Source organism: Megascapheus bottae, chromosome 10 (genome assembly GCF_031878675.1).
Source record: "Megascapheus bottae isolate mThoBot1 chromosome 10, mThoBot2.hap1, whole genome shotgun sequence".
In the NCBI taxonomy this organism is placed as follows: Eukaryota; Metazoa; Chordata; class Mammalia; order Rodentia; family Geomyidae; genus Megascapheus; species Megascapheus bottae.
In genome coordinates, this window is record NC_143518.1 from 36,834,812 (window position 1) to 36,971,562 (window position 136,751).

The 136,751-nt window shown below is 41.7% G+C and overlaps 3 protein-coding genes and 1 pseudogene across 3 annotated transcripts; 3 read left to right on the forward strand and 1 right to left on the reverse strand.

Annotated features, from left to right (window-relative positions):
• Positions 1-19,740: 19,740 nt before the first annotated feature.
• Positions 19,741-28,897, reverse strand: LOC150058081 (Fc receptor-like protein 2; annotated as a pseudogene).
• A 3,700-nt stretch (positions 28,898-32,597) lies between these two features.
• Positions 32,598-72,805, forward strand: Cd5l (CD5 molecule like). The gene is made up of 7 exons (XM_090341623.1): positions 32,598-32,695; positions 41,799-41,906; positions 59,619-59,716; positions 67,522-67,869; positions 69,424-69,765; positions 70,273-70,593; positions 72,476-72,805. Exons 1-7 carry the CDS (start codon positions 32,598-32,600, stop codon positions 72,478-72,480), a joined length of 1,320 nt encoding a protein of 439 aa, XP_090197749.1. The 3' UTR covers positions 72,481-72,805.
• Positions 72,806-77,650: 4,845 nt separating this feature from the next.
• On the forward strand, positions 77,651-87,704 carry LOC150058083 (Fc receptor-like protein 1). The gene is made up of 10 exons (XM_090340690.1): positions 77,651-77,681; positions 80,344-80,364; positions 82,022-82,306; positions 83,263-83,550; positions 83,709-83,987; positions 84,298-84,414; positions 85,307-85,331; positions 86,365-86,447; positions 86,659-86,730; positions 87,265-87,704. Exons 1-10 carry the CDS (start codon positions 77,651-77,653, stop codon positions 87,348-87,350), a joined length of 1,287 nt encoding a protein of 428 aa, XP_090196816.1. The 3' UTR covers positions 87,351-87,704.
• A 14,120-nt stretch (positions 87,705-101,824) lies between these two features.
• Positions 101,825-136,453, forward strand: Fcrl3 (Fc receptor like 3). The gene is given in 14 exon segments (XM_090341624.1): positions 101,825-101,917; positions 120,974-120,994; positions 122,353-122,668; positions 123,161-123,418; positions 123,648-123,932; positions 124,739-125,017; positions 125,412-125,690; positions 128,863-129,141; positions 129,749-129,871; positions 131,289-131,313; positions 132,942-133,051; positions 133,587-133,655; positions 135,501-135,532; positions 135,619-136,453. Coding segments are annotated over 14 exon segments (2,304 nt in total). The 3' UTR covers positions 135,754-136,453.
• The last annotated feature ends 298 nt before the right edge of the window (positions 136,454-136,751 follow it).

Sequence of the window (136,751 nt, forward strand, 5' to 3'; positions counted from 1 at the left end):
CATTATGCTCTTTTGTATACTTCTGTTTGTGAAAAATAGAAGAAAGGGTATGGCAAAGGACATAGCTAGCAAATTAACTAGAAAGCCTACAGAGTGGGAGAAGATCTTCACTAACCACACAATGGACAAAGGCCTCATATCTAAAATATATCAACAGCTCAAAAAATTGAATCACTCCAAAATTAATCTCCAAAGAAACAACCATCCCATTAAAAGATGGGCCAAAGACTTAAAGAGAGTCTTCTCTGAAGAAGAAATAAGAATGGCCTATAGACACATGAAGAAATGCTCGACATCTCTGGTCATAAAAGAAATGCAAATCAAAACAACTCTAAGATTCCACCTCACTCCAGTTAGAATGGCCAGGATCAAGAAATCTAGTAACAACAGATGCTGGAGGGGATGTGGCCAGGAGGGATCACTACTACACTGTTGGTGGGAGTGCAAACTCATTCAACCACTATGGAAAGCAGTATGGTGATTCTCAAGAGACTAAACATAGCCTCCCCTATGACCCAGCAATTCCACTACTTGGCATTTACCCAATTGTCCAGAAACAAGGACATACTAAATCCACTAGCACAATGATGTTCATTGCAGCACCATAGCAAATATGTGGAACCAACCCAGATGCCCCTCAGTTGATGAGTGGATCAACAAGATATGGTATTTATACACAATGGAATTCTATGCTGCTGTCAGAAAGAATGACATCGCCCCATTTGTAAGGAAATGGAAAGACTTAGAAAAAAATCATATTAAGTGAAGTAAGCCAGACTCAAAGGAACATAGGCTCAATGGTTTCCCTCATTTGTCATAATCAGTAGAAACCTTGGGTTCTCCTAGCAGAGATTTACAATAGAGCAAAACCTAGATATATAAGGCCATATAGTATGAGCTAAATGAAAGGACCTCCAGGATATAGAAACAAAAGCCATACAATGAATGATTGTTGTCCTTAATGTACTATGTTATCTCCCATCTCTTTGCTGTCCCTTGGCTATCTCATATTGTTACAGTATTTCACCTTGTTATCTGATATATTGTATATATGCGTATTTGGTTATTTGAAATCAGGTAGGGAAAGGGGGAAAACAAGATGAGGGGTAAGTAGTATAAAGCTTCATGAGGCCAGGTTGGAGCAGCTAGCCAGATACTATTTAAAACTATAAGTGTGTGTGTGTGTGTGTGTGTGTGTGTGTGTGTGTGTGTGTGTAGGAATTCAGTAGGCTTTGTCACAGGGAGGATTATTCAGGTTGTTTCAGCTATACAGGGGCAAGGACAAGCCCAGAGGGCCCCATTAGACCAGGATCACCTTCCATCCTATAGCCTGTGTCCTGTGTCACTCAGTGATCAGCTGGGAAGATACATGACCAGTAGGGAGACCCTTTATCTCTCGGTCATTATTCTCAGCCACACTATAATGTAAAGGGGAAGGGTTCAGCACACAGCCTCTGTCAGTAATTGTGTTCAACGCATTAGAGCCATAATGAACAAAGGGCCTTGGCTGAGATGTAGCTCAGTGGTAAAGTGCTTGCCTAGCAGGTGTAATACCCTAGGTTCAATCCCCAAAACTAACAACAAGAACAAAGACCAAAAAAAAATACAATTAAAACAAAACAAAACCTAGACACAGGGCCTGTGTCACTTCATAAGCCTGTTGCTACAAGAAGTGGAATATTTGCTTAAAAAAATAATAAGTTGAGCTTTTGGCTAAGGTCTGGGGGATGTGCCAGGGCCTACCCAAACACATCTACTACAATCATCTAAAGTTGGACATGGTACCTGGAAACAACTTGCTTCAAGTTATCCCCTCAGCTCTGCCAAAAACTGGCTGCCAAGGTTTCCGCTGAGCAGATCTGCTTAGGTTTCATCCAGCTAGAGAACAGACAGGCCTGTGTGTCATGTGCTGCTAGGAGAGGCAGCATCCCCACCCCCTCCTGGAGAGTAGAAAGGGCCCCATGCTAGCCACGAAGGTGCACTGCTCACATCCACTTCCCTTCCTAGAGGCCCATAGAGTGTGCTTAACCAGCCACCGCCAGCTGCAACACTGTCAGAACCTGCTGCAGCCTCTGAACTGAGGCAAAGCACTGCCTGGCAGCCTGAGCCACTGAGCACAGCCAGGCAGTGGGGATATTTTCAGGTCCACATAGCCATTCCCTCAACATGGGATCCCTGGATGAGCAATATGCCCTGAAGTTCCTCATCTGGCTAGACAAGAGTTCTTCAGAAATGTCCTGTGGTCTAATCTCTTCCTGTCCAAACTTCCTGCTTTTTCCTCCATTTCACGGGAGCTAGACCTGTCTTTCGGCCTGAAGACTTTACCTGATTCCTCCAGATCCTTTTCCTCTTTAAATCTTTTTTTTTTTTTTTTGCCAGTCCTGGGCTTGAGCTCAGGGCTTGAGCTCAGGGCCTGAGCACTGTCCTTGGACTTTCTCAAGGCTAGAGCTCTACCACTTGAGCCTCAGCACCACTTCCGGCTTTTTTCTACGTATGTGGTACCGAGGAATCGAACCCGGGTCTCCATGCATGCTAGGCAAGCACTTTAACCACTAGGCCAAACTCCCGGCCCTCCTCTTTAAATCTTAATTCCATCTTTAGTTCCTATTTCCCATCTTTAGTATCTCTTTGATAGAGCCTAGCAGGCAATTTCTTTCCTCCTCTTCTTCCTCTTCTCCCCCTCCATTTTTTTGCCAGTCCTGGACCTTGAACTCAGGGCCTGGGCACTGTCCCTGAGCTTCTTTTTGCTTGAGATTAGCACTCTACCACTTGAGCCACAGAGCCATTTCAGGCTTTTTCTTTTTATGTGGTACTAAGGCATGGAACCCAGGGCTTCATGCATCCTAGGCAAGTACTCTACCACTAAGCCATATTTCCAGCCTTTCTTCTTGTTGCCATCATCTTCTTCTCCTTCTCCTTCCTCTTCTTTGCCAGTACGTGGGCTTGGGCTTGAGTGCTGGCCTTGAGCTCTTTTGCTCAAGGCCAGTGCTCTACCACTTGAGCCACAGCTCCACTTCCAGCTTTTGGCTGTCTACCTGGAGCTAAGAGTCTCCTGGAGCTGAGCAGCAATGGCTCATGCCTGTAATCCTAGCTATACAGGGGTCTGAGGACTGCTGTTCAAAACCATCTGGAGCAAGAAAGTCCCTTACTGGCTGGGAGTTTGGCCTAGTGGTAGAGTGCTTGCCTAGCATGCACAAAGACCCCGGTCGATTCCTTGGTACCACATACTTAGAAAAAGCCAGAAGTGGTGCTGAGGCTCAAGTGGTAGAGTTCTAGCCTTGAGAAAAATCCAAGGACAGTGCTCAGGCCCTGAGCTCAAGCCTAGACTGGCAAAAAAAAAAAAAAAAAAAAAAAAAAAGAAAGTCCCTTACTTCCAATTAACTACCAACAAGAAGAAAGGGGAAAAAATGCTGGAAATGGAGCTTCGGTCAAGTGACAGAGTTGCTAGTCTTGAGCAAAAACAGTTTAGGGACAGCGCCTACGCTTTGAGTTCAAGCTGCAGAACAGGTGCTCGTGTGCACATGTGCACCCCCCCCACACACAAAGTCTTATAGATTTTCCTTCCCAGGCTGGCTTCCAATTGTGATCCTCAAACCTCAGCCTCCTGAGTATCTAGGAACACTGGAGTGAGCCACCAGTGCCTGGCCTTAGAGAATAATTCCAAGCAAGTCATCTCCAAGCTCCCTGTGATATTGACTCCAGCTTCTATGGTCTGTGTATCTGAATGAGCACCCAGAGCAGTCCAAGCTCAGCTTATGGTGGAGTTATTTTTGAGCAAACACTTCCTTTATTGCAAGCATAATTATCTAAATACTACAATGAGGCAAACCATGGGCTGGTTACATGTGATATAGCAGAGAATGAGATGAAGCTTCAGCCTTCAGCTTGCCTAATATGGGAGACATAATAACTAAAATTAGAATGCTGATCAGCTCAGTTGGCATTTGTGAACAGCATCAGGGACCAGGTAGGAGAGAGAAGTGAAGGGAGAAGAGATGGTACCTTGTGCCAGCTTTCCCTCTTCTCTCTTTAGAAATGAAGTATGAAAAGCAAGGGTAATCTGGGGTTTTGGAGTCACGGGAGAGTCAACCAGGTCCCATACTCTGGTTTGTTCTACTGACGCCATGAGTGTGGATGCTGGGGTGGGAGTGTCACAGCAGGGCAAGCAGTGGGGACAAGAGCATCTGGGCTCTCTTCCTCCCAGCATGCATCGGGATGCAGAGGAAGGAAATAAGATAAAAAGGGAGATTTTAGGCTGGGCACTGATGGTTCATGTCTGTGATCCTAGCTACTCAGAAGGCTGAGATCTGTGAATCATGGTTCAAGGTAGCCCAGGTAGGAAAGACACATATCTTCAATTAACCCCAGAAAATCAAAAGTGGATCTACGGCTCAAAGTGGTAGGGCACTAGACTTGAGCATAAGAGCTCATAGGACAGCTCCTAGGCCCCAAGTTCAAGCTCCATGCCAACCAAAAAAGAAATAAGAAGCAAGCAAGCAAGCAATCAAGAAAGAAAGAAAGGAAGAAAGGAAGGAAGGAAGAAAAAGGGAGATTTAGGGAGTGCAGAGGTATTTTTTTGTCAGTTGTGGGACTTAAACTCTGGGCCTGAGCACTGTGCCTGAGCTCTTCAGCTCAAGGATACCCTTGTACCCCTTGAGTCACAGCATCACTTCCAGTTTTCGGGTGGTTAATTGGAGATAAGAATCTCACATTCTTTAGTGCCTGGGCTGGCTTTTAACCACAATCCTCAGATCTCAGCCTCCTGAGTAGTTAGGATTATAGGCATGAGCCACTGTGCCCAGTGCACAGAAGTCTTAATCCATTCACCTTTTGGTACCATGGAGCCACTGAGTTTTCCTTCCCTCAGGCCCCAGAGATGGCTAAGACAAGAAAGTCAGAGACTATAGTCTCAGTGTTTTTTTTTTTCCCCAGAGATTTGTGCTTCTATCTGTCAAGGTCCCTCACCTGCTCTGGGTCATAGACCAAGGACCAGTATTGGCTGCTAGGGTGATGTACATGTTGTTCCTCTCACTCAGGCCCGACTCTGAAACCAAACACTGTCATTACTGTTCAACGACTGCAGCTTCACTAGAGCAGGGATACTGGGCTGGGTGGGCCTGGCAGTCAATGCAGACTGAGATGATCCCCTGTGACAGCAAGGAATCAAAACATGACACTTCCTGAGACAGCCAGCGAGAGCGGAGAGAAGCTGAGAAACAAAAATTGGTTGGGAGAGAGGACTAGCTAGATCAAAAGCCAGGAAACAAAATCTATTTCTGTGTAATGAACGGGGTGATCATTTATATGGGGCCTTTTAACATGGAGCCTGGGTGAATAGAGAACAAACAGGGGCATCCCGGGATGACTACAGGGCACCTTAAGTGGGGAAGCAGATCGACACATAGATATTGAGCCCAAAGGAAGTTTGATACTCACAGCACCATTTTCCATTTGCCCTGGTCTTAAGATTAAGGTGCATGCATCACGGGGGTGGTGGTGTCTAAGGGGCAGGACCAGGACCTGGTCTGACTCTCTGCAGCCCTAAATTGGGGTGCAGAAGGCCTCTCCCCCAACTACATCAGGGATGAAGACAGTAGGACCTTGTCCCAGTCAGCAGAGGGCATTTATTCCTAATGGCCCGATGAGGGCTAATGACAGCCTGGACAGAGCAGGAGGAGAAAGACTTAGTTTAGGAGTGAGTGGTGAGCCCTTTCTTACAGCTGGAGGGGATTCAGAGTTCCTTATCACAGCTGGGACAATGGCTGTCTGTGAGCTACTGCCAGCAGGACTCTTTGCTACTAACTGGAAGAAAGTAGTAGACTTGGTCTTTTGTCTGATGACAGGCTGTTTATTCTATAAATACATAATTAGAGCTGTCTGAGTATCAGTGCTCTTCTGGGGGCTAATGCACAGAAAAGACAGATAAAGAGGCAGTAGTGTGTGTGTGTGTGTGTGTGTGTGTGTGTGTGTGTGTGTGTGTGTGTGTGTGTGTGTGTCTGCCAGTACTAGGGCTTGAACTCAGGGCCTGGGTCTTGTCCCTTATTTTTTTCACTCAATTCTGGCACTCTAGCATTTGAGCCACAGCTCCACTTCCAGCCTTTTTTGGTAGTTAATTGGAGGTAAGAGTCTTATAGACTTCCCTGTCCAGGCTGGCTCTGAAATGTGATCCTGTTAGGATTACAGGTATGAGCCATTGGCACCCAGGTGAGGTAGTGTCTTGTGGTTATGTAGGGAGTATGATCTGAAATACACTGGAGTGGCAGTTCTGTTAGTTCCTGAGTGATCCCGGGTCCTACACTTAACCCTTAAGTCTGCTTTGTCTTTATCTAAAAGAAGGCCAGAAAGGCATGGGCATGACTCAGGCTCCTTCTGGGAGCTAATATCAGTAAGGAGCACTGAGCTCTGGCCGGCATGTAGAGGCTCTCTCATTGGAGTCTGGCTTTCCTTGTGCTTCTCGTGAAGCTCACACTCCAGTGGGCCTGTCAGCAAATATTTGCTGGGTACTCTGTTGTGTTCCAGGGACTGTATCAGGTGCTGGGAATGGTGTAGCGAACACAGACATAATAGCACCTGTAGAAAACACTTACCAATGTCAGGCAGCAAGGAGGGAAAGAACGCACATATAACGAGGTAACTGCTCTAAATGCTAGAGGACATTATAGGAGTTAGTGCTGGCTCTGTTCCCACCAAACAATAGGAGCTGTCTGAACCTTCTTCTAGTGAAGAAAAGGACTAGCCTCCATAAGTGGTCCTTGTGGTGGTATTTGCCCAATGGTGGTCATGATGATAATAGCACATGGAGATCAAAAGGTCAAAAGGTCCATAGAAAGGAGGTTTTGAAGATCCGTGAGCCCTTCTCCCAAATCCCCGCCTATCAGCACCCCTGTGGTGGGTTATTTTTTTATTTTTGTCTTTGTACCCTCAAATGGGGAAACTAGGATCAAAATGGTTGCTAAGTACCCTCGTTATAACATTCAGAGTCCATGAGATTTTCTTCCTTTTGGACCTGAGAGCTCAGAAATCCTCTGGCACAATGTCTCTGTTAGAAGGTGCCAGTGGTTCTTCTCTGTAATCCAAGATCCTCAAGAGGCTAAGATCTGAGAATCATAGTTCAGAAGAACTATGGGCAGAAGAGTCTGTGAGATTCTAATCTCCAATTAACCGCCAAAAAGGCAAATGTGGAGGTGTAGCTCAAGTGGTAGAGCCCCAGGCTTGAACAAAAAAGCCAGGTAAATGTGCAAGGCCCCGAGTTCAAGCCCCAGTAATGGATTTTTTTTTTAAAGTAACTGTTACTAGGCCAGGAGCATACCCTAGTGGTAGAGTACTTGTCTAGCACGCACAAAGCCTTAGGTTCAATTCCTCAGTACTTACACAGAAAAGAACAGAAGTGGTACTATGGCTCAAGTGGCAGAGTAGTAGCCTTGAGGAAAAAGTGTCCAAGGACAGTACCCAGGCCCTGAATTCAAGCCCCAGAACTGGGGGAAAAAGAGTAACTGCATAAGATATTTATGATCTTTTGTGATCGATTCAGTGAATCAGATGTGCATTACTAGGTCTTGTGCTGTAGGAGACTTGGCAGTTACAGGTGATGGAGGGGGACAGTTTCATAATGGAAGACCCCTTGTCCTGCTGTCAGAGCCCAGCTAAGGACGATACAGGCACTGTGTTTCAGAATAAGAAGTGAACAATTGGTTGCATGCAGAAAGCTCTGAGTGGGCAATGACAGCTCTGTCTGCTATTTTCTGATTTTCTGGTTGATCTGACCCTTGTCTGACTTGAAAACTGTTCTGTGTTTTGAATCATCCCCAGGGAGTAGTACAAAGGTCTGCAGTGACACATGGACGTGGATGTGGGAAGATGGATTTCCTGGGTGCTTCCATTAAGGAAAATGCAGCTGTGTTTTCTCCCCTTCAGCAATGAAGGGCGTGTATGAATTTCTTGTAAGGGTTGCTTCCTTCCTCCCAAAGTTAATTCCCCAGACAGCTTGATTGCTCTTTATGAAACCCTGGTTATACAAGCAAACTTGGATTTCTGGATATTCTTACTTATGTAAAATATAGTACAGTGCCTGTCATTTGCTGACCTGTCTATACTCATTTTGATCAGAACACCTATTTTTTTTTGGGGGGGGGGAGTATCACGGGGCTTGAACTCAGGATCTGGGCACTATCCCTGAATTCTTTTGTTTAAGGCTAGCACTCTACCACTTGAGCCATATTGCCACTTCAGTTTTCTGGTGGTTAATGGGAGGTAAGAGTCTCATAGACTTTCTAACTTGGGCTGGCTTCAAATCATGATCCTTAGATCTCAGCCTTCGGAGTAGATAGGATTACAGGCCCAAGCTACTGATTCCTGGTTTGTATCAGTACATCTCTTAAGTGAGTAATCTTCCATGCACTGTGTTGGAAAAACCTAAGTGTGCATGCAAGAATAGGGGCAGGACTATGCATACCACAATTCTGGATTGTACTTGTGAAAGTACATGGTGAGTGTGGCTTCCTGTCACCGATCTCTTCAGATGTTCTACCATATATCCATGAATCAAATCCCCATAAAATACAACAAACAGTGTTTTCTGTTTTGATGAAACAATATTTTCTATTCTCTTATCAACCTTTAGTGGCTCCTGGTCACTAAAAAGTAAGCAACTCCTTCCTGAACCACTCTGTGCTGTTTACAATTACATCCCACCCTCTGGGAGAAGGAAAAGCTGCCATAATCAGAACAGCTCAATCTGGTAAGGAAAAGCCTACAAGTAATTTTCAGGAAGCTGTGATCATTGGGGTATGCCTGTGCTCTGTAAAAGGACTATATTCCTGTTGGTGAGGGCTCAGACTTGGGAGTAGGAACTCCTTTGGGTCCACCAGTGTAGTGAAGCTGACTTCTTTAATTCTCCAAGTGCTGTTTGTTTCTTCCCAGAGTATTTTCTTCAACATCCCTTTCCAAGCCTTTCCAAGGTCACTTTAAGCAGTTCACTTACTGATCTCTAAGCACAGTGTCTCACATGTCTCTGTGTCTTTTTCCTTCCAATGCAGGGTATAACATCTTGCTTTTTGATTTTTTTTAAAAAAACTTTATTGTCACACAGACACACCAGTTGATTTATGAATCATTTTTGTTTTTGCCAGTCCCTGGGGCTTGAACTCAGAGCCTGAGCACTGCCTTGGGCTTTCTCAAGGCTAGCACTCAACCACTTGAGCCATAGCACCATCTTTGGCTTTTTTTTATATATGTGGTACCAAGGAATTGAACCCGGGTCTTCATGCATGCTAGGCAAGCACTCTACCACTAGGCCAAACTCCCGGCCCAACATCCTGTTTTTATCCGCTATTAGACTTTTTATTTACTATCCTCCATTTAAATGCACCTTTAGAGAACAGTGGTTATTAGAAGTTACTGGGCTTGAACTCAGGGCCTCATGCTCTTGCTTGGCTTTTTCAACTGAAGACTGATGATCTGTCACTTGAGCTACACTTCCACTTCCAGCTTTTTTTTTTTTTTTTGCCAGTCCTGGGCTTAAGCTCAGGGCCTGAGGACTGTCCTTGGACTTTCTCAAGGATAGAACTCTACCACTTGAGCCTCAGCACCACTTCTGGCTTTTTCTAAGTATATGGTACCAAGGAATCGAACCCGGGTCTTTGTGCATGCTAGGCAAGTACTCTACCACTAGGCCAAACTCCCAGCCCCCACTTCCAGCTTTTTGTTGGTGTCAAACTCTGATCCTCAGTCCTCTGTCTCTTGAGCAACTAGGATTATAGGAGGGGACTCATCAGCACCCAACTAGTTCTTAGTTTATAAAATGGAGAGGGCATTATCTTCCTCACAGGGTTGTTCTGAGCGTTGAATGTGATAATACTGGTAAAATGGCCAGCTTCACTGTGGGCACTTACTAAGCCATGAAGGGAGCTATTTGCCATAGTTTTATAGACAATTGTCTCAGTCAGTTCTGCCCACTGTAATAAACTACCATCGACTAGGTACTTATAAATAACAATGTATCTCTCATAGCCCCAGAAGCCAGGAGGTTGGAGAGCAAGGCATCTGGCAGACTCTGTGTCTGATGAGGAGATAGCAGTCTTCTTGCTGTGTTCTTGTGGAAAGGGTAAAGTAGCACTCTATAGAAGTAGCACTTCTATAAGGATGCTCACCCCCCCACACACACACATCTTACTGTCTACCACCTCCTCCAAGGCCCTCACCCCAGGGACACCATCACTTAACAGAACTCTAGCACAACAAAAATTTGGGAGGACACAGCATTCAGTCTGTATAGTAAACTTTAGTATAATGTACTGCAAACTATGACTGAGTTTTTTTGAACTTGCTAAAATGGTTTATTGTTTTGGGAAATGCAGAAGAGATGGAGAGAGTGATTGGAATACTTATAAACATGTAGACATGAAACAATGAAATCCCCTGTGTATAACATAAGCTTAAAAACATAAATGAAAGGTTTCTGTAAACCATGTCTAATCTCTTTCTTAGACTTAATAATATGCTCAATACACTGAAAATTTGGATCTTCCTCCCTCCCTAAATACAAAGCAGATGTACATACACACTTTAAAAAAATTCAGCAATCCCAGTCTTTCATAAACTATCTATATGAGTATAATCATATACCAAAAACATTCTCACATAACTTTTCCCAGAGGGCATCTCTCAAAATTATCTCAAAATTATAATCCAACAAAGTCTTATGCTTTATGAATACATAAATCTAGGTCATGATTTGCAAATTCAACCATTGCATACTTGTGGGAAACCACTATGGCGAATTTCTAGCACTAGCGAGGCTGAGACGAGTTTGAAGGCTGCTTAGGCTACAGGTTGAGGCACTTTTTAAAACAAAGAGTAGAGATCTGAGGCTGAGATCTGAAGATCATTGTTCAAAGTCTGTAAGACTCTTATCTCCAATTAACTACCAGAAAACTGGATGTGACACTATGGTAGAGTTAAAATGGTAGAGTGCTAGTCTTGAGTGAAAGAGCCCAGGAACAGTGTCTAGGACCCAAGTTCAAGCCCTACAACTGACAAAACAAACAAACAAAACAAAACAAAAGCTGAATGTTGGTGGTTCATGCTTGTAATCCTAGCTATTCAAGAGGCTAAACTCTGAGGATAACGTTGTTCATAGCCAGCTAGAGCAGGAAAGTCCATGAGATTCTTATCGCCAATAAACCATCAAAAAGCCAGAAGAAGAGCCAAAGCTCTAATGGCAGAGCGCTTGACTTGATCAAAAGAACTTAAAGACAGTGTCAAGCCCCAGGTCTGTCACACACTACATACATAATAAAGAAAAAAATCTATAATGATAATTTATTTCCATTGTAGCATTGGATTTGTTCTTCAAAGAAGATTCTACATATATAGGTTTCTGAAGTTTCCTCTTTGTGAAGGACTGGTCACATCATCTCTTTCCACATGCCTGATGTGGGGCATCTCCTGCAGGAGAAGTTTAATGAAAACTGCTACAAGGTATCTGAAGTTGATAACTCAGTTTAACACAACCCTGTTGGATGGGAAATATTTTCTCTTTGGATGTCTGTTTGTCTACTCAGCTGCTTGCAGAATTATGTAGATCAAGAATCTGTATCAGAACACATTCCTCACTTTTTATAAGTCAGTGAGGGGCAGGTCTATTCAGAGCAGCTTCAGCTTCTAGGAATGATAGCCACTGGTAATTATGGCCAACTTGAGACCAAAGGGCAGCCAAATCGCACTATTGTAAAACCTGAGGAATCAAACCCTTGCCCCGCCCCCCACCAATACACGTTTCCTCCACTCAGTATTGTGTCCTGTGTGTTTGTAGGGGGCTTAGCAGCCTAGACCTGCACTTTCTATGGGGTTCAGGGCTCACCAACTTTGGGGTGCCACAGACCACGTAATGGGGGAAATTCAGGTTCTGCCCTGAATAAAACACTTTTCTGGGAATGATAATGTTGATCCTGTAGAGGATAAGATGCTAGTGCGAAGAGGGAGGGCAAGTGGAGAGGGTGAAGGAGTATGAATATGTTAAATGCTTTATATTCATATATGGAACCATGAAGCTGGTTGAGACTGGTGTGGGAAAAGTGGAAGATGCCTGAGGAGGTGAATCTGATAAAGTACATGACACGTATGGACATGTCAAAATGAAATCCCCTAATATATTTTTTCCCTCTCCCATGGGGCTTGAACTCTAGGCCTGGGTGCTGTCCCTGAGCTCCTTCTGTTCAAGGTTAGTGCTCTACCACTTTGAGCCATAGAACACTTCTGGTTTTCTGGTGGTTAATTGAAGGTAAGAGTCTTGTGAACTTCCTGCCTGTGCTGGTTTTGAACCACAGTCCTACTAAGCCTATGAGGCATTCCCATGTATGAATTGATTGAGGTGATCATTTGACAAGGTATATCAAAACATCCAGTTGTATACCTTAAATGTGTACATTTTTGTTTGGCCATTATAATTTAAGAAGTCATATATATATCCCCCCCACATAGATATACACACATGCGCGCGTGCGCACGGGCACATACAAACACAAAACAAGCCAGGCAAAAAATGATGCAGATCTTTAAGCTGCTTCCTTAAAAGCATAGTTAAAATTCTGATAGTGGTAGATTGTTGAGAAATGAAAGTCTAGAGGAAAAAGAAAACCCTCAGAGATAATTAATATCAAGTGTTATATAAGAAATATCAAAAAGGAAGAAAACACATGGGATCAGAGAAAAAGGGAGCCCCAGAGTGTTGTGGGAACTAGGGAGAAAGGCCCCTAGAAGACAAGAATGCAAACAAAGTCAATTGCAGTGGGACTCATGTTAGGCTGCTGTGGTTAGAAATTAGGTGGCCACACAAGCTTTGACTTAACCAAGGAAGTGATAATAAAGAGACTTGTATTGGGCTGAATTTTATGCTCAGAAAAAAAAATCCTGAATTGTAGTCTTAATCCTCAGCAATATATCTTAGAATGTGACTGCATGTGGAGATAAGGTCTTTAAAGAGGCGATTAAGTTAAAATGAGGTTATTAGAGTGGATTCTTATCCAATGTGACTGGTATCCTGATAAAGAGAGATTAGGACACAGACAGGCACAAGGGAGACCACAAGAAGATACAGGGAGAAGAAGTCAGCTAGCTACAAGCCAAGGGGAGATATATAGAAAGACACCAACCCTGCCAATACCTTAATCTTGGACTTTCTGCCTACAAAACTGAGGGAAAAATAAGCATGTGTTGTTTAACCCACCTAAACTTGCGGTACCCCAAAGCAGCTCTAATAGCACATGTGATTCTATCACTGGAAAATAAGAACATCTGCCACAGAAAGATCCAACAATCTAAGAGGCTCCTTTCCCTCCTGGAAACTACAATCAAAGTGGGGTCTTTTAAAATCAAAAGAGGTGATTTTTCAGTTTATCTAAATATTAAGATCACTCGGAGAATAATTCAAAGTAAAGGCCAAAAACTTGATGCCCAGTCACCAACTGAAATTTCTCCAGAGTTTGTAAGTGGAACCTAATCATCAGCACATTTAAACTGCCTAAGTAATTACCATGTACTACAAAGAGGAGAGCCAATAACAGGAAGAGGAAGCTATCTTTCAAAAGCCAGAAGGCACAACTTTGGTGGGGAAAAGTTTTCTCAAGCAGCAAACACCTATTCATGCTGGGAAGTCTGTACAGAAAGGGAGCCCAAGGAGACCAGATAAATGAGAATGAGTCTCTGGGTTAGCCCAAGGACCACACAAAAACACAAGTAGCTGGATGCCAGTAGCTCACACCTGTAAAATGCTAGCTATTCAAGTGGCTGAGATCTGTGGATTGTGGTTTGAAGTTAACCCAGTCAGGAAAATTTGTGAGACTTTTACCTCCAGTTAACCACCAAAAACCCATACATGAATCTGTGGCTCAAGTGGTAGAGTGTCAGTAAAAAAAGTGAGTGAAAAAGCTAAGGAACAGTGCCCAAGCCCTGAGTTCAAGCCCCAACACCTGAATATAGAAAATTTTAGTCTCACAAAATTGATATATGAATGAAACATTTAAAAATGACTCAGATGGCAGGAGAAGAGAAAAGCAAGTAAAGACACAAGGAAATAAAGGAAACCAGAGAGGAAATTGGTATGAGCCAAGGATGGAAGTGAACCATGAACCAAAGAATTAAGTCTGCTCTTGTGGTTGCAAAATGAAAAAGGATGGGAAACAACAACCACAACAACAACCTCACCAAAAGAACAAGCAAACAAAAGACAAGAGGAGAGATAACACAAAACACAAAGCACACACACCAATATAAAAAGAATTTTATGTTCAATAGAAAACTCAAATTCAACTATGCATTACATGTAAGGAACATATCTCAAAGAAAGTGGCTCAGGAATGTGAAAAGCAAAAGAATGGTCCAAGATATATTAAGGCAAATAGCACTACACTCAAACAGAAAGGCCAAAATATATGTCTCTAAGCCCCATAAATCTCTGGAGTTAAATAATATTACATCAAAGTGTCTGACACATGGACTATAGGCTACAAAAGGAGAAATAAACGTAAGCACACGGGCAGCAACAAATGATACCCCCACAGTCCTGGGCAGGTCAAATGGATAAAAATAAGAATAAGAATGGTATGATGAATAAGGTGCTTCTATCTTAGGATTCTGCATCCTAGCAACAGAGGACTTCCTTCTTTTTAGCCCTCATGGACCATCTAGAAAAATTGTATATGAGCCATAAGAAAACCCTTTAAAAGTGACAAATGCAAGCTAGGAGCGGTGGCTCACGCCTGTAATCCTAGCTACTCAAGAGGCTGAGCTCTGAGGATCAAGGTTCAAAGCCAGCCCAGGCACAAAAGGACCTGAGACTCTTATCTCCATCTAACCTCCAGAAAATGGGAAGTAGGGCTTGGTTCCAGGGTAGGGTGGTAGCCTTGAACTGAAGAGCTCAGGGACAGCACCCTGGCCGAGTTCAACCCCCATGACCCGCAAACAAAAAAGTTACAAATGCAACCATTAAAAAAAAATCAAGGAAAAATCTTATCAACAGGCAGTTTAAAGGAAGAGCCTCCTTAAAACAATCTTTTGGTTAAAAAAAGAAAGCAGACTGATATTAGAACCTCAAAAGTAAAAATTAAAAAAAAAACACTACATAAACCTGAGAGAGATGAGTAAAATAATTCTTGGGGAAACTCATTAACACTTAGAAAGAGTACCAGTAAGAAAGAATGGAAATAAATAAAGCAAGCCTTGATCTGAAGAATTGGGAAAAACATCAACAAAACCAATTAAGATAAAAGCACACACTAATGAATAAAACAAATAAAAAGCCTCACAATGGAATAAATGAAAAAACTTGAAAGCTTTTTCATGAAAGATAAACAGATACACCACTGAATAGGCTAATCAAGAAAGAAGAGACAATGAGAAAAAGATAGCATTGGAAAGCTACATTGAATGGATGGTTTTCTAGGAAAACAGAAATGACCAAATTTTATGTAAGAAGGGATAGTTTTATAAGCAGAACAATAGTTATTAAAAATAATACCTCCAAACATATCAAGTCAGATGGTTTCACAATGACTTTACTTAAAATATTTTTAATGTATTTTTATATTTTTTACCATTCCCGGGGCTTGAACTCAGGGCCTGGGCACTGTCCTTGGACTTTCTCAAGACTAGAGCTCTACCACTTGAGCCATAGAATCACTCCTGGCTTTTTCTGTGTATGTGGTACAGAGGAATTGAACTCAGGGCTTCAGGCATGGTAGGCAAGCACTCTACCAGTAGGCTAAACTCCTAGCCATGACTTTACTTTTAATTTTCAAGGAAAAGATAGATTTAGTAGTATTTAAATTTTTTGATTGTAGAGAAATAAGCCTGCTGACATAATAAGAAGGCAATATAACATTGATACCAAAGCTTTTCAAAGAAAGAGAAAAGAACTATAGATGAATGCTCATTATGAACATCTATGCAAAAGTCTTACATATGATTTTATCAGCTATGATTCAGCAGGATATTAATATACATCACAACTATGTAGCATTGCAAGAATTATTCACTATTAGGAGATCTGCTAATGGAATTCATCATATTAATTTAAAAGGAAACAAAATACCACTGGCTGTTTTAAAAATTCAAGATGTACTACTGATTAGATAAATAAAAATTCTTATTAATTTATACAATAGGTATTCTCTTGATATTACAAATATATGGCTTAAAAGCCAGCATCACGTTTCTTGGTGAAACTCAAAAAGCATACCTGTCAAATTTGTGACTAAAGCAAACAGTGATTTACCATTGTTCTAGAAAGGTTAGCTAAGATACATAGGAAAAAAAAGAGTCTGTGCTTTATCTATTAGTAGAATGAAACACATTGGTAGATATGATTATCTGTAATATTAGAAATAATGAGAGGCCGGGAGTGTAGGCTAGTGGTAGAGTGCTTGCCTAGCATATACAAAGCCCTGGGTTCAATTCCTTGGTACCACATACACAGAAAAAACCAGAGTGGTCAAGTGCTAGCCTTGAGAAAGCACAATGACAGCTCTCAAGTTCTGAGTTCAAGCCCCAGGACTGGCAAAAAAAAAAGAAAAAAAAACAAGAAAGAAATAATAAGAGAAATCTAAATATTTGGGTACAAATATTAATTGGTAACAGTGTATTTATCCTATACACTAAAATAAAAGTACGAGAAATATAATGGAGTAAACTTCTACATAATTATTTTAATAAAATGAATAAGAAATAATTTGTAAGAGGCATCTAAAAATGCTTGGCTAACATCTAAACAAATACAAATGAAACAAATGTATCTTGTTTTGGGATTGGAAGATTACATAGTGTAAATATCAATTCTTTAGGCTGGTGATGTGGCTCAAGCACAAGAGACAGCATAGTAAGCCTGTAAACTATGAGTTCAAACCCAATACTACCAGTATATAATTATGTTTATACATCCATTTCTCCTAAGATTAATTTTTCACAGCATCTAATTAGAATGAGTAGTTATTGAAGCTTTTATGAATAATATAACTATGTGAAATCTAGCATATATGTTCAACAAATTATTACTAATACAGATATCTAATCTGAAAAAAAATGTTACTGCTCTTTTCCTCATAGCCACCTAGATTTTTTTTTTTGGTCAGTCGTGGGGTTTGAACTCTGGGCCTGGGCACTGTCCCTGAGTTCTTCAACTCAAGGCTACCACGCTACCCCTTGAGCCACAGCACCACTTCCAATTTTCTAGTGGTTAATTTCTGATTTTCTAGTGGTTAATTGGCGATAAAAGTCTCAGGGACTTTAGTGCTGGGGCTGGCTTTGAACCACGATCCTCAGATCTCAGCCTCCTGAGTAGCTAGGGTTACAGTGGTTCTGTGGCTCAAGTGGCAGAGCAACAGCCTTGAGAAAGCTCAAGGACAATGCCAGGCCCTGAGTTAAACCCCAGGACTGGAAAAAAAATTATCTCCAAATATTTCTAGAGACTTAGATACCTCTGAACATCAAACACAGATACTTGGGGACTAACAGGGTGGATTACATTGTGAACCACATGGCTTCTTTCTTTTAAATATGCCTTCTCAAAAACTAATAAAGGCAATCAGAACAAAGAGCCATTTTAAATGAGAATGAGCCTAACCTCCTTCCTTCCTTCTTTCATTTCTTTTCTTCCTTGCTCGCTCACTGTTGCGGTGGTACTGGGCCCTAAACTATATGTCATTCAAAGCTAGTCTCTACCACTTGAGCCACGCCTCGACTTCTGCCATTTTGCCAGTTCACTGGAGATAAGAGTATCACAGGGTTTTCTGCCTAGAATATTTTCAAACCTTGATGTTTACATTTCAGAGTCTTGAGTACCTAGGATTACAAGTGTGAGACACGAACACCCAGCTAGAATTTTCTCTTAAGAGGGCAATTTTAGGATTAAAAATAAACTAACCAAAAACTTTCCTGTAAACATTTTTACACAAATTTCAAGATAGGGGCGTGGGAGTTTGGCCTAGTGGTGGAGTGCTTGCTTAGCATGCACAAAGACCCGGGTTTGATTCCTCGGCACCACATACATAGAAAAAAAAACAGCCAGAAGTGGTGCTGAAGCTCAAGTGGTAGAGCTCTAGCATTGAGAAAGTCCAAGGACAGTGCTCAGGCCCTGAGCTCAAGCCCAGGACTAGCAAAAAAAAAAAAACCCCAAAACCCTCCCAAAACCCAAATTTCAAGACAGCACACACATATGTGTATGTGTGTGTTTCTCTGTGGAATTTCTTTAACACTGTATTGTTAAATTTAATAAGCACTATAATGTATAGTCTACAGAATAATAAATTCAAGTATGCATTCATTCACACATTTATTATTTATTAAACCTTGTAAGTACCAGAACAGCAGTTACTTTTGAGTATGGGAATTTTGGATGATTTATTTCTTTATGTGTACTGCTCTTTTGAATATGTTTTATGTCTATAATAGGAGGAAGGAAAGTGGTCAAGAAAGAGAGATATAGATAGGGTGAATTCGTTCAAATATGCTATATGCATGTTGTAACTATCATAATGAAACCCTTTCATTCAATTAATTTATGCTAATAATTTTGTAAACATGCAGATATTTTAAGAAGGAAAACATGGAAAGAGTCATGCAAATAACTTAAAAATAAAATTAAACATCTGTATTTTCTTTTACAGAATTTGTTTTATAGGTCTACATTTTTATTAAATGTAGGGCCCAACACACCTCAGTTTATTCCTTTTTATTCCAGTTCCCAGTGCTCACTCCATTCCCCACAAGAAGCGCAGCCTTTACAGAATGCAGAATGCACATGGACCTGTGGTTCTGACGATTTTTTTCTCCCTAGGGACCTCTGAGAAATTACCTTGCAACCCTGGCCTATGGTATCTAGTTGTTTCATGGCACTGGGGCTGGAGAAAATAGTAACCCTGGGTTCCACTCTAGTCACAGGCTCTGTGAAGATTTTTGGAGCTTCTGGGGCCTAAAAATGTCTTCATTTTCCTTTCAGGAACTTTAGCTTGTATGGTTTGTGACCTAACTTCCTTGGCCGACCCAGTGTCTCTCCAACACCCCACTAAAACCCAATCTTTTCCCCATCTTTTCCTGGCTTCTAATAGCCATGTTTCAGTCAGATGACTAGAGAATCATTTGGGAGAGATCTCAGAAGAGCTGAGGTGATTATAGAATCATTTAAGAAGTGTCACCTTGATTAAAACCATTCAAACTATGTAATTCTATGGCTTCATAATTATTTTCTTGGCACTATGCCTTAATGCACAGCCATAGAAATACTAATGCTTTGTCTTTTGAGATGGCAGATAAGGACTAATAATGTGAGAGCATAGGACTCAGGACCAACCTAATGTGAACTGACAGAGCTGTCCTGACCTCATACTACTGAGGAGACTTGGGTTTTTTGTTTGTTTTCAATGCCAGTCCTGGGGCTTGAACTCAAGGCCTCAGTATTGTCCCTTAATTGTTCTTTTTTGTTTGTTTGCTTGCTTGCTTCTCAAGGCTAGCACTCTACTATTTGAGCCACAAATCGATTTCCACTTTCTGGAGGGTTAAAGATAAGCATCTCATGGACTTTTCCATCCACACTGGCTTGAACTCAGTCTTCTGAGTAGCTAGGATTTGATACATGTGAGCCACCAAGACCTGGCTGTGTGGCAGGTTCTGAGGGAGGAAGGAAAAATAGAGATGGCAGCCATCAGAACTGGGTTTCTCCACTGTTCTGCACTCTCTTCCCAGGCTCTGCCATTACCCACCTTCACACACGACCTCAACATCCTCATCATGTCCACAGCTAAAGGTCTCTACCTACTCACAGGCAGCCAGGGCCTTCTCTGTCCTGTTACACAGGGCCGCCTGAGTGAGCATGGGTAGAGCCGTGTCTGCCACTGGTGAGCTCAGCGTGGCTGCAGGTGAGTGCTTGGCTGTTCCACAGCCCAGCTCATGGCACACCACAGTCACATCCTTCATGTCCCAGCCATTGTCACACAGTGCCCCAGCCGCCTTCCCATTCCACCTCCACGCGCCCTTTGCAGCTGTGGGGACCATTCATCAGACAGACTTTGGGAGGGGTGTCTGCCAATAGAGAGGATTAGGACACACTCAGAATGTACAGTCTTCAGCAGTGTGGAGAGGGGGTGTCTGATAGTGGTGACAATGTGAGAGTGGGGATAGGGTGTTTGCTGAAACAGAGATACAGAGCTCTGGCTTTGTCCCACTTTCTTACCTTGCCAACAGCCATCATAGCTCATCAGTGCCCCCCACTCAGGGAGACCCAGAAAAGAACTCTAGATTTCACTATGAATATAAAGAGGGCACCAAGATTTATGATTCGGTTCTCATGAGCTCAGAAATCTTAAAGACAAAAGGGGCAGAGAAAGATTGAATAAATGCAATTATGCTATTTGGTAGACACGGTGAGAAGTGAGTTATGTAACTTGTGGACCAGCATGAGAAGGGGAAACTGAGGCAAAGCAAAGGAAGAGGTGACATTGTCCAAAACAAAAGTGTATTCATAACCTGACTTGTGAAATAACACCTTAATGATAACAATAAAATTATATTTGAAAAAAAATCTTAAAGACAGGGAAGGCCAGAATGAGATCTTTTCTACATATGTACTGGGGGCTCACACCTCTAATTCTAGCTGTTCAGGAGGCTGAGATCTAAGGATTATAATCTAAATGCATTTACTCTTTTCTTTTTTTAAAATTAAAATTCCATGTTTCATTAATGACAATGCCAATTACAGGTACTTACTCTCTGTAGAGAGTAGAACGGGTACTTTTGTAACCTGATTAATCTCTAATATCTGCCTATTTGGTAAATAATTTAATTAATTTTGTGGAGGCAGAGCCTTGCTATGTTGCAACGTGGGATTTGAATTCCTATCTGGCATCCCAAGTAGCTGGACTAAAGGCATAGCCCATCATACCCAGTCTGTTTTCTATTTCTTTGTTTTGTTACTAAAGCACAAATTGCTTATTTCACATACATATGGTTATAAAAGTAAAAGAGAAATAGGAAATAGTAGGCCAGTGATACAATTGTTAATAAGAGAATTAATGGCCCTAGTAGAACTCTGATTCTGCCTCTGATTTCCCACTCTGATTTCCACAGCCAGTGGAAAGGAACCACAAGCAGTAGCTTGGTATAACTGCGACAGGTTCTCTGCAAGGAGACAGGGAACATGTCCTACCTTTGACGTGGAGTGTGACCACCGCGCTACGCGGGGGCCCCCAGCCATTGTCAGCCTCATAGGAGTAGTTCCCAGAATGCCATGCACTCAGAGACAGGTTGAAGGGTGCTCTGCCTCCAGATGGTGCTAAGGCATTCCCCAGGGTGATATTTTCACGAAAAATCCAGTCCAGAATGGGGGGAGAGGCCCTGCTGTCTTCACAACGAAGCTCTACTACATGGCTGAAGAAGGCCAGGGCTCCAGGAGCACTGAAGGAGAGGAGAGGACTCAACACTGGAACTGATACCAGCAGTAGGGTTCATCGGAGGGTGATGTGACCCACAGCCCACTCTGTCCTTACTAAAGGGCTCTCACAGCACCGCCCTGGTTCCTGAACTCTTTGCTAAAGTAAGCAGCCTCTGCAGAGCTTTGATGAGCTCTGAGGACGCATTCTGTAAACGATGCCTCTGACCATGCCACACAACCTGCCATGTGTCCCATCTCCTCTCCTCCCTTCAGCTCCTCCATCACGGTTGCCACTGCCACTTTCCCCTCCATGTCCTCTATCGTTTGTTACCATCTTGGACCATCCTCACAGCCACAGAAGGAAACTGACCCCAGTAGGGGTTTCTGTGAGCTGCGTGAATGCAACTCACCTCTCACAGTGATGGTGATCACTTCGCTGTGGACGGGGCCGCTGTTGTCAGCTGTGCAGTAGTATCCACCGGCATGGCTTTCCCTGATGGCCCCGATCTCCAGCTCTGCCCGCTGGGAACGCTCTGTTTTCCTCCCCAGACTCTTCTCTGTGTTCTCCCTATGCCAGGAGAACGTAGTGAACCCCATGCCGTCAGCCACAGAGCAAATAAGGACCAGTGTCTCCCCTTCAACTGCCTGACCCCCTGGGGGCTGGGTGTCCAAGGAGACTTGAGACACAGGGATCCCTGGGAACAGGAGAGGGCAGGTGAGGGCCAGGCAGGGAGAAGGCAGGGGTGCAGATGGAGTCTAGTACCCCCTGCTGAACACCATGGTAGGTGGGTCAGCTAGAACTGAATGTTTGAAGTCCACCCCACCTGCCCAAGTGTTCTGGATGGGAGAGAACGTTCTTAGAGACATCACATAAGACCAGTGCTGTAGTTTGATGCTCAGTAACGACACTACCCTAATTAATTAGTAAGGAAGTTTGAAGACTATACTCAAGCCAGTGACCAGAACCACATTCTAGTTCTGAATATTGGGTTATCTAAGTTTCTATCTGTTGGTTTGTCTGTCTGTCTGTCTCTGTTTCCCCACCTCATGTTCTCTCTCTCTCTCCCTCTCTCTCTCTCCCTCTCCCCCCCCTCTCTCTGTGTGTGTGTGTGTGTGTGTGTGTGTGTGTGTGTGTGTTGTATTAGAGCTTGAACTCCTGGCCTTATACTTGCTAGATGGACACTCAACCCTTTGAGCCATGATCCAATTCCTTTTTTACTTTAGTTATTTTTTAGGTAAGGTCTTGCTTCTTTGCCTGGACTGTCCTCTGACCAGGATCCTCCTACCTCTGCCCTCCCACAGAACTGGGATGACAGACGTGCCATACCATGTCTGGCTTATTGATTAGGGTGAGGGCTCATCACTTCTCATGTAGCTGGATTACAGGTACCAGCCACTACATCATCCAGTTCCAAGTCCCTTACTTATGCTTTTCATATTTTTTTTGCCAGTCCTGGGCTTAAGCTCAGGGCCTGAGCACTGTCCTTGGGTTTTCTCAAGGCTAGAGCTCTACCACTTGAACCACAGCACCACTTCTGGCTTTTCTATGTATGTGCTACCTTGGAATCGCACCAGAGTCTTCATGCACACTAGGCAAGCACTCTACCACTAGGCCGAACTCCCGGCCCTGCTTTCCATATTTTCATATGTATAGTATGAATAATTATAGTACCTATTGTACTATATAACAATATACTGAAAAGTATGCTACAGGGCTGCTAAGCGGACTAAACGTTAAACTTCTCTGAGTTGCACCTTGTACATAGTAAATAGTCCTAAGTCTCCTACGTGAACATCACAAGGTCTAGAACTAGACACCTCAGTGTGAGTTCAGGCCTAACCTATAGCAATCCTGTTATAAGCACCAAGAATTGGTATTGTAGTGTTTTAGTATTATTCCTAATGCTTTCATTGCTCGACATTGTGTCTCATAGCTAGGAGTTGCTCCTTGCAGGCAGAGATGGTGATTTATTCGCCTCTTGGTGTAAATGAACACATCTCAGTGCTGACTGTATGGTAAAGGAGGTTGCTACAGTTATTTTTCTTCCAGAGAGATCAAAATTATTAGAAAATAAAGTCCCTGCAGAAACTATTAGAGAAGAGCCTGGAGTGCCATGGTAGTCTCTCACACCCACCGGGATCAGGACACATCGCTGATAAAAGCCTACTACGTGGCCAGCGTCCCAGCTCTCCCTGGCTTCCCAGCCCATTGCAGCTCACTCACTCTGCACAGCAAGATAGGATTGCTCACTGCTCTTGGAGATGCTGTCTTTGCCTCACATTGGTAGTAGCCTGAATCTTCTTTCCATATTGCTGAGATATTAAATGCTGATGATCTTCTGCTGGACTGCAGAGTGTGTCCACCTCGGAGGAAAGAATAGTGCAGCTGTGTTGCTGATCTATCTGAAGGGAGCCAGATGCTACAGGACAGGGTCACTGAACTCCCCTCGGTGGGCTGGGTGGGGCTGGCTGTCAGTGTAATGCTGGAAACAGCTCTGGAGGGCAGAAGGGAATGGAGACCCCTGTTAGAGATGGAATGTGGAATAGTAGCCTTGATGAGCAAGGCACACAGACCCAGACTCAAGGATACACAGCCCATCTCCCTCCTGGAACATCTTCACTGCCCTGTCCCCTCCTCCCCTTCCTGGACTCAGACACTCCAGGAGAAGGGCCTTCACCTCAGACATAGAGCCACACAGAGTTGGTTTCTTCTGCCACATCTATAACAAGGGAAAATTTCCTGTCTGCTTTACAGAAATAGGAGCCCATGTCGCTTCGCCTTGCATTGGAAGCACTGCTGTAAGTGGCACTCTGAGCTCCATCCTTGTAGTACATTGGTCTCTTTCTTTTATCATTATTTTTCCCAGAGCACCTTATTACCACCTGGTGTCCTTCACAGGCATTGTGAGGCATGCTGATGCTCAGCCAGCCTGCAAAAGAAGAGAGATACCTGCGGGGGCCATGCTTCCCCTCTGCCCCTGCACGTTCATGGCTTTGTTCTCAGGGGGGAAGGGGTCGGGCTCTGTGAATGAGTACAGAAGCTGGGCACCCTCTCCTGCTTTGGCATCAATGAGTTCAGTGAGCTTTCCTGCTCAACCACGGTGAGCTCTACGTCAGTTAGTGACATTCTTGTTCTCTGCACATCCTGTTATCTGTATGTCTACTAATAGCATTTGATGCCATCTTTTGTTTTTCAGTTTCCAACAGCTGGCCTCCACATAAATAGTGCCCAGTCCTTGTTCAAGCACCACAACCACTACTACCATTAACAACAACAAAAAAGCATGGTTCAGCTGGGAGTTTGGCCTAGCATGCTTGCCTAGCATGCATGAAGACCTGGATTTGATTCCATGATACCATATACATAGAAAAAGCCCCAAGTGGTGGTGTGGCTCAAGTGGTAGAGCTCTAGCCTTGAGAACCCAAGGACAGTGTTCAAACCCTGAGTTCAAACCCCAGGACTGGCAAAAAAAAAAAGAGCCCATAGTTCAAAACCAATCCAGGCAGAAAAGTCTTCAATTAACCATCCAGCAGCCAGAGTGGAGGTATGGCTCAGGTGGTAGAGCACCAATCTTAAATGAAAAACCTAAGGGAGATTCCCAGGCCATAAGTTTGAATGCTAGTACTAGAACCATCTTCTTTTTTTCATATATTTTTATTGTAATTAATAGAAGGGTTACATGATATTTGCCAGATAGATGGTACATTAATTCCCATACATTGATACCCTTACACATGTCTTGGTCCCCATTTCCCTCCCCCCCACCCTCACCCCTCATCTTGTTTTCCCCCATTCCCTATCCAATTTCAAATAACCAAATACAAATATATCCGATATATCAGATAACAAAGTGAGATACTGTAACAATATGAGATAACTAAGGGGCAGCCAAAGAGATGAGAGATAACATAGTACCTTAAGAACAACAATCATTCATTATATGGCTTATGTTTCTATATCCTAGAAAACGCTGAATGATAGAACTATCTTCTTATATCCATTCAAGGATGCCTCAGGCCCACATGCAGACATGATTAAGTCTCAGGGTAGGTCTCCCTTTTTGTTTTTCTGCCAGTCCGGAGGTTTGAACTCAGGGCCTGTGTACTGTTCTTGGGCTTTCTCAAGGCTAGAGCTCTACCACTTGAGCCACAGCACCATTTCTGGCTTTTTCTATGTATGTGGTACCGAGGAATCGAACCTGGGGCTTTGTACCACTAGGCCATGCTCCTGGCCCCTAGATCTCATTCTTTAGAAACTCGGTGTGGTGGGTATAATTAATACAAATGACTTTCCAGTTGTAATTCTCCCTAGAGGCAGGAAACTGGGCCATCAAGACATCATCCCTGTGATGTCTATCTTCAGTCTTTAAAGGTCTCCATTTGATGTCTATTTCAAAAGTTTCTTCCCCCGCCCTTTCTTTCTTTTTGCCAGTGTTGGAGGTGGAAATCAGGGCCTAGACACTGTCCTTGAGCTTTTTCAAAGCAAGCACTCTATGACTTGAGTCACACAGCACCACTTCAGGCTTTTTCTATGTATGTGGTACCAAGGAATCGAACCTAGGGCTTTATGTATTCTAGGTAATCACTCTACCACTAGTCCACAGTCCTGGCCCCTACTATTTAATTTGAACAAAGAAATATTTGAGAAGTAACATTTATGTGTAAGTCGATGATAATGACAAGGATATGGCTAGGATATGGGGAACATTTTCTGACACTAAGTTTTATGAGTATAAAATCTAGACTTAACTGTGAGATTCTTCAGTTAGTAGCTTTAAGTATTTTTGGTGTTTGTTTCCATTTCTGTGCCAGTATTGAGGCTTGTACTAGGATCTTGTGTCCCTATTTAGCTTTTTCACTTCGGGCTGGTTCTTTACCACTTGAACCACAGCTCCATTTCTGGCTTTTTGTTGGGTGAATTGGAGATGAGAGTCTTACAGACTTTTCTGCCTGGACTGGCTTCTCATCACAACCCCAGATCTTAGACTGTGAGTAGCTAGGATTATTAATATGAACCACTTGTGCCTCGCAAATACTTCATTTTTAGAACATTTAAATATTTTAGAATATTAAGACATTTAATTGTAACTTTGGACATTTTACTTACACACATATCCTCTAGAAGTTGGGACAATTATGCACCCACACTCATTTTACTATCACTTCCTGGAGCTCACTGGGTGTCTTTAAGCTACATCAGAGACTCCCTACCTCAGCCACCTGGCTTACAGTTACAAGCCTAGGCATACAAGCACTATCTTGCCTTCCCATTGTAGAATGAATTTGTTCTCCAAGGCATGAGCACAGAGAAAATGTAACTTTCCAGGCTAATACGAAACCAAGCTTTCTTCTTCATTTCATTCTATTAGAATCCTAATAAAAAGGAAAGGCAAATTGGGCATTCTATAGTTTGCAATCAAAATAAGAGATGTAAAGGAATTCTTGTGTTCTGCAGTGCATTTTCCCAGCCCCCTGTTCCTCCTCTATTAGAACTGTTTTCCATCACTGGTGCTGATGGACTGGTGAGCTCCAGCGCCCTGAAACACAGACTGCTTGTCCTGCTTGCTTTGCTGTCCCTTCACAGTTTCCTTCTTTCCCATCTCAGGCTCAGCAGTTAAGGGGGAAGAATACATGGCTTGGAGAAGGCCAGGTCATTCTCTTTACCCATCAGACAGGGAGGTGGAAAAGCAAGAGGTTCATGTTAACCTGAAGTTCCCTCCATCCTCCCTCCTTCCCCTCCCTCCCCCAGCTGCAGAGCCAAGGCTAAGCACTGTCTCTCTTCACTTCAGTCCTTGCTTAAATCCCAGTATCCCTCAGCTAAGAGGTGGGGATGGGACACACACACACACACACACACACACACACACACACACACACACACACACACACGCCTCATAATGTGAGAAGGATAACCAGAAACTTAAAAGCACAAAGAGTAACTCACCAGACTGGATAGTCGCAGGAGCTGTGAAGGAACAGAGTCAGAGAGATGAGCACAAGATCAGCGACCTTACATGTTCTCAAAAGCTGTCACTTCTAAAACTTCACAGTAATGTTTTCCACCTCTTTCCTCTGTCTCTTCCTCCTCCCTTTCTCTCTCTGTCTCTGTCTGTCTCTCTGTCTCTGTGTCTGTCTCTCTGTCTTTGTCTCTCTGTCTCTCTGTCTCTGTCTCTCTCTGTCTTTCTGTGCTGGGTACTGTTACTTGGCTTGTACTCACTGCTTGCACTCTCACTTGGCTTTTTCATTCCAGGCTGGTGTTCTACCACTTGACCCATACCTTCACTTCCAGCTTTTCACTGATTAACTGGAGATAAGAGCTTCTTGGAGGGCTGGAAGCATGGACTAGTAGTAGAGTGCTTGCCTAGCATGCACAAAACCCTGAATTTGATTCCTCAGTACCACATACACAGAAAAAGCTAAAAGTGGTGTTGTGGCTCAAGTGGTAGAGCTCTAGCTTTGAGAAAGCCCAAGGACAGTGCTCAGGCCCTGAGTTCAAATCCTAGGACTGGCAAAAGAGATTACTTCAAACCAGGATTCTTGGATCTTAATTTTCTGAGTAGCTAGGATTACAGATGTGAGATCAGCATCTGGCCTCTTCCCCTTTACTTCTCTTATATCGTCTCTCCCTCCAGTCCTCCATTTCCCTTTCCCTCCCTCCTTTCCTCTCTCTCTCTCTGCTCCTCCCTTTCTCCATCCTCCCTTCCTTTCTTTCTTCTTCCTTCCCAAACTTTACTCCCATGGTAATCAGTATTCATTTAAGAACTCTAAACATTTAATAAGCACAAACATTTTCCGTGACCAGGAGTCTGCCATTTTGTAGGTAAATTCTCAGAATTCTCATTAATCATTACCTCCTCTCTTATCTTCTTTTAAAATTGCCCTGGTTCTTTCCTCTGAGGCCATGGACTACCTGCAGGCAACACAGGCGCCAGAAAGGATTTTGGCGAAACCTAGGTGCTTTTCATTCTCTACTGACACTTGGTCTCCCTCCTCCCTGATTCTAGAACTACTGCTGTGTTCATATTTATGGGCAAAAGCCATGATCTCATGTAGCCAGACAGGAAGCCTATCCAAAATTTAAGTCAGGAGATAAGCGTTCAGCCAAAGAAATGGTGATTTGATGTGGAAAGAAGGATTGAACAAAGAATTCATTCTCACAGAAAATACTCTGGATGGCCTTTTAAAGTTTTCCGGTTACCCTAGAGACCAAAGCTGAAATTACATTAAATATTGAGAATGCATCAGTCTTTGGCAAAACGATAGAGAGTTTTTTGTTCTTCCTTAGGAACCTTGCTCTGCTCACTACCACCTGCATAATACCTGCTAATGCAGTTAAGCGCAGACCCGCCTCATCCTATCCCAGCAAACTGTGCTCAAGATGAGGTATCTTGGGTGCCTAGACATAGGCAGCTCTGGACTGGCTCTACCTCAGCCTGCTCCAGCCTCCTACTCACCAAAGACCAGAAGAAGTGTCCACAGCATCTTGAAGATGAACACAAGAAAGGCTCCCAGCGACAGTTCAGATGCAGCTGAGATGTGGTGGCTCAGGTCCTTAGAGCAGCTGTGTCTGCGTAGATCAGGAAGCTGGAATGGGGCACTGTGGTTTAGCAGGGATTTTAATGAAGCAGAAAAAGGAAGTAGAGAGGCTTTATGTCAATCAGGATTGTCCCACATTCTGATTCCACGAGTGTTGAGAAAGTAAATGTGCTTCTCCTTCACACAGTTGCTTGTGTGTGGGGGGGGTGGGTGTGGGTGTGATCTAAAGCATTTCTTAGAAGTCAGGCACTTTCATGTTATAGGTAACCTTTTCCCTCTATTTGACTCTGCAGTGAATGTTGAGTTCTGGGCTTGCTGTGATTTAAATCACTTGCTCAGTCTCTCACAAAGAGAAATCTCTTTTGCATCTTAAGAGGCATGGTTTATTGTACACTTGCTAAAATTGTGACCCCGTCCATCATTGCCCTGATGCTGCTCTATAGAGATGAATGCTGACCACCTGAGAGACAAATGAGGATTCAGTAGAAAGGATGATGGGATTAGATGGTTATGAAAAAACATTACATTTGGTCTAGGGATCTAGGAAAATGCAAATCTTTCTCCATCTAAGCAACCTCTGCCCCTGACATGTTCCAGTTAGATACTTGTAAGGAAGAAGCAATATGAATATACTATGGCTTACTTCAGGCTGTAGCCCCGAATGACAGTAGAGTGGTTGGAAGGGCCCAGACCCATGCTAATGTGAAAGAAGAAATTTGGGAGGCGAACCCTAGCATGAGGATGGAACTACAATCTGACATAGTGATTGTTAAGAAGGAACATTAAGGCTGGGTGGGAGTAGATCTCCACAGGAACAAGGCTCTAGTTCAATCCCAAGAAGGATAGAAAGGAAAGAGAGAAAGACAATGGCAGAAAGAAAAGGAGAGGGGAAGGGGAAAATGAAGGAAAGAAAGAAAGAATGAAGAGAAGAAAAAAGAACTTCAATGAAAGGATCATCTAGCAAGACCAGATGCCGTGGAGAACACGTTAATCCTAGCTTCTTGGGAGGATCAAGGTTTGAGTCCAGCCTGGGTACAAAGTTAGAAAGACCCCCATCTCGACTGGCAAACCTGGTATGGTAGCACAGACTTCTGATCCCAGCTACACAGGAGGCCATACATGGGGAGAGGATAAGGTGACACTAGTGTTGATGGAGTCTAAACCAGACACCCTAAATAAAACACAAAATAATATTCACACTCACACACACACACACACACACACACACACACACACACACGCCAGAGACAAAGTTCAAATGATAGAGTGTTTGCATAACAAGTGTGAGGTACCAAGTTCAAATTCCAGTATACATATGTATATATGTATGTATGCATATATATATATACATGCCTGGAGATAGATGGACAGGACTAAAGAAATAGACTGAAAGAATAAACTATTCAGTGATCACCCACAGTGGGAAATTGTTAGAACCCTGTGTACTAAAGAAACGAGTAGGAATTATAAAAAAGAAAAAATCTATTACACATATGACTCTATGTGTATACATATATTAGTTTTTTTCTCTCTGTGTCTATATATAGACACACATATATATGTATGTGTAGATATATAATGTGTTTGTGCACGTATGTACACTAGGTGGGTAGAAAAAATGAGATTAGCCTAAGCTGTATTTCTCAAATGTTAGAGCTTACAATTCTCTGAGAAATTTTTACCGCACTGACTTGTATTGATTCTGTGTTGTCTTCAGTCTGGAAATTTCCAAAATCGGAAGGGCCATGAAGGTAAAGTGTAATTTCCCTTGATGCCACGTGGTATTTAACCTGTCCATCATGCCTACAAACAGAGGACTGGTAGAGCTTCAGGGAGCCCATTCAATTTCAATTAAATATGAAACAACCCCCTTTCAGGCCTGCAGGACCTTTGTCTAGAAAAGAAATATTACTTAGGATTCCAACAACATTGCAAGTAGCCTACTTTTTACTTCTTGCCCTACACAGGAGCCTTGTACCCTGCCAAACCAGCTCACTGACCCGGACAGGAAAAGGTTTTCTAAGAGAGAATTGCAATTGTGCCTCTAGGTCAAGCACAAGCTGGGAAGCATCATCTTAGGATGTAGTTCATGTGGATGGTAGGAGATAACTATGACCCAGATGTTCTCTAGCTCTATTCTAGGTCTAGACATTGGCCTAAAGTACATATAAAGACATTTAGTCTTCAGCCATTATATGTGTCTACATAAAATGTATTTACATATTTTGTGTTGGTCCTTGGGCTTGAACTCAGGGCCTGGGCTCTGTCTCTGAGCTTCTTTTTGCTCAAGGCTAGAGCTCTACCACTTGAGCCATAGCTCTACTTCTGGCTTTTTGTGTTGTGTAGTGGAAATAAGATCCTGTCAGACTTTCCTGCCCAAGCTGGCATCAAGCTGCAATCCTGAGTAGCTAGGGACAGAGGCAAGACTCACTGGAGCCCAACTAGACACTGACTCATAAAATGATCATATTTTCAATGGTATTCTAGGTCTTCAATGTTCTAATAGTAATGTCTGTCTTTCCTTAGGACAAAGGATGCTCAGGACACCATGCACACAGATGTGCAAAGGCTCTGATTCAGAATCCAGAAGTACATGTCAGGATGATATTGTCCGAGGAGGTTGAAATTGCTTTGACATGGGCAGTAGCTAAACAGTGCTCCCAAGAGTAGAGAAAAACCAAGATAGGGCTGGGAGTTTGGCCTAGGGGTAGTGTGCCTGCCTAGCATACACAAAGATCTGGGTTTGATTCCTTGGTACCATATACACAGAAAGAGCTGGAAGTGGTGCTGTGGCTCAAGTGGTAGAGTTCTAGCCCTGAGGAAAGCCCAAGGACAGTGCTCAGGCCCTGAGTTCAAACCCCAGGACTGGCAAAAAAAAAAAGAAAAGTCAAGATAAATGTCAAAGTTCTAAATTGCTATGTATGCCATCTTTCTACAACTAGGGAAAGAAAATGGAACATATCATTTATTGCAAATAGTAGCTGCCTGGAAAACCATCCTCCAGTTCTAAAATAAAGCAAACATCTGTATGGGAAAAGCCCCAGTGTAGCATTTCTTTCTGTTTTAGGTTTGGGGATCAAACCCTGGGTATTTTACATAAAAACTGTGTGCTTTACCATTGAGCTATACCCCCAGTCCCAATGTAGTATTTCAGCTTACCAATATAAACCCATATAAAAAAGTCAACTCAGGCAGAATAAAAGACTCCTAGCTGGGTGCCAGTGGCTCATGCGTGTAATCCTAGCTACTCAGGAGGCTGAGATCTGAGGAAAGCAATTCAAAGCCAGCTCAAGCAGGAAAGCCTGAGACTCTTATCTCCCAAAGAACTACCAAAAAAGCTGTAAGTGGAGCTGTGTTCAAGTTGTAGAGTGCTAGTCTTGAGCAAAAAGAAGCTCAGGGACAACACATAGGTTCCAGAGTTCAAGCCCGAGGGCCACCCCTTCCCACCCAATCACTCCTTCTCTCAGGCTTAGTAGGACAAAGGGAAAATGTCGGGATTATAGGAAGTAATGTAGTGTGGTACTGCAAACTAGGTTATTATAATGTTCACTCTTCTTTGTCATTAAACCTGATCTGACTCCAGTCTATGGCTTGGATTTCCAATCTCTAGGGATTAAATATTGAGGTTTACTTGGCTCCAACCTCCATGTTGGTGAATTTGGTGTCCTGTGAAGAGATTTTCAAAGAGAAGAAAATGGACAGTGCTCCTAGGGAAGGCTCTGACCCTGGACAGCGAGTCTCCAGGTATCCAGACAGAGCACCGAAGGCTTCCCCAAAAGTGGATCTAAATTTTGTGTTGGGACTGGTGAATGTTTGAACTGATTTACTGACATGGTACTAGAAATTGCCTTTCTCAAAGAATGGATAATGAATGTGCTCTAAGTGTTATTATTATTATTATTGGTTTAGTTTAGAAATAATTTTTTACATATTAAGGGGAAGAGAAACAAAAGGAAAAGGCAGCCGACAAATTAGAAACCTCAGAATTCCTCAAGTGATAGCATTCCCTGGGTTTTCTTTTAGTTTCCTATGTCCTAGGCTTGGTGCTGAAGATGCCAGGAGAGCAGGTCTAAAAACAATAGATTCAGAAACACAGTCTCCAAAAGAAAATGGAAGAAAGAAAGAAAAAAAAAGAAAGAAAGAAAGAGAAGAAAAGAAAAGAAAGAAAGAAAAGAAAGGATGGAAGGAAGAAAGGGCTGTGATCCCTAGCCAGAGGACGAGGAAAGAGTCAGCCTGGTGAGTCAGAACATACCAAAACAGTCACTCTATGACTCTACCCCAGCTAACTTAAACACCACAGAAAAAGACTGTGTGGCTCACTCACAAAAGGGAGTGGAAATCCTAGCTCTCCACTCCTACCCCATCCCTTCCAGGGATGCAGTCAGAGAAGGATGAGTAGGGAGCAGGAACCTCATTGCTGGCTGGTGTTAAGATTCCCAGCCTCCATGGTGATGGTAGAGATTGTGTGAGGAGCCTGGGTTTCCATTTCCTGCCAAGCAGGGATGACATGATCTTCGACTTCCCACCCACCCCCTCATTCTAACTGCTGGTAAACTTTTAAGGCTGAGTATCATTCCATTGTACACCATACTTTATTTATCTGCACTTGTATCAGTCAACACTTCAGTAGGTTTCATTTATTTATTTATTTATTTATTTATTTATTTATTTTTGCTCTTGTGAATATTGTTGGACATGGGCAAGCAAGTATCTGAGTTCCTTTAATTCTTTGGTGTATACTCAGAAATGGACTTTCTGAGTCATATGGTTTGCTGTTTCAAGTAATCTGGTGTTTTTTTTTCTTGTAACTTCCACTTTTTTTTTAATGCAATCCCAGGGCTTGAACTCAGGGTCTAGACACTGTCCCTGAGCTTTATTTGCTCAAGATTAGCATTCTATCACTTGAGCCACTGTTCCATTTCCAGCTTTTTGGTAGTTAAATGGAGATAAGAGTCTCACAAACTTCTTTTCCTCCACTGGCTTGAACAATGATCCTGGGATTCCAGGTTTCTTCCTAAGTAGCTAGGATTATAGGTGTGTGCTACCAGTGCTTGGTTGGTTTGTAATTTTGTATCTCTATTTGGAGTTATGAATGTGTACTACTTGGATGTCTGTATCATTCCACTCATTCTGCTAAGTCTGTGTCATTCCATTGCTGCAATTTTCATTGAATAGGTTTTCTATGCCTTGAGTTTCTAAGCTCCTTGCCTACCCCATGAATTCTTGGATTGGGTCTCTAATCTTGTCCACGAGTTCTTGAAAGTTGTGGTCATGCCTGTTTAAATTTTTTCTTTATTTCTATGTAAATGTAATATTTCTATTACTTTGTCTTCAGTCCTTGTTATTATTCTTTGGTTTCATCTGTTTTTATTACTATTATTATCATTTGCCAGTCCTGGGGCTTGAACTCAGGACCTAGTCACTGCTTTGAGCTTCTTTTGCTCAAGACTAGCAATTTACCACTTGAGTCACAGTGCCATTTCTGGCCTTTTCTGTTTGTGGTACTGAGGGAGGGAACCCAGGGTTTTATGGATGCTATGTAAGTACTCTAATACTAAGCCACTTTCTCAGCCCTATTAGTTATGCTTTCTACTGTGATATTTATTCAGTTTATTGAGTTTTCCATCTCTAACAATGAATTTTTTCCCCCAAGTCACAATTTTCTTGCTGAATTTTTCATCCTTGCCTAGTTCTCTTCAAGGTTATGAGCCATTTTTAAAAACCAGTTGTTTTTTTTTTTTTATCATTCCATGGTCACTGGATTTGGTTATCAAGGAGTTCCAAGATTTTTAGAGTACCTATGTTATTTTCCTTGTTGGTATTTCTTATGTTTCTACATGGCAACATGTACATTTGTTGTGACAGATTGCTCTCTATGTATCTGTCTGTCTTTGTCTGTGTCTTTGGTTTGACTGTGTGTGGTCTTTTTAGTTGGAAGTCTTCTCTTGGGACTGTGATCCTCATGACTGTTCAGAGGAGAGAAAGCAGACAACAATAGCAAACAATAATTCATAAATAAACCAGATGATTCCCACAATGCATTGCTGAATGAATAGAACTGAGATGAATGCTCAGCATGGGTAGATCCTACTGACTTGCTTGTGCCCACATGAGGCCAGTCACAATGTCCAAACCATTGCATGGTTTTAATCAGCTTTCATATACCATTGAACTTGAATACTCTTGTGCTTTTATTTTTCACTGATGCTTTTTATAGATTTATTTCCTCATGAACTAAACAATTAGCTTTTTTAGTACAAAAGGCCAAAATTATGCTTCCATTTTTATTTCAATTACATTAAATTTATAGGCATAAATAATTAATATATAATAAATAATAAATAACTGTAAATAATATATAAGAAAAATATATACATAAATAATTTATAATATTGAGACTGAGAATGAAGTTTGCACTGCTATTTATGTCTCATCATGTCCTACTCATTATAATTTTTTAAATATTTTGTATAAGTATTGAAAAATTTTGGTAAGCCCATTCCAAGGCATACTGTCATTATTTCTTTAATTTGTAAATGATGTTTTTATTTCATTAAATTTTACTGGTTGATATTGGCAATTTAAAGGCTCTTGATCCACATTTTCAAGTTGTTTGATATAATGGTTGCATAAATGCTTGTTTTCAGCCAGTCATTAGTGACACACACCTGTAACTCTAGCTCTGCAGGAGGCTAAGATCTGAGGATCTCAGTTCAAAGCCAGTGTGAGAAAACACATATGTAAGATTCTTATCTCCTATTAATCACTCAAAAGCCAGAAGTGGAGGTGTGACTCAAGTGATAGAGTGCCAGCCTTGAGTGAAAAAAGCTAAAAGGACCATGTCCAAGCCTTGAGTTCAAACCATAGTACTGGCACACAAAAAAATTATATCATTTTCATATATCAAAACTGCACTCAGGCAGCTGAACATGAACTGAGAAAAATGACATGAGTACTTTCTTCCAGTTCCCTCATTAATTATCCAATTTTTTATTTTTTGGTCATTCGTGAGGTTTGAACTCTGGGCCTGGGCTCTGTCCCTGGCTCTTCAGATCAAGGCTATCACTCTACCATTTTGAGCCACAGTGTCACTTCCTGTTTTCTGGTGGATAATTGGAGATAAGAGTCTCATGGAATTTTGTGCCCAGGTTAGTTTTGAACTGCTATCCTTAGATCTCAGCCTCTGAGTAGCTAGGATTATAGGCGTGAGCCACCAGCGCCAAGCTAATTACCCACACTTTTTTAAAAATATTTTTTATTGTAATTAATAAAAGGGTTACATGATATTTGCCAGATAGAAGGTGCATTAATTCACAAATATTGATACCCTTTCACATGTCTTGGTACCCATTACCATCCCCCCCACCCACCACCCACCCCTCGTCTTGGTTTTCCCCCCTTCCCTATCAAATTTCAAATAACCTAATACAAAAAAGTTCAATATATCAGATAACAAAGTGAGATACTGTAACAATATGAGATACCCAAGGGACAGCAAAGGAGATGAGAGATAACATAGTACATTAAGGACAACAATCATTTGTTATATGGCTTTTGTTTCAATATCCTGGAGGTCCTTTCAATTAGCTTCATACTATATGGCCTTATGTATCAAGGTTTTGCTCTATTGCAGATCTCTGCTAGTAGAGCACAAGGTTTCTACTGATTATGACAAAAGAGGGAAACCATTGAGCCTAAGTTCCTTTGAGTCTGGCTTACTTCACTTAATATGATTTTTTCTAAGTCTTTCCATTTCCTAACAAATGGGGCGATGTCATTTTTTCTGACAGCAGCATAGAATTCCATTGTGTACAAATACCACAACTTGTTGATCCACTCAACAACTGAGGGACATCTAGGTTGGTTCCATATCTTTGCTATGATGAATAATGCTGCAATGAAAATTGTTGTGCTAGTGGATTTAGTCTGCCCTAGATTCTGGATGGTTGGGTAAATGCCAAGTAGTGGAATTGCTGGGTCATAGGGGAGTTCTATGTTTAGCCTTTTGAGGCACTGCCATACTGCTTTCCATAGTGGTTGAACGAGTTTGCACTCCCACCAACAGTGTAGTAATGACCCCTCCTGGCCACATCCCCTCCAGCATCTGTTATTATTCGTTTTCCTGATCCTGGCCATTCTAACTGGAGTGAGGTGGAATCTTAGAGTTGTTTTGATTTGCATTTCTTTTATGACCAGAGATGTTGAGCATTTCTTCATGTGTCTATAGGCCATTCTTATTTCTTCTTCAGAGAAGGCTCTCTTTAAGTCTTTGGCCCATTTTTTAATGGGATGGTTGTTACTTTGGCGATTACTTTTGGAGTGATTCAATTTTTTGAGTTGTTGATATATTTTAGATATGAGGCCTTTGTCCGTTGTTTGGTTGGTGAAGATCTTATCCCACTCTGTAGGCTTCCTAATTAATTTACTAGCTATGTCCTTTGCCATACAAAAGCTCTGCAGTTTAATGTAGTCCCACTTATCCAGCCTTTCTCTGATTTGTTGTGATTCTTGGTCCTTATTAAGAAAGTTTCGACCTGTGCCAAGGAGGACTAGTGTATCTCCTATTCCTTCTTGAAAAGTTTTCAGTGTGTCAGCTTTTACCTCCAGGTCTTTGATCCATTTGGAGTTAATGCTAGTGCAGGGTGACAAAGAAGGATCCAACTTTAGTTTTCTGCAGGTGCTTAACCAGTTCTGCCAGCACAACTTGTTGAAGAGGCTGTCTTTCTTCCATTCTATTTTTTTGGCTCCCTTGTCAAAGATTAGGTGGCCATAGGTCTGTGGTTTAGTATCTGGGTTCTATTCCATTGGTCTTCAGGCCTGTTCTTGTGCCAGTACCAAGCTGTTTTGATAATTATAGCCCTGTAATAGAGTCTAAAGTTTGGAATTGAAATTCCTCCAGTGCTGTTCTTTCTGCTAAGAAGTGTTTTTGCTATACGGGGTCTTTTATTAATCCATATGAAATTTTGAATTGCCTCTTCTATTTCTTTAAAGAATACCATTGGGATATTGATGGGTATTGCGTTGAATTTGTAGATAGCCCTTGGCAAGATTGTCATTTTCACAATGTTGATTCTTCCAATCCAGGAGCATGGGAGGTTTTTCCATTTCCTTAGTTCTGCTTTAATTTCCTTTTTTAGGGTTTTAAAGTTTTCATCAAAAAGGTGCTTTACATTCTTAGTTAAGCTAATTCCTAGGTACTTTATTTTCTTTGAGGCTATTGTGAAAGGAGTTTCTTTCCTGATTATTGCCTCGTTCCTCTCACTGTTGGCGTAAAGGAAGGCAGTTGATTTTTGAGGGTTGATTTTATAGCCTGCTACTCTTCCAAAGCTTTGAATCAGCTCAAGGAGCTTGGGAGTAGAGTCTATAGGATTCTTTAAATACAGAATCATGTCATCTTCAAAGAGTTACCCACACTTTTAAAAGTAAAAGTCCAAAAGTTTTTGCAGTGGTCATCCTGATCTATATTACCTGGCCTTGCCTGTTGTATTCATCATTGAGACCTGCCACCTCTTCTTCCAGTTCCTTTACCTTCTCCTTAAAGTATCATTTTATAGCCTAAATAATATTATTTCAATTACATGAGGACAAAGACTTTATCTTTTGGTGTTGTTATACTTTCCTCATAGTGCTTGGACATTAAAATGTTCAGTGCCTATGGAAAGAACATTTGTTCTCAGTGCCTGTGTCCTAACATCACAGATTTGTCAAATGGATCGCAGCTCAGCCCTGGCCAGGCTCCGTATACTGCTTCAGATTTACCTAGGAAGTGCTCTGCACCTAGAAAGGAGAAGTGACCGTGATATAAATCCATTATTAACCAAGGCGTCAGCCTGTGTAGACTGACCCACCCAAATTCACAGATGTCAGGGACTCCTGCGTAAGTCATTTCCTTTCTTCTAACCATGGAATGCAAATGGTTGGCCATAGACAAGGACATAACTGCTGTGCTTCTGAAGGAAATACTTGTGGCTTCTCAGAAGGGAGAAAAATTTCTCTCCGTGAGACGGTCTCTTCCTCCATGAAGGGGAATCCCAGAAGACCCCACAGCTCTCTACTTCTTCCCTTTTCACTGGGACAGAAGACAGTCATGACAGTGTTGGAGCAGGATTGATAAATTTCCTTTTAAACTGTCATCTGGGGATGTAAACCATCAGTTAGGAGAGGCATTAATAATTGGATGGATGGGATTTCCAGGAATGAGTTATATGGTTTCCTAGAGAAGTACTTCTGAAGCAAGTATCACGGTTTTATCTTGAAGGAAAAGTACTGATTAACTGCTGTAGGTATTTATAGAAACTTTGTGTTGATCATTGTCTAACTTAAAAGTCTAAGCTATGTGTATGTCTTGTCTTTAGCTCTAAAATCAAAATGTCCAAAATGTGTCATGCAAAGATGGTTGCAAAAGAAGGTTCATTGTTGGGAGCATTACATGGAAGACAACAATATTTAATACTAGAAATCCTGTTAAATTAATCTTACACATTCACCAAAATGGAGCAGTGTGAAGTTAAGTACGAAGCAGATATTCTTTTCTTTTTGTCCTAGAATGGGACTTGAGCTCCGTATCGGAAACTTTCATTCATGGGTTAGAGCTCTACCACCTGAGCCATAGCTCCAACCCCAATATTTTTTCATATAGAAAGACATATGTGACATACAATTAAAAGAAAAACTAGCTTGTAAAGTGGCATTAGAGTATTAACTTATTATTATATGACCATGATGAAACTTACACATCTCAGTGAAGGACAGGAAAGATGAAATTAACATCCTGAGAGCTAGTACCAACAAACAGCTAGGAGACATGGAAGACTTTAACTCCCTGTAAAGTATAGTTGAAAGCATAATCGATAGAAAAAGTGAAGTGAAAACAGGGTATCAGGAGTGGTAAGATAAAGCAAAAGAATCAGAACAAAAAAATCAAAGGCATGGAAAAATCACCCAAAACCAAAGGGGCATTCAAGAATTGGCAGCCAAAAGACAAAGTCTATGCATCATTAGGGTAGATGTGGGAGAAGAATTCAAATCCAAAGGCACTTGAAAACCCAGTTAAGAAAATAACAGAAAAAATCCCCCAGTTTCAGAAGAGAGAATCTCATCCACTTAACAAAGTCATGCAGAACTCCTAGCAGACAGGATCTGAGAAGAAATACTTGTAGATATATCATAGTGAAAACTTTGGACTTGAAAAACAAAGGCTTGGCTGGGCACTGTGGCTCATGCCTGTAATCCTAGAGCTACTCAGGAGGCTGAGATCTGAGGGTCGTACTTCAAAGACACTAAAGTTGGTGCTGGGCACTAAAGTTGGTGAGACTCTTATCTCCAATTAACCACCAGGAAACCAGAAGTGGCACTATAACTCAGGGATAAGGGAGGAAGCCTTGAGCTGAAGAGCTCAGGAACAACGTTCAGGTCCAGAATTCAAGTCCTTCCCAAAAACAAAAACAAGAAAACTAAAGATTTGATTTTAAATGCAGCAAAATCAAAGAGGGAACTTTATTAGAACAGGAAGATTAGAATTACTGAAGAGCTCACCACACAAACTGAATACAAAGAGAATCTGGAGTGGTATAATTCAAGTTCTAAATGACAATGCTAACACAAACTCGTGTAGCCAGTGAAGATAATATTCACAATTGACAGTGAAACTAAAATTCATGAAAATGAAACCAATGCTATAAAGGATACTGAAAGGAAGAATACAATATGAAAAAAAATCAAAGTCAAGGAAACACAGTGTTGAATGAGTCACTAGAAGATTAGTTTACTAAACACAAAAAGAGGAACGAAGTACACCACACGAAAACAAAAAAATGGCAGGAAACATGACATATTTCTCCATAGTGATAATAAACATCAGTGGTATCAACTCCCCAACCAAATGATTTAGAGCAGCAGATTGGATCAAAAAAACAAAATCCAACCATTTGTTGTCACCAAGAAGCTCATGTCAGAGTCAAAGATAAACACAAATTCGGAGTAAAGGGATGGAAAATTTCATTCATGCAAGAAGATCAGACTAGTCTTACTGTTATCTGACAAAACAGACTTCTTATTAAAATCAGTACAAAGAGACAAAGAAGGTCATTTCATATTAGTAAAGAGAATGATCCATGAAGAGGAAATCATAGTGGTTAATATTAATGCACTAAATATACTAAACCAACACTCAGACTTAAAGAACATGATAGACTCCCCACACAACACTAGTGGAGACTAATGCTTCACTAAAGACAGGGCAACCAAACATGAGATCAGCAAAGAAGCTTCTGAATTAATTGACCCTATAACTCAAATGGACAATAGACATCTGCAGCATATTTCACCCATCAACCACTCAATTTACATTCTTCTCAGTATCCTATAGACATACTGTAAAATTGACCATATCCTGATACACACAACAAACCTCAGCAAATACAAAAGGATCAAGATAATTCCTTGTATCCTGTCTGACCACTGTGGAATTAAACTAGCTATCAACAACACTGCAGGAAACACTCAAACACTTGGAGACTGAACAACACACACTGCGGAACAACACATGGATCATTGAAGACATAAAGGAGGAAATCAGAAATTTCCTACAATTAAGTGAAAATGAAAACACATCATACCTGAACCGCTGGGATATCGCAAAAGCAGTGTTGAGAAGAAATCGGGAGCAGTGCCAGCAAATAACCTCATGATGCAACCAAAGCTGCTCGAAAAACAGGAACAAACCCAACCCAAAACTACTGAGCAAGAGAGATAGTAAAGATTAGGGCAGATATCAACGAAATAGAGCTCATCCCCTCACCCCGCTCCCCCCAGCACTGCAACAGCCACACCATGCTTCTCCCTCTAGCTGCCATCAGGATTTTCTCCTAGGACCTCATGGCGAGCTGTTCTCTGATAGCTACAAGAGCCGGGAAATGGTGGAAAGGCTCTGCCTCAAGGTGAACGGGGTGCGAAGGTCAGCAGGACAAGGTTAACATTGAAGAGTGGCTCATTTGTGGATGTACTTCTGCTACAGGTGCCTTCCTTCCTTCCTTCCTTCCTTCCTTCCTTCCTTCCTTCCTTCCTTCCTTCCTTCCTTCCTCCTACCGCTTTACTCACCACTGACCCACTTATTTGAGGCCAATTTCTCTGGTTTTAGTTAGCGTCTGTACCATACACCTATCAAAAGTCAAAGGAACTGCAGTGCTGGTGGTTCATGTGTGTAATCCTCGCTACTCAGAAACGTAAGATTTGGAGGATCACAGTTTAAGATCCGAGATGCAGAAAAAGTCATTAGACTCCATGTCCAAAAGAACCAGTAAATAGTAGGTCTAAAGACATGGCTCAAGAGCATCAGCCTAGCAAATGCTAGATCTGCATCTTACATTGTAGATGTGAGATGCTCTGAGTTCAAACCCTAATACCACAAATGAACAATCAAGCGAAACTTCATTGTTAGCATCAATGACAGTCGATTTTTTTTTTAAATTTTAGTTTCCAAGATGGTCATGATTATTCATATTCCTACCTGGTTACCTTCTGGGCTCCTTGCTAGAAATTGGAAACTGTGAAGACTTGACTTATCAAAACAAATGTGTCAGGGATCCGTTTGGGCAGGTCATTCCTGCCTGGAAGAATTGGGCCTTGGCACATTGCTTCTCTTATGAATTAGGTCATGCTTGCCTTTGTTTCACAGGGAGAAGTACTTTGTTTCATTTTAGATGCTAGGACTGCATGGTATATGTGCAGCTTTTATGATGATTTTGGCTATGAATCAGAAATGGTGTTTATGACACCCTCTGTTACCCCATGTCACTGCGTACTGCTTCAAACGTCTCTGTACACGGTGACATTTATTTTCCTCTTGAGGGCATCTTTTCTAAAATTGGATTACTGAGTCAGAAAGAATTCGAGCAGATCTTTTCATATATCGTGAACCTTTTTTTCCAGGAAAACTACCATTTTTTAATGCCAGTAGCAATACTCCTATTTCCAAATGACCTATTACCATTGCAATTTTATGCTTTACATTTATTCTCGCTAATTTAACTGCACTGTGCCTGGAAAAATATCGAATTGTAAGTATACATGTTTTCCTCTCGTTCTTTTTTTTAAAGTAGCATTCTTCACTTGCTCTGGATCTGGTAAAGATAACAGGAGAAACCGAGAGTGGAGTGAGTGATTCTCGAGAAAGAGCCCAGAGGGTGCAAAAGAAAAAAAAAAGTCTGAACAAAAGAGAAGTTGGTTAGAGGCCAAAATGATAGAAATAGAGCTGGGGAAACTAGAGTATTCAAAGAGATTTGGAAGTAATAAGAAACTGGAAGCGTGGCTCAGCATGATAGAGTGCCAGCCAATGAGAAAAACATCAGACACCAAATTCAAGTCCCTGTTTCAAGGAGGAAAAAAAAAGGAACTAATAGCTGTGGTGTGGCATGCAAACTGTGTGAGAGAAAGATAGGAAAAGATACCAGAAAATATGTTTGTGTTAGGAAAATAAATTTCTTCCCTCTCTCTCTTTTTTTGTGCCTTTCTGGGGACTTGAACTCAGGGCAGGGGCAATGTCACTACCATTTTTGCTCAAGGCTAGCTTTCTACCACAGTTCCACTTCTTGCTTTTTTGTGTGTGATTAATTGGAGATAAGAGTCTCACAGACTTTCCCGACTGGGTTGACTTTGAACCATAATCCTCAGATCTAAACCTCTTAAGTTGCTAGGATTCTAGGGGTACACCACTTGTCCTTGCTTGTTCCCTCCCTCTCTTCTTTCCCTCCCTCCCTCCCTTCTCCCTCCCTCCCTCCCTCTCTCTCTCCCTCCCTCCCTCCCTCCCTCCCTCCCTCCCTCCCTCCCTCCCTCCCTCCCTCCCTCCCTCCCTCCCTTCCTTCCTTCCTTCCTTCCTTCCTTCCTTCCTTCCTTCCTTCCTTCCTTCCTTCCTTCCTTCCTGTTCTTTCTTAATGCAATTAGGAAAGAGATAACCTTCACCACGACTATCAGAGTCTCTGGTTTACTTATAAACAAGTAGTAATATAACCTCATCGCTGTTGTGATCCTATTCCAAAAACCTTTTCAATGTGGAAGAGACATTGTAGAGACAAGTCTGAGATCTTAGAAATCCTTACTGAAGGACTAATGCAGTTTAGATCTGGGTCTCTCCATGGAGAGCTAGAGCTAGTAGTTGGTGAGTTTATTCATACAAAGAGAAATAGCTCCTTCTACAGGCCAGACAGGTTTTTGTTTCTTAGTTGTACTGACTGAACTCAGGGTCTTTCGCTTCACATTTTCATTCAAGGCTGGCATTCCACCACTTATGCCACACCTCCACTTCTGTTTTTTGCTGGTTAATTGGAAATAAATCTCACAAACTTAACTGCCTGTGCTGGCTTTGAACATCAGTCCTCAGATCCTGAGTAGCTAGGATAATCTATGTGAACCACCAGCTCCTGGCTCAGACAGTTAAAAAAAAAAAAAAAAAAAAACAAAGAAAAAAGAAAACTCTCTTTACAGGAGGCTGAGATTGTAGGATTGAGATTCAAAGCCAGCCAGATAGGAAAGTCCATGCAGCTCTTATCTCTAACCACCAAAAAGCCAGAAGTTGAGCTGTGGCTCAAATGATAGACTGCCAGTCTTGAGCATAAAAGCTAAAGGACAGAACCCAGCCCTAACTTCAAGCCCTAATACCATGGGGGGGTGCTTGTGCTTATGCGTGTGTGTGTGCTTGTGCATACACGCACACACGCACGTGCGCGTGCACACCTGTTGAAAGTGTTTTAAGAGCAGAGAAAGAATAATAGATAGTTTTCAACTATCTAGGCTCCTTGCCCTACCCAGAAACTCTGTGGTTGTTGTGGGGTGTGCCTTCAAAGTCAGGACCAACAATTATCTCTGTGTTACTATGGACAAGAGGAGCTGACGGGGGATCCAGAAAGAAGGCTGAAGAATACCTCAAGTTGTGGGCGTGGTCTTCAAATTTACAGACTGGCTAAGATAGGAGGTAGAGGAATGCTGGAGATTAAGTCGGTTCTGCAATGCCACTAAGGATGGCACAGATTTTTTTTTAACCAATCCAAATTTTCACAAGATTTGGAAAGTAAAGGATGACCTAATATTAACCTTAGCTATGGAGAAGAGTGACATCTGGTGGTATTCATTGAGAAAAAGCTGCAAGCATGCTATACTGCATTCAAAGTGACAACACAACCAGATAGTCACTTTGTCATTGAGCACAATGGATTCCAATCTTTGTAAGTGCAAAACCAAAATGACCATGGCCATTTTGGAGAAGCTTGAAGCCAGTGGTTTACACCTGCAATCTTAACTACTCAGGACTCTTATCTCCAATGAAACCAGCAAAATAAAGGAAGGGGAGGGAAGGAAAGGTGTACCTCAAGTGATAGAGTACCAGCCTTTTGGGAAAGAGAAAGAGAGAGAGAGAGAGAGAGAGAGAGAGAGAGAGAGAGAGAGAGAGAGGGAGGGAGGGAGGGAGGGAGGGAGGGAGGGAGGGAGGGAGGGAGGGAGAGAGAGAGAGAGAGAGAGAGAGAGAGAGAGAGAGAGAGAGAGAGAGAGAGAGAGAGAGAGAGAGATTGGGAGGGAGGGAGGGAGGGTGGGAGGGAGGGAGGAAGAGAGGGAGAGAGAGAGAGAGAGAGAGAGAGAGAGAGAGGGGGGGGGGGAGCGCACTAAGGTCAAAACCTAAAATCTAATATCAACACACACACAGACACACAAACCTAGTAACTTTTCAAATAGAGAGTGGAGAATGATTATTACTTGCAACAGGTAAGAAAATTCTGGAAGTTATTTTTAAAACAATGCCCTTCTCATAGGTAGCATGCACTTTTATTTGGGGAAAATATATATATATATAATATATGTATATATATTCACGTGGTTGGTAGGTTTGGTGGATTTCATTGTGCTGGCTTTATATAATACCCTTAGATTCTCATCACTCTTTCACATTCCCTTCTTTTCTCTTATCCTTCCCAACAATCCCCTTTTTCAGAATCTAGAAAGTTTTTTTCCCCTGGCGATTAATTGGGAGATAAGTGTCTCATAGACTTGCCTACCTGGGCTGGCTTTGAACCATAATTCTCAGATCTCAGCCTCCTGAGTAACTAGAATTACAGGTGTAAACTACCAGTGCATGTCTAGAAAGTATTTTTTTTTTTGCCAGTCCTGGGCTTGAGCTCAGGGCCTGAGCACTGTCCTTGGACTTTCTCAAGGCTACAGCTCTACCACTTGAGCCTCAGTACCATATCCAGCATTTTTCTATGTATGTGGTACCGAGGAATTGAACCCGGGTCTTCATGCATGCTAGGCAAGCACTCTACCACTAGGCCAAACTCCCAACTCCTAGAAAGCATTTTTAAAGAGAGTTCTTTCCCCCTATAGCTTTGTTAATTAAATTTCCTCAACATTTTGAAGTACATTTATAAATTTAATGCGCTGTATTTCATTTCTTTACCAGAAAACTGTCCAACAGATCTTCAGATCTTCTCATGAGCTTAAATCATCTAAAGGCAAGTAAGATCACCTTTGAAAATAACACGACAGTTAAAGTTTTCCTCATGATGTTTACACACAGAGAATTTATCTTTGTAACTTTTCAGCTTAAGACTGAAATTATTTGGAAAATCCTCCCCCTTTGTTTTGGCTTATTTAATTAGTTAAGAAAATAGATGAATGTGCTGTGAGTTCCTGTAAACCAGTGGTGAGAGAGTTACACAAAGCATCATGGGAAACGGGCTAGTAGGATACTGCACTGCTACTTAGAATGCTTGTCTTGTGTTTACTCAGAGAAGTTCCTTATCAGAGCTTTGCAGTTCTCAGGCTGGGATGACAAGCATCTCCCCAGGCAGATTTTGGCTCTCTGATGTCCAAAGCATCTAGTTATTTTGATTGTTGTCTATACCGTTGGGCATTTTTATAAATTCAGAGGTAAGGTTTATGCCGTTATCCAAGTTGGTTATTATGGATTCCATTCTTTGATATAGTAAATAGAAAAATGAGAACAAATATTAATTATTCATTGTAGAGAAAATAAGAAACACAAGGGAAGGGAAAAGGGACTAATACAAGTCATTACCTCAAGATTATCCGATTTGGGGAAGTTTTCTTAGACTATAATGGGGGAAAGAACTTGTTTTCCCTCCTTTTCATCTTTCTCCTCCTCCTCTGTCTCTTCCTTTTCTTTACTATTTCATCTGCTTTGACAGTTGTAGGGTTTGCACGCAGGACTCAGGGCCTTGTATTTGCTAGGCAACAGTCTACTTCTTGAGCCACACCCCCACTCTTGGGTTGTTTATTTTTGAGATAGGGTCTTGTTTTATTCTTCAGCCAGCCTGGACTGTGACGTTCCTGTTGTGTTTCCTTGTGTTGCTGGGATGACTGGTACACACCACTGGGCTCAGTCATTCTGTTTGCCCCATAGTTGAGATACAGGTCTGGGCAACTATACTTAGCCACGGGCTAAGATGGAGTCCCACAAACTTTGTCGCCCCTGACGATGAACCATGATTTCCCAATCTCCACATCCCCCCAAACCAGATTTAAGCCAGGGTGCCTTGCTAGAAACTTCTTTACTAGAAAACTTTTACAGAATCATGTGTAAAAGATATATCTGAGCTCAAATAATATTGATTTATTTTTCTCAAAACTGTGATGCATATCTAAATGACTTGTTTATTGTAGATTCTAGAATTAAATTTTTCTGGCTAATTTATTAAGTGTTCCAATACTCCACATATTTCTTAAATATTAAAAAATATTCAAACTTTGAAATATATAAAAATTATTTCTCAGCAGATAGAGAAATATCAACAACATATTTTCTTACTTTCTTATCATAATCCCAGAATCAAAGCACTTTTACCATGAAAGAAACAACTTTCTTTTTAACTATTTTTTTGCCAGTCCTGGGACTTGAACTCAGGGCCTGGGCACTGTCCTTGGGCTTTCTCAAGGCTAGTGCTCTACCACTTGAGCCACAGCACCATTCCCAGCCTTTTCTGCTTATGTGGTACTGAGGAATCAAACCTAAGGCTTCATGTGTGCCAGGCAAGTACTCTATCGCTAGACCACACTACTGGCTCCACAATTTTAATGTTTTGATCAAATTTTAAGTTCTAAATATAAAGAATTTGCTTAATTGCTAGCTACAGAGACTAGACATAATGAATTAGTAAGTCAGACTTTTTTTTTCTTTTTACCTAAAAAATAACCGTTCTGCTGGGTACCAGTGGATCATGCCTGTAATCCTAGCTACTCAGGAGGAAATCGAGATCTGAGGATCAAATTTTGAAGCCAGCCTGGGCCAAAAAGTCCAAATAACCACTAAAAATCCAGAAGTGGAGCTGTGGCTCAGGTGGTAGAGCACTAGCCTGAACACAAAAAGCTCAGAGATAGCACTCAGGCCCTGAGTTCAAGCCTCAGGACTGGCACACGCACACGCGCGCGCACACACACACACACACGCACCCCAAAACAAAGCAAAACAATCCCTCCAAATAAGGGATATCCATTTCTGCAAAGACATTCTTTTCAATGAGGTTCATAGATCTAACTGGATCATGCAAAGGTGCCTTTTACTTTGAGACATTCACTATGTTCAGCCTACTATATCTGGCACATTTTCTAATACTCCAGGCTCCTTTTAGTTTTCTTTTGTGTCATCCTCAACCCATAGTTTCCATCCTAAAAGTTATCTCAAGGTTTTAGCAACAACATTTTCATTATATTTCATTATATGCTGAAAGAAGGAAGAAGAACAAGAAAGTTTCCAAGTTGTGTCAGCCTAGTTTTTCCTCCTCCTCCTCCTCCTCCTCCTCCTCTTCTTCCTCTTCTCCTTCTTCTTCTTCTTCTTCTTCTTCTTCTTCTTCTTCTTCTTCTTCTTCTTCTTCTTCTTCTTTTTCTTCCTCTTCCTCTTCCTCTTCTTCTGGATTTTCCCAAAAGTGCTACTCAGGAATTACTCTCTGCACACCCTTGCTGAAAATACAGTGGTGCAGATACCCCATCAGCTCACATTGCTACCTCCTGTTATAACTAAGTAAGAAACAGTATGGAGGGAAACCAGCCATTGATACCATACCTTGTGAAGCAGCTGACCCTTGAGTGTGTGGACCAATGTTGCATACAGACCAGGGATTTCTAAAGTAGCATACACTACTTACATATGTTCACCCTTGTACACAATCAATTCCATTCAGTCTAGATTAGAAATGTTTGTTGATATAGAAAGGCCAGAGCTACAGCTCTCTAGGATTCTCCCCTCCCCCACCTTCCACATTGAAAAATAAATCACTGTTTTATAGTTTCTGTGCCAATAGATGCCTCAAACCCTTTTCCTATAAATGGGATAACTCATTGTCTTTGGTTTCAAGTTACATCTGAATAAAATATCAAGTTTGGTTAGAGGATATGACCACTATCATTAGCTCTCCACTAGCCATCCTTGTCAGTAGAATAGATTTAGCTACCTGCATTCCAAATTTACTTCACATGTGTTGCCATTCTCAAAGATGTTCACAAAGGATATGATTGTAGTTCTGAAGTCATAGCTTCTGAGGAATCTTAATGAATGAATCAGTGGTATATAAGAACAAGACATAGAAGGAAGCTTCAGAGGTGAGGGCAAAGATAGGAAACCTGGAGTAAGATAAGTAGATGTCTTGGAAAAAAGAGAAAAGATTTGGAGAGAACAGGAGCTATGATGAATGATTTGGGCAAGAGAGATCTCTTATGAGAATTTTTAAAAGGCATCACTGTGTGCTCTCACATCATTGTGTGCTGTGCATAAATATATATACATACACATATGTAGATACATCCATATATATGGCATATATCATTCTTACTCAGCCATTGAGAAGAATAACATATGTCATTTGCAGGGAAATGGATGAACCTGGGGAAAAATTATATTGTGATGCTAGGCTCAGAGAATCAAAGGACACATGTTTTCTCTCCTATGTGGAAATCAGATCTCATTAGTAAATTGGAGCTCATCAGAAAGCAAACGTTTATTGGGCATGTGTTGCAATTGCTGCTATTATTCTATGTGTTGGGGGAGAGAGGGTGAACAAAATAAATAAGACCCACTCCTACCCTTTAGGAACTTCTACTTATTCCACCAACTCTTCCCTTGCCAGGATCACATTTGGGCAAGGAAAAAAATAGCACAGATTGTCTTCACTAATGGAGATACAAGCACCAAGATGGAAGAATGCTACTGCCTGAAGATCATTCGTTATGAAGCCTACATGAAAACTCTGATACAGATGAAATTAATCTGAAAAGATTAAGGGCTATCTACTTTTTTGGCAATCAGGAAGGATGTCGATCAGAGAGAGAAATTATCTTGTAAAAATGCTAACAAAGTTATTGCTGATGTACATTTTCATTTATAGCCCCCATTTATTTTTATCTGAGAAATCTGGTTGCAACTTTAATTGAGGGAATCATCTAAAAATGACTTGCAGATTAATATGTTGCATCATAATTAAGATTAGTGTTTGGTTTGGTATTAAAATATAGTCAAGACATATTATTTGGGAGACAAACCTAGTACCTTGACAATGCTAGTCAAGAGCTTTACCACTTACTTTGCCTCCAACCCTAAGAAATAAAAAAAAAATTCAAAGGTATTCCCAGGTGATTTCAGTTTAAATAAGTCTATTATTAAGATGAACTCAGTTTTATATTTTCTGAGACTGGAAGGATCATTGTGGATGTAAGAAAGGAGTTTTAATTTTTCTAGAGGGCTCAGATAAAGCCTGACAATTGAGTGAAGGTTACATTTATAAATTTCAGAAGTAGAGCTTGTAGCAAGGTATCTGTACAGGAGATGTCAAAGCTACTCTTGCTTTTAGATTGATACTTTGACATTTGAAAAAAATACATATATATAAACTTGACTTCAATTTGAGGCTAAAAGTGCTGCCTTTAACTTTGTATCAATAGTTAAGAAGTCAAGAGGCAAATGTTACTTATTGCCTTCCCAGTATTGTTTCTGAGGTAAAGGGGTACAAAGATAACCCAGTGGATATTTGTACATAACCAAATGTGCAATAAGTTGACATGGACTTGAGAGAAATTCAAAGTGCTTGGCTTCAAGAGGAATTCTTCTTGGGGAAATAGTATACTGATAGTGTGTCTGATTTGTAACTTTATAAAGGAAAAGGGGCCTTTGCTAGTTCATTAAGCCTAATGTTTCATCCATTCAACCAAGGCTTGTTCCCAATTTTAACAGGTCACCTTTTCACTTGCAGTGTGGTCTAAGTACTTTTCCTTTTTGCCTGAATTTCTAAAATATTAATAATTTAAGGCTGTGGACTCCATACGAGTAGGAAATAATCGGAGTTATTTTCTCCTCCTAGTTCTAGTACTCAACATGCTAGAGTCTCTGAATCAATGAAAGCATGAATTAATAGTTGTATTGGCAACCAAAGAACATCAATGGAATTTTAGATCCACCAGTAATGCCATTTCTAGCCCTTTCTCCTTGTCCTTTATGTGGGCTGGTGGACAAAAGTGGCAGGAGCTCCAGGAGGAAGAATTGGCAGAAAACCCAGTGTTTTACTATGCTGGAGTTTGCTTTATGAGAAGACCTGAAAAAAATAATAAGATACCAAGTCAAGAGGAGGGCCACAGCCATATTAATAGAATAGATGATTCAGCCAGAAAAATCCATGCTAATTACTCTTGTTTATGTGGATGAGCATCTACTGAACATCTCGATTACATAGAGTTGGCTTTGGGACTACGTGGCGTGGGAAGAATCACTGGGGTGAGCTTTCTAGACTGGAGGAGGTAAAGCCTGGTGATGGGAGATGGTTGTTGGAATAGCCAGGCCTCTCCTGAGCTGACTTTTTATGGGAAATTGATCAAAGAACACAGAATTCTGGCGGGGTTCCTGTGTTTATGCAAACATCTATAAACAGTAGCATAAATTCTTAGCTGACAAGTCCTTTTGATTGCATGCCTCTCTCCTGAACTGTGATCAGAATAAAGAAGGACTCAAAATCTTGTCGTGTTATAAGAAATGGATTTAGGACTTGGAGTCCAGGGAGTATGAAAACACCATCTCCAGGCATTTAAGTGGAATTCTCTGTGGGATGCCTGAGGAGAAAAACACCATGTATATAGGCAAACTGCAGGAAATTATTTAAAAAGCAAAACCAGAGGAAGAGAGGAAATGCTTTTCTGTCTTTGTTCTAGACACACCTCCAGCCAGTTGGGGCCCACACAGAAAGCTGATCTTAGACCACTCAGTCCAAACCCCTCATACCTGTCTCCTCCTCTTCTTCTTCTTCTTCTTCTTCTTCTTCTTCTTCTTCTTCTTCTTCTTCTTCTTCTTCTTCTTCTTCTTTTCTTTTTTCTTTGTGAGCCATGGGGCTTGAACTCGGCCTGGGCGCTGTCCCTGAGCTCTTCAGCTCAAGGCTACAACCTTACCCTTGAGCCAAGCCCCACTTTGCGTTTTCTAGAGGTTAACTGGAGATGAGAGTCTCAGGTCCTTTTGTGCCCAGGCTGGCTTTGAACCTTGATCCTCAGATCTCAGCTCCCGAGTAGCCAGGATTACAGGTGTGAGTCATCATACCTAGCTTCATACCTGTCTCTTCTGGCAACACCCTCATGAGCATTCCAAAAGAAGTCATGCTTCCCCCACTAGCTATCTGAGTATTCCTTAATCCCATCAAGATGAAACCTAAGTTTACCACTAATTATCCTGATGTTCATTAGCTAGTTGTGTCCTGCCTGTGATTTTCTGAACTTCCTGGAACCATCCCTAAAATGAGACAGCACCAAACAAAGACTGAGATCCTGGGTTGGGAAGTGGAGGTGGTGGTGGTGGTGGTGGTCATGGAGGGGGAAGGCAGGCTGACCTTGCTCCAGTTCCCACTCAATTATTTACTAGTGCTATGACTTTTTTTTTTTTGCCAGTCCTGGGCTTGAGCTCAGGGCCTGAGCACTGTCCTTGGACTTTCTCAAGGCTAGAACTCTACCACTTGAGCCTCAGCACCACTTCTGGCTTTTTTCTATGTATGTGGTACCGAGGAATCGAACCCGGGTCTTCATGCATGCTAGGCAAGCACTTTAACCACTAGGCCAAACTCCCGGCCCACTAGTGCTATGACTTTGACCAGGATCCTGAGCTCTTTTCTCTGCCATTTCATTGAAGAGGAATTCTACTTCTTTTTGCTAGGATGATCCGTTTTAACACAGATTTAACTAGTGGGAGTCACCAGTGCCAACTCCATAGTTTTTTGACAGTGATAAGCCAGCAATGCATTTCCTGATTATCTGGAAACCAATCGCTCTGCTTAGCCCTGTGGAAAGAACAGCAGGCAAGGCATGAATGAACCCTCTATTCTGTCAATAATCATCAAGGAAAGCAGAATCTTGGTAATGTCACAGTTTGGGTATGATGGGATAAAATGATTTATTTATCGTCCTCTTGTATTTATTTATTTGTGTGTGTGTGTGCGTGTGTGTGTGTGTGTGTGTGCTGGTGCTGGATCAGCACACAAACTCACATAAGAAAACAAAAGCAGAAAAGCACCCAAATTTGTACATGATGCAGGGACAGGAAGATTTGTGACCATTTTTTGTAATCTCCAAGTGATGATTAAAGCTGATGAAAAATATGTCTAACAATTTGTGTTTCTGTGAATCTATGTTTCTATTATCTGTCTAGTCACTTGTCTCTTGACCTATGCCCTTATTTATTCATGATGTGTCTCTACCTGATCGAAGGATGATGATCAATGTTTATCTTCTGTCACATTCTAAAGAAGAATATTATGGAAACCAAACACCCAAGGGGGATTCATTTTCTATTTTACAGTTGTTGTAAGGGTTGATAGCATTTTCCTCATAATATGATTTGTAAAAAGTGTATTATTCACATAAAACATCACCTATGATTTAACATAGTACTAAGGTTTGGGCAGACATGGGGAAGTAAGTTCTAGATGAAATGTGCAGGAAAAGATGTCACAGACATCTGTATAGAAAATGCTAGGAGGTTGGAGAATTATTCAGGAATTCTAGACTTTTAAGAAGATGCCAGGAATTTGCTCAGCATAGGTTCATAAGGAAGAAATTCCCTTATAATGATAAACCCATTTTTGTTTCTGTAGTTGAAAAGGCCTTAGTACTGGTATCTGACTCACATCTAAAAATGTCTAAATATGAGCAAGTGGCTAGAGCTCCATGTAAACACAGCATGCAAAGACCGAGTTACAACAGAACTATCCATCAAATTTAGTTGGGCAAGGGAGGGTACGAGTTTTTCCTGGTTCACTGTGACCAAGGCTGGATTATGTGCAAGGTGACCTTGTTTACAAGGATGAGTAGAGATAAGGTGACACCAGCAGAAGTCTTCTCCTAAGTTCTTATCTTTATTAATTCCTTCCTTCTTCCTTCTACTATTTTGAGCTTATTTGATCATTTTCTAGGTTAAGATGTACATGTCCATAATGAATTATAGATACAGTTTCTTATGTTAATAAGATGTAAAATTCCTCTTCGCTCTGCTTTAGTTACTTTCGACAAATTTTAATACTGTAGTATTTGACAGGTTATGGTATTCTGACTCCGGGGAGGATTTTTTTTTTTCCTTGATCATTTTTATGTACCTATGTTGGAGCTTGAGTTTGGTGTCTAGGCACTGTCCCTTAGCTGGTTTTTGTTGTTGTGGTGGTGGTTGTTGTTGTTTTCCCTAAAACTCAAGGCTGATACTCTAGCACTTGACACACACCTCCACTTCTGGCTTCTGCTGATTAATTGGAGATAAGAGTGTCTTGAACTACCATGCCTGGTCTGGCTTCAAATAGAAATTCTCAGATTTTAACCACACTAGTAGCTACGATTATAAGCATGTAACCTATGTAAATAGATTTCTGCCCAGTCAGTCCACTTGAAACACAAGTTTACTGAATTCTATTACTAGTAGTATGCTGCCTTCTTAGCTTAGAGATTCTGTAAGCTCCATACACAGCCAAGCTTCTGTAGAGACACCCACCAGCTTTGCTGTCTCAGCACACAAAAGAAGAGCTTGAGAAAGGATTCTACCCTTCACCTGATCTTCCTACTCTATGTATTTATCTCATTATAGTGAGTGCTTTTCTGGTGTTCAAAGAATCACCACATCTTTGTATCATTGAAGGTAACTACTAAGTGCTTGAGGAAACCTGAACAGATTCATGAACCTCTGCCAACGTAACCTAAGTCATTAGCCATGAACCATGCAACCTATTTCCCAGAGGAAATCTTCCCGAAGTCTACTTCTCTAAGGATAACCTGATAGTTTCATAAGTCTGTGGATACAGACTGATCACAAGAAAATGTATACCTCACCTAATACTTCAAAGAAACGATGTCCCATTAGAAGAAATCAGAACCTTCAGTTCTTGTCAAGGACGTGTACCCAGGCTTCAGGAAGTGCACATGGAAGATTCAGGGAGGAGCTAAGCCTATAACTGTTCTCCTCATTCACACAAGGGTTTCCTCTGGGACATTATGTATCATCATAGATTGCCACTGGCAGCTGGTGCCTTAAGATTCGGATATTATTTACCATATGCTCAATGGGACTGGTACTTGTTGCTGCATGGCTCACAATCAGGATGACTCTAGAAGGGAGACCCAGGAAATGGGACAGAGTAACACTCAGCAGGAGCCTTTGGCCTATGTAGGTCAACTGTTGAGTTTTCTCTTTCAAGCCTCATCTAAATTGGCAGAGGACAGTATGCTCTCATGAACCCTTAAATTTACGAGGAAAGGCATACTTTGTTTGGATGCTCTTAGAGGTTATTCTAAGTCAGCAAATAAGTTCTCCATTCATTTTTAGAGGTGAATATCATTCAATTACACGAAGCTATCATAAATTATTTCATGTTTCTCTATGGATGGATAGCCGATTGCTTCTAATTGCTACTTATTTCAAGCAATAATGCAGTGAACGAGTTTGATTACATGCTAACAAGTGTGCTATAACAAAGAAGTCTGTGCTATTAATTAATGTATCACCAATAGCACCTAGTATATACTAGTTGATCAACAAATAATCGTAGAATTAGCCTTTAATATCAGAGCTTCTAAGGCAGGGCAGCTTCTGGTCAGCTCTAAAGTTCCTGTTGTCTGCTGAGCCTGTATATTCTCTCCATATAAATGAAGAAGAGGACTACCCTGTTGTTTCCAACTACCCCAAACACATAAAACTTTCCCCCTGACAACTATAATTCAAATTAGCATGCTCTAGTAGATAAAATGAAAATGTTTCTTTCATTGGGTAGAAATTTCCCCAGAGAGATTTTCCTAGTACTTAGTTGCTTTGTTTAATTTTGAGAACATGGAAATTGTGTTGCTATTCTCAGTTACCCATTTGAGAAGACACTGTTTGACCTTGGCTCATGGTCTGACTTTGGGTCAGGCATCTGCAAGCTCAGCACAGAGAGTGAATTTCCTGAGAGTGAATGGGGCTTATAACCTTTTCTTTGATGAGTGACTCACGAGCAGTGTCTCCACCACTTGATCCAACTTGAAAAATATAAATGTGCAGTCAGATACATTTATCTCCAGACTACTTCTCTGTCCCCCTCCCAAAATAAATCCAAGTCTAGACCCACAGTCTCTATGAATGTAACTTAATTTAGAAACAGTCATTGCAGAGGTAACCAAGTTAAGATGAGATCAATTTTTAGTGTAGAGCCTAATTCAGGATAATTGGTGTCCTTAGATAAAAGGGGATGAGTATGTGCGGGTACACACGCACATGTGCACATGCATGTGCATTCATGTACTGGAGCATGAACTTGGGGTCTCATGCTCTTACTTAGCTTTTTCATTCAAGGCTGATGCTCCACCACTTAAGCCACACCTCCATTTCCAGCATTTTCCCTAGTTAATTGGACATCACAGTCTCTTGGATCTGTCTTCCTGGGCTGGCTTCAAACCTCAATCCTCAGATCTCAGCCTTTTAAGTAGGTAGGATTTCAGGCTTGAGTCACTTGTATCCAACAGTTTTTTTGTTGTTGTTGGGTTTTTTTGTTTGTTTTATTTGGTTTTTGGTTTGGTTTGTTCTGTTCTTCTTATTTTATTGGTACTGGGTCTTGAACTCAGGGCCTTGCTTTTCTGCTACACTTTCTGTCTGGTGTCTATGTTTTATATTTATATCTAAGCCTGGATCTAGATTTCTCTTGTGTTGGTCTTGGGGCTTGAACTCAGGGCTTGGGTCCTGTCCTGAGCTCTTTTTTTTTTCTTTTTTGCCAGTCCTGGACTTTGGCTCAGGGCCTGAGCACTGTCCCTGGGTTTTCTCGAGGCTAGAGCTCTACCACTTCAGCCACAGCACCATTTCTGGCTTTCCTTTTTTCTTTGTATGTGGTACTGAGGAATCGAACCCAAGTCTTCGTGCACGTTAGGCAAGCACTCTACCACTAGACCAAACTCCTGGTACTTTCTGAGCTCTTTTTGCTCAAGGTTAGCTCTTTACCACTTTGAGCCACAGCTCTACTTCCAGTTTTCTAGTGATTAATTGGAGATAAGAGTCTAGTGGACTTTCCTTGATGTGGCTTTGAACCACAATCTAAGTAGCCTGGATCTAGATTTACCTACACCCACATAGCGATTTGATCTTGTGCTTCCCTAGAAGTTTGTATCTATGCTACTATTCATAGCATAGTGATTTTTTCCAGTGATAAAAGTTTGTATTAAAATGCTAATAGTGGAGCTGGATGTGGTGACTCACTCCTGTAATCCTAGCTACTCGGGAGGCTGTCTGTGATCTGAGGATTGTGCTTCAAAGCCAGCCCAGGCACTAAAGCCTGTGAGACTCTTATCTCCAATTAACCTCTAAAAAACCAGAAATGGCACTGTTGCTCAAGGGGTAGAATGGTAGCCTTGAGCTGAAGAGCTCAGGGACAACACCCAGGCCCAGGGGTAGGGTGGTAGCCTTGAGCTGAAGGGCTCAGGAACAGTGCCCAGATCCAGAGTTCAAGCCCCAGGACCAGGAAAAAAATGCTAATAGTGGAGCAGAGTTGTGGTTCAAGTAGTAGAGTATCAGTTATGAGCAAGAAAGCAGGACAAACATGAGGCCCTGAGTTCAAGTCCCAGTACCAGCACAAAAACAAAATAAAAACAAATAACAACCTGCTAGTAGTAATTAAAATATAGTCACATTATTTATAATGTTTACTGATACTAATCAATAAAATATTAATGGAGTAACTGTTAATATTAAGCAAATATTAAGAAGAGATACTATATTAATAGTCAAAATATAGTAGGGACTGTGAATAATATTTGCCATTAAATGTTTACATTTATAGAGGAAGAAGAGTATTCAAAATATACTACATTTTGATATGGTATTTGGATATTGACAAAAAAGATTGTTATTAAATCACTCCTAATTCATATTTCCTTCCCAAAGCCAGAGATGGTATCTGATACATAAGAGATCATTAGTGTATAGTTGTGGTTAAATGACTAATACTTGAGCTGGTACATGTGGGTCACACCTATAATCCTAGCCACCCACGAGGTTGAGATCTAAAGATCATAGTTTGAATCTAGCCTGGGTAGGAAGGTCTATGAGACTCTGATCTCCAATTGACTATCAAAAAGCCAAAACTGGACCTGTGGCTTAAATGGTAGAGAATTAACTTTGAGTAAAAATGCTAAGGGACAATGCCTAGACTCTGAGTTCAAAGTCCAGGACCAGACCCCCCCCACACACACACATGAGTAATACTTGATTTAAATTTTATTTTATTTTAATATAAATATTATCTGGCAGAGAATATTTCAGTCTGTTCTCCTCTATCCTCTCTGCCTCTTCCCTCCTCCTCCTCCTCCTCCTCTTCTTGCTCAGCTGCCTCTTCCTACTCCTCTTCCCCCTTTATCCTCTATCCTTTTATCCATAGCTCACATGCCTCATACCAATGCTCTGTTCCATTTCCAAGCTGTCTACAAGAAAGACAAGCTCCAATGGATAAAAGAGGAGAGAAGAGCTGAGAAAAGCTCACTGCATGCATGTGCAGGCCATAGGTAGCAGGAATAGTGTGGACACAGAGAAAAGGCTTAGCACACTTTCAAGAAGAAGAATTGGGGCTGCTGAAGGAGCGATGGTTTGCATGGTTACATCTCCTTGGCAAGGAAGGATTAGAGAAACTCGACAGTACACAATTCCCAGGGCTAGGTAAGAAGGTCCCAGGAGTGAGTGTGCATGTGACTCTGGACAGAGCTCTCTCCTTTCACTATTATTGCTACATCCTTCTCTGCAGGGGCAACAGAGAACAGTGAAGTCCTGTAACCCCAGGGGCACGTTCCTTTCCAGCGCCATCTCTCAGACAGCTCTGCCTTCCTCTCTTCTCATGGCCTACACCCATTTATTCTGACATCGTCAGAACTGGGCTCCTGCCCAACCCCCATCCTGGAGCTTGAACTGAGGGCCTGGGTGCTGCCCCTGAGCTTTTGTGATCAAGTTAGCACTCTGCTACATGAGTCACAGCACCACTTCTGGCTTTTCCTGAGTGATTTATTGGAGATAAGAGTCTCACAGACTTTTCTGCCAGGGCTGGCTTTGACCCATGGTTCTCAGATCTCAGCCTCCTGAGTGGCTAGGATTTCAGATGTGAGCAACTGGGATCTGGCTAGAATCAGGCTTTTTAACCACAGGAAAGTCTGCCGTCCACAGATCTAGCTTGAGGAACAAGATTGAGGAGGGAAACAATTTTGGCATACCAGGGATAATTAAGAGCAACGAGCACTTGGTGTTTCTCCGAAGTGTTTTTGGTGAGCCTTTTGCTTTGCTATCATTTTTAATTCCTGTTGGAAAGAGGAACCTGACCATGAATTAAGCAAGATTAAGTTAGTTGAATCTGAAACTAAAAGAAGGCAGAAATGAACATTGATTAGCCTAGCAAAAAAGAAGTAAAGAAAATGCCAAATATTTTGCTGATGGTCAATAAGAAAATGAGGTAGAACCGGAGTGCTTACCTAGTATGCACCAAGACCCAGGTTCGATTCCTTGGTATCACATAGAAAAAAAGCCAGAAATGGTGCTGCGGCTGAAGTTGTAGAGCTCTAGCCTTGAGAAAGCCCAAGGATAGTGCCCAGGCCCTGAGTTCAAACCCCAGGACTGGCAAAAAATTACACTTGGATATGATAAATTAAATAGGACTCTAAACATTCACATAGTTAGACCAAAGGAGAATATTTTTAGGAGAGAATCACAAAGGCTCAACAGCTCTGTGCATATGTTTGTATAAAATGATGTTTATTCAGGAAACATGCTTTTGTATTTTCCTTTTTGTTCTTTCCCCTTCTCCCTTTGTCACTTGTTCTATTTTCTGTACCTTTTGTCTTTGGATGTAAGTTGTCTGTTTGGGAAGTGTAAAGGGTAGCATAGAAATGGTCCGGTGAAGGGTGAACAAATGCAGTAGTGAAACTAGATACCATGTTGGAAATGAACTATACAACTTGTGGGAGGGGAGATGGAGGGGGAACTGGGAGAAAGTGAGGGAAGAAGTGACACTGTTCAAAAAGAAGTGTAGGACCAGGAGCATGGCCTAGTGGTAGAGTGATCCCTTACATGCACAAAGCCCTGGGTTCGATTTCTCAGTACCACATATACAGAAAAAGGCAGAAGTGGTATTGCGGTTCAAGTAGCAGAGCACTAGCCTTGAGCAAAAAGTGTCCAAGGACAGTGCCCAAGCTCTGAGTTCAAGCTCCAGGAAAAGTACTCCTTACCTGACTTTTGTTACTGTAATCTTTCTGTATATCACCTTTATAATAACAATTAAAAAGAATGTATTATGGGCAAAATAAGAATGAGTGCTTACAGCAAATCAAGTCTTGTGCTAGTACCCTGCATATCACAAAGCTAAGATGTTCCCCGAGAAGAAAAACTAGCCTGTTTGCAAGAGCAGGCATTGTGTTAGCATATGCAGTCAGATGGTTGACTAATTTAAAATCCAGTAGCTCTTGAAGCAGAACTGTACTTAAAACTACAAGGTAGAAGGGCCTGAGAATACAGAGGGTTTGATGCTCAACCTCTGGCTATCATACCTTAGACGTAAGGTTCATTTGAGTTCCCTGATAAGGATATGCAGCACCGCCAGGACCTGTTGCCAATCAGCGTTCAAAAAATACACAGCACAAGTACAGAAGAAGAGCAGCTCTACAAATTGGTCACTTGGAAAGCTGAGTGGAGGTGGACAGGCAGTCCTGTGGGCAGAGATTGACACCATGGTTCTGGTGTCAATATTGGCCTAGAGACTCTAAGAGGTTCCAAGGGGATCTCTGTGTTTATTCTGTGACCTCTAACCCCCATTATCTCCATGTGCTTCTGTATGAAGTACAGTAGTCCAAATCGGCCCAAGAAACCATCCCTGGAGGAGAGCATCATCTAGTGAGAGAGGGCCACATTCAGGCATCTATCTTTCCTCCTGGGAACTGGCTCCCTGTTTCTGTAGTGAAGGGGGCGAAGCAGAGATAAAAGAAGCTAGCCTTGGGGCCTGGAGTTTGGCCTAGTGGTTGAGTGCTTGCCTAGCATGCACGAAGACCTGGGTTCTATTCCTCGGTACCACATACATAGAAAAAAGCCAGAAGTGGTGCTGAGGCTCAAGTGGTAGAGCTCTAGCCTTGAGAAAGTCCAAGGACATTGCTCAGGTCCTGAGCTCAAGCCCAGGACTGGCAAACAAAAGAAGCTAGCCTTTCAGCTGAAGAAAGTCCTGCCAGTTTCTCTCTCTCTCTCTCTCCCTCTCTCTCTCAACCTCTCTCTCTCTACCTCTCTCTCTCTCAACCTCTCTCTCTACCTCTCTCTCTCTCTCTCTCTCTCTCTCTCTCTCTCTCTCTCTCTCTCTCTCTCTCTCTCTCTCCCCGCCCCCCCACATTTTGTTTTCTGCATCCTTCTGTCAATCTCAACCATCTTTCTTCCTTCTTCTAGAACATGCTGGCTTCAGCAGGTTCAGCTCTATCAGTTCAGACTCCTGGAGCCACTGGTTTCTGGTCATTTGGTAATACTTCTGTTGCATCCAGGACTGCCTTTCTTCCTCCTCTTAGCACAGTTGCAACTCCAAACTAAACATTACTGCTTGAGGACTGGCTTCTAGCTGTGTGTTCTATTTTATCTTCATTGGTTGCCTGAGTCATGGCTCTGCTACTCTTCTTGATTCTTGGTGAGTACTTTCCTCTGTTGGTGTAGGTCTCAGGGTTGTCTGGAAATTTGATTAAGAGAATTTTCATATTTTTAAAGAATGACTCCTTCCTCCCTTTTACATCTGGCAATCATTCTAAATCCTATAAAGTCTACAAATCCACATTCAATTTATAATATACTGTGATTGTCAGGCTTTTTTTCTATTACACTGGCAGATTTATGACAGTTTTTCCAATTCTCCTTTTACATAATTTCACCTAGATGGACTATTAATAAGAAGACAAATGACTGGATTCTGGGGAGCAGCCAGTAGAGCAATGAAAGACAGTAGAATTGGTTGTTTTACATTGGTCATTCTGTTTGGTTTCTTCTGAGAAATGTTTCACATAATGTTTTTCTAATTTCTCCAGTTGTTTAAATTACCCAGGTTAGTCGGGATTAACTTAGAAAATGGAGGGGTTTGGGGAGCCTCCAGAGACCTAGATTTTGTCCTAGTTCTCTGATGACTTAATTGTTTACATTTTTAAAAGATGATTATACTTCTCTGAATCTTGCCCTGTAATCTCTGAAGTGGAGATAGCACTATGTTCCTTACAAGTTTTTGAAAACCTTTTCATAAGATAGCTAAACCTCATCAAGATATGCAGCGGGAGGGGGGGAAAGGGAGAGGGAAATGGGACCATAACACGAGAAAGGGTATCAATATTGTGAAGTAATGCACCTTCTATCTGGTGAATATACTGTAACCCTTCTACAATAAAAATATATGGAAAAAAGATAGCTAAACCTCTATCCTAACCAAACACATCAATTTTTTTATTGCCTTGATGACCAAGGGCATTACAAAAGCCTACATTGAACTTCAAGTTTAGTACTTAGGTACCAGTTTGGTTTATATTTTAAATATCTTCTTATCCTTAGTACCCCAGCTCCCACCCCATTCCCCATAGCAAGCCCTTCACCTCTTGGATGTGCTGTTGAGTCTAGCAGGCAGCCCCATTGGTTCTTGAAATCGTATTGCCTTCATTAAGTCTTTCCTGTCCAACCCACCTGTAGTCATTCCCCAGCGAAAATGCCACACGTCATTCACTGCCTCTGTCACTTCTATACCTGCAGACAAGGCTTAGCACACCCTTTCCTTCTCAAGTACCCATGTTTTGTGGGGGAAGTTATGCAATGAGTCACGTATGTATATCACAGTCTCCAGTTTTAGACAGTCACAGACAGGTACCACTCAGCCGGAAAGAGGCCATACCCTGAAAATTAAGGATACAGTGCTAATGACAAATTATCTGGAGATAGTTCCTACCAAAAAAGAGAACAATTCTAGGGTTAATCACTAGGGTAGTTGGACTTGACTGAAAAGCTATAGGCTGGAGGGAGGTACAAAGATAGTTGCTGTGGCCTGACACCCATGCCTACCATTTTAGCTACTGAAGCGGTTGAGATTGAGGATCATGGTTCAAAGCCAAACTTGACAAATTATTCTGTGAGATTCTTATTGCCTACTAAGCAGCAAAAGAAAAGAGCTGGGAGAGTGCAGTTGTGACTCAAGTGGTTGAGCATCATCCTTGAGCCTAAAAGAGAAGGAACGATGTCTGGGTCCTGAGATCAAGCCTCAGTTCAAACAATAAGCAAAAACAAAACAGCAGCAATGAACAAATGATACTTGCTCTTTCCGAGGAGTCTTAGAAGAGCACTTGGGCCAGTTATGTAGTTGAAAATATTTTGGTCCCAGGGATTACTTAAGGTTGCAGGGCTCAGGACTGCTTACAGCATAAAGAGGGAGCTTAAAGGGCAGATGGGCTGGAGGCTCATGCTCCTGGGCCAGGAACTGTGATTCAAAACCACCCCCAAAATGCCATTCTGGTTTTCAGCCTGATCTTATAAGTCTTATGTAACCCATTTCCAGAATCTAGATGGGTATGGAGTATTCATTCTGCCAAGAGGCTTCTGGTGACCCAGAGAGGTTCAGTCAGGATCCAAAATAGTATGTACCCCTATGTCAGGCCCTATTGTGGCCTTATCAAGGGAATGAACTTCCATACAGGAAGTGTGTGTGTGTGTGTGTGTGTGTGTGTGTGTGTGTGTGTGTGTACCTCAGAGTTCTAAAGCTGTGCTGCTAACTCTGGAGGCTGAGCAATTCTGCACTCGCCTTCAACTCTCTGCTCTCCCCTCCCCACATGGTACTATTTCCTTCCCCCCACCCAACCACTGCATCTTCCCAGGAGCCTCCAGCTCACTTTCCTGTGGAGCCATGAAGCTGCCTTCCAACCCTTCCACAGCTACCTCCCCACCCCCAATCAAATCAATCTAACTCACTAAATGTAAAATCAAGACTATCAGTGCCTGGGGTTGAGCCATCATTATAGGTAAAGGGCGTGGCTGTGGTCAGTGTCTTTTGAGCTTGACCATCCCAAGAGAAGTGACCATAGAATTACACTTGGAAGTTCTGCATCTACCACAAAAAAAAATTGGTGAGGACTTCCAGAGGGTTGTTTGGTGACCTCACTCCCTCCTTTTCTTTCTCCCCAGCTCTTGGCATCAGACCTGGATTCTTAGGTAAGGCTTATTCATTTACTTATGGTTTTTTGATAATTAGAGGACAGAAAAAAATAGGAAGTTTCCTGGGTCATAAAGAGAAACTGTGGATCCAAACAAGCCCTCAAGCCTTCCATTCTGGTTTTCCATGCATTTCATAAGTCTTGTGTAGCTAGATTTCCATGTCCAGAACAAAGAGGTTTATTCTGCCAAGAGACTTCTGTGGTCCAAGAGGTTCAATCAGCATCCAAAATAAGATATAGCCCCTTTGTGGCCTTAAGGAAATAAACTTCCATTTTCCCTACTGGAGTCCATCGGACTTTGAATTGAAAAATGCATCTGTTTCTGTATGGCACACAGCTTGCCCCACAATGTCAGGCTGGCTTCAGCCTCTATGGACTGCCCTGTTTGTGGGTAAATGCACTGGTTGTTCACCTGCAGAGGATATGGAAGAATGAGTGTGAGAGATGAAAACTATTATAATCAAAACCTAAATAGGCTGGTTGTAGATGATCAGCTCCATTTACATCATATATTCTTTCTTTTACACCCTGCCTTTTTTTTTTAGTGGAGATTTTACCAGACAAGAGTAGCTGTAAATCCTACCAGCACTGTGGAGGATCCTGTGTGCTATGGATGCAATCTGATTAAGTGCCACCTCTCAGTTCTCATCCTGATATCCAGATTGCCTGGAGTTTATTCCCCCCCCCCTTAGCCTATATGGATGTCACTTCCTGTGGGATAGGGAGATGACTGCCTCTTGTCTCTTTATAGTTTCTCGACAGCCCCCAACTCCTCAGGCAAGATACTGCTCTTGCACCTCGGAATCCTCTGTTGAACCCCCTGCTGATAAAACAAGTCACTTCCCAGAATACAGCTTCTCTAATGAGCCCCTCTGTCTACATTTCTATCTTTTATAGCTTTTCTTAACTCTTTAATTCTCTTAAGCCAATGTTTTTTCATGCTTACTCCTTGCCTTTTATTTTATGTTGTTTCGTTATTTTTAGTCATTGTGCAAAGAGGTTTCAATTCAACAAATCAGATTATGATTCAATGCATCTTGATCACTATCACCCCTTCCATCATCATCCTGCCTCATCTTTCCCATCCCATCCATATCTACAGGTTATGCAGTTCCAGTTTTACATATGTACATTGAATATAATGACTGTATTTGCCCCCCTCTGTCTTCATTTCTTTTTGTTTACTTCTTTTTTCTCCTCTTGAAAACTGCTTTAGTTTTTCTTCCCTGTTGAAAATGAAAAAAATTAATAAAAAGTAAAAAGCTTTCAATGCAAAATGAAATAAAATAAACCATGCACCATCCTGATAGCAATTATTTCTGGAAGTAGACAATAAAGTTGATCCAGACTCTAATCTTAGGTCCAATGACCCCAAATTATTTCTACATGACTCTCTTAACTGTATTTATTATTTTTTCACATACTTAGGTTTATTCTAAAGTATTTTTTTGCCAGTCGTGGGGCTTGAACTCAGGGCCTGAACACTATCCTTGGGCTTTTCTCAAGGCTAGAGCTCCACCTCTGGAGCCACAGCACCACTTCCAGCTTTTTCTATGTATGTGGTACCAAGAAATTGAACCCGGGTCTTCGTGCATGCTAGGCAGGCACTCCACCACGAGGCCAAACTCCTGGCCTCTTGATTGTATTTATACCCCAGATTTATAAACTTTAAACTCAAATGTGTAAAAACAGAAACATTTCTTACTATTGTTTAGTTAAATTTTAATTTCTAGCTCTAGTTTCCATTCCTCATATTAACCCCTTCCCATAGAAACGTTAAGGAAGAAAAGGAAACAAAAACTAATAATTCAAATACAACTTCAATGTAGTCTAAAATCAGCCAATTAGGATTTTTCTCACTCAACCATGACTTAAGTGTTGATTCCAGGCTGATTCTGGGGAAGTTGTGCCAAGCTGAGATAAGGCAGACAGCAGAAAATCTGGCCCTCAGTACTTATACCATGCAGCAGGAAATCATGTAGGTTTCTATTAGGTTGTTTGTATTCTAATAGATCACAGACCAACATTTGAGATATGGTGCTTCCTGGTAAAAGCCTAACCTCTCCTAGCTAATTCTGCCATTGCATGGTAAAAGGTTTTTCCCCTCTGCTCTACTGATTTGAGGTTGTAGTCAACTTGGTAGGGTTGTCTCAAGGCACCAAATATCAGCTCTTCAAAAGTATAAATCCTAGCTATCCTATCTATCTGATTCATCATGGTTTTCTGAGTTCCCAAATAGTACCTGAAATGCAATATGTGCTCAACAGACATGTGTGATCTGGTGGGTTCTTCTTGGGTTTCTCTACACAGCCTTTTCTTCTCTAACTCCATGGGTTGGTAGAAGGGAGAGAATTTCTGTTGGTCTTTTCCATGTCCTACATCTAGTCATGAAGCAGAATGGAGTTACTGGTTCCTCAGAATTTAACCTAGGGATTAGTCTGGTTTTTTGCTTGCTTGTTTTTGACTGGTCCAGGGGCTCAAACTCTAGGTCTGGGTACTGTCCCTGGGCATAACAGAGTCAGACATCAGATATGAATTCCTGAAGCTCCTCTTCTTTTTTATTCTTCTGAACCCTCCTTTTGTTTCCAGTCCTGGTTTGAACTCAGGGCCTAAGCACTGTCCTTGGACTTTCTCAAGGCTAGAGCTCGACCACTTGAGCCACAGAACCACTTCTGGCCTTTTTTCTATGTATGTGGTACCAAGGAATCAAACCCCGGTCTTTGTGCATGCTAAGCAGGCACTCTACCACTAGGCTAAACTCCCGGCCCTGAACTCTTCTTTTTTAGTCCCTCAACTTTCTATACCTTCTGCTGAGGGCTGGAAGGCCCCTAGACTGACTGTCCATCTCCAAGCACCCTCTGCACTCCTCTCAGGCCTCCAGCTAATATCTTGTTTCTTTGCAGAATTTCCATTCAGAGTGCGGCTAGTGGGCAGTCCCCACCGCTGTGAAGGGCGGGTGGAGGTGGAATGGAAGGGCCAGTGGGGCACCGTGTGTGATGATGGCTGGGGCATCAAGGAAGTGGCTGTGGTGTGCCGGGAAGTGGGCTGTGGAGCTGCCAAGATGAGTCCCAGTGGCCTTCAATATGAGCCATCGACAGAAAATATGCCTATCCTTTTCCAGAGGGTAGATTGTAAGGGGACAGAAGACATACTGGCTCAGTGTGAGCTGGAAGATGTTTTTGATTGCTCACGTGAAGAAGAGGCTGGAGCATTGTGTGAGAGTAAGTAAGACAGACTCAAGGACCATTATCCTGCCATCTGTACCCCATGAGGTCACTCCTGTTTATCTTGAGCTCTGCCCTGGACTTTTTTTTTGGGGGGGGTAAAAATGATCTGTTTATTTTGGAAGGACTACAACATTCTCACATTGTTATAATACAAATTTTGTTTTATTTTTTTCATGTATTTTTATTGTAATTAATAGAAGGATTGCATTATATTCACCAGATAGAAGGTGCATTACTTCAGATACATTGATACCCTTTCTCATGTCATGGTCCCCATTTCCCTCCCCTCCACCCCCCACCGCTCATGTTGTTTTCCCCCTTTCCCTATCCAATTTCAAATAACCAATCAAGCATATATACAGTATATCAGATAACAAGGTGAAATACTGTAACAATATGAGATAACCAAGGGACAGCAAAAGTGAGGAGCGATAACATAGTACATTAAGGACAGAAATCACTCATTATATTGCTTTTGTTTCTATATCCTGGAGGTCCTTTCATTTAGTGTCATACTATCTGGCTTTATGTATCTAGGTTTTGTTCTATTGTAAATCTCTTCTGCCCTGGACTTTTGCACCTGGAATAATTAGATCCTAGCCTCTCACATCTCCCACATTCTCATCTGTGATCTCTGGAGACAATAATATCCACTCTTAGAATGGTTACTTCTGCTTGGCTGAGTTAATGCTTTTCTCTTAGATTAGTCTATATGCTAATCTTTTTTTCCCCTTATTTACAAAGATGCAAACACATAGAGATCCAACAGCCATGGAACTTGTTGGATGGTTTCCCGTTCACCGTTGTGTGGAGTTATGGGGGAAATGTGAGCTTATGAGGCTTCATGTGTACTTCTATAATCATTCTAATTCTCAAGAAGTCTGACATCTAGTTGGGAAGATGGATACTGATGGAAATTCAACACAATATAGACAGATGATTGACAGATAGATGGATGGATGGATACATACATACATAGACATGTACCCCTATACTTTCTTATATGAATTCATTCTCTATGTATGAATAATCTCTCTCTGTGTACCCTTTCTTCTCCTTTAGACCATGATTTGATTTAAAGGCTAATCTATATCTCCTATTTCTTTGTTTCCCACCAGAGAATCTGTTACCTTTTCCCCTATGCTGAAGTCCCATTTCTGTTTCCTAGAAAGGTGGAGGCTAACAGCATTATTCTGGAATACTTGGTTCATGCCAACGTTGAATCAAGAAATTTTTTGATTTTTTACATTGATCTATATTTACTCCAATATTGCCTCTAACTTTCTTTTAAGAGGTGGCATGAGAAAATAATTTGGAATTTTAACATGCTACAGAAATAATCATGATTTGGCCTGGGACTGAGAAATCACATTCACTTCATTGAGGCACTCAGCCATCGTCACAGAAAGCATCCAACAGGCAGTGCGTTGCACTCTTAGTGAACGTGGTACTGCGCACCAAAGCCGAGCTGCAGGCACATCCGGGCCTCTGTTCTGAAAAGACCATGTATGTGTGCTAAACAGACATTCCTCCCTTTCTTCTCTCCAGATCCAGAGAGCTTCCCCTCCCCAATCCCAGAGGGCGTGCGGCTGGCCCAAGGCCCTACGCGCTGCGAGGGACGAGTGGAGGTGCAACACCAAGGCCAGTGGAGCACAGTGTGCAAAACAGGCTGGAACCTCCAGGCTGCCAAGGTGGTGTGCCGGCAGCTAGGATGTGGGAGGGCCCTACTCACCAAGAGACAGTGTGACAAGGCCTTTCAGGGTCAAGGACCCATCTGGATGAGCCAAATAGCGTGCTCGGGGCAAGAAGCTGCCCTTCAGAATTGCGATTTGGAGCTCTGGGAAAAGAACAACTGCACCCATGATGAGGACACGTGGGTGGAATGTGAAGGTAATGGAAACTAGGTTCATCCACAGAGGTGGCTGAATGGAATCCCATTCCAACAATGCAACAAGGGCCATGCATGCCCCATATTGTAGTGAATTGTGTAGGCTGTTGGTGGAGACAATAGTAATGACTGTTTTTGCAGAGGAAAATGCTCTCAAAACACTGCGCTATCACTGGGGCCTGGTGGCTCACGCCTGTAATCCTAGCTACTCAGGAGGCTGAGATCTGAGGATCCAGGTTCAAAGCCAGCTGAGTTAGAAAAGTCTGTGAGATGCTTATCTCCAATTATCCAGCAGAAAACCAGAGTGGAGGTATGGCTCAAGTGGTCGATGCCTGCCTTGAGTGAAAAGCCAAGCAAGAGTGCAAGGCCCTGAGTTCAAGCCCCAGTACAGGATATACACAGGTGGTGTTTCAAATGTGCTTATAGGGTTTGGGTGGGGACGTAAATAATCTTAATTTTTCCCCTTTCTTTCTTCTCTCCAACCACCAACTTCCTTCTCTACCCTGCAGGTGCCTTTGAACTGAGGCTTGTGGGAGGGGACAGCCGCTGCTCCGGGAGACTGGAGGTGTTGCACAAGGGTGTGTGGGGCTCAGTCTGTGATGATGGCTGGGGAGAGAAAGAGGACCAAATGGTTTGCAAGCAACTCGAGTGTGGACCGTCCCTCTTTCCATCCAGCAAAGCCCGGAGAAGCTATGGCCGTGGGCTGGGCCGCATCTGGCTGGATGATGTTCGCTGCTCAGGGGAGGAGCAGTCTCTGGAGCAGTGCCGCCACAGGGTTTGGGGGTATCACGACTGCTCCCACAAGGAAGATGTGGGTGTGATCTGCTCAGGTACCCTTCTACAGGTGGCAGGGAGGATGGAGGAGGGAGAAGAGTGGCAGGGCTGGGCTCCGGGGATGAAGAGGCTCCATCAGGAGACTGTGCTGCCTGCAGGCACCACTCCTCCATGTGTTCTTCCAGGAATCGGACTGGGGCATTCTTGGGGACCCCAGGAATGGGGTTGTTCTTTTGGGAGGTGGGTATGTGGGAGGGGCACAAGGAGATAAGAACACTCACGCAGGTATTGAGTAGAACAACCAGAGAAAATTTGACAATAATTTGCTCAGCATCTTGGTATTCGGTGTGAAGGGAGAAAACAAACAACTTTCCCAAATCATTGCCCTCCACATAGTCTCCACTGAGTTCACTGCCGCTGCACTTGGTTCACTCTTTGTCCCTGCATTTCTGTGGGTCTCTTTGCCTCCTCCCCAAAGGTAGGTAAATGAACAAAGAAGACAAAAAATGCCTTTACCTCATAATGAAGAATTAAAATGAGCAATCTTCACTCCCAAGCCAGGGTTAGTTCTCTTAGACCACCCAATTTTCAAACCCTAAGTTTGAACCATGGAAGATGGCTCCACCTTGTTCTACTTGTCACAGCTAAGATTTTATTTCCAGTGTCTGTGGAATCATGGCAAGGGACTCCTTAAGACTGTACAAGAGAATCTTATCAGAGAGAACAGGATACCAGCCCAGAACTAGAGGCTTCTTCAGGCCAGTGAAGAAAAAGTCCCTGTGCCACGTTAGGCCAGGAAGTCTAAGTATAGCCCTTGAAGGAAAGTCAGACTCAAGAGCCACAGAGCTGAATCTCAGTTAAAGAACTAGAGTTCAGAGCCGGCTCTGCAAATCTCCTTAAATACCTGACTCTGGAACTAAGTTAGAACCCTGGGTGTGGTGATTCACACCTGTAATCTCAGCTACTCAGGATGCAGGAGTTTGGGGGAATCACCAGGATCAAGGCCAACTTGGGCAAAGAAAAAAAGAAGTCAGCGAGTCCTCCTTATCTTAATAAATAAGCTGAGTATGGCAGCATGTGCCAGTGATACCAGCTATGCAGAAGGCTGTAGGTAGAAGGATGAGAGTCTGAGGCTGGCTGTGGACATAAACAGATTGCCTGAAAAAATAACCAGAGCAAACAAAGGACTGGACATATTGCTCAAGTGATAGAGCACCCGTCTATTTAAAGTGTGAAGCTTTGAGTTCAAACTTCAGCACTGCCAAAAAGAAAGAAAAAGAACTGCTCTTTAACTGAGGAATGTGGGGAAACAGTTAATGTCCAGAAATGGTTAGAAATGGTTGAGTGATGAGGTGCCAGGGTTCCAGTCTCACTGCTGCTTTTTCGAAAAAACACCTGTCATGTTTGCTTCAAAGACCTTTCCATAGGTTCTGTGTTCATGGCTTCAACCAGCCACGGACTGAAAATATGCAGTTGAACAAAACTTACATCTGAATTGAATATACATAGACTTCTCTCCTATTATTCCTTTAACAGTACAGTATAACAAGTAGTTACACAGCATTTGCATCTCAGTAGCTATTATAAGTAATCTAGAGATGATTTTTAAAATACACAGGAGGATGTGCTTGGCCAAATGCAATTTTTTATGACACAGATTTACATAAGGGATAGAGCACCTGTAGATCCTGTAGATTCTGGTTTCCTTGAGAATCCTGGTGCCAATTTTCTGTGGTCACTGGGAATTACTATATTGGCTCACAGGGGAGCTAGTTGCATATAGCCCTGGGGATATTACCTCAGGTTCTGACCTCACTTAAATTAGTGTTTTCCCCCATTCTAGGCCCCAGTCTACTTCCTTAACCAGTTTAGTTTGAATGAAACAATCAATTACAAGTTAGTCCTCATCCTTACTTCATTTTCCTCTTCTCTTTACAGAGTAGTACCCTGAATTTCCTTTTCTGCTGCTTGACTTAGCCTTTAGTGGCCTCCTGGATCCCTTGCTGTCCTCTTGGGCTCTGATTATCCTATGGGCCAGGCTGGGCTTCAGACTTTAGCTACCACTCCAGAGTCTTCACACTGTGCTGTGCCTCGATCCCAGGACCATGCAAACCCATCATCACCGCAAGGACTCTTTCCTCCTTTAAATTGATTTTCTCAGGTATTTTGCGACAACAATGGAAAGCTAGCACATAGCTAGCCCATTAATACTTAGGTGAAAAAGATGTTTGTTTCTGGCTTTTTCAATAAAATAGCTTTGTTTACCACCCTTGGCAACATGGTTGGAATTCAAAATAAAGGAATCTCATCAAATGCATTTTTTTACTTCATCCAGTTAAGATACAGTGCTGCGGGGGAGAGACAGAGTGGTTGAGGACAGAAGTCCTTGTGTTTCATGACAATCAAAGTAGCATTTTCCTTTTATCAAAAATGACTTTGAAGGTTGTAAATCTCAGGTAAGTCAGATAGAAACTAAGGAGGGAATTGGAATTTAATTGTAACACCTGGCAATTTTAGATTCTAGGCTGAGTTGATACTAAATTGATAGTTACACAGTGGCTAGGTTTATATGGTCTACTACATCCCACAGAATTGCTTCAAACCAAAACAACCCCACCCAGTTTACTTGTTTTAAATGGACAAAATGATAATCTGTCTACTTTGGCAAGGCTGACTGGATAAGCACAGTTGTCAATGATGCATAAATTGTCATCACATTTATAAAACCAGACATATGTGGATCTAAAGACATGAGGACCAGGGCCTGTAGCAGAGGCATCACTCCAAGACATTGCTCTTAAATCGCCTTCATTCAAGTTGTTCTACAAAAGCCCCATTTAAAGTTCACCATCTCGGGCCAGTAGTTTGGCCTAGTGGTAGAGTGCTTGCCTAACATGCACAAAGATTCCTCGGTACCATATACCTAGAAAAAAGCTGGAAGTGGTGCTGAGGCTCAAGTGGTAGAGCTCTAGCCTTGAGAAAGCCCAAGGACAGTGCTCAAGCCCTGAGCTCAAGCCCAAGTTCACCATCTCTACCTTAAAGCATCAATCTATTAAAGACCCATGAATATGGGCTATAGAAGACAAGTCACTCAGCAACGACAGCTAGTTAGTGTATTCCACTGGAAATGCAGTCTTCGACTTTGCTACCTGGTCAACTTCCCTCTCCCTGTCAATGGCTTTACTATGTCATTTAAATCATTTAACCTTGCTTAAATCTTCCAGAGAGTTTCCTGTTATACACAAATCAAAAACAACCTTTTTACTTTGACTACAAGGATCCACATAACCGGGCCTCTACTTATTCTCTAATCTTTCTGCTTGTTTGTGTTATTGTTGTTTTGGGGTACTTGAATGTGAACACAGGACCTTGCTCCTCTACCACTTGAACCATGTCCAAGCTCTTTTCTGCTTTATTTTTTTGAATAGGGTTTTTTGTTGTTTTGTTTTTTGCCCAGGTTTACCTGGACCATAGTCCTTCTGTCTATACCTTCTGTGTAGTTGGAATTACAGACACTCACCACCATGGCCAGCTTTGAGATGAACTCTTGCTATTTTTTTTGGGTGGGGGGGGGCTGGGTTGGCCTTAAACTTCAATGCCTCTCAAGTAGATGGGATTACAGGGATGTCTGGCCTTACTCTCCAACTACCTCACACAAGCAAACCTTTCTTTATTACAGTCTGCTTTATTGTACTTCACCGATGCTGTGTATTTTGCAAATTCAATAGTTGTAACACCGCAGCACTGAATATAGGTAACCTTTTTCCCAGTAGCTCAGATGCTTTCTTTTTAAAGATATAGTACGATTATATTTAATAGCTTACAGTATATGTATAATTTTTGCATACACTAAGAAACCAAAACCTTAAAATGACTTGCTTTATTGTAATATTTTCACTATGGCTCTGATCTGAAACCCACACCTGCAACATCTTCAAAGCATGCCACGAGTGCCCATTTCCACACATGGATGGCTGTCCTTCCTCTGCACAGCAAATATACTAGCTATGCTGTCTTCTACAGGAAAGGGTTTGGGGAGGGAAACAGTTTGGACATGTTGAGTTTGATATGTATTAAACCTCATGAAGAGATGTTCGTGAAAAGCAAGTCTGATCTTGGGGATTGAATCTAGTAAATCATTGCACATATGTGGAAATCAAAGCACTTCTGTGATAAGAAAATAACTGATGCTGAAAAATAGAGGTAGCCCAAGGACTGTGCCCCAGGGCACCATGACATTTGGCTTGGAGCTGCTTAAAGAAGGCTGGTTTTCTATTGGGGGCTTATTCAGGGAACTCTTAAGAGGAGGCTTAGATCTGAGGACGGAGGTTTGAAGCCAGCTTGGGCCAGAAAAATCTGTGAGATTCTTACTCCAATTGACCACCAAAAAATGGACTACCCAAGAGCTAGGAGTGGAGGTGTGACTCAAGTGGTAAAACCACTGGCCTTAAGTGAAAATGTCAAGCAAATGTACAAAGCTTTGAGTTCAATCCCTGTACTGATATGCGCGCACACACACACACACACACACACACACACACACACACACACACACAAAGAAAGAAAAGAAAAGATGGAAGGAATGAAGGAAGGAAAGAAGGTAGGAAGGAAGGAGAAAGAAACAAATGAAGAAAGAAAGAAAGAGAGAGAGAAAGAAAGGAAGGAAGGAAGGAAGGAAGGAAGGAAGGAAGGAAGGAAGGAAGGAAGGAAGAAAGAAAGAAAGAAAGAAAGAAGGAAGGAAAGGGAGGAAGGAAGGAAGGAAGGAAGGAAGGAAGGAAGGAAGGAAGGAAGGAAGGAAGGAAGGAGTCTTTCCATTTATGGGAAATCCTAGAAAGGACAAATTAAATAAAAAATAACAGAAAGCAAATCAATGGTTGCACATGTCTGGGAGGTTAGAGGGGGCTGGGAAAGGGTAAACATCACTCCCCCCAAATCCCATGTTGTGATGAGAGCAATTCTTGCTCATGACTCTGGCTGTGTTTGCATTAGTGTGTCCCTTTATCAACCACCATTATACTTATATACTTACAAAAATGGATTCACTACAGTGAATGATATTTATACCCACAAAGCTGATTTTAAAGCTTTTGAATCTAGGGAGGAAGGAAGATATTTTAATCTGAAGAAGTCCTGAGGCACTGGAGCAGGACACATGTGAACACAGGAAATGAGATGTGAAGCAAACTGTGTGTGCGAAAGTTCTTTACATCCTAGGCTTCACCTTCTCAAGAAAGTAAATGCTCTTTATTGATTAAGACTTTAAACTTGACAAACCTTTCTCTACATTCACCTTCCAATTTGATAAGCAAAGTTATGGCCTCATCTATCTCATTTCCAGCCATTTCTCATGGATCCTTTAACCTAGATCCAAGAATTGCTCACTTTTCTCTCCTATTTTGTACACCCTTGATGACACCTTTCTTTTCTGTCTCCTTCTTTGGACGTGATACCTGGACTCTGACGTCATTATTAGACATCAACTTTCTGTGTACCCTAACAGCTGAGCTTCCAAATATTGTCTTGCTATCCTAGATATTGAAAGATTGTAGAAATTTTAAAATTAAAATAGCTTATTCTCCTGTAATTCATGACCTGAATTGTCTGCCAGCTTTAGGTGACAAGAACTTGTAGCCCTAGTGTATTAAGAAGAGCAGTGGCATCACCAACCACTGTGGAAAGCAGTATGGCAGTTCCTCAAAAGATTAAACATAGAGCTCTCCTATGACCCAGCAGTTCCACTACTTGGCCTTTACCCAATCATCCAGAAACAAGGGCATACTAAATCCACCAGCACAACAATGTTCATTGCAGCACTATTTACCATAGCAAAGATATGGAACCAACCCAGATGTCCCTCAGTTGATGAGTGGATCAACAAGATGTGGTATTTGTACACAATGGAATTCTATGCTGCTGTCAGAAAGAATGACATCGCCCCATTTGTTAGGAAATGGAAAGACTTAGAAAAAAATCACATTAAGTGAAGTAAGCCAGACTCAAAGGAACTTAGGCTCAATGGCTTCCCTCATTTGTCATAATCTGTAGAAAACTTGGGCTCTCCTAGCAGAGATTTGCCATAGAGCAAAACCTTGATACAAAAGGCCATATAGTAGGATGCTAAATGAAAGGATCTCTAGGATATAGAAATGTAAGCCATATAATGAATGCTTGTTGTTCTTAAGGTACTATGTTATCTCTCATCTCTTTTGCTATCCCTTGGTTATCTCATATTGTTACAGTATCGCACTTTGTTACCTGATATATCGGATATATTTGTATTTGGTTATTTGAAATTGGATAGGGAAGGGGGGAAAACAAGATGAGGGGTGGGAGTTGCAGGGAGGGAAATGGGGACCAAGACATGTGAAAGGGTATCACCATCTATCTGGCAAATATCATGTAACCCTTCTATTAATTACAATAAAAAATATATGAAAAAAAAGAAGAGCAATGGGAGAGATATGGATCCTGATTTCCTTCCCTTTCCCAAACAATCAACCCTCTCTTACATTAATCATGTGTGGCGGGGGTATATGTCTATACTGCACATATGAGAGAAAATACAGTATCTGTCTTTTGTAGTTTGGCTTATTTCATTTAACAGGATGATCTCCGGTTCCATCTATTTTTCTGCAAATGATATAATTTCATTTCTCTTTAAGGCTGAGGATTATCCATTGCATACATACCACATATTCTTTACTCATCTGTTAAGAGCTACATGAGCAGATTTCATAGCTTGGCTATTGTGAATAGTGCTGCAATAAGCATTGTGTAGGTGTTTCCATTGCACTCTGGCTTAATATTCAGAGATATCTTGAGTTGTTAAAGAAAACCCACAAAAATAGATGTGTATTTACACGCTGTGGACTTGAAATAAACCATGAAAAGGACCATGGGTCAACATAGGAAAATAGTAAAGATTGACCAATGGGAGAGTTTATTTTTCTTCTATTTTGGTAAACTAGTACTGAAGGGTAATTTCCAGTCCTGACTTCCTCAAACCTCTGATAAGGTGTCTGGGGTCAATCTGAGGTGGATTATTTTAGTGTCATTTTCTTTTTCCGTTGTAGATGAGATACAGCTTCATTCGCCATTCCTGTCCTGCTCCTCATGCTGCTGAGGTTCTTGCTGTTGATCTGTGGTAAGTCAGACACAGAGTGGGGTCGGGAGCCATCACAGTGGGGTCCTGCTTCCTGGAGAGTTGAGGAGACTTCTCAGGGCTAAATTTCTACCTGGTGACTCTCAGCAATGCTCAGATCTCTACTTCTAACTGAGGGCCCTGAATCAGGCAGAAAATGGTAGATACGGAAATAGGTATCCAGATTTTGGGGGGCAAAAAACATATCCTTTAAGTTTTTTCTCCTAGGAATTTCTCACCGCCTACCATCCTTGCTGCACTGATACTATCTTTGTTCTTAATGTTTTCACGAAAATAGACAACAAACTGGCCTTTCGGTTCCTTGCTTTTTTACTGTCAACATTATTTCTTTTTTCTCTCTCTACTGTTTCTCTGTCTACTGTTACAAGTTAGAACCTATTGCCCTTTGTAGCCTCCCTCCCCATTCTCTTGTATTTCTCATTCACGCTGAGTCCAAACTCTCTTCAACGCCCTAGGATTCCTTTTGTGGTATCATCTGCTCACTCCTCACCGTACACAGCTGAGGTGCTGCCACACCAGCCCAAGGCCCCTTAGCATACACTTTCATTTCTCTTCCTCTAATGCACTGTCCTGTGAACCACATTTTCTACATGCTCGACATCTGTGCCTATGAGGCTGAACAGAACCTTGCGCACAAAGTGCAGCCCTGCTGTCTTATCTCCATTTAACGTGAGACTCTGAATGTCATGCAGTCATGAGCACTACGCGGCAATCTCCCAGCACCTTTACTTTCCTGTTATACCCATGATGCCCACTGTTTCATGCCTTCCCCTTTCTTCTCCTACTTATCCCTTGCCACTCAAAATTTATAACCCCGGTTTACATTTCATTCTAGAGACAAAATCAACCACAAGAAAATTGCCTTATATTTCCACTGCTGTCCCTACCAACCCACTCACCTCTGCATTTCACACATTCCACCTTCTCCGCCCATTGCCCAGGAATGGGTCATCCCTTATCTTATCAAGCACAGGGCTTTGAGTCAAGGACTCTTCCCAGTTCATCTGCACTCCCGTGTGTGTGTGTGTGTGTGTGTGTGTGTGTGTGTGTGTGTGTGTACTGGGGTTTTCGTTTTGGGACTTGTGCTCTTGCATGGATTTTTCACTCAAAGATGATACTCTACCACTTGAACCACAACTCTACTTTTGGCTTTTTTTTGTAGTTAATTAGAGTAAAAGTTGCACAGACTTTTCTGTCTGGACTGGGTTCAAACCTTAATTCTCAGATCTCAGCCTCCTGAGTAACTACAATTACAGATGTAAGCCACCAACTCCTGGCCTCCTTTTAAATCACTTAAAAAATTTCCCCTCCATCCTCCATCTTAGATTAGTCCCACGAAGACACAAACACACTATATCTTTTTTGTGTGTGTAGGGGGTCATGGAGCTGGAACTCTGGGCCTAGGTGTTGTCCCTGAGCTCTTCAGCTCAAGGCTAACCCCCTACTCCTTGAGCCACAGTTCCATTTCCACACACTTGTCTTTTATCTTAATGGAAACATGACTTGATGGACTCCTCCACTAACACCCTCTTTACTATTATGATAAAAATGACACAATCTTTATTGGATGTTAAGTACATTTTAGGCATGATTCAAAGTATTTTATGAGTTATCAATTAATTCTCACAAAACTCTGAAAAGTGTTCACTGATGAGGTAGGTATTACTTTCTCCACTTCATAGAAAGGGAAACCAAGCACAGAGAATAAAAACATTTTTCTCCTTGTAAGAAAAAGAATAAAGATCAAAAATCTCCTCCATATGTGTTGGGAGCCAGAGTGGAATCAAACTGTACCTTGATTTGCATCAGACAATGGCTTTATTGTCTTATTGTTTTCTGGGCTTATTCTGTTTAAATGACCTGAGATTTACCATATGAATGTAACACCTGGAGGTTCCCTGGGTCTCAAGGAGGGAAGAAGCTGGAGTAAAAAATAAACGCGGCAGTCTTTACCTGGACTGCGGACATCCCGGACCCGGTGTGTCTGTCTCTCTTCTATTTCTTCCTAGTCCTTGCCCCCTATTTCAGGAACCCCAATCTGCAAACCCTGGTTTGCTGCCGGTTGGCCCCGGCACATATGGATACAAAGCTTACCGATAATTACAGCATTCCCTGGAATTTTCCATTCTTGACCATTATACCACAAGATTGCCGTAGATGCCTGGAATAGGACAGACTCTTTAGAGATACCTGTGTTCTAGATCCAAGCCTTCTTTGATCTAAAGTTTATCATGAGGCTTATGTACCTTGTTACCACAAGGCACTGGCTACAGATGGGAATGGCACTAGGATCTGAAGGAGACGGGTTAAGCACAGAAAACTCCATCTCCTAATCACAGATGGCCAAAGCTATTGGAAATTACCCTGTGATCATAAAGAAGAGCCATGGGCTTTGTGGACAGGTGTTTTGTGGATGCTGTGGAATGCAGAGAAAGGAGCAGGTGGGAAGGGAAGGAAGGCAGGTGGGCAGGGAAGGAAGCAATGATGGAAGAGGAGAGAAAACAATAGGTGAGGAAGGAAGAGACAGAGGGAGGGTGTGAGGGAGGGAGAGTACAATGTTGGAAGACCTCTCTAAGGAGTTAAACTCAGGGTGTCTGTGGGACTTGGGGTGCTCTGTGCTGATTTGTATCATCCTCTCTTCTAGCTCCACTCTGTGAACCTGCTGGTGAGTTGCACTTTCCTGTCTTTGCCATAGTCTGTGAGTACCTTGTCATTTGGGCCAGCACAGGAGGCCTGTTGATGACTGAGTAGCCTTTACCTGTCCAAGACACATCTGGTGGTAGATGTTAAATTGAATGCACCCCCAGTGACTCCCCTGGACCCTGGACTGCTCTCCCTTGTGTCTTCTCAGCTGAGTGACCTGGCTTCTCTACCTTCTCCAGAATAGTCTTATTTTCTGTGAAGCTTCCACACAGGGAAGGAAATGTCATTTATGCCCAGAATGCAGAGTTGCCCAAGTCCCCCCACGTTCTCCTGAGCTGGATGCTCCACCAAAGGTGGCAGAGGAAATGCCCCAGTTGTGGAGCTCAGCACTGCCATGGGTCCTCGGGCCACCTGGGAAGTGAAGCAGTAATGTCAACTCTGATTTATGTTAGCTCCACATTGGAGCTCCACTAAGCTGTGACCTTAGCATGTCTTCCTCTTCAGACTTGTGTGTATGCAATTTTTGCTTCTCTATTTTGGTTCTGGGTCAGTCTTATGTTTTTCAGAGAAGGTGAGCAGGAGACTCTCAAAGATGTCAAAGGGCATAAAATTCAGGGCATTCCTTATCCTACGACAGAGGGAACATTCTAGTAACCAGGAGTACAATAGATGTTTAAAAGGGTGCAGGTACAAATCCTTGGAGATAACAGACCCTGACCTAGTAATCATGGTTCCCGTCCCCCTTCCATTCCCTAGGACTATAATATACAGTATTTTTACCTGGTGAGGAGAATGAGAGGGATTTCTTTTAGGAAAAGTATATCTCTCAAATATCTGAGTCTCTGGGGGTTAGATAAGCCAAATTCCATAGAGCCAATGCTATCAGAATTTGGGACCTTTTATGGACTGATGTTTCAGGTCCAAAAAAGAACCTCTAAAGATGCAAAGGGCTATGTCCCCAAGACTTAAGGCACAGGTTAAATTCATTTCTCAAACACTGCCTCTATGACCAAGGGAGCTAGGCTGTGTGGATAGCAGGCACAGGGAATTTTCAGGCAGATTCACTTCCTGTCTCTCGACAGGAATAGCAACAGTAGAGGCAGAACAGTCAGTGAAGAGTGGAATGACTTCCTCCATGTCAATGCCCACTGTCAGATCTTTCAGGTCTTTGAAAGTCATCATGGGAGAGGGGGGAAGAAAACAGAAGAAAATAACCCATGTAACTTACAACAAATGAAAGAAATGAGGCTGGGGGTCTCTCAGTGATAGAACATTTACTTGGCATGTATGAGATCCTGGCCTCTACCCGTCCAGGAGCCCCATCATCCCTGCCACCCCAGCCCAGCAAGTATAAGGAAAGACACATAATCACTTTTCCTAAAACTTCAGCCTTCACCATCTCCAGTAAGTCTTCAATATCCCCCTCTCCTACTTGCTTTGACAAAGCATGGATAAAAACTTAAAATAGAATAAGATTCAAATCACATGTAAAGCCTCCTCCAGAAGGTAGGTGGTGCTGCAGAGAGGCAGGAAGTATGGAGATGAGCTGGGTAGGTTCATGCAGAGTGAAGGCCCTGGGACACCTGTATCCAACTGGCTGAGAACTCAAGTTGATGAGCCTCTTGTCATCAACTCAGAACCTCACTGACTTGAACTTTGTCTTTCACTTTGTTCTCTAGAGTCATTCGGGCATCCTGTGCTGAGAGTTAAACCCTCCAGGCCTATTGAAGGGAGCTTTGTAACCCTGACCTGTGAGCTTCCCCACCCTCCTCAGGAATCACACAAGCAGCACCAGTTCTGTTTCTTCAGAAATGGACAACTCTTGGAGTCAGGCTGCAGCAGCTCCCCAGAGCTTCAGATCCCCACCATGTGGAAGGAAGACTCGGGATCCTATTGGTGTGAAGTAGAGGTGGAGGCGCACAGAATCCGCAGGAGGAGCTTCGTGTCCCAGATACACGTGCAGAGTGAGTGTGAGAGACATGGCTCTTCCAGGTCAGGATAGAGAGGGGAGCGTAGAATGTGCCATTGTCTCCCACCCTCATCCCCCAGGATGGTGGGCATCCATCTCTGTTGGTATCTCTCTCTATGCTCAGCATGGCACTGTAGTAAGCACATGTGGAAGAAGTGAATGCAATGGACAGTTGAGAAGGGCTGGTGGAAAGGGCTTGATTTAGAAAGGGAGAACACAAGGAGGGTGTTTTATTCTTCTAAACTATATTCTTACATACTACAGTTGTTCATTCTAACATCCTTTCCCATATAAACCAAGAGTCTAATTCCTACGGAGGTCGGAGTACTTACTAAAACTTCAACATAGATGAAACAGAACCCACCCTCTCCTCTTCTCACTGCTACAAAAATTTTGAACCTGGCTCATACACCAAGAGAAAACAACAGGCAAAATTCAAATGCTTCACAGAGGGGGTAAATCTAGCCAAGAATCCCATGTATATCCTGCACAATTAAACACTCCACATATGTGGTTTGATCGAAAATCCCAACTACAGGAGCTAATCAAGACCTTATGTAGTTACAGGTGGGAAACTAGATCTCAGAGAAGTTAAGTCATTTAATCCTGAATGCAGAGTTAAGACAGTTTTTACCTTCAAGCAGTCGAATTTATGATTCAGACTTGTGATCATGATACTACTTTGAAAAGGAAAAGTTTGAGGATCAGAGGAACTGGAGAGATATTGTCCTAAGAAGGCAGATGACCTCACATTCCTGTGGTATTAGTAGGCTATCTTTTTAAAAATAACCATTAATTCTTCAGGCTGATTCCAAATCCTCCCAAGTAAAGCTCTACAAACCACTGACTTTTCCAGTACCTTTTGCTGCCAGGATTTTCATAACTCATTTTTACTACCCCAAACTCCACAAACCCCCCCCACACACACACACTTACCTTGTGTTCCTGCAGGAGTACCCGTCTCTGATGTGAGCTTGGAGACTCAGCCCCCAGGGGGCTGGGTGACAGAGGGAGACAAGCTGATCCTCATCTGCTTGGTTGCCAATGGCAGCGGAGACATCACCTTCTTCTGGTATAGAGGGATGCTGGGTGTAAACCTGAAAACAAAAACCCAGCGTTCACGGAGAGCACAGTATGAGATCCTCACTGTGAGGGAGAGTGATGCTGAGCTGTATTACTGTGCAGCAGACAATGGCTATGGTCCCCGACTCAGTGGACTGGTACCCGTCACCGTCAGAAGTAAGTGGTGCCTTTGATGAGCATGCCTCACCCAGGTCTCCACATTGCCATGGGCCAACTTGAGGAAATCAGTGGGGCTGAACAACTGAGCATAAGCAGGGGTGATGGTCTACTGCAACATCGGAGATCCATTCCTGACAATCCACTGTTTCTTTCAGTCCCAGTATCCCACCTTGTCCTTAGCCTCAGCATCCCGGAAGGCCAGGCAATGGTGGGGACTATGGTGGAGCTTCATTGTGAGGCCCAGAGAGGCTCCCCTCCCATCTTATACCACTTTTACCATGAAGATGTCATCGTGTGGAGCAGCTTGGTCCAGTCCGGGAGAGGGGCATCCTTCAACTTCTCCCTGAGTGCAGAACATTCTGGAAACTACTTCTGTGAGGCTGACAATGGCCCTGAGGCCCAGCGCAGTGAGGTGGTGACTCTCAATGTCACAGGTACAGCTGAGCCTCTGGCACTTTCTGGGTCAGTGTCTCATTGCATCCTGGATTAGGCTAAGTACTTCCGGTGGTGTGCTATCAAAGGCAGGGCTTTCTGTTGGTGTGGGGTCACAAGATGGTGTGTCCGAGGGGCAAGGAGAACATGGAGATTGGGTATCATCCTCTCATAAGCTAAAGATCCCTACAGCAGTAAGGAAATACCTCCTGAGAAGGGAAGTCTTGAAGTTCTGGCCCACACCCAAGCTGTCTGTTCTCCAAACCCCAGTGTCTTCTGCACAGCAGCTCATGCACAGATCTCTTTCCTCAGGGCCTGTGGAGAGCAGCGTGTACCACCTCTCTTCAGGAGTCCTCGAGGGACTGCTCGGCAGCCTTGGGCCCATCACTGTGGCCCTATTATTTTGCTACTGGCTCAAGAGAAAAATAGGTTTGTAGTCACAGAGCTTGATATGTTGCTACTATAGTCTAAATATATGCTTTTAGCCATCTCACCTGCCGATCTGTTCTCATTACCCCCACCCCGCACCGCAGCCTATGAATGAACTTAATGAGGTACTTCTATGTTCTTTATCAGCAGGGACTCCTTGATCTCGTGCTCTTCTATGATTTAGTTTTATATAAAAATATGACAACTCAAGATTATCATGCACTAGACATTTAATGCATGAGGCCTCATCCATCTTAGGGTATGGAAGCAATTTCCTACATCCGGTTCTCATCATTGCTGGATCACTTTCACTCTTCAGCTAAAAATGTTATTTTCTCCAGGATGTTTCACCAGGGGACACAGCTTACTATGGGTTTCTTCTCTTATAAATTCCAGCTTGTTTAGCTTCTCACTTTATCCCAATCCCCTAAGTGCATTATTCATTTGCAGTTTTAACATGGATCTGTTCATTGAGCAAGTTATAGATGGGGCAAGAGAGGTCACCAAAAAGCTATCATTTAAGTGGCAAGCTTTTCTACCATCTTTGGGCACCTCACCCCATCTATGACACGGCTGGTCAGTGGTAGATCAGGCCTCTGGGAATTTTGGTAGCTTTTCAGTATGGGGTGGTCTGATTAAAACTTCAAATGTACAATAGACATGAAGGCTCAGAGACTTGGGTTCAAACCCTATCCCTGTTCTTACACTGGCTTTAGAAATCAGATTCAACTATTTTGGACCTGAATCCACTTGTTTATGATATACAGGCCATGTACATGATATCAGGGTGGCCTCTGGGTACCGTACTGGGCACTGCACAATGGGTGAGTATGGAAGCAGGGAGAGGGAGAGTGCCTCTGCTGACATGTATACCCATTTGTTTGCCTTCCAGGAAGACGCTCAGAAGATCCAGTCAGGTAAGGCCCCTGCTTTCTCCATAGGTGCCTTATTCGTGCAGAAAAAAAAAATTTACTGTCCTTTAAAAATTCCAACTGTCCTTTCTCACGAGCCTTCCTTGTCATCTCATTCCGAAATGGCTTTGACCAACATCATTCATTCATTCATTCATTCATTTAAGCAATCAGCCAATAACTGTAAGTTATTCTGTCAACTGCTGAGAAGTGTGAATGTATGGAAAGATCTCAAGAGTCTTAAAGTATAATAGGGGAAGTAAGACAAATACATGTCTCCAACATATTAATTAAAGAATAATAAATATACTGAGAAAACACTGCTGAAATTCTGCAGATGTTTAGAAGAGGAAAAAATTTCTAAAATATTTTCATCTAGGCACACCAGTGTTGAGCTGTCATGTTTTAGTAACAAGTTATTGTTTATGTCAACAGTAAACATATTTTTTTTCCAAATCAGAGTAGCACTGTGGTGGGCCAGTACCTATCTGATCATTTTTTTAACCTTTCTTGAAGTTGCTTGATTAGCTAACTGTTTATCCATATTTCTTTTGAGTTTACTGAGCCTGTATGATGTGAACAGCCCTGTTGTGGGTTTGGACTCACACTGCCTCAGTTTGTGTGCTCACAGATGGCAGTCTATCATTTGAGCCACACCTCTAGTTTGACATTTTGCTGGTTAATTGAAGGCCTTTATTGCTCATGCTACTTTTGAAACTCCTCCAGATCCCAATTTTTTGTTGGTTGTGGGACTTGAACTTTGGACCTGGGCACTCTCCCTGAGCTCTTCAGCTCATAGCTATTGCCCTATCCCTTGAACCACAGTGCCACTTCCGGTTTTCTGGTGATTAATTGGAGGTAAGAGTTTCATGGACATTTTAGTGCCCTGACTGGCTTTGAACTTTGATCCTCAGATCTCAGCCTCCTGAGTAGCTAGGATTACAGGCATGAACCACCTCATCTGGCAAAGATCCCAACTTTTCGGTAGCAGATGTAGGTATTGGCACCCAGCTAATAGCACACATTTCTATGTTTGCAGGAGTCCTTCCAGCCCAGTAACCCAAGAACACAGCTGCCTCAACTTACCTGCCTCAGGACAGCTAGACCCTATATATGAAAATGGTGAGGCTTCCCAAAAGACCTGGGCCAAACACAGACAGCAAGCTGGAAAACAGGGTGGCTCTGCTCACCAAACCTCAGCCTACCATGAGTCAGTCTCTTCTGCACATAAATGATTTACCTGCCTTTGGGGCTGTGTTAGGCAGTGGCCTGGGGGAAGCTGAGTGACAGGAAGAAGTGATTATGTCATGTTGTGACCTTTCTTTTCTTTCAGTGAATGTTTCGAGTGGGGATGATGTCTATTCTTTGGTATACCAAATTCAGCAGGAACAAGAACCAGCAACAGGTGGGATATGGGGTGTGTGTGTGTGTGTGTGTGTGTGTGTGTGTGTGTGTGTGTGTGCCTTTTGTCTTTCCTGAAACCAAGGGACTGTCAATGGCTGTGCTTCACCACAGGGCAGTGTCAGCCTCTGTCCTTGGTGCTGACTGGGACAGCATCTCTATGTCCACTGAGGGCCAAGCCTTTGTTCTGGAATCTGCCTCAAGATCACAGTACTCATGCTAACCTGGCCTGCTCCATGCCTCACACAGCCAGCTACACATGGAGGCCTCAGAGAGGGTCGAGTCAGCCTGCTTTATGTGAAGAGTCCAACCCACTCCTTGCACCCCTTTGTGGCTGCTTGTTACTGCTGTTTTTGGCAGGCCCTGAAAAGCATCTCCTGTATAAGAAAGGCCCAAATACCATGCCAGTTTTTCTTGAATACAGAGCTAATCATACTTGTGATAGAAAAGCAGGACCTGAGAAATAGAAGGGGAGGAGTAGAAATCTTTATTCACTGGAGTTGAGTGCACTCTCCCGGCCCTTCTTTGCCTTCCCCAGGTAACCGTCCCTGGACACATGCAGACATCTATTCTAAGCTGAGGAAGGCAAATGTAGTGGACGTGGACTATGACGACACTATGTGAAGTTCTGAAAGATTCTGCACTTTGAATACCAGCCCTGATTTTGAACACCAGACTCATCTTGACCAGTATACCTTTCCTATGAGGTACTTTTCTCCATGAGATAATTCCTTCATCTACTGTGAAGGTGGCACAAGTCCTGAAGAAACAACTGCCCAGGAGACCCAACTTAGGTGCAAGAATGCCTGACACCAGCTCCCAGTTAACCTCTCAAATACTGAATAATACATGTTTTGGCCACTTCTCCATTGAGCTTGATGCAAAAGCTATGGCCCAATATTTTCCTTGTTTGGTTTTTGTTTTGTGCTATTGTTGGAACTTAACCTCAGGGCTTTATACTCTCTGTCTCTCTGTCTCTGTCTCTGTCTCTGTCTCTCTCTCTCTCTCTCTCTCTCTCTCTCTCTCTCTCTCTCTCTCTCTCTCTCTCTCTCTCTCGGCTTTTTCACTCAAGGCTGGCATTCTACCACTTGAGCCACACCTTTATTTCCCTAATTCACTTTGTATTTATAGTGACTTTTAAGGTAAAGATTAATTTTTATGCAGTTAAAAGTCATGTTTTCCTATCTTGACTTCTTATTGCTATAAAATAGTCTCTTATATTTCCTTCTGATTTCATAAGCTTTGTTCTGTATTCATTGAAGCAGTATGAAGTATGTTTGGTGTGAGGTAAACATCTACTTTTACTGTTTTTGTTTTATATTTATGTGTTTATTTTTGAAATAAAAATGTGGGGTAACAGCAAACCTATATAATTTATTTGTTAAATACCCTGTTCTTTTCCCCCTTTATTTTCATGCCACTATATCTCATCTAAGATAAACATGTCTGTTTTGGACTCTTCAATTGTACAGATTGTTCAGCTGCGCACCCTATTGCATAAAGCATGTTAACCACATTTACCTCAGTGTTGCAATTCAAGAACCTGTTCATTCTGTTTCCTGTGCTTTGGATACTCTTCCTCTTGATAGGCTTGCTCCATCTCCTCTCCTTCCTCTGTTCCCCCTCCTGCCCCCACACACCTGCCCACTTTGGTTGCATTTTTCTGAACTCAGTGCTCTCCTTCAGCTTTTACACTTATGGCTAATGCTCTAACACTTGAGTCATGCTTCTATTTCTGACATTTTCACCGGTTAATAAGAGATAAGGGTCTCAAGGATTTGTCTTTCAGGGCTGGCTTCAAACCTTGGTTCTCAGATTCCAGGCTCCTGAGCAGTATACCACAGGCACCTGGCTTCCTTCAGTTGGATTTTTATGCATTGCGTTTCTTTTTCTGGCCCATGGAAATCAGATTATCTTTTTTTTGTTCTTTTGTAGGACTAATATAGCTTTCTATATTTTATATTTTGTTTGCTACAGCTTGTAGTTGGAGCTGGGGAAAGGGTTTTGAAAATATGACCATTGGAGCACTATGTGATAAGAATAGTAAATACCCACTTACTTTAGTAATTAAACCCATTTACCTTAGTATTTACATTAAACCTAGCCCAGGCTTCTTACATGCCACTCCTTATTTGTTAGTAATTTTTAATGAACTTGTACTTTAGAGTACTACCTAATAAAGTCTGTGAGTCCATTTGTCTTAAAAAAATTCAGAAGTAAAATTGGAGACTGATAGCTTAGCTCTCAACTTAATCATTTAAACACTATTATTCTGTGGCCTTTCTGGCTTCTATTGTTACCTTTAGAAAGTCTAGTATGGGGTGCTTATAACTTAACAATCCTAACAATTGTTACATCCTCCAAATGAGTTGACTTCTTTATCATTATGTAATTACTTTCTTGGTTAGTATTCTCTCTGTCTCTGTCTCTGTCTGTCCCTGTCTCTGTCTCTGTCTCTCTCTGTCTCTGTCTCTCTCTGTCTCTCTGTCTCTCTGTCTCTGTCTCTGTGTGTGTGTGTGTGTGTGTGTGTGTGTGTGTGTGTGTCCTTCCCTCCTTATCTCTTTCTCTCCAAGGGTCTCCAGCAAGTCTGTTGGTTTACCTCAGTGGTGAAAGGTGCTACTGTTGTCTGCAGAGTGGCTATTGGACATCCATTTTGATCCATGATGCACAGCTGATTTTGCTAGTCCTGTGCCCTTCTTTGCTTCTAATTGTCTCCATATGGCTTGGGTATGATAATTTCTCCAACAATTGCTTCTGTAGTTACTCTTCATTTTTTTTACTCTACTGTGATGCTTTAGGTTTTAATAATAGACTCTACAATCTTTCCAAAGCTATTAGTATTCACGGAAAACTATCTTAAGCAAACTTTTTGTTGCTATAACAACACCTGAGGGTGAGAAATATAAAGAGAAAGAGCTTCATTTCAGATCATATTTCTGAAGTCCAAGAGCATAGGTCTTGCATTTACTTCACTTCTGGTTTGGGCCTTGTGTATTCTCCACACGGAGCAGAACAATGGAAGGACAGTGGGGTGCATGTGGAAGGGAGATTGCACAATGAAGGATAAAGAAAAGAAACAGCACACTTGCTTTATAACCACCTGCTTTCATGACTTCCAATACAGCCTCAAGTGGATAAGAAGTTACTGCCTAGAGAAAGGCATTATTCCTTCTTAATGATGTAATCACCTGCTAGCACCTATTACCCACTTCCCCCACCCTCCAGCAGGGATACATTGAATATTGAACTTCAGCATGGATTGTAAGAGTACAAACAATATCCTTGCCATATAATTGCCTTATTTTTTTGGATGGGAGGATGATTGCTGATTTCTCTTCTTACCATGAGTTTATCCAAAAACATCTGAAGTATAATTTGAGACTGATAGCTTAGCTCTGAACTTAAAGAGTTTTAACATTTTTATTTCCGTTTTTTTGGCATGTGTTGTGATCATTACATATTCTAGCACTGTGTACTTATAACTTAATGATAGTATTGTTATATACCCCTGATGAGTTGACTCCTTTGCCATTATGTAATTACTTTCTTGGTTAGGAGATTTTGTTTTTTAACTTGGGTTTCTGATTGTGTCCAAAAGTCATTTGTATATGTGCCTTCTAAGCCCTGGAAATAGTTCTTGACCCAGGACCAATTTTTACAGTAATAGTTATTTCAGGGAACACCTATTTTCTCCAGAGCACATATGAAGAGATCAACTTCTTCATTATGTCTTTGCTATCTTTGTTTCCCTGCCATCTAGCACCAATCATTGGGTATCTCTTTTCAGTAGATCCTTCCCCATCCTCAAATAACCACTCATTTGATAAAAGGGAAATCTTTTGAATATTCATATTATATACATGAGTTTTAATTTTAAGTTTCTGCCTTTTACAGAGCCAGGATCTGTGACTTTCAATGATAAAGAACATTTGGCCTGGGCCATAGAAGGTCCAAGAATCCATTTGGTACATGGCAGGACAGACACTTTTTTTCTTGTTGGCCACCACAGCCATTGGCCTGTACTGATTTTTGTATGGCTGTGAATATTGTTGTGAATATGCAAATGGCCCTTAACAAAATCAAAGATTTCCCAAGCAATACTAAGTGCCCCCAAAGAGATCTAGCATAGCAACTCTGCTCCCACCACCCATGCCTCCCAGGGGAATGGCAATGCCAATTTGCACATTGGACTTCTATTGTTACTTTCTTTTTTGAATCTGTATAAGGGAATTTCCTTTCATCCTTATGTTTTTTTATTGTAATGTATAGAGGGGTTACAGTTACATTCGCCAGATAGTAGGTGCATTACTTCTAACACATTGATACCCCTTCTTGTGTTTTTGTCCCCAATTGCCTCTGCCTCATCCTTATATGTTTGATAATGCACTTAAAACTGTTTCTTCAGTTATACTCATTGAATATGGAAAGGCTTTCAATATTTTTAAGTCTACCATAACTTGTCACTTCTTGTTTTTCTGGTGGGAATGCGTCTTGATTTTGATTTTAGAACACCCCACCCCTCCACCGTTTCTGTGTGTGTGTGTGTGTGTGTGTGTGTGTGTGTGTGTGTGTGTGTGTGTGTGTTGGGGCTTGAACTTAAGGTCCCACACTTTGGCCTAGCTTTTTCACTCAAGGTGATGCCCTACCACTTGAGCCACACCTACACTTCCATCTTCTTGCTGGTTAATTGAAGACTTTAAAAAAAAAAATCTCTTGAATGTGTCTCTCCAGTCTAGATTCAGATCTTGATCTCCAGATATCAGCCTCCTGAGTAGTTAGAATTACAAATGTGAGCCAATAGTCCTGGCTTGAATTTTCCAATCTCCGAATGAGATTTTGAAAGTAAGGAGATTTAAATTATTAGTGCTTAGCGTGCCATTTTGGGTCATCAAGTACTTATAGCAGAAAACATAGATTTTAATGTTATATGGTAATGAATCTGTAAAAAAAAAATTCTGGCCAAAGGCAGAGGATTTCTGATAATCCTGAAGGTAAATTCCAGATGTTCAGGGATTTATCCCTAGGCTGGCTTTCTTTGTAGCTATGCATCTGCCTTTCTAAAGTGCACACAAGTCTCTGAGCATTCCAGATTGGTCCCTACTCCGTCTCCTTATGTTCTTTTCTGGGACTGGAAGCTCCACCTCCTCACAAGTCTAATTTGTTTCATTAAAACCAAATCATCTCTCAATAATTATTTCTCCTGACAGCCTTTACTTCTTTCTTAATCTCCACTGTGTCTATTTGATACAGAGGACTGCCACGTAAGATGCCATATGAGTGTGTTTACTTTTCTAAATGTTTGTCCTTTCCTGCTAAGCTTTAATTCACAAAAGAATTGGTACCATATGTTTTCCTCTGTGTATATGGGGCATCTTAGCATAATGCTCAGAAAGTAGAGGGTATTGAATAAAACTTTATTGAATAAGTGAATGCGTTAATTCTTACATGCATGAATAAATGGGTCCTCTACTTTAGAATCATACCTTTGTGCTTTGGGAAGAAGCTGTTAACAGAGTCTATAAGGAGAGTGAGTACACAGCTTGGGGAAATCAAGGTCAAAAGTCAGCATGTTCATCTAGACCTTGGTGCTCAGGTTTCTCTACAACACGACATATTCACTTGCCTGCCAGGAAAATACTGTGGGTGACTCTGTGAACTTTAGTATAGTCAGTGGCCCATGGCCAAGAGTTACCCTTCATCACTGGATATTCTTATGGAAATCCCACATCTTAGAATTAAATCAGAAAGTAGTCATTTAAATTGTCTGTGACTCCTAAAGCCCACCACTTGCTTTCCCCAGAGACTACAACAGGCGGCATTTGCATTTATATAGATAGAGAAACTCATTGCAGAGGCTGCTTTGGTATTTACTAAGGGTCTCACCAAGCCTTCCTGCCTGTCTCTCCTTGATACCAAGACTGGGGTTTCCTCCACTTCCTCTCATGAGTGGAGCAGTGCCTTTTTGAGTGGGACATTGTCAAAGCTTCTGCTGTTACTGAAGGGATTGGAATTCTTCATGAAAAGGAATGCCTGGGAGGTCTGTAAAACTCCAGTCACCAGACATGTTACTATCTGAAGCATACACGCATTCTTGCCATTCTTCCATGTGCTGGAGCAAATATGTGACTATAAGTGTTTTACACACTGGATCTCTAAGGGATACGGAGTATGGCCCAACTAACAGCCTAAACAAGCATCAGCTTCTGAGTTTAAACCCAAGAAACTGGATTTCTAGGACATTTCCTTGCTATGTTCCAGGGAGGCAATAAATGATCATTTCCAAGTACTCCCTGTTCACGTTTTCTGGTCTACAGGGGCCTCAGTGGATTTCTTATAAATTAGTGAATTATGTTGTAGAGGATCTTCATGGCAGGAGAGGATAAGTTCACATAAAAGACATCTGAACGGTGTCTACCAACATAATACCTGGATTTCCAACATTGAATTCTGCACCTGAATGTCTCCAACAAACAGCATCATTTCCATAGCAACCTTAAAAGTATATATTTATAACTTTAGGTCAGCATCATTCAACAAAGACACATGGTATCATCCAAGGTAATTATAGTAACTTAAAATTACTATGGCCATAGATACCATAACAACTATGGTGCCATAATTGCAGCTATTTCTGCTGCTAGTTCTGCAACAATGGTGAATTATATTCTTAATATTGTAAGATTTACTTCTGTCTTAGTGATGCTGTAGCTCTGAGTTCAATGAAAGATATCTAGAGACCTCTGAGGTTAACCAGTTCCATTTTTCCATTTAACAATTGGTTTCTTCAAATGGGGGATGTGATTTGTTTTGTTTTTCCGATTTGTACTTCCAAAAGAGTCTACTTGTGAGTCAAGTACTGGTAGTTCATGCCTGTACTCCTGGCTACTTGGGAGGTTGAGAACAGGAGGTTCACAATCCCCATATTTTTTCATATATTTTTATTGTAATTAATAGAAGGGTTACATGATATTTGCCAGACAGAAAGTGCATTAATTCACATACATTGATACCCTTCCACCTGTCTTGGACCCCATTTCCCTCCCCCCCACCCCCACTTCCTCATCTTGTTTTCCCCCCTTCCCTAGCCACAATCCCCATATTTTAACCCAAGGCATTACATATAGTTCACCAAGAAAACTGTTCTATTGCAGGTGGCAGACTGAATTTCAGTAAGCTCGCCTAAGGTACAGGTGGATCTGTGGATCCAAGGGACTTCTACATGCTTATCTAACACTTCTTCCCTCTCACTCCATTCTTTTCAAATCTATATACACACACAATCTCATTTCTGCCACTGGAATCTTAACCATGAAATTGTTCTCCATGCCCCTCTACCAGGGAGCTACTAAGCCTTCGCATCTTTGATTATTACCTTGAGTTGCATCCAAATCTAGAAAAACTTCTAAATTATGCGCTCCCACTTATACATGTCTACTCTACCCTATGGAATTACACAGTGCCAGCTACATGAAATTAATCTCTTTCACCTCATATCCCTTTCACCTCATGACACAGCAGCATTAGTTTCTAATACTATTCTCATCTCTGCCTGTAACAGTTTAAAAAAAAAAAAACTAAAACGGGGAGTGGGTAGTGGGTGGGGGGAGGGTAATGAGTACCAAGACATGTGAAAGGGTATCAATGTATGTGAATTAATGTACCTTCTATCTGGCAAATATCATGTAACCCTTTTATTAATTACAATAAAAATATATTAAAAAAACTAGTCATGAATTCGACCTCATAGTGTTTGGTAAGGCCATAGGAAATATTAATTCTCATATGGAGATCCACACTTCCACTGATGGCATATCAAAGTCAGCGAAAGGATATCAGTAGTTGAGAACATATATACCTACCATCAATATATATCAGCATCTTTATTTTTTTATGTCAGTTGTGGGGCTTGAACTCAGCATGAGCGCTGTCCCTGAGCTCTTCAGCTCAAAGCTACCACCCTATCTCTTGAGCCACAATACAAATTCTGGTTTTCTGGTGGTTAATTGGAGACAAGAATCTTATGGACTTGCATTCCCGGCTGTCTTTGAACTGTGGTCCTCAGATCTCAGCTTCCTGAATGGCTAGCTAGGGTGATTGATAGGCCCCTGGTGCCCAGCCTGCATCACCATCTTTTGTGTGCTCTCTCTCTTCTCCCTTGCCAGTGTCCTTTCTATTTACCAGATTCTTATGCCTTCTGGCTGGAGGGGATTAAAGGGACTATCGGTTGTCAACAAGCCCATCTGGTAGGTAGACTTGATAAGACTGGTGACAGCTCTAATTCCTGGGAGGACAACCATCCCTGGTCTCTTCCACATGCCTGTCACCCACCTGCCCATGCAGAAAATTAAACAAGAGAGGCTATATGATGCAGGCCTTATTTCCTCTAAATCTTTCTAAAATTCAAGTGTTTCATATACTTATTATAAGAATACTAGAAATCACTGAGCACATAGAGAAAAATAAAGCTATCTTTAATTCCATTTTTTTTTTCAGTTACAGTTATCCTCAATGTTCTGGTATTTATTGGTACAGACACTGTTCACTGGATGAGGCAGGCAGTGGGGTGCAGATAAACTGCATTCTGTGGCTCCTTTCCTCTTAACAGTATGTCCTAAGCATCTTATTTTCCTATGAAAGCATTTTCTACAGAATCATTTTAATACTTGCTTCTCATCCCACCTAGTGTTGACATACCATTTATTTTTAAGCCTTCCCTTGTTGGATGTTTCCCATGTTTTCTTTTTATGCTAGTAGAAGCAAGAGAACAAACAGGATCATAAGGAAGCATTTGTATTTTCCCCAAATAAAACTACAGCATTAGGGAGCAGTGAAATGTGAAATGTTCACCGGACCGTTCACACTGAGCCTACAAATGTTTCACAACCAGTCAGTCTCTACCTACAACATTATGGTTTCACATTTCACGCTGCATTCAATCTCAAAAAGCAACTTATGTCTACCTGGAGTTCTATCTTGAGCAGAGGACAATATAGTCGACTTCTCCTTGCCTTTGGGGAATGCTTTCTGAGAAGGTAATGGATGCCTAAAATTTCCAGTAGTCCCAAACCCCATATGTACTAGATACTATGTGTTTTCCCCCTGCTCACCTATTAAAAGTTTAATTGATAATTAGACACAATAAGTAATTTCCAATAATTAATGACCAAACTATCATCACAATATAATTTAACAAAACAATGTAAAACATGCATTGTTTATTTTTAGAATCTTCCACTTAATTTTTTTTGGACTGGTTGATTTGACTCTGGGTTACTGAAATTATGCAAAGTAAAATCACAGGTGAAGGAAGCTGCTATATTCAGCATTCATAGGGACTACATTTACTCAGAATGGGAACGAATCCTGATCATGGATCCTGTCCTGATGTGTTCTTTGCTATGAAGGAGGAAGTATTTCAGCACCAGTCTACAGGGCAAAAGGCAATATGGGGTACAAACAAGAAAAGGGACTTAAATGTCTTACAGGATACAGAACAATCAGAAACTGGCTAAAGAAAATTGCACCCAAGGAATCTCTTTCTAACCATAGCCTTCATTTCTGAATCGAGAGAAGGACTATATCATAGTAAGATATCAGTGTTTTTTTGAGTCAGATGGTGGAGCTAGACTACCTAGGTCTGAACCCCCAGTTCTGTTACTACTAGAAAATGATAGTGTTGATCTTGGTCAACTTGCTTCTGCTACAGTGTGAATGTCTGCATTCCTTCATAATGCACATTTTGTGTGTGTGTGTGTGTGTGTGTGTGTGTGTGTGTGTGTGTGTATGTGTGTGTGTGTGTGTGTATAATCCCCAAGGCAATAGTAGGAGTAGGTCTTGAAGTTGGTGATTAGATGGTGAGGGTGTAACAATCATAACTGGGTTTTGTGCTCTTATTAAAGAAGCTTGAGGGAGCAGACTCTTCTCTTCCACCACATAAGAACACTTATGAAGGGGCCGGGAATTTGGCCTAGTGGTTAAAGTGCTTGCCTAGCATGCACGAAGACCCGGGTTCGATTCCTCGGCACCACATACATAGAAAAAAAAAGCCAGAAGTGGTGCTGAGGCTCAAGTGGTAGAGCTCTAGCCTTGAGAAAGTCCAAGGACAGTGCTCAGGCCCTGAGCTCAAGCCCAGGACTGGCAAAAAAAAAAAAAAAGAGGAAAAAAAATCACAGTTCAAGAAATGAACTGTTCCTTTAAAAAAAAAAAAAGAACACTTATGAAGGTATTATCTGTGAGGAACAAGTCTCATCAACACCAGTTCAACTTGTCCCTTGATGCTGGACTTCCCAACTTTCTGGACTGTCCACCATATTCTGTTGTTTAGAAATTTTTCAGTCTAATATGCATTGCTATAGTAGTTCAAATGAGCTAAAACCTTTGTCAGTAACCTTTGCCAGTAACTCAGTTTCCACATTTGTGGAAAGGGGACAGCCTCAAAAGGTTACTGAGAGTAGAAAAAATCATTAGCACAAGGCATCCAGAACTGTGTTCAACTCAGACAGAGCTGTTAACCATCAAGCATTAACCATCAGCATTAGTGCTCTTGTACCTACAGGACTAAGATGGAGGCCAAACATTGCAAGGTTCTTTTACTTCCCTCTTTTGTGTGCTAATTATACAACATCTATTCTGAAGGACACCTTCTATTCTGGGCTCACAGGTCCCAGATGGTAACTGGGAGAATACTTCTCTAATAGCTAGATCCACTTCTCATGTGGCTGTGGTCACTCCTGGTCATCTTTGGTGAGTTCAATCGTCTGAGTCAGAACAGAGATGGCAGCAGAGGGGACCTCCAACTCCATTGCTGGCCAGCATAGGGTCCAGTAGAGTCCTGAGACCATGTCCACACACTGCTTTGGACTGCCTGCCCTGCAGTGAGTCATACAGCTACTGCTCCAGCACTGCCTGCCTTCTTGGGTAATCACTGTCTCTATGCCTCTTCAGTCAAGAGCCCAAGTACGGGGAGGGAAGTCACATCTAAAAACGGGACCTGAAAACCGGATAGAAGATGGGCTGCAGAGGAGGGCCTCTTTGCCCACGGAGTTGAACTGCTGAACTCTTACTGGCTGAATGCCAACTGTCTTGATAGCTCTAAAAGCACTTATCCAGAGAGGAAAGCTCAGGCCTAACCACTTCTGTATGGTCAGACTCATCCCAGTCCATCTTGGCCTCTCTAGCTCTGGGTCAAGAGCCAGCAAACTTCTCCAGTCAAAGGCCAGCGAATGTCTAGCTCACATTTTTCTTGTCTCTGATAATACTGTTCAGCTATGTCCTGCTAACAGGAAAGTCACTATTGATCATATATAAATGAAGGGTCTCCCCCGTGCTCCAATGACACTTTTTATTTTTTTTTAAGTTTTTAGTATTTAATTTGAACTTAGCAAACATAAATTTTTAATTTTTTTTAATTTTTTTATTGTAATTAGTAAAAGGGTTACATGATATTTGCCAGATAGAAGGTGCATTAATTCACATACATTGATACCCTTTCACATGTCTTGGTACCCATTTCCCTCCCCCCCCCACACCCCCCACCCATCTTGGTTTTCCCCCCTTCCCTATCAAATTTCAAATATCCAAATACAAATAAATTCAATATATCAGATAACAAAGTGAGATACTATACCAATATGAGATAACCAAGGGACAGCAAAAGAGATGAGAGACAATATAGTACATTAAGGACAACAATCATTCATTATATGGCTTTTGTTTCAATATCCTGGAGGTCCTTTCAATTAGCTTCACATTATATGGCCTTATGTATCAAGATTTTGCTCTATTGCAAATCTCTGCTAGTAGAGCCCAAGGTTTCTACTGATTATGACAAATGAGGGAAACCATTGAGCCTAAGTTCCTTTGAGTCTGGCTTACTTCACTTAATAGGATTTTTTTCTAAGTCTTTCCATTTCCTAACAAATGGGGCGATGTCATTCTTTTTGACAGCAGCATAGAATTCCATTGTGTACAAATACCACAACTTGTTGATCCACTCATCAACTGAGGGACATCTAGGTTGGTTCCATATCTTTGCTATGGTGAATAGTGCTGCAACGAACATTGTTGTGCTAGTGGGTTTAGTATGTCCTTGTTTCTGGATGGTTGGGTAAATGCCAAATAGTGGAATTGCTGGGTCATAGGGGAGTTCTATGTTTAGCCTTTTGAGGCACTGCCACACTGCTTTCCATAGTGGTTGAACGAGTTTGCACTCCCACCAACAGTGTAGTAGTGATCCCTCCTGGCCACATCCCCTCCAGCATCTGTTGTCATTCGTTTTCCTGATCCTGGCCATTCTAACTGGAGTGAGGTGGAATCTTAGAGTTGTTTTGATTTGCATTTCTTTTATGACCAGAGATGTTGAGCATTTCTTCATGTGTCTATAGGCCATTTTTGTTTCTTCTTCAGAGAAGACTCTCTTTAAGCCAATGACACTTTTTAAAGCAAAACTGGACATTGATTCACTCCATAGCTCATAGAGGAGAGTCAGCTTATGTTCAGATTCATTATTTAGTTCTAAATTTTTTAATTTATGTGTTAATTTCCTAAAACCAATTTCATATTTTGCCTTAAAAATGAAAGCTGTGCTCAGTAAACAAATTAGGTAAGAGAAAGATTTTATTCTAGGTACAGAATCTCCACCTAAGCTGAGCCTAAATCTAAAGAAAGACCAATGCTAGCTGGATGTGGTGGCTCATGCCTGTAATCCTAGCTACTCAGGAGGTTGAGATTTGAGGATTGTGGTTCAAAGCCAGCCTGGGCACTAAAGCCTATGAGACTCCAATTAATCATTAGAAAACCAGAAGTGGCACTATGGCTCAAGGGGTAGGGCAGGGTAGCTTTGAGCTGAAGAGCTCAGGGATAGCACCCAGGTCCAGAGTTCAAGGCCCATGACCAACAATAAATAAATAAATGGCCAATGCTAACCACCCAGCAGAACCGGAAGGGGCTCTTTGCTCAAGGGTAAGTAAATCTGTTTTATCTTGGCACAGAAAGTGTCCAGGGAAACCCTTGGGAGTCCAGCCTGGGGCAGGTTCATGAGCAAGTCACATCTCTTCTGGTCATGCTGACCAGTATAAGGTTCCTAAGCCTCACCCAGTGCCACCCACATCCCCGGTTTCTATCTTGGTGGAAACTAGCTTCATGCTTGGCTGGTTTCTGATCACAAGTGGCAGTCGCGCATGTGTTCAGATATCCGTGTGATATGAGGGCAGGCTCCCCAGAGTAAGTCACCCACAAACATTTTGAGGAGGCGATAGCCACTTTCCTTTCCGTTCTCTGTTCTCGGAAAGTGGAAATGTTCTTCAGAATCTTGAGAGCCTTCCCCACTCCCTACCACCAACAACAAGGAGTTTTTTTTAAAAGAACAATATATGAAAAGCTTGCAAGACCAGATTCAAACTGTGTCTTAGTTATATACCTGCTCCGTGGGATGGGCAGTCATTTGACCTCTGAACTTCAAGTCTTAACTTCTGTGAAGTCTCTGGACTATGGAGGATTTACTCTCTGCAATGAAAATATCATTTAGGACAGCCCCTGAAAATGTCATTTTCTCTCCGCTTCTGCCTTCAAGGCAGTCCTTCCCTCTCATTTCCTCTTTCAAGCTCTGTGCACACCCTAAACTCACTACCTGACCTTTTCTGTCATGCAAGTTCCTGAGAGAGTCAGTTTCTTGCTCTTACTGCTGCTCTAGTAAAACTCTTCCCCTCCAGTTCTTGAATATTTCTTTTCTTCAGCTCTATCTTGCCTCTAGCCGAGTCTTGGTCCTATTTGTTTGTTTTACCAAACATTTCTCTGTTCACAACTCAAAACAATCTCCCTGCTTCCTCCTACCATTGCTCTGCCAATCTGATTCTTTCCTGTATTCTTTAGCTGTCAACAGGATTATCCAATGAGATGCCCTGTACAGACAACCACTCTTACCCTGGCCATCTCCCCTCTTCTCCGCCCGGTGATCCTAGCTGCTGGGGAATTCCGAACTCCCTGGGAAAAAACAAGTCCTCCTGATGGCTTCCTCCTTTCCCCTCCATGATTCCTGACTCCTTTCACTCTACTAAAGTGAGTGTTTGCCAACAAGAAACTCTGGACACCACAATAACAAATAGATGTAGCGCCTGCACCACATATGTCAAGGCCACCAAACTACCTGTTAACAGGCATTAGAACAGCTACAGCAAGCTAGGAAGCAAGTGGATACAAATTCTAATGCAAACCCTATTAGGTTTCTCATCATTCCTACTGTGGACTCACTTATGTCCATTCCCCAGATGCTGCTATTAGAAGTTTTGATTCTACATCATCCTCATGCCTTCAGTATCCTCACATCCTCTCATCACCCAGACTTGAAACCCATTATTTGGTTGCTTTTGGAATACAACCATGATGAAAGCTGTCTTTTCCTCATCATCATTAGCTTCAGCAACAAAGACATTCACAGCCTCAAGGCTGTGGAGGTTCACAGATCATTATTTAAGCAACCACAATTCTGTGCTGTCCATAAAGCAGCTCAACACAAGGCAAATACTCTTCAGTGTTCCATTTCTCAGCGCTTTGTCTGAAACAAACAACCTTAGAAGTAGCAGAATTGGATTTAAAACAATGCCCTAGGTTAAGCATTCTGGGAACTAAAAATCAACCTGTGGCAATGAATTACCTTCACTGCAACACAGGGTCTCCTTGTTGCGTGCCCTGCTCCCAGCCCTGCCCAGGGTTTTGGAGGCGCACTCTGCTGCTCCCAGCTCTGGTCTGCAGTTACAACATTCCGCACCACGCAGCTCCCACCACATGTCTTGTTCTCGTGCTCCACAGTGTTCTGTACCTTATAGAGCTTGAGATTATGAGGCCATTGACCCAAAAGCTCATTTACCAGCCCTGAGCCTGTGACACTGATCCTTATGAGTCTTTCTTGGTAGTATCTCTAACCAAGATTCAGAATTTTTCCTTCTCATTCTCCACAGGTGTCCTACCAGGAGTGTCTCCAGTTTCTGAATGAGATGTGTGCTTGGGGTTTAAAGGAAATGTTGCCCAACCAGGCACAGTGGTGCACACCTATCATCCTACTGTAATGCCCAGATGAGACCACCAAGGAGCCAACCTACGTAATGCACATGAGAGTTCTATTGCCAGCTCGAGCCTGGATTGTCAACCGTCACCGACCAACGCAGCAGACCCGGATTGAGAGCCCTGACCTTCCAGTTGGAGGGTTTCTATATGTTTACAAAGTTAGGTCTAGGGGATTTCCAGCTAAGTTACTAGTAGCTGCTAAAGGCTGATAGGTTGTGAAGTTGTTAAATGTTGTATATGATTTCTAGTTTGGCATAAAATATTGCTGCTGATATCAATCCTGGCAACTCCTGGCAAATAGGCTAAGCTTTTTAGGGTCCCTGGCTAAGTATAGAGTCAACGCTCCTGAGTCACCTTGAAGAAGTTACAGAAGATGAATCTTCGCCCATCAACTCCCCGCCTCCTTAAGATGAAGGGACCAGAGTCATTTTTTAAATGAGATGAAGAAGTTAAAAGAAGGGGGATGTGTTCAGTTTTATAAGACAGAACTTATAAAACTCTATAAAGAAAGACTTTGGAAACAGAGTTGCAGAAATAGAAAAAATATTTCCTATTAATTAGAAGGGATTTTGAAAGTAAAGAATTGTCTTAAATGTTTGCTCAGAAGGGAGCAAACCATGGAATGTTCACGTAAGTCACAGAAGGTTTGAGTTAGTTGCAGATGGTATGAAAATGTCTTGACTAAAGTTAATATGCAGTTTAATAGGATTGGTAAACTGAGGCAGAACTATTCTTTGTGCCCACCCGAGGGGATGTTATGCTTTGAGGCCTATTTCCCAATTGTGAGGACCTTCTTGGGTGCAGAACTGGGAGGGCGCTGTATGTCCCTTCAAACCAAAGAATGCTGTCCGCACAGGCCTGGTGACAACTGACAACTGTCAATCCCCTGGGCCATAGATTACCTCTGATGTCCAGAAATAGCTCCAGGAGGAATCATTTAAAGGAGATCTTAGTTATTATTAAGTTCTTCCCATTGGAGGAAGACCTCTGGGAAACCAAACTAGCTGATAGTGCTAACCCTGAGTTAATCCAGTCCTTAAAGGCATTACAAGTGGATTTGGGGACATGTTCATCATCTGGTTTCCAGTACCCTGGCATCCAAGTGTATCTACACCATGATTCCCAGCACAGGAAAGAGCTAGTGGATTCATTATTCCCAGGTGAAGACAACATGTGAGGGTGCTGGACTGTTGGATTCCCAGAGAAATGGACTTTGACCAAATAGATGCTGACCTAAGACATATATAAAATTCAATTGACAATCTCACTGACTCAGTGGGATCCTTAGCTAAAGTTGTCCTCCAGAACAGAAGAGGACTAGATAATAGTGTTCCTAGAAAAAGGAGACTTGAGCAAGAGAGAGAAGAATGGTATAACAGCTTAATCAGCTGGTTTCCATGGATGACATCCCTAATATCAGCAGTAAAAATGTTAGTTTTACAGGACCAATACAACCCCCTACAACAAGAGGATATAGAATTAACAGATGAGTCAAGATTGACTCATTTCCAAGAATAAGGGGGGAATGTAGGAACCAGTTTTTAGACTGAGTAACTCCATTTTAGCCTGAGAAACTATATCTTATTTGAATAGCCATTCTGCTATGTATGTAAAAGTACAAACTGACCCTGCCTGAAAAAGAGAACCCAAAACAAGACTTCTTGCTTAAGTTCAAACCAACCTGACCATGAAGAAACTAAACATTACTTACAAAACAGTCCCCCAAACCAGTCAGTTTTCAATAACAAGACTCAATAACAAGGTTAGGACAGGCCAGGTGGAGGCATCCAATCAATAGAAGCACATATATAGCTGTATTTTGTAACCAGCTTTTAGTAGCTACTAGTAACTTAGCTGGAAATCCCCTAGGCCTAACTTTGTAAATATAAAACTGGAAGATTGGGGCTCTCAATCCAGATCCACTGCGTCAGTGACAATTGACAGCCCAGACTTGAGCTTGCAATAAAACTTTCATGTGCATTATATCAGTCAGCTCCTGGGAGGTCTCTGGGCACCCCAAAATCTGTGTATTACACTAGCATTTGGGAAGCTAATGTAGTAAGATCATAAGTTGGGGGCTCAGCCTGCGTTACATGGTGACACCTCATCCACTTCCCCCCAAGTGATACTGATTACCTTAATTTGATCACAGCAGAACATAGGTGTCACATAGTACTCTCTACATGTGTACAATGAAATCCAGCCTTCCTGTGTCTATGACTTCATTGTTTTAAAAAAGAGAGAGAGAGAAGTTTATTCCAGCATCCAACAGGAATTCTGGTTCTTCTGGGACAACTAGTAACAAGCTGAGTACTTTTCTATAAACAAACAAACTAATTTATGAGGCTCTGGTTGATGTATCTGTCTTCCAAAGCCCTTACTTGCTTTGTTATTTTGGTCTCGTGTTTCCAGTGGTATTTTACCAGCCATCACATTTCTTATGATTGACCTCTGCTTCCTTCACTACATTCCAAGATTCTGTCAGTTAGGATACCACTGAGTTCTTTATCTAGGGATCAAAACTGCCAGCTATATTCTAAATACAGTTAACCTTAAGTAAAGTCAGTTTTGTGGCCCTGAAAAACTGCAGTGACCAAAACAGAAAAGAGATAATCGGTGTAGGAAGAGGAGCCCACGGATCATATCTGACTTTTGTCGCTGTAATCATTTCTTAGGAACTGAATTTTGTCTTATCTTATTCTTCATTATACATTGAATAGATGGGAAAAGTTTCAGGAAATGTTCAAATGGAAACTCTTTTTTTTTGGAGCAGGGGCAATACTGGGCTATAAACTCAGGGCTTCATGTTTGCAAAGCATGCACTCTCCATCACGTAAGCCATATATCCCTAGCTCTGTTTGTTTATTTGTTTTCATTATTTTTCGATGGGATCTTGAGGTTTTTATGCTGGGCTAGCCTTGGAACTTGATGCTCTTCCCAAGTAAGTAGGGTATATGCCATCATACTTGGCTTGTGTATGTGTGCTTTGTTGTTCTTTTGGGAAGAGACTTTGCTAACTTTTTGCCTAGGCTTGCCTCAAACTACAGTCCTCTAAATCTCAGATGGCTGAGATCACAGGAGAGAGCCGCTGTGTCTGGCCTTCAGATAGAAACTTCTGAGAATTAAAGCTACCAGATATTCCAGGAACTTCCTTACTCCAGAGGAATCTGGGTCACTTAGTGGTCCATTTGATGAGATAAGGAGGAAAAGTTAGAACGAGAATTTACAAGAACAGTGGCTGTAGGGCTAAAGGGAGATGCAGGGCAAGGGCATAGGAGAGAAGAGTGCCAGGGTGGACAAGGACCCTCTGTATAGCAACACAAAAGAGAGCTCAGAAAAGGGAGCTTTGTCAGAAGCCTTCTTCATCTAAGTAAGAGTTATGTTTACCCTGACATTCCCTAAAATGGATTAAACATCTGAATCCTCCCAACTCCCACCAAATTTCTATGAGGGAACTTATTTCTGGAATGTTTTGGCCAGGTAGGGATTTGGGGAGGCAATTACATCACCAGATTGGTGCTCTCATGAGTAGCCTGGGTGCCTTTATGAGGCCAAAGAGCTAGCTAGCTATTTGAGTACTTGATACCCCTTCAGGAAAAATGGAACCCAATTCCGTGCACTTAAGGCCTGGATTGGCACCTCCTTTCTAAAGATGTAGAGGCTATACCCAACACCCCACTGCCTGAGGACAAGGTTAGATATTTGAGTTTGCTGCAGAAATAACAAACCAAATTTTCCTCTCTTTTGCAGATACATTAACCCTCCCGCTGCCATCTTCTGTCTTTGAAGGAGACAACAAAGTTCTGATATGCCAGGAGGAATGGGGATGGATAACAAAGATGATGACAAGGATGAACTAGAGTTATTGTTTTCCAAAGCAGTCCCAAGCTTCTCTACACAAAATGCATTTTGAGTGAGAATTGCAAGTATTACTGTACTGCCATTTTTAGAGGCATCCTGAAAAGAAAAGAACATGTTCAAGAATAATTTTTAAAAATCCAAGTCCAAGATGAGATCTTCAATCCTGGGGAGTTGGGGATGGTGGGAGCACAGCAGGAGGGATACCTAAGAGGAGGCAACTCCCCAGAGATCAAACCTGGCCTACAGCACTATGGTTTGATGATGCAAGGAAGATGCACAGAATGACACATGTCTTGTCCCGAATGTCTTATTGACTGAAATTGCTTCTCATCTTGTGCTCTTAGCAAGAACCTTGTACCTCCCTGTTCTGGAGGCTGTTGCGCTCTTTCTCTCTGGAGTTACTGTCATGTCCTGTGGCTGACTGTCAGCTCTTTTCAGCCCACTGAAGGACCTGATCTGTAAGACTCATATGGCTCCACTCAAAGATCACATGTCCAGTTGTAGGGGGAAGCAGACACAGTGAGACCCAGGGCCAGGAAACAGAGCCTCCTATCCCAGGTTCATGGGCAGAGTAAGAAATATCAGTGGAGCTGAGCCTGGAGGCTAAAACCAAGACATGAGTGCCAGAGCTTCAGCTTCTGGTCACTTGGCTTCTTGGTGAAATCTTATCCTTGTGCTAAATGGGAATTTAGTTAGTGATAGTCTACATCGATCCTGACAATTCTCCTCATAAGAATCAAAAATGGACCATGCTCCTTAGAACTTTTCTCTTCCTTGTCAAGTAATATCCATTGATTAAATCTTCAGTGATCACCAACTAGGCTGCAGTGTTACACAGTGGGCTGGATACTTTAAAAGGCATGATGCCTGCTTCCCGGCGGGGCTGCAAGTACTTCCCATGCTGGAATCACCACCTGGATTGACTTATCCCCAGTGAGGCACTGCATCACATGGGCTATTTAATCATCACAAGCCCCAGGAAAGCAGTGACTGCCCTCTCAGGAAGAAGCTAGTGACACAAGGAGCGAATGATCCTAGAAGCCAAGTCTGTCTCCTCAAGCTTCTCCCCTTGTCTCCGTCGTTTTTCACTATCTTATTACCAATTGAATGCCCTTGAAAATATTTTTGCCTGGCATTTCTAGTTGTCCTTGAACAGATGGTTCAAATTTATTTACACATTATTACTAGAGGTGCAACACAAAGTAGCTGTGTTTTGGGCATTTCTGCATGACTACCTATCTTTGTAATGTTTTATTTGTTTGTTTGTTTGTTTGTGCCAGTATTGGCGCTTGAACTCTAAGCTTTATGATTTTGCTCTTGGCTAGGGCTATACCAGTTGAGCCACACCTCCATTTCTGGCTTTTTGCTGGTTAGTAGGAGATAAGAGTCCCACAGACTTTCTGCCTGGTGTGGCTTTGAACCTCAATTCTCAGATCTCAGCTTACTGAAGTAGTTAGGATTACAGATTAAGGTACCATCATCTGACCCTGTAACTTATTTTATTTTTGCCAGTCCTGGGGCTTGAACTCAGGGCCTGAGCACTGTCCTTGGGCTTTCTCAAGGCTAGAGCTCTCCCACTGGAGCCACAGCACCACTTTCAGCTTTTTCTATGTATGTGGTTCCGAGGTATCAAACTTGGGTCTTCCTGCATGCTAGACAAGCACTCTACCACTAGGCCAAACTCCTGGCCCCCCTCTTTAAGACCAAAAATTTAGAGAATTCTTCAAAGTAACTTCTCATACTCATCTATGTCAGTATTCTATCAAAAGAAAGTTACCAATGACTAATTATTGTATCTATTATGTATGGCAAGTTTTTATACACTATCTGCAATTGTCAAAAAAACTTGAAATAAATATTATCATCCATATTTAACAACCTTGGAAGGTTAAAGAGTTTTCTATGTTCTCACAGCCAGTGGGGGCAGAGCAGAGACTAGTGTTTATACTTGCCTGACCACAAATCCAACAAACCTCAAGTCTTTGCTTGCTGCACTTTGGGCTTTATTTCTTCTTCTGTCATAAATGTCATCTATTACAGTAAACTTCAATTTACTTAAATCTATCAGACACAAGGCAAACAGGGAGGCATGTCAGAATATCTCTTGCTTTTTTTCTTATTTTTTTCTTGCTTATTTTTATTAACATAGTATTTGTATAAAGCAGTTTCATTGCAATATTTCCTACACGCATACAGTGATGCAAGGGGTCACCCCCTCCCTGGTCATTTTCTTCTGCTTCTCCTGACAATTTCAACAGGTCTCATTGCTCTGTTTACACACACACACACACACACACACACACACACACACACACACGTATTCACCTTCCTTTACCATACTCATTTTCCCTCTCCTTTACAACTAGCACCAACCCCAAACAGAGCCTATTTGTCATTCATCTTCTGTAGTATATAGTAATTGTAGAAAGGGGTTTCACCAGAGCATTTCTTATATATACATAGCACACTGTTAATAACAGTAACTCTCTCCAATGCTCCCTTTCTATAACCATCCTAGTCTGCTATGATTCAACCACAGCTTTTGTAAGTTTCCTTCATACATAGATACGTCAGATACATATACGTCAGCATGGCAGAATCTTAGGGTAAACTCATGCCAAGACTTCTTTAAGCCTATCCACAAGCCATCGAGTGAAAGTAATTCTGGAAACACATCAGTTAACTTTATTTTGCATAGAAAGGATTTTGGCTGGTGTTTTCAAGCCCAGTTAATCTCTGACCTCTTCCCTTATCAGTCTGACATACACTGTCAAGTGTTACCCCTATGCTTAATCCAAATTATACTCCCATCAGGATATGTAAATTATTATTTCACAGTACACTAATCACACAGCTTATTGTAAGATTTTAATGTTTGCCTCCTTTTAATGTAATAACATTAATACTTTAGAGTTTGATTTATCTCTTTTCTGTGAGCTTCTCTGTTTACGTCATTTCACTATTTTGAATTAATTTTTTATACTTTCCTAGTGATTTTTATATAATATTTGTAACTAAATATATCATCCTTTTGTCTGTGATATGAATAGTAATAAGCTTTAAAGTACAAAGCTTTCTAATCTAAAATGATCGGTTCTTTTATCTGCATTTCAGGAGAAAGTTTTGCCATTAATACACTCAGGTAAGAGCTCTTCCTTGTCAAAATTTCAACTTTAGAAGCCTCAGTCCACTTGAGATTTTAAAGATATATTACTATTCTGCTTATGCTAAGAATAAAAGTTATTATCATGTCTTTTCTTCATTTTGTTGTTGCTATTAAAGCAAGGTCTTAGGCTGGTCTATATTACTCTATCTGGTATCTTGTGTAAGATTAAATATATTTAAATGAATTGACAAACTCATGTATCCAAGATTATTGACATCTATAATGCAGGAGTAAGTTTTTGTTAGATATTCGGAGAGGTAAAATATGCATAGAATAAAGTATATCTCCTCTAGGGATAATCTGTCCTATAAGAGAACAGAGAACAAGAACAGATGAGAGAGAAAGAGAAAGGCATGGGGGAAATGCAGCTGAAGTACTATTGAGAAAAAATGAATCTGAAGCAATGCTTCTATTTTATAACTTAGGAAAGCCAAAGATGAACAAGCCAGAGAAGATAATCTACAGCAAGAGCCCCAAGTCATTGGAATGAAGGATTATGCCTGTACATCTTTCACTCCCTCTCTCCTCAGCCTATTTCCTTTCCTCACTCTCTCCCAGAAACCATCATGTACCTTGTTCACTGTCTCATAGAGGTGCTTCCATCCAACCCCCCAAGAATCCATCAGAATAGCCACAGATTTCTCAGCAGATACCATGCTTGAAATTATGTATGTCATTCTCTAAAGACAATTAACTAGCAACCAAGAAAACTGTACCCAGCTAAGCTTAGGGAACAATAAAAACCTTTCATAGCAAGGAAAGGTTGAAACTGTCTGTACTGACCAAACCAGCCTTACAGAAAATTCTCAAAGATATTCTACACATTGAAAATCAACACAAACATGTTACCGACAGAGAAATAGCACCTAAAAAGCATACCAGCTAATTACACCAAGAATTGAGAAGTCACAAACAAATTTTTTTTAAATGGCAGGAACTAGTAGATATTTTTCAATCCTAACCCTCAATATCAATGGACTGAACTCTCCAATTAAACTGCATAGACTCTCTAGCTGGATCAAAAAGCAAGATCCATTGTTCTGCTGTCTTCAATAGACACATCTTTCCCAAAAGAACAAACATATTTTGAGAGTGAGAGGCTTGAATAAAATCTATCAGGCTAACAGCCCCCATAAACAGGCTGGAGTTGTCATCCTCATATCAGATAAAATAGACTTCAAACTAAAATTAGTGAGAAGAGACAAAGAAGGTTATTAAATACTAATAAAGGGATCTCTCCTCCAGGAGGATATAACCATACTAAATATCTACATACCTAATGCCATAGCACCCAACTTCATCAAACAAACTTCACTTATACTAAAGGCACACGTAGATCCAAGTACAGTGGTTGTTGGTGACTTTAAGACATCACTCTCACCTATGGACAGATCAAGCAGGCAAAAACTCAACAGAAAAACCTCAGCATTGAACAATTGCATAGATCAACTAGACCTAACAGATATCTGCGGATTATTCCACCCAGCAAACTAGAATATATGGTTCTTTTCAGCAGCACATGAAACATTTTCTAAAATAGACCACATTTTAGGGCATAAAGCAAACCTGTGCAGATTCAGAAACTGATATTATTCGCTGCATTCTCTCAGACCACAAGGGCATAAAACTGGAACTGAACACCAAGCTCCACCAATGAAAACCCTGTAACTCATGGAGATTGAACAACATATTGTTGAATCACCAGTGGGTCATTGAGGAGATCAGAATAGAAATTCAACAGTTTATGGAATTTAACAAAAAGAAGCACACAAAATACCAGTTCCTTTGAAACACAGCAACGGCAGTATTCAGAGGAAAATTTATAGCTCTGAGTGCCTACCTTTGGGAAAATCTCAAACCAACAATTTAATGGTACACTTTAAGCTCTTGGAAAAAGAGCAACAAACAAATCTCAATTCCAATAGAAGGAAGCAAATTATTAAAATTAAAACAGAATTAAATGAATTAGAGTCCAAAAAATTATAGAAAGAATCAACAAAACAAGGAGTTGGTTCTTTGAAAAATTAATAATGGACTGGAAGAATTAACATCGTGAAAATGGCAATCCTGCCAAGGGCTTTCTATAAATTCAATGCAATATCCATCACTATCCCAATGTCATTCTTTAAGGAAATAGAGGAAGCAATTTAAAATTTCATATGGAATAATAAAAGACCCCATATAACAAAAACAATCCTTAGCAGAAAGATCACCACTGGAGGAATATCAATACTAAACTTTAAACTCTATTACAGAGCTATAGTAACCAAAACATCTTGGTATGGCACAAGAATAGGCCTGAGGACCAGTAGAAAAGAACTGAAGACCCAGAAGTCAACCCACAGACCTATGGCCACCTATTTTTGAAAAGGGAGCAAAAAAGATAGAATGGAAAAAAGACAGCCTCTTCAACAAGTGGTGCTAGCAGAATTGGCTAAGCACCTGCAGAAAACTAAAGTTGGATCCTTCTATTTCACCCTGCACCAGGATTAACTCCAAGTGGATCAAAGCCTATAAGGTAAAAGCAGATACACTGAAAACTGTACAAGAAGGAATAGGAGATACACTAAGGCTCTTTGGCACAGGTCAAAACTTTCTTAATAAAGACTCAGAAACACCACAAATTAAGGAAAATTTGGAAAAGTGGGACTGCATTAAACTTCAGAGCTTCGATATGGCAAAGGACATAACTCATAAGTCAAGTAGAAATCCCACAGAGTGGGAAAAGATCTTCACTAGCCATATAACAGACAAAAGCCTCATATCTAAAATATATCTGCAGCTAAAAAAATTGAATCTCTCCAAAACAAATTTTCAAAGAAACAATCATCCTATTTAAGAAGTTTCTTAAAGAGAAACTTCTCTGAAGAGAAAATAAGAATCGCCTATAGACACATGAAAAAATGCACAACATCTCTGGCCATAAAAGAAATGCAAATCAAAACAACTTTGAGATTCCACCTCACTCCTGTTAGAATGACCAAGATCAAGAAAACTAATAACAACAGATGCTGGCAGGGATGTGGCCAGGAGGGATCACTACTACACTGTTGGTGGGAGTGTAAACTCATTCAACCACTATGGAAAGCAATATGGTGATTCCTCAAAAGACTAAACATAGAGCTCCCCTATGACCCAGCAATTCCACTCCTTAGCATTTACCCAAATGTCAAGAAACAAGGACATACTAAAGCCACTAGCACAACAATGTTCATTGCTGCACTATTTACCATAGCAAAGATATGGAACCAACCCAGATGCCCCTCAGTAGATGACTGGATTAAGGTGTGGTACTTATACACAATAGAATTCTATACTGCCATCAGAAAGAATAACGTCACCCCATTTGTAAGGAAAAGGAAAGACTTGAAAAAAATCATATTAAATGAAGTAAGCCAGGCCCAAAGGAACATAGGCTCAATGGTTTCCCTCATTTGTAGTAATTAGTACATATGTGGGCTTTTCTAGCAGATAATTACAATAGCTCAAAACCTAGGTACATAAGGTCATATAGGATGAGACTAAATAAAAGGATCTCTAAGATATAGAAACAAGAGCTTTATCTTGTGTGATTGTCGTTCTTAATGTACTATGTTATTTCTCTTCTTTTTTTTGCCCTTTGGTTAATCTCATATTGTTATTGAATCTGACTTTGTTACCTGGTATATTGTATATACATTTATTCGTTTATTTGAAATAAGAAAGGGGAGAGGGTAAAACAAGACGATTGAAAGGGTTGAGGGATAGAAATGGGGACAAAAACATGACAAGGGGTACCAATATGTGAGAAGTGATTCACCTACTACCTGGCGAATGTAACTGTAACCCTTTTATACATTATCCCAACAATAAGAAATTTTTTTAAAAATTTGAAAAAAGATTGAGCATCAGAGACCATGATAGTCATATGGTTAGACAGAACAGGCCACTATTCAAGTGGGCCTCTGAGGACACAGACCAGAAGATTGGAGTATTTTTTATTTTTCCTAATATTTCCTTATATAACAATCCTTAGACAAGTCTTAGAAAAATATTGTTATAAAAATTCAAGGGTTGAGGGAGGGAAATGGGGACCAAGACATGAGAAAGGGTATCAATGTTTGTGAAGTAATGCACCTTCTATCTGGTGAATATAATGTAACCCTTCTATTAATTACAATAAAAATATATGAAAAAATTCAAGAAAAAAATGAAATAAATGAATCCAAATATTTAGTGACAATTATTTTTCAAGTGAAGTGATTATCAATTCTCTACTTCCAGCCAAATTGGAGAAGAATCTGAGGACTATTGAATTATTTTTGATGATAGGTCACTGTTATGATTTAAAAAAAAAACTGTATCTTTATGATTACCTGGACATAAAATCCCGGAAAAAGAAAAACTAAACAATACTGTTTAGGAATTGATAATAGATAATGCACAATGAAGAAGGGAATACCATAAAAGGTAAACTACAGAAAGTAGGGGGGTTATGACAGAGCTGATGTATGCCAGACTTCTAGAGTTCCCGTACTATCCTGTCTCTTCATCTTAGTGGTGATCACAAGGGTAACTATATTACAATAACTTATTAGCACTTTTTTTGTGGATCATGGGGCTTGAAATCTGGGCCTGGGAGCTGTCCTTGAGCTCTTCAGCTCAAGACCACCCTACCCCTGGGTCTGGGTGTTGTCCCTGAGCTCTTCAGCTCAAGGCTAGTGCCTTAACCCACTTCCCATTTTCTAGAGGTTAATTGGAGATAAGACTCTCACATTCTTAGTGGCTGGGCTGGCTTTGAACCGCGATCCTCAGATCACAGCCTCCTGAGTAGCTAGGATTAGAGACGTGAGCCACCCCACCCAGTTCTTAATAGTATTTTTAATGCACTGTGCTATATGTATATATGCACATACACACACATTTGAGAACAAAGAATGTTCTGTGTGTGTGTATGTGTGTGCTGATAATGGGTGTGTGTGTGTGTGTGTGTGTGTGTGTGTGTGTGTGTGTGTGTGTGTGCTGATAATGGGCTTGGCTGTTATCTCTTAACTTTTTTTATTTTTTTTTATTTTTTATTTTTTTGCCAGTCCTGGGCTTGAGCTCAGGGCCTGAGCAGTGTCCTTGGACTTTCTCAAGGCTAGAGCTCTACCACTTGAGCCTCAGCACCACTTCTGGCTTTTTTTTTTCTATGTATGTGGTATCAAGGAATCGAACCCGGGTCTTCATGCATGCTAGGCAAGCACTTTAACCACTAGGCCAAACTCCCGACCCTCTTAGCTTTTTTTATTCCAGGTTGGTGCTCTAGCACTTGAGTCACAACTTCACTTCTGGCTTATTGCTACATAATTGGAGATCAGCGCCTCATGTACTTTCCTGCTCAGTCTGGCTTTGAACCATGATTCTCAGATCTCAAACTCTAAAGTTTCTAGACTTGCAGGCATGAGCCACCAGTGCCCAGATAAGAATGTCAATGAAAATGAAAGTTGGGAGGAGCAGAGGGTTAGGGGTTGGAGGGGATTTCCATCACTTCTCACCTGTCCACACTGAAATCTCTTCTCTTCCTCTTCCACCATTAGCACAGCCTTAAATACTGATGCTTTTTGTGGCTCTGTCCTAAGACTGTTTCTCTCCCCATCTGGATAACTTCTTGGGCTACTCCATCTATTTTCATAAAGTCTCCAGGTGGAGTCAGACCTGTAAATAGTTCTTCCAGTGCACAAAGCTGTCAAATGTCGTGTGTGTGTGTGTGTGTGTGTGTGTGTGTGTGTGTGTGTGCAATAAAGTAAATCTAATCTCACAAATCTTGGATCAGTTCAAATGGTTTTTCTTGGAAATCATTTCATGCCCATTACAGGAGTCAGCTATATTTTAACTCTCAAGGAACTTTGGCTTGTGAGGCAACAGTATATCTATTTTCACAAGCTTAGCAGTTAAGAAAGCTGCAAAGCTGCAGCCACTTAGTACTTGTGAGTCAAAGAAAGAAAAAGGATAAAGGAGACAGAAAGAAAGAGAATGCTGCAGTATACTGTATTTTCTAGTATTCACTGCTAAACTTTCAACGGCTCTTTGGATTCAAAAGATGGAAGTTGACATATCTTGTCTTGTTCTAAGATGAGTGGAAAGAGGTCAAGTTTCCACTCTTAACTATGGAGATTGTCTTATGGCTTTCTTCTATCTTGGCACTCATGTAGAAATTTCATTAACAAGTATTTATTTAATGAAAATACTTTGTACAATAATACATTTATTTCCCCTTTGTTTTATTTTTATATAGACTCCGTTTATCACATGGATCATCTCTTCTTTAATTAAAAAAAGGTGTCAGGTCCTCATAGCTTCTTAGGGCCCATATCTCATTTCTCTTCCTATTCCTATAGTTGCTACCAAAGTCCTGGAATTTAACACTCATGTTTGCTAATCTCCCCATGAAGGGATGAGCTTTGACCCTACAGGTACCCTCGTGAGACCACTGGTGAGCAACGATGTAGAATTTTGTGAGCAAATTCAGAAAAAAAATAACCATAGTAATTATGAAATACCACTGCCATTTGGAATCCAGGACTGAAACTTTGCTATAATCGTTTCCCTTCCCAGATTAAGTCCAATAATCAGTTCTGAGTTCTTCAATGCCACTAAAAAATACCATAATATCCTCCAACACTAAAATGACAACATTGAGGTATCAGGTATTTTACTGCAATCTTGCCCTTTTCATACTCAAAGTTTAAAATCCTCCTTTTATAAAAATTCTGAGCATATTTTAAAATCCAGGTAACTTTAAATTATCTTTTAAAATCATAGTAATCAGATTCTTTGTTAGATTTCTTACTTTTTAGGTGACCAGTTAAGTGTCTGCCTGGAACTAAGGCTGCGCTCTACACACCATAACAGGGCCATTCACCCATGAAGAAAAGAGAGAAGCTGAATTCTCTGTCTAGCTTCAACTGATGCCAGTCAGTTAGTTCCAGGTTTGTTTTGTTTTTGTGTTTGTTTTACAAGTACTGGGGCTTGACCTCAGGGCCTTGGTACTGTCCCTGAGCTTCTTTTTTGCTCAAGGCTAGTGGTCAAAGTATTCTACAACTTCAGCCACAAGTGCCACTTCTAGCTTCTTCTGAGCAAGTTATTAGAGGTAAGAGTTTCACAGACCTTCCTTCCTGGGCTGGCTTGGGACTGTGATCCTCAGATCTCAGCCTCCTGAGTAACTAGGATTACGGGCACAAGCCACTGGGTCCATGCTTATAACTCAGAACATTTGAACAAGGACTCAGTTTGAGATACTTCCCTAAAGGGTTGTGGTGGATGACAGGCATTTCTTCTCAATCTGAGGGGCAGGAACCACTTTCTTTGTTCCTTTTCTATTAAATCTATTCAAAACTTCTTTATTTTCACTTCTTCTTTGAGTGAAATGCTTCTGACACTTGAGTCTGAGCTCAGTGAGAAGTCTCTTAAGTAACCCAGCTGCCGTACCCACCAGTAGGAAGAGAGGCCTTCACTGTTTGGCCTCTGGGGGAATATTTTCACTTTGTCCTAAATTGATTTCAATGAGAAAATATTTCAGCATATTTCTGAAATGAAATAACTATGTTTCTGAAGTTCATGTCCCAAAGCGTCCTGTTGGTGTTCATCTTTCTCCAATGACGTGATGCTCATCCTCTTTTGAATTCCAACTATTTATCAGCTATGTTTTCTACAGAATTTGGGCCAGACCTACATGTATACCTAAAGTAATTCTATAATTTTGGAAACTTATTACTAATTATTTGAATAATTTCTACCCATGAACCTGAAATGTATTCATAAACGACTTGTCCAAGTTGGACACCAGTTGCTTAGGTCTGTATACCTAGCTACTTAGCAGGCTGAAACTCTGCCTGGGCAGAAAAATCTGAAATACCATCTCCAAAACAAGCAACAAAAAACTGGACAGCAGGCATAACTTAAATGGTAGAGTGCCATATGAGTGAGCAAGCTGAGTAAGTGAAAGGAGTAACTGAAAGGCCTTGCCTTCAAGCTCCAGTACTACCACCACCACCACCACCAACAACAAAGAATTGTCTGTCGAGTTTGCTCTGTGAGCCTCAATTTCAGGGTGACTAATATACAGCAAGACTTTAGAGGTGGGCACTAGCAGTTTTGAACTACTGGTACTTTATAGCACATAAAACCTTACAGCTAAAAGTACTATTCCAATCACCAGTGCCTACCAAAGCTAAGAGCTTTTCAATTTTGTCACAAAGTCTATCTTCTGCTATGACTGTCTAGGAAAGTGATTTGGGTGACCATGGACTTTTATTGAGCCACTGCATAATCCCCAAGTCCCTGTTGCTAAGCAACCCTCTAGTTATCCCATTGCCAGTGGCTCAGGGGTAGATCTTGGCCTCCTCTGCCCTTGTTTTCAAAGGCCATTACAGCTTTCTAGATTTTTCTGTGCCTTTTGATTATTGCTATCCATGACTGCAGTTCCTTCTCTATAGAAACAGCCAGTAGCCCATGAACAAAACCACCAGAAGCTGGTGTCACCCCCAAAGGTCACAAACCCATGAGCCCTATGGCTCCATGCCTCTTGCACAGGCCTAGTAATTAAACTTCAAGGTCCCCCAAGATTAAGCTCTTCAATATAGAAATTGTCCTGATCTCTTACTAATATCAAAGGCCATGAACCAAGGGACCTGGTTCCACCAATAGCTTCTCCTTATAAATACATGACTCCTGTGTATTTGTTCATTTATTTTGATTTTTTTTCATTATTTTTGGGGTTTTTTTTCTTTGCCAGTCCTGGGGCTTGAACTCAGGGCCTGAGCACTGTCCTTGGGCTTTCTCAAGGCTAGCGCTCTACCATTTGAGCCTCAGCACCACTTCCAGCTTTTTTTTCTATGTATGTGGTATCGAGGAATCGAACCCGGTCTTCATGCATGCTAGGCAAGCACTCTACCACTAGGCGAAACTCCTGGCACTGTTCTTTTTTTTTTTTTTTTTATTGCTCTTATATCTAAGCCCAGGTCCCAGCTGTTCATATCTCTGAGAATTTCTTAACTGTAGAACTTCCTTCCCAGGCCTGCAGGGGAAAGGTCTTGCACACTGATCCCTCAGAAGGTTTGTATCAAAGGGAAGCTGTGGAGAACATACCTTATTTATTCTTCCCAAATTTAAAAATCAAATAAAGCACTTCATTCATCCCAAGATGGAATAAGTTAAGGAGCAAAAGGAAGGGTAGAGTTAAAGCTATATGCACATAGAAATAAAACCAGTGTCCCTTCAGTAATTTATTCATGGAAACTAAAAATGTTTCTATTCTGTTAAGATTATCAGATTTAACAAATAAAAATATAGGACTTCCAGTTACATCTGAATGTCAGGAAAGAATGATCACATTTTTAGTATGTATGTATTCTAAATATGGTATGGAACATGGTTCATAGTAAAAAAAAATTATAAACTTTTGACCAGAGGCTGATTACTCATGCCTATAATCCTAGCTACTTAAGAGGCTTAGCTCTGAGAATCAAGGCAGAAAAACTGACTCTAATCTTCAATTATGCAGAAAAAAGACCCCAAATAACAAAGTGTAGGTATGGCTCAAGTGGGAGAGTGAAAAATTGAGTTCAAGCCCCAGTACTAGCATACACACACATGCACAGTCACACCATTAACACACTATATCATCTTTCTCTATGTCTATCTGTATATATACATATAAATATATATTTATAAAGTTACATATATAATTTAAATCTAAGCTTCAACCTTAATGTGATATTTAGCATTTTATTTGGAAACTAAATTAAGTATAAAGTCTGTTTCAATAGTAGGATGATAACATGAATATGAAGGAGGAATAGAAAACACAATATGTTGCCTCAAAATGAGCAATGAGAGTCAAAAGTTTGCTTTTCTGAGCACCTCTTTCCTTCCACATTCATCAACTAATAGTAACTATTCTCATCCTCACTTTTGATCTTGACATAGATTCGCAGTTGTTTGTGATCCTGTCTCAACAAATGGCTGAACTCCATGGCTTGTGCTTGTCTTCCTAACAATCTGAGTAAGCACAAATAAGAGAATTGCATTGTAGGCTGGCTCAGGCATATAGCAAGATCCTAAATTTCAAAATAATAATTAATAATAATAATAACCAATGCAAAAATGGGTGGTGGGGTAGATCAAGTGGTAGAGCACCTGCCCAACAAATGGGAATTCCTGAGTTTAAGTCCTGGTACTATAAAAACAAATGTCTACAAAAGGGCCTTTGCAGGAATGTAATGAACAAAAGGTTAAGAAATACTGATTCAGAGCTTCTTGCAGACCATTCAATTATCCTTCCAAACAAAACTCATTAGGTGTTTACTTACCAAAAGCTGGCTGGACATGATGGCCTAGAATTTTCATACCTGGGTGACTAAGAAAGTTCGCACAAGTGAGTTGAGCCAAAATACATAGTCAGACAAAAAAACAAACAGAACAACAAATTATACTGAAACAAATAAGAATGGTGAGATGCATAGAGCATATGAGGGCAGATAAGACAAATAGGGCCCCCCAAATGTTGTGGAGAGCGGATGGAGAAGAGATACAGAAGAATAAGTACCTATAGAAATTAATTCTCAATGGTGATAAACACCGTGAAGAAAAAGTTCCTATTTGTGTGCTTGTTCCTTTACTTCCTAATTTGCATAGTCAGAGTAGGACAAGCCCCATTTGTGAACATGTACATTTCTATTATCTTTCCTAATCTAAAGTCTCCTGCCCACTTGTGTAAAAGTGAAAAAGATTGTTCAGACACCTTGGCCGTGTGTGGCTCACACCTCAAAACACAGTCTGACACTACATTGACCAACCATGGCGTATTAACAGCTTCACAGGCAACCAGAAGCTCTGTGACTTTGAGGTAATAAAGAAAGGGTTTCCCCCCTTTTTTTCAATAATGAAGAACTGGTCATTTAAGTTGGAATACATCCATAGCTTGGCATTTTCAGAGAAGCCAGGCCTGACATGGAACTGTTCCTCTGGAGAGACTCCAACTGTTGGAAGACGAACCTCCATATCTCAAAGTGCCTGGCTTGCCAGGACTGGAATACAAATGCCATTTAAGAAGGAAGGCGGCCTTAGTCACATATTCAAAATAGCATGTGATACTAAGTTCTACTTCCCCTTTTCTAATATGTACAGATCTAATCGGAGATAAACCTGTCTTTGGGGAAGACAGACATGTGCTACCGTCAGATGGGCCTGATCCTTGTGCTCCTATGGCTACCACTGCTGCACTTGGGTGAGTAGATTGGCCAGGCCAGGACCATGTTTTTGGTTTCTAAACTCAGACAGAGGAAATGGCGAGGGGCTTCTGTCTCTTCTTTAACCCAGGGCTTACAGATAGACAGCAAGAGATGTGAAAGAACTGACTTGAGTTCCTGAAACATAAGAGTCTCATGGACTTTAGTGCCCAGGCTGGCTTTGAACCATGATCCTCAGATTTCAGCTTCCTGAGTAGCTAGGATTACAGGCGTGAGCCACCACATCTGGCCTGAAACATCTTAAAGGTTCCAAATACAGCTACCAGAGGAAACCCAGGATGTTGGCCTTGATTTCTCACTACTGTTCCTTGGGTCCCCAAGTAAATTTGGACTTTACTCTCTGCCAAACCACTAACTACACATCCCTCAATCTAACAGTTTCAAGCAAAGTTATCATTCAGCTATACAGTGACTTCCAAAACAAAGACCTGTGAAAGAAAGAGAGCAGAGAAGCAAGAGTCCCTTCCTGAATTTTTAAGCACAGAATTTAGCTCAGGATTGAAGAAGCAGAAGGAATGACAGAAAGCCCAAGACATCATGAGGGGATAAAAAGAACTTTTCCAAGTCGTTCCTTGTTCCTGAACAAGACTGGGGGGGGGGGAGGTAGGGACAGGGGAAAGAGGAATGAAGTATGAAGCTGCAAGAAATGTAGTAGCAAAGAGATGACCCAGGGGCACGGATCCAAGTCATTATATGTTTGTAAAAGGAATTGAAGACTAAAGTTCTTGCTGATGTTTAGGAATTCTATGTGATATAAAATGGGAGAAAAATGGGGAGAAAAAAATTAAAGGAGTTAATGTGGTTAGGTTGTTGGAAAACTCAGAGTATCAATTAAAAGGGTTTGAGAAATGTGGCTGTGCTAATTTTTTTTAACCTTGATTCCTTCACAGCTCCTGCAAAAGAACTGTCAGGTAAGTTTCCCATTTGCTCCTCCCAGGCTCTGAGCATTAGTTCTCTTAGCTAGCACAGCCTTGTAGAGGAGGGTGACTGGAATGTGCCAACGTTAGGCAGAAGGCTGTTCTGGGATCACATCTGTTACTACGGAGGGCAGTCAGATCCGCCTTGGATTTCTTCAGACTCCGTATTTTCGCTGTTACCAGGATGTCTCAGTATAGAGGGAGGGAGCATTTGCAGAAGCATGGAGAGAGACTGGAGATAAATCTTGAGAAAGTCTCATAGCTAACCTCCTCTATCTCCTAAGTCTCCTCCCTCTAGATACCCAAGCTATCACTATCAGTCAATGAAAAAGAGGTAGCTCCCAATCAGGCAAATGGGACAGAAAAGTACTTATATATCTATTAAAAGAGCTGGTGCCACCATGGTATCTCAACATCTAGGTTCAGCAGTCATTGTAATACCAAACACAAGTCAGATTTCCCAAATAGCTCATTCTCTTTCAAATGATTTATATCCTTTAAATACTGTGTCCAACTTAGACAGAGAGCAAAGAAAAGTTGTCTTCTCTGTAGAATCTCCACCTAAGCAAGGCTTTAAAGTAATGAAAATGGGGGCCAGGGAGTTTGGCCTAGTGGTAGAGTGCTTGCCTAGCATGCACAAAGACCTGGGTTTGATTCCCCGGTACCACATACATAGAAGAAGAAAAAAGCTGGAAGTGGTGCTGTGGCTAAAGGGGTAGAGCTCTAGCCTTGAGAAAAGTTCAAGGACAATGCTCAGGCCCCATGCCTGGCAAAAAAAAAAAAAATACTAACGAAAATATCGGGTGCTGGTAACTCACGTCTGTAATTCCAGCTACTCAAGATGCTGAGATCTGAGGCTTATGGTTCAAAGCCAACCTGGTCAGGAAAATCCCTGAGACATTTTTTCCTCCAATTAACCACACAGAAAAGGTTGGAAGTGGAAATATAGCTCAAATGATAAAGGATCTACTTTGATTGAAAAAGCTAAATTATAGTGCTGAGTTCAAATCCCTATACCAGTCCTAAAAGAAAAAAAAAGAAAGTAATGAAAGTAAAAAAAAAATCTTATTCATTAAATGTTAATGAGATATATTTTTTGGAGTCTAGACATGGTTTCTGAGTTATACTCATAGCAGGTTCACATTTAGATTGACAGAAATGAATTCAAGAGAATTTCAAAATCAGCCTAGTTTCTGAGTCCTTCTAAATAATAAATTACATCTCCTAAGCTTTTCAGAGCCCAAACCAAGAGTCTAGGACCCGCTCCTTCTAACACAACAGATGAGAAGGAAATGTTCTATCCCAGCTATTTCTTCAAGTACTTTTGGTCTAATTTCCAATCCATATGCCAGGGAAACTTACAATTGCAAATCTGGGTTCTTTTATGTTTGGTCACCTACTTCCATTGTTTTCTTCCCTGTACAGGAATACCTCCGAGAGCTGTACTTCTGCTTCATCCTCCATTGTCCACAACCTTCAAAGGAGAGTCAGTGACTCTCACTTGCATGGATTCCCTTTCCTTAGTTCAGGGACCTATAACCTGGTTCCTTGACAGCCATGTGTGGAAAAATGAACCTAATAGCATCACAATAACAAAGTCTGGGCATTACCAATGCAAGACTGAAAGATCCTCCATCAGTGAACCTGTGCATGTAAAATTTTTATCTGGTGAGGAAGGGGGTGGGGAGTCTCTCAAGCCACTGGGCAGACTGTCTGAAGACTGGGTTAATGTGGGTAGCACAGGCAGAGTTCTACAAGGGGATGGAGATGTGTGATTTGCTGATCTTAAAGAGATAGGGTAGCATCACTGTCTTTTCCTACTGGAAAAATGTCAGCAACCCAGAGGCCACCAGACAAAAAGGAAACCATATCTGCAGGAAGCTGCAGCATAAAACTGTTCTATCATGTAAAAACATGCAAGGACTTCTGAATGACACTCTCTGGAAGTTAGTTCACTCTCTTAGTCAAAACAAATCTGGTCCTGAGTGCATAAAAAGGAGATTGGGATATTTTCTGCTGTATGCAGAGTGCTAGCTTCTCTTTTATGAATAGAAATGGGGGGAGAGAAAGAGAAGAGAGAGAGAGAGAGAGAGAGAGAGAGAGAGAGAGAGAGAGAGAGAGAGACATGATTGGTTCGAGTATGTTCTCCACTCTTTGCAGATGAGGTGATACTCCAGGCCTCACCCCAGCCTATCTTTGAAGGAGATAATGTATTCCTGAAATGTCAAAGAAAAGGAGGACAATTAAACTCAATTTTCTTTAAAGATGGAAAAAAACTTGAGAGTAACAATTCAGATACCATCAAACTATATTCAGTCTTGAGAGACAACAGTAAATACTCCTGCACTGCCTTTTGGAAACCTTTGGGGATAATATCGTGGTCTAAAACCTCAAGGCCTCTAAATATCCAAATTCAAGGTAATGGTGAACTCTTGTGGTTTGTAAGTTTGGGCAAGGAAGCTATGTGAAAAGTGAAGTAAGCTGACTGGGGGGTGGGGTGGGATTTTAAGAAAAGCCTGTTATATTATGGGAAAAGGATGGTCCCACCTGCTTAGTTCTCAATTTCCTACTGCTGATATTGACAGCACACGTACATCTTTACAAGGATCTTGTGCTCACTGCCTAGAGGATTTTTTGTTCTCTCTAGAGCTATTTCTACCTCCTGTGCTGACGTTCAGCCCTTCTTGGCCTATTGAGGGGTATCCAGTGACCTTGAACTGTGAGACCCGACTCCCTCCACAGAGGTCATATGTCCAGCTCCAATTCTGCTTCTTCAAAGATGGTCAGCTCCTAGGGTCAGGTTGCAACAGCTCTTCGAAGATCCAGCTCCCTACCATGTGGCTGGAAGACTCGGGGTCCTACAGGTGCCAGGCAGAAGCAGTGACTTATAACATCATCAAAAGCAGCTCAATCTTCAAGATACGTGTGCAGAGTGAGTGTGGGGTAGGAGAGAAGGGAAGGGTGACAGAGCTGAGGAGTATATGAAGTGACATTGTCTGTCCCCAGCTCCAGGATGGTGGATATAGAAATTCATTTCCATCTGTCCTAGTATTCTTTCTGCTTTAGATTCAACATTAACCTAGCTTCTCTGGCCAAAGGAATTAATTTCTACCTAAGTCAGATAACGGTGATTACTGACTGGTTCCTGGATGCCCAACCCTGTGGGGTTTCAAAGATGTACAGGATAGGTTCTCTCACAAATCACCTGGCAACTAGAAGCCCTGCCGACTACATGGGGTCTCTAACTGCCCCCACTCCATGGTGTTTCTGTTTACTGGCTTAAGCTCACATCAAAATAGTAGGACTAGGAGCAAGAGGAACACGAACTGAAATAGTGGGAGAAGGATGTGGAGACATGGAGGTAAGAGGTCAGGAGAGGTGTTTTGGTTGTAAATAGAGTCATTTCAGCAAAGAAATGACATTCCAGCATTCATTCAATCTTCTTCTGAGGTCCATTAATACAGCAATGACACCTTTCACATAAACGGTCATCAGGTGTGTCTGCAGGCAATGTTGGGTTTAGGAAGACCTTAATTGGTGCTGATGTTTCTCAAGGATGGAAACTGTATATGATTGAGGAGGAATGTTGCTCTCTTCAGAAGAGATCTACCATTAGCTTCTACTTTTCCCCCTGCCTATTTCACCTGCAGCTACTAGCCTACTTGTGGAAGCACCAGCCTTTTGCTTGACTTGGCAATCCCTGTGGTTGAGACCCTCTTGTGTTATCTTATGTCCTAGGAATCCCTGTGTCTGATGTGAATCTAGAGATCCGGCCCCCAGGAGGGCTGCTGATAGAAGGAGAAAATTTGGTTCTTATCTGCTCAGTTGCTAAGGGCACAGGAACAATCACCTTCTCCTGGCATAAAGATGGAACAAGTGTGGGCAAGAAGACCCAGCAGTCCCTGCTGGCAGAGCTGCTGGTACCCACTGTAAAGACGCACAATGCAGGGAGATACTACTGTGTGGCTGACAATGGCGCCCCTATCCTCAGCAATCGGATTCAAGTCACTGTGAGAAGTGAGTTCCGCTTTTTTTTGGGGGGGGGGGCGGTTAGTTTGTTTGCTTGTTTGGATTTTTTTTTTCTTGTTGCTTGTTTGTTTTGTTTTCCCTTTAGTTCATCAACTAGGGTTTTGGTTTTCTGTCAAACACAAGGATCGGGGGTGAAGGTTGAAGAGCAATTGTAAAGACGACCAAAGAAGTTGAAGGCACTTTGTTTCTTGAGGATGAAAACAGGATTACCCAAGATTACGTCTCAGGATCTGCTTCTAGAGTGTGTGCTTCTAGACGAGAAAATTACAGTTTATGGGAAATAGAATCAATCAAGGAATGTCTCTATTTCCAAACAACTTGAATGGGGTTATGAATTCGGGAAGCATCAGAATCTTCTCTCACAGTTTCTTGTCTCCTCCAGGTCTAGTGTCCCGCCCTGTCCTCATTCTCAGGACTCCCAGGGACCAAGCTCTAGTGGGGGACATGGTGGAGCTTCACTGTGAAGCCCTGAGAGGCTCTCCCCCAATTTGGTATCAGTTTTATCATGAAGATGTCACTTTGGGGAACAGTTCAGCCCCCAATGGCGGAGGAACATCCTTCAATTTCTCCCTGACTGAGGAACATTCTGGAAACTACTCCTGTGAGGCTGACAATGGCCTAGGGCCCCAGCGCAGTCATAGAGTGAGTCTCAAGGTCATAGGTAAGCAGATTATTCCAGATAAGGGCTAAGGTTGGGCTGAGTTCTTCTTCAAACACGGATCCAATTGGGCTCTTGCAGGTAGGAAATTCCAACAGGCTCCCCCTTTTTTATCTGTACCTGGGAGTTCTAGGATTCATCATTGCTGGTCACAAGTTTAGTAGCATAGTCCACTACTCCCTTCTTTACTTTGCTGGTGTCATGGAAAGCCATATGGTCCAGCCTTCTACTCTTAAAAACAGAAGCATGAAGACTTTCCAAAATATATTGGATGATTCTGCAGTTATTCACATAGTACAGAAAGACAGCCTGACTCCTGAATTTCTTTGTCCAGGAATAAATGACCAGACCATTTCTTGTTTGATGTCCCTCCCCTACCACTATAAAAATTATTATATTATTTAGCTCTCTGCTGATTAAACAAAGTTGTATTTTTGTTAATCTTAGTAGTCTTCAGACCACCTTAAGCACTTTTTTTGCATTATTGGAACTCAAGCCTTTGAACTTGATAGGCTGTTTCTTGGCCATTTGATCCATACCCTAAGCTTTAAAATGTGTCATTTAGTCAAGTATGGTTGTATATCTGTAAATTTTCCTGGATTGGCCATTTTGAGGCCAACCAAGGAAAAGTTAGTGAGACCTTATTTCAGAAACAAAATACAAACGAAAGAGCTAAGGTATGACAGAAGAAGCTGAGCACTTGCCTAGCATAATTGAAGCTCTGGGTTCAATTCCCACTACTGCAGCAGCAGTAACATAGACAAGTATCTCCCGAGTATTATTATAAGCACCAATCACCCCTCCAAAATCACTAATAATTATATACTGTCTGTCTTCATAGATAGACATAGGTTTCATCTTTAGATCCAACCTCTCAGAATTTTGGCACAAAAATAACAAAATAATTACGATGTTCTGTTCAGAGGTGTGTGGTCATTCCTTCATCTCATCTTAGAGCAGTGTGAAGATTTTATTAAGTTAAAATAATTGATAAAAGCAGATAAGTAGGCAAGCAAATGGGCAAAGTGTTCTAATATACTAAGTGTGTTTGAAGAAGGGAATGAACACTGTTTCCCCACTGCCCCAGGTGCCAGGAGCCTTGCCAAGATCTCACCCCTGTGTCTTTCCATCACAGGTGGTGGTGCATGGCTCAATGAAGAGCACCAGCAGAAATATTTGTAGAGCCAAATGTCTTTCTTTCAAGCTCAAAATGAAATGCTAAAAATTTTCTCATCATCATAGAGTTTTTTCCCACACATAGAATGGAATATTTGTACCCCTAGGCTTGGTGATAGCTATAGTCTCTCCCAGTCCCTGATTTTAGAAGAAGGTACAGAAGGAACCAGAGGTTCCTACTGTGAAAGATAAATAGGAAGCCGGCAATCTGCTCCCAGAATATAGAAGACCAGAGATGTGGCTAGAAAGGCAAAAGTAAAATGCACACAATGCCAAAGACATCTTAGGCTGGGGATAGAGCTCAGTGATAGACAGCTTGCTGAGCATGCACAAAGCCTTAGGATGGATCTTCAGTACCGAAGGAGGAGGGGAAAGGGGAGGGGGAGGGGAGAGGGAAGGGGAGGGGGAGGAAGAGGAGCTGCTGCCAGGTGCCAGCCAGTGCCTCACACCTGTAATCCTAGCTACTCAGGAGACTGAGATCTGAGGATGGCAGTTTGAAGCCAGCCTGGAAAGGAAAGTCCACGGGACTCTAACCCCCATAAACTATTCAGAAAAACCAGAAATGGTACTGTAGCTCAAGTGATAGAGCACTAGCCTTCTGAACAGAGGCCCAGGCACAGTGCCCAGGCCCTGAGTTTGAGCCCGAGTTGGGAGAAGGGAATAGCAGCAACAGACTTAGTTTTAAGGCCCTTAGCATCTCACCTAGGATATTTGAAAATTCAGATAGCATATACAAGGATCAAACTTAAACATTCTGTTTAGATTTAGCAAGAATCATTCAGTTACAAAAGTATGACTTTGTTTACTAAGCTAGAGATAAGGTAGTCAGAAGGTGGCTCATTCTCAACTGTAATCCTTGTCATTTAATGAATGGTCTCACAATTGCACTCATTCATTCCCCTTTAGCTAATCTCTAACACAAAGCAGAGATCCTTAGCAAGTCTCCCTAGGCAGTGAAACACACACTTGTACCTCAAGCCCTTCATATAGATCAGCTCTTCCAGAGTTCTCTACAACTTAGTAGAGCCAGGGATTTTACAGTTTACATTTCAAATTAATTTTTGTCTGAATTTGGACTATATCCTATTTATATAATCAATTCAAATAGAAGTCATTTTTTGCTAGTGCTACATCAAGATGGCTTTGTGTCACCAGGTCTGGCACTGGATATTTGGTAGCTATTGTAAACCACAGAGTTCCAACATGTGAAAAATACAGCAAAGAAAAATCAAAACTGTGTTCTTATGGAACTTAGTTTTGATTAAGGTAATGATATATAATGGTAGAGAGATGGATGTTTTATTTGGGTATGTATACATGAATGTATGTATGTACATTAGGAAGTATTCAATGTTATGCTGAAAAATGAAACCAAGTAATTGGAAAGAGAGCAATAATATCTTATCTTAAATAGATGTGTAGGTCTTGGTCTTAGAACTAATATGCAAGAATAAGCATGTTCAGAATTGACTTTCTAGTTATTCCTATCAGTAATGATAGGTCATGTTTATTGAGCACTTTATATACATTATTGATATAACTGATGATTAACTCCTTTGTACAGAGGAATGAACTGAGACTTAGATTAATTTAAAAGTTCTTAAAAATCATGATTGTAGACCTAATAACAACCAAAGAGACAGGATCCAAGCCCAGGTTTCCTGAATCCAGATCTGTGTTCTGCTAAAAAAAAAAAAAAAAAAAACAGGGGCCAGGAGTTTGGCCTAGTGGTAGAGTCTTGCCTAGCATGCACGAAGACCCAGGTGCGATTCCTTGGTACCACATACATAGATAAAAAGCCAGAAGTGGTGCTGAGGCTCAAGTGGTAGAGCTCTAGCCTTGAGAAAGTCCAAGGACAGTGCTCAGGCCCTGAGCTCAAGCCCAGGACTGGCAAAAAAAAAAAAAAAAGCAAAAACCCAACTCCTATATTTCTTTATTAAGTTTTCTTGTCTATACACACTTATGCAGAACTATCAGTGAAGTGTTTTTCCTCCCTCAGTTCCAGTGTCTGACATTGTCCTCAACCTCCAGACCCCTGGATCCCAGGCTACAATAGGGGAAGAGGTAGAAATTTACTGTGAGGCCTTGAAAGGCTCTCCTCCGATCCTGTACCAGTTTTATCATGACAACATCCCTCTGGGGGTCAGTTTGGCTCCCACGGAAGGAGGTGCATCCTTCAAGTTCTTTGTGACTACAGAACGTGCTGGAAATTATTCCTGTGAAGCTGACAATGGCCTTGAGCCCCAGCGCAGTGAGGTGATAACATTCAGCATCGCAGGTGAATTCATGGTGCCTGGACTGAGAACATGGTTGTATATGATAAAAGTTTCTGCCTATCAGATAGTATAAATTCAATCAATATCAAAAGTTTCTAAATATGACCACCAAGATCTGGGGCTTTTTGAGATGGAGACTGATTTCATGGATGTTCATAAAAGTGATATATTTTAATGCTAGATGCTGCTTTAGCACCCTTCCTTTGTCATTGATTTGAAGATTGTAAACTAGCAGAGATAAGTTTGAAGGGAGAAATGAGAACCTGAAAAATAGTGGCCCTCACAGATCCCTAGACTGTGAATTTTGTCTAGACTTAAAAGCTTTACCATGCTGGGCTGGGCACAGTGGCTCATGCCTGTAATCCTAGCTACTCTGGAGGCTGAGATCCGAGGATCAAAGTTCAAAGCCAGCCCTGGCACAAAAGAACCTGAGACTTATCTCCAATTAACCTCTGGAAAACAGGAAGTGGGGCTTGACTCAGGGTAGGGCAGTAGCCTGGAGCTGAAGAGCTCAGGGACAACACCCAGGCCAAGTTCAAGCCCTGTGACCCACCAAAAAAAAAAAAAATGCTTTGCTGCTAAGACTCAAATATAGGTCTTCTCACTCAGGCCCACAAAGGAGCAGAGCTGGCCTCATCTCTGCTGGTGTCATTGTGGGGTTGCTGGGCGTCCTTAGCCTTGCTGCCGTCATCCTGCTGTACCACTTCAGGACTCAAAGGCAGTCAGGTGGGTGTCTGTGTCTTCCTCTATGAGGTTGTGACTTTTGCCTTTGCCATGTTAATTTGCCATCGGTAGTGCATCTTATAAAAGCCAGTTGTTTCTTTCCAGTGACAAGGCTCTCAGTGTTGCTACTCACTGGCACTCTGTAGACAATAACCAAAAAGGGAGATTCAAGTTCCAGTGTCATTTTTTAAAAAAGAATCTTACTTGTTGGAAATTTTAAACCAAATAGCAGAGTTTTGCTAGTTTTTAAATATTTACTGCCCCATGTCCACTCCAAAGTCTTCTGAAAGTAAAAAGAAAGCCTTCCATTCGTCACAAAGTAATCATCCAATGTGCAGACCATAAACTGAGATGTATTTGAATAAGTCAATTATAATGAAATATGGATGAAATTAATAGTGAATTCGAGAATGATTAAAACTCAATTTCTGATCACTTTTGCTAGTATAGAATATATATTTCCTGATATCTGCTAATACAGTTTTACTCTTTATTCTCATTCTCTCTCTCTCTCTCTCTCTCTCTCTCTCTCTTTCTCTCTCTCTCTCTCTCTCTCTCTCTCTCTCTCTCTCTCTCTCTCTCTCTCTCTCTCTCTCTCTCTCTCTCTCTCTCTCTCTCTCTCTCTCTGTACTTTACTGCCCCAGCTGGCTTTGAAGTGTGATCCTCAGATCTCAGCCTCCTGAGTAGCTAGGATTACAGGGGTGAGCCACCTCACCCAGCCTAGTTCTTGCATTTTTGCTCAATATAACAACACCTTTCATTCAATTTTTATTTTTTGAGACTCTCTTTTTTTTTTTCCGCCAGTCCTGGGCTTAAGCTCAGGGCCTGAGCACTGTCCTTGGATTTTCTCAAGGCTAGAGCTCTACCACTTGAGCCTCAGCATCACTTCTGGCTTTTTTTCTATGTATGTGGTACCGAAGAATCGAACCCAGGTCTTCATGCATGCTAGGCAAGCACTTTAACCACTAGGCCAAACTCCCGGCCCTCAATTTTTATTTTTTAAATTGACATGGTGTTTGTATTTATTTTTTGTGGAGTTCAGTATTATGCATTCTGGATATTAACACCTTGTTTGATGTTTGTTTGCCAATATCCTCCTCCCATTTCTGTGTGGTCCCTCAAGCTTTATCAACACAGCCTGTGGGTGGCCTCTCCTCTGTCATGTGGTGGCCACTCCTGAGGTAGAGGCAGCAATCTGGACTTACTTTTTACATTACTACTGCCTAAGAAAAGACCAAAACGAGTAAGCATGATTCTGGGCAGAGGTCTCTCACGACCCCTACCCTCCTTGCTAATAACAAGGGGGTAGATATTGCCCAAGGTTTGCTGTATCACGATCTTAGAATGAATTGTTATTCTAGGAAGCAAGATTCGAACACAGAGCACATAGCACTTACCATCAATGTTCCTTTGTTCATTTTTGCAGAACTTTCTGCACCTGAGACACCTAGGTAAGGTCTTTGCTTCTTGTGCTGCCAACATGTTTGTGATTTGTTTATAACCATAAGATAGGAACATGGAAGTATATACACAGTGAACAGTTTTGAATGGACTTCCTATCAACATTTTTAACATTCTGAAAAACCACAAAATGTAAGTAAGGAGGGCTCTATCATATTTGTAAAGTATACTCGATAGGCTTACTGATGTACAAAATATACACAATTTGTTGTCCATGTTTATCTACTTATTTATCTACTAATTATATGATCGGATTAAAAATTGACCCTGGGTATCCTAATGACATCAGCTTTCATGGGCCATAAGTGATTATTTCTTGTTCCACTTCCTCCACTTAAATACTCATTTAGGAAATAATCATTTGAGTTAAAAAAAAAAACATAACTACAAGGATGTGAAGAGTTTTTTTTTTAATGTCACTTTTCTTAAGGTGGCTTTATGGTATCTTTTACAAGCAAAATAAGCCACTGGATCCTAAGATAGAAAATTGAAAGAGATTTTTCTTTTCAAAAACTAAAGATCAAGGGGCCTGGAGTTTGGCCTATGGTGAAGTGCTCGCACAAAGAACCAGGTTCAATTCCTCCATACCACATACATAGAAAAAAGCCAGAAATGGTGCTGAGGCTCAAGTGGTAGAGCTCTAGCCTTGAGAAAGTCCAAGGACAGGGCTCAGGCCCTGAGCTCAAGCCCAGGACTGGTAAATACATAAATAAATAAAGGTCAAGGGCTCTAACCTTTAGAAAACCCAAAGACAGTGCTCAGTGCTCAGGCCCTGAGCTCAAGCCCAGGACTGCCAAATAAATAAATAAATGTCAAGTTCTATGAGAATGCAGATGTCCTAGTATATCAATGTTTAGGCATTTACATCATTGAAAATATTTTTTTTGGTCGGTCATGGGGCTGGAACTCTGGGCCTGGGTGCTCTCCCTGCACTCTTCAGCTCAGGCTAGCGCTTCTACCACTTTGAGCCACTGCACCACTTCTGATTAACTGGAGATAAGAGTTTCACAGACTTTTATGACCAAGCTGGCTCAGATTTCAGATCTCCTCAGATCTCAGCCTCCTGAGTAGCCAGGATTACAGGTGTGAGCCACTGGTGCCAGGCTGAAGATATTTCTTTTGTGGGTCATGAGGCTTGAACTCTGGGCCTGGGTGTTATCCCTGAGCTCTTAAGCTCAAGGCTACCGCCCTACCCCTTGAGCCACAGCACCACTTCCTGTTTTCTAGTGATTAATTAGAGATAAGAGTCTCACGTTCTTTAGTTCCCAAGCTGGCTTTGAACCTTGATCCTCAGGTGTCAGCCTCCTGAGTAGCTAGGATGACAGGCATGAGCCACTGCACACCAGCTTGAAAATATTTTTTTTAATTTAGCCAAATATAAACCTTTACCCTATCAAAACGGCTCTGGGATCATGTAGCTTTTGCCTCCTTACCTTACCTGCTCTGCTACCCAGGTTCCATTCTATGAATGTCATTCTCCTAGCCATGTTTTCCTGAAAGTGTCATGGAGAAGTGGCCACAATACTTTTACATGAATCTTGCTGGGCTCTGGGCCATCCTAGATATTTTTGTCTCAGAGAAATACTTTGCATGCATTGTCTCTTCCCCTCTGCCACAGACCCAGTGATTGGCAGGAATCTTTTTTGGGGCTCCCTAGCATAGACCCCCAGGATCACCTCCATGCTGAACACCCAGCCCTAATGGAGCTTCAGCCAATATACAATAATGGTGAGAACTCCAGAAGCCTCCTGGGATGTGCTAGTAGAGAAAAAAAGGTTTGAAATAAAATGCAAGTATATTTAATATCCAATTTCAAATTATGTTCCTGGCATCATTGGGTGATAAAGCTGGTGTATGGGAGGCTATGTCAGTCTGGTTTTATTACTATCATGAAACACCTTGAGACTGGGGTACCTTACAAGGAAAAGTGGGTTAACTCACAGTTCTGGAGATTCAAGGGCATGGCACCACATCAGCTCTGGTGAGGAGCTCAAGGCAGAAGGCAGGAACACACACAAGAGGGGAAGATCACAGGGTGAGACAGGAAGCCAGAGTGAGGAGAAGGACCTGTGATGCTCTCTCACTGGACCATAACCCTGGAAAGTCACACCACCTCTTATCATCACTATACTGAGGACTAAGCTTCTAACACATGAACCTTTAGGAAAGAAATCAACCCCAAGTCTAAAGCAACATAGAAGGACAGTCTGGAGTGTGAGCTCTTAACTATAGCCACGTATATCTGGTTTTGTTTTTCTCACAGTAAATCCTGGAGGCAGCAACATGGTTTATTCGCAGATCCAACATATCTGGCTTCAAAAAGGAAATTCAGGTGATGTAACTTTCTACAAATAGAGGTGAGGTGGCAATGTGCACTCAGTTCCAGCAAGGGGTCTTTGATAAAAGGGTCATCTCAGGGCTGGGAGTTTGGCCTAGTGGTAGAGTGCTTGCCTAGCATGCACGAAGACCTGGGCCCGATTCCTCGGTACTGCATACATAGAAAAAAGCTGAAAGTGGTGCTATTGCTCAAGTGGTAGAGCTCTAGCCTTGAGAAAGCCCAAGGACAGTGCTCAGGCCTTGAGTTCAAGCCCAGGACTGGCAATAATATGTAGCCAACAGGAAAGCATTTCCTGCTTTCTAATGACAGTCATCTGATCAGCTCTCTTACCTGTTTATATTACTATCACACTTTATAAATACTTGGAGACAAACAGATATTCTCATGTATGTATTCATAGCATTGAGATCAATGCTTGATAAATCATAGGCCCCTTGGACTATATTTGGAATGAATGAATGAATGAATGAATGCTACTCACACATGAAGCCTCTGATAATTGCATATGTACTTCTCTTAGCTGATTCCCATTTCTAGTCTTTATCTTCAACCTTGAAACTGTGTATAGTGCAAGCCCTGTGAGAAGTACAACGTGACCCCACCATTTCCTGCAATTATTATCTTCAGGGGCTCTCTCTTGCCTAGACCTGCACCTCTTGGGCTCTGCTTTAGGTCTTTAATGTAGCATTTTGTCCTTACTTTTGTCATTTTAGTGCTGTGGGAACGCACTTCTTAACCCTCCTGAAGTCACTTCATCTCTAGTGCAGCTGGTGACCCCTGCTCACAATCCAGGGTGGGGCTTGGGCACCACAGTGAAGCTCATAGGAATTCCTCATGTCCTAACTGAGAAGACCTGGTCGCCATGGGTGGTGACTGTAAGGTTCACTAGAAAGAAAGGAAACCTGCCACATGGTTTAGGCAGAAAAGGGTTATTGGGGGGTGGGGGAGAACAAACTGCAGGCCTGTATAATATGGAGGCACGCAGAGATGGAGGGGAAGGAAGAGAAAAAGAGGAGGAGACTCGTGTTGAGCTAGATTCGATAGGGAAAGGCAGGAGGCGTGACCACTGTGGATGTGGAAGTGATCTCAGAGCCTAGGAACTCTCTTACTCTCTGAAGGTGGTCCAGGATGGGACCTCAGCAGATGAGGAAGTGATCTCGGCATCTCGAGTCCTTTGCTAACTCACAGTCAGGTGATTACTGGTTTCAGGCAGGTGAAGAGGAAGCAGGGAGGGGCTGTTCTCCAGGGCAGACCTAACAGTGTGACCAGCATGGTTTCTATCTGAGTGCTCATAATACTTAAAAAATGTTTCTATGTTATTTCTCTCCTTTAAAATTACGATCTTCTGTACCACATGGACTGACTTTCTGTTATTTCTATCTCGGGAGCTTACCTTTACACTTTTTTAATGAAAGCTTACTAGGTAAAAGGAAAAATAAATTCTTCAAAAAGTGAGAAGGAATACACACACCAAATTTCCTTAAAGATACACTGCCAAATCTTAGGCTTCTGGGGAAATTTATTGTGTGGCTTCATTCAACTTTTCTGAGCCCAAAGAGTTTGTCATACATATTTCCCTTCTCCCAAATAGTCAAAACGGATGTAGAGGCCTGCCGTAACTGTTGGGGAGGCCTGGTCAGGGTTGTGATAAGTGAGGAACAAGAGAGAAAATCATCCTGGGAACTTAGGAGGGGCTTTACCCTGTGTGTACTTTATCTCTGAAGGAATGGAAAAAATAACTCAGCAGGAACAGGTCAAGAGATGAACAGGGGAAGTGCAACTGGCTTAGCACCCACTGTAAGATAGTTCAATTCTTTCTTTGCTACTCTCATTCAACAGCTAATTCACCAAAGGTGTGTCAGAAAGATAAGGTGAGTCTCATTCCCTGGCTTTCCCTCCTGGCTCCTCTTCCACACCTGTATTTTGGAGTTTATCTTTTGTGGATTTTTCTCACCAGGAACCTGTGGTCATTTATTCTGAGTTGAGGACAGCACACTGTGATGCTTCTGCCCGGCAGGTCAACAGTGATCAGGACGATGATACACAAAACTACGAGAATGTCCCCACGGAACCAGCAGTCTCGGATCACTAACTCGTGACCCAGAATAGTGTTCAGAAATCTTGGGAAGATGTTGTGTGTTATTTTCCTGGTTCTTTTAATAACCTGCTCTTCTCTCCTGGACTCTGCCTGCCCAGGAGCTGGACCACAGGAGACACAAGGCTATTCAAAATGGCAGCCCAAGTGTGTTCTCTGGAGAGAGAATGTGCAGTATCTGAGTATGGCAGGGCATGTTGGTCTACAGCTTCCAGTGCTGTGGAACAGAGAGTGATCTAGTTAATGTCACAAGATTTAGGTGGAGATAAATCCTGAGCATCTATCCTGAGCATCATAACCCAGGATATGATAAGGATACCCGCTCAGCTATGTTCATCTCTGCATATTCACACTAGCCAAGCGATGGAAACAACCTAGATGCCCTACTGCAGATATACAATGGAATTCTACATAGCCAACAGACAAAATAATGCCATCCGAGGGGAAGTGGATGAATGTAGAGCGAATCATGTTGAGTGAGACAAGTCGAGACCAAAGGAACAAAAGGTTCATGGTATCCTTAATATGTGGCTATTAGATCTAAACAGTACAAGAGCAAGGATTCAATATTTATGTGCTAAATGCTATGAACATGGTATTGAAAAAATAAACACAACTACATAGACATAATAATTTATGACTCTATAGATGTAATGTTTTATTACATAGATTAATATGTATCTATGAAATATAAACCTTCAGCCTAATTTTTTCATATATTTTTATTGTAATTAATAAAAGAGTTACATTATATTCACCAGACAGAAGGTGCATTACTTCACAAACATTGATACCCTTTCTCATGTCTTGGTCCCCATTTTCCTCCCCCCACTCCCATCCCTCATCTTGTTCTCCCCCTTTCCTATCCTATTCCAAATAACCAAATAAGCATATATACAGTATAACAGATAACAAGGTAAAATACTGTAACAATATGAGATAGCCAAGGGACAGCAAAAGAGATGAGAGATAACATAGTAAATTAAGGACAACAA

Excerpts from the sequence above, each read along its gene's own strand:
- Cd5l (XM_090341623.1), top strand. The coding sequence starts at position 32,598 with ATGTTGGTGAATTTGGTGTCCTGTGAAGAGATTTTCAAAGAGAAGAAA. Across the intron at positions 67,870-69,423 it reads GGCTGGAGCATTGTGTGAGA|ATCCAGAGAGCTTCCCCTCC; the intron begins GTAAGTAAGACA and ends TCTTCTCTCCAG. Across the intron at positions 69,766-70,272 it reads CACGTGGGTGGAATGTGAAG|GTGCCTTTGAACTGAGGCTT; the intron begins GTAATGGAAACT and ends TCTACCCTGCAG.
- LOC150058083 (XM_090340690.1), top strand. The coding sequence starts at position 77,651 with ATGCTGCTGAGGTTCTTGCTGTTGATCTGTG. Across the intron at positions 83,988-84,297 it reads GGTGACTCTCAATGTCACAG|GGCCTGTGGAGAGCAGCGTG; the intron begins GTACAGCTGAGC and ends CTCTTTCCTCAG. Across the intron at positions 84,415-85,306 it reads CTGGCTCAAGAGAAAAATAG|GAAGACGCTCAGAAGATCCA; the intron begins GTTTGTAGTCAC and ends TTTGCCTTCCAG.